Genomic DNA, 142,507 nt, shown 5'->3' on the forward strand with positions numbered 1-142,507 from the left:
TCTTTACAAAAAAGCAGGCCAATATGACTTTATTTCAATCTGCTCTTTCTAATTTCATAGGCAAATATGCAGTCTAACCATGGCCCTACATCAAGCCTTAACCATTGATATCAATAGGGAAGACACTTAATGAGCATGTAGACTTTGCTTTGGGTATCTTGTTCTACATCTACCTTCATAGGTTTTGGCAGTAAGTGGCAGGAACCCTGGAGTTTTGATGTGAAGTCTGGCCAAATAAAACCATACTGGGAAAACAGGGATGGGTCTGCATGCAGTTTCACTCCAGGGGGTCAGCAAACACAAAGACAAAAGGAAATATGTCACACCTGTGAATCAGTTCTCTGAGGAGGATGTAAATTGATCTCCATCATCCAGTGAAATGAATGGAATCTAAACCAACATCAAATTTTATTCATTTTCTTTTCTTTTTTAAATGTTTCATGTAAGATGCTCAGTTGTGCTTAGTTGTGCTTCATAACTTCATGATGATTCCCTAATAAGGAAGTTGCTCTTGTTATTTTTTGGATTCATATCACTCTAAAGCATATCAGTTAGAAAAAGCAGACAAAATTTCAAAGAACCAATAATTGTTCGCTTTAGTTTTTAAAACATGCCAACACCCTTACCTTAAGTCTTGTGGAACAGCTCTGCAATTGGTTCCAGTTTTTATTGCTCAGACTTAATCACCCTCTAGTGACCAAAAATAAGTATTGCAATTCCTCCATAGCTCTGCTCTTTAGACTAAAAGCAATTCTCCCAACAGACGCTGCTTCCACACATATGCATATCCAGAGCCAGACAAATAGATCATGATATAGTCATCCGCCAGGCGAGTTATTCCAAGGCTGAGAAATGACAGAGAAATGCAGGAAGTCGTTGGAACATAAACAAGGCTCAATGGAGGAAGCTAGGGTCAAGGCGGTGCTTCCTGTTCCAAAGCCACCTTGGTGTGCCTGCAAGCAGACACCCAGAGAATGACGCAGCAAAGTAACATCTCCCCTGCACTTGCAAGAACAGAAAACAAAAAATAACTTGACATAAGTAGTTCATTAGAGGTTAAACCTAAAATATTCATTTTTATGAATGTCATATCTTTCTATATGTTTGGTTAAAACAAAACAGATACCTTAGTTAAAAAGTTACACACTTTTCATCTGCCCTTATGATATAAGTTGGTTTAACTTGAATTACACACTTAAAAGGAAACGAGGTATAAAAAAGTTAGAGGTTTACATCCAGTCAAAAAACAGCTCAAAGTCATCTCAGGGTTATAAAGACCTCCTTTGTCAGCTGTCCAGTTTGGATTAGGCTCATTTGCCATTCGGACAAAGCTTCAACATCTGGCCAGCATTATTGTGGCATATCATAATGAATTCATAATCTGGTATTATTGCAGTATTTGGGTCTATTCTCTTTCTCAATTACAGTAAAAGGAGTATAATGAATCTAAAAGGTTCAGATTTCAAAACAGATTATTTCAGTAAAAAATACAAACTTCCATGGTTTTATTGATTTTCAGGTTTATTTTAATAAATAGAGTACTTTTAAAAAGTGCTTTTAATAAAAAGCAGGCCGATATGACTTTAATTTCAATCATTCTGCCCTTTCTGATTTCAGAGGCAAATAGACCTAACCCTACTTTAAAAAGTACTCTATATCCTTAAACCTTTCTTACCTTTTTTTTCCTCAATAAAGCCACATACCTTCAAGTATTTTACTATGATAGTATGTACAAAAATGGAGTGAGCTATTACTTTAAACTGAGGTAAAGGATTTATTGTTTTCTCAACTATCTATTAATTAAAATGATATATGATGACCATTTGTATTTACCAGCATTGACATTTATATTTCAAAATAAAATCCACTATAACCAACTGTGTTTAACTTGAAATTCCCCCAGCTGAATAAAAACCATGAAGATTAAGGAACCCAATAGAAAGGTCAGGTAGGAGAAGTTTAGGGAATAATTTGGTCTTAAAACTAATAGAAAAAAACCCAAATAAATACAACTGTACCATAAACAGACATGGTGGTGGCAGTATCATGCTTGGCATAATTTTACTGAACTTTGGTTATTTTCTGTTTTTTGTGTTTTGCTTTTACTTTGTTCTGTAAATAAAAGCAATATAACAATTTTATTTTCTACATGTGCAGCACTGGTAGTTTCTTTCAGGGTTTTTTCTAAAGTCTTTTCATTACTCCGGCCATGCTTGCTGCACTCTCTTCTACATAAGTGTCTTATCATACTGAGAAGATGCTGTGAATCAAAATGTATGAGAAGACATCTGGTGTACAGTACATGAGAATTATCTGAACAGCTTTGCTGTAGTGAATACACATCTGTATCTTAATAGTCCATCAGCAGTGGGGAAGGGAGAATGTGAAAGCTCTGAGGGATTTAGGAGAAACCATGTGATTGCATTTATGTCCCATCAAGCAGCTTGCTGGATCCAGTCAAAAAATGCCTAATATATCTGTATTTGGTCGCCAGCTTACATCTGTCTGCTTATGGATTTATGACATCCAAACTATTTGAGTGGGGGAGAAAAAAAAGGAGTCTCTCGACAGAGCTAGTGACTAATAACTAAAGCTGACAGGGATGGCAGGCAAACACTCACACACGCGTGCGGATAGACGTGACGACAAGGCTCGGCGACAAGGAACAAAGGAATCCAAATCTGACACATTCTCTCTGACAGAAGGATAAAACTCACTCACCCCTCAAGCCACACACACACATACATAAAACTAGGGGGACAGTTTCTTTTTTTGTCATCCACAGTTTTTGTCACAAACCATTTATTTCTAAAGTAAAAACACTGGGGTCCAAAAAATGAACCTTTGAAATCATAACCAGGATCAAAAGTATGTTTCTTATTATTCAATGGAAGCTTGTATTAGAAGGAAGACTTGTTTTTTACCTTCATATTTACCTGAGCTGCACATGAGATTCTTTCTTTATCTTTGGCATATAAGATGCATCATTCTATCATTCTTTCTTGTGTAAAGTCTCAGTCATCCAGTTCATGGCAACTACAAAACAGGCTTAAACTGGAAAGCATCAGGCTTTCACTCAGTTTTTTCTAAAGACATTTTAACACCTATCAAGGAGTCTTTCTTGGTTGTTTCGGCTTGCACCAGTGCGGACAGAATTCACTGTGGGATTAAATTTTTTTCTTTTTTTGGCACAGAAAACAATCTGACAGTTGTGGAGTGCTTTTCTTTATTTCCATCCATCCTCTGCTAGTAAGACCTACATGGTCATTTATGACCAAAGGATGCTCTGTTTAAAGTTACTCAAATTGAGGGATTCAGAAAAAAAGTTTTTTTTTTTTTCACATCTACTCTTAGCTCTTTGATTTCCTTTCAGACGTGTCCTAACCTGCAATAATAATCCAAATGAACGTAAACTTTATGTAAGGAGCAGGGGTTGACCAAAGAGCTGTAAATGTAAAACAGCTTGAATGATAGGAGAAAAGAAAGAAATTAAACATAAATTAAAAGTTTGAGTTGAGAGAAAACATTTTATTTAATTCAGTTTATGTATATAATGCCAGTTTACAAGACCTGTCATCTTAAGGCACTTTCTAGAGACAAATCAGTCAGGTTGTATCTAAGGAAAATCGGCTAATAGCATCGGCTCATTGATTTCAGCAATCCCTCATACTGAGCATGCATGTAGCATCAGATGAGAGGAAAACGCCCTTTTAGCAGGAAGAAACCACCAGTAGAACCAGGCTCACAGTGAGCCACCATCTGCCAATGTTAACTGGGGTTCAATTAGACAGAATCAGAAATATGAAACAAACATAGATGTAATGCTTTATAAATACTTTCTATGTTAGGAAAGGTAATGGTAAACTAGCTCCATAGGAGGCTCTGTATGGGAGAAAAGCAGTTAAACAGACAAATTCTGAGTCAGTTTTCATGTCAAAGGGGTGAAAGAGAGCATATACAGTTAGCTGCAGCACAATGTGAGGCCATATATCTATCTAGGAGAGAAATAGGACGAAACACTGAAAAACAGGCCCAACTATAATCTATAATATATGGTATTGATGGTGGGAGTACGGTTGATATTTCTCTCCAGGATGGATCACCAGCACACAAGAACAGATCAGATTAAGCTTCTATGATGAGAAAAACAGAGAAAAAAATGAAATTAATGGCTAAAAAAATGTATTTTTAGGGAGAAATAAAAAATAAAAAAACCTGATATGGCAGCTAAAATATGCCAGGGCAAGTTATTCCAGAGCCTAGGGGACACAGCCACAAAGGCTGGGTCACCAGTAGCAGCTGATTACAGGATCTCAGTTCTGGCAGGAGTATGTAGGAAATCCCTCAGATACTAGAGGGCTAAAACAATGAAAGTTTTAAAAGGTGATTATGTAATTAAAGCCAGTACGGGGAATATGTGGTTGTTCATCTGTTTGCTGCCCAGGAGATGGACAGATGCAGTTTGTGCCAACTAAAGGATTGATCCAGGCCAACATAAAAAGAATTACAATAATTGAGCCTTTAGTTAAACATCACTAAGACATTAAAACAAAGTTCTCAAAGTTACCCTAAAGGTGGAAAATAAACAAGAAGAGAACAGACCCATGGATGGAGCCCTGGGGGCTTCCAGAAATAAGAGGTGCAGGAAGGGAGACTACTCCACATAGTGGAAGATTGTTCTTTGCTATCAAGAGTTAAAAAGTATTCATTCTTCAACTTGAATTGTATTTGTCTATCCTCTCTTCTTTTATTACTGTATTACTGTACTGTTATGTCCTTTATTTAATCAGAAATGTCAATATAAGCCTTGAGGCATGGGCAAAAATTACGGCAAGTTAAGGGGATGTGTGTGAAAATTTTTATCTTTTTTATTTAATATTTCATGGTTCATTTGTGCTAAATTCATAAAGATTAATCACGCATAGAAAATGTAATTTTACAATCTAAATTCTATGAACCTGGAATAATGACCTTCAGTGAATCCTTCTTTAAACATAGAGGGCAACATTAAACTCATCACAAAACACTCTATGGATTCCTTTTCTTTAAAAGAGTTGATTACTGTAAGTTTAACTAAGCAAAGTCATAAAATAGTGGTTTTCTTACGGGGGAAAAAAACTGCAGGATGAAGCTTTGTCTCACTGTGGAAGAATCTAGAAACATGCAGCAGACTGTTTACATAGAAAAATCAATTAGCACAGTCCCTCATGGGTTATGTTCACTGTAGCCAGTGAAATGCTCGCAATTAGAGCAAGATGCTTTTGTCATTTAAAGGCTACAAGTTCCCTAGTTTGAATCCTGCAGAAGGCGCATTTGGGTCTCAGAGGAAGACCATTTGCCCACAGTGTCAGCCCGCTGCTCCTTATGGAATGGGACAATTGCACAGGACATATTTCATTTCATTCAATGTATACATTTATAAGGAGTCTTTTAGAGAATGAGTGCTGGCAAAAAAAGAAGAGTCATTCAAAAAGGTGTAAAATTTGGTGGATGTAAAAGGTAACAGGGAGGCAGATTTGTGTGTGGATTTGTGTGCTGTGTCTCCTTGCGCATCCTAATGGCAGCTGTTATCTACGTATGGGGGCAAAGGGAGGCCAGGGTACATGCGCATGCAAAAAAAGACCTGCTGTGTCAAACAGGTTCGACATAAAAAGAAAAAAATAATTTTGTGTTTCGTTATTAACCTCAACTGAGTTCAGTTTAACTGTTTAATCAGCTGAATAATGAATAGAAGGCCCTTCTCTTTCTCTGGCCCACTCTCAATATGTTATCCAGAATGTTTCTATTCCTATCAAGCCTGAAGAACACAGGTTTCTATCAATGCATTGTTGGGGAGGTGAATGTGTTGTTTCTTTTTCATACATATGCAAGCACCATATGAACTCTTAAGCATTATTATATTCTGCACACTCTGAGGTGTTAAACAAGATTTTTTTTTTGGCTCAAAATCTCTTCGCTAGCCATGCCTCCTGTAAGCTATCACAGAAATACATAAGGACCGTTTTTTCTACATAACACTCTAAAGAAAACTACCGTAAGAGGTTTTCTTTATAGAACTAATACTAATAAATAGAACCTTGATCAGTTTTATTTCCTTCATGCCAGAATAATGTCATTTGCTGGCATTCAGCAGAGAACAGTTTTTCAAAACATATCTATTTCGATGAGAAACAACTCTGCTTTTTCAGTTAGCTTTAAAAAATCGTTTTTTTTTAAGCGTAAAAGCTGTTAAAAAAATGTAAGAGTTTGGCCTTTTATGCATTGATGATTAACAGCACCATATTGATATATATAGAACTATTTTTTTTTATCGTAAAACATCAATTTATAGTTAATTTAATGATAAAACTAAATTTTCAACAGTAATGTATAAACTGATGATTCAGTCAATAATAGAAGACTGAAGGAAGCTGATTGAATTGGAATTAATGAATCATCAAAATAAGTGGTTTTCCTAATTGTCAATCATTCTGACATAAGGAAGTTCTAAGTGCTTGCCCTATTCTCACTTACTGGTTGTGAATCTGACATAGTGGAAAAATCCTCTTTTATAACGTAAGCTTGTATGAGAGATGCAAACAGCAACTTTTAAACAAAGCGTGCACCATTAGAAATGGGCTGGTGCATGCTCTCGCAGGTGTTTAATAGGCGTTCCCTCTCTTGACCGGGTACAGGGTTGTGCATGTGTATTTTTTTTTCTTTTAAGTGGAGAGGGCTGGTCTTTTCAAAGATTCACGAAAATCCTCCACTATACCTTTAAGACAAAAATGACGTTGGACAAAAGTATTGATCATGGTCCCTAATGTAATAGACCAAAATACAAGCAAAGTACAAGAGAACTGTAGTTAAATTGGGATAAAATGAATAATAAACAATGGAACATACAGCAGAGTAAGGTAAGAATCCAGCAAGGATCAAAGAAAACAAGGGAACTTCAATACAAAACGGGTGAGAGAAAAGTGACGAGGATCCATGTGAGTGAACGTTAAAAAACACGAAGAGCATGCAGGAAACGAACCAAAATAAGAAAAAAGTAACCAAACACAAAGGAATTACCTGAAAATGATTGACTGCATATAAAAACAATGATAAAACTCCTGAAATAATCAGAGCACAGACACAGATTTAACACCAACCCCAAAACACTGATGGATCAACTATTATTATTGGACCTATTAAGATGAAAACCACAAATATTAATATAAATATGCAAATAATATACAAGGACAAAGAAATTAAATGTGAATAATCTATACTGTTAGTTATGAGAAATTTCATTATTAGAGCAGGGGAGTATCAGCTTCTTTTTCCTTAATAGATGACATGCAGTACAAAGGAGAAGAACGTCATTTCACAAGCGACCAGTAAAGACCATATGCTCCCTGTGATATTTTTGATGGAGTGAGTTAAAAATAACTAATATTGAGAAAGAGCTGGAATCAGAAGAGCTTTTACATAAAATAAAGAAGTCATTGCATGCGTCCTGCCAAAGTGGCCTCTATGCACATTACGCTCCACTGCCGAAGAAAAAGACAGTTGTAGCTCATTTAAAATTTGTTGCAAAACATTTGGCATATGGAAGAGATCCTGTGCAAGATGAGACCACATTTAAAGCGTATGAGAATCACAACCTTTATGGTGGGAGAAGGGCATTGTATTACTAAGAAATAAATAAATAAATCCTTCAGTAGCAGTATGTTTCACAGGTGCAAACATCATCCCATTGGGCTGTTTAACTACAAACAGTGATGGTAGACTTGATATAATTAAAAGAAAGGGCAACTCAAGATAGATGCTAAAACATTCTATATATGAATCTGAAGAAGAAAAACCTGTTATTCTTCAGCAAAACAAACACATCTCAAACACAAGGCCATGGAAATTCTCAATTAGTTTCAGAGAAAGAAATCAGAGCTCAGAGAATGGCCCAGTCAATCCAATTTAAAACTGAAGTGCAAACAAAAACGCTACCAGAAGACAGTTTGCATTAAACAATGTCAAAACAATTACACCTGAAACATAATGCAAGTAGTCTCTTCACTCCAAATACAGATTTCTTTTCTACACATTTCTTAGTTGATTTCAGTGAGCATGTTAATACTTTATCCCAGCCGCTGGCAAGACTCGATTTATGGACTTATTTGTTTTCATTGCATGTTGCAAAAAAGTGGTGTAATATCCTAAAAGTAGTGCAATTCATTGTATGTCAGCACTTCCTTTACAGCATAATAGAATTTGAGTGCCACCACAGGACAGAGAGTAGGTAAATAATGCATGACTAACATAAACATGAAGTACTTGTAAAAGTACAACTGAGACAAGATAGAGCTTAAACTGAGTGATTGTGGGGAAGGGTATTTTTGTGACTCTGGATATCAAATATGCTGCTGGGTAATCTTTCCCCTCTTAAGTAAATATATGAGAAAACAAAATAAAACTGCATTTTCTGTCTTTTTGTAACGTATTTTACAATTTTTAATTGAGCTACTGTTTTTGTTTTGTTTTTGTTTTTTCTATGCTTTCGGCGCCGATACCTCCTTAATCTATCATCGCTTGTTCCATTCAAAGAGTTAGGATTTATTGTCAGCTCAGACGTGGAGGTGAGGTCATGGCGTATCAGAGTGGCGGGGTCTGCGACAATGACCATTGTTCCTGGGACGAACAGGAAGGGCCTGCGGGGAACTTCCTGCTGCAGATAGGGTACCTCTGGAGGGCAGAGAGGTGTGAGAGCTGCAGCATATGGGTTCAGTTATAAGTCAAAGTGATGATCATGCTGTTAGGTCCATAGTTTAAGTCAGCTTCTTGAACTCTTCTCTGTCTCTTTTCTTACCTCAGTTTTGTTTTCCAGTGAGTTCCTTATGTCATAATTTATTTTTGAGCAAATTAAATCATATATTGATAAGTGAAAGCTAATCCTGCCCATAGCTGGATAATAAAGTGGAGCTCTGCACTGGAGGATTTTATAAAATGCAAAGTTAAAAAGGAAGAAAACACACATTCTGCTTATGTTTATTTTCTGTCAGTTTCATTATAATATGCACAACAATTGGGCTGGTAAGGCATTACAAACTCTGGTGTATTTTGACATGTTTTACCAGATTATGAAGCATTTAGATGGAAATTGAGTTGTTTGTTTTACCTGACGTGGTTGAGAGTGATTCCAGTGATTGCACAGACACTAATAGAAATGATGCCACCATCTCCAGAATTTCAGCTGGTAACAATCTACTTATTTTCAGGTCAAATTCCTTTTATTGCTCAGTGGTTCAGGGTCCTTGTATCAGATGAAAGTAGATTTTCATTTATTCAGAAATCAGTTTTCCAGAATCTGGCGGAAGATTGCTTCAGAACCAAGTTCCTTGAGGTTGAGTGTGAAGTTTTTCAGTCAAAGATGATTTGGGGAGCAGCTGCTGGGTGGGTGTTGGCACACTGTGTGTTATCTAGTCCAAAATCAGAAAAAAAAAAACTGTTTTCCCTGGATAGTTTGAGCTTTTGATACCTCCTTTTGCTGACAAGTTTTATGGTAACTGTCATGATGGGATTCAGGTTTCTAACCCACATGCAGAACACAACGGAGGCAGATGAAAAGTTTGACTGTTTATTGAAATAAACACAAAGATATATGAGTTATGCAGATAAACAGATCCGGGACTGGTCACACAGGGTTCTCTGTAGAGAGGGACAGTTAGGTTAGGCAGGTTGCTGTGGATCTTTGCCAGAGGAATTGTGCAGATTTGTACCTGTGACGTTATTCAGGTTTGGCAGCTGAGGAAGGTAACCGGGTTGGGTCCAGAGGCTTGAAGTTGGCAGAGGGCTAAGCAGCGGCAGGGCTTGACTACAGACTTATCAGTGTTCAGATCCAGAGTCTTTCTTCCGATCCTCTTCTTGAGGGCGGGCAGGCAGGTTCAGACAGTTAGATTCTTCAGGTGAGCTCCTGAGAGCCGGCAGGCAGATTTCAGCAGATGAAACTCTTCCAGAGTCCCAGGGTTCAGTCAGGTTTCTTCCTAGGAGGCAGAGAAGACAAAAACTGATCAGGTTCAAGTTCAAAGTTCAGGGGAGTCAGAGAATCAGACAGAATGGTTGGCTCAGGCTTTGCTAACCATAAATGGCTTAACACTCTGGCGCTAGAGTGTACAGGTGCTGGTCATAAAATTAGAATATCATGAAAAAGTAGATTGATTTCAGTAATTCCATTTAAAAAGTGAAACTTGTATATTATATTCATACATTACATACAAACTCATATATTTCAGATGTTTATTTTGTTTAATTTTGATGATTACAAATGACAACAAATGAAAATCTCAAATTCATCATATCAGAAAATTAGAATATTGTGAAAAGGTTCAAAATTGATGGCCCCTGGTGCCACACTCTAATCAGCTAATTAACTCAAACCACCTGCAAAAGCCTTTAAATGGTCTTTCAGTCTAGTTCTATAGGCTACACAATCATGGGGAAGACTGCTGACTTGACAGTTGTCCAAAAGACGACCATCGACACCTTGCACAAGGAGGGCAAGACACAAAAGGTCATCGCTAAAGAGGCTGGCTGTTCACAGAGCTCAGTGTCCAAGCACATTAATAGAGAGGCGAAGGGAAGGAAAAGATGTGGTCGAAAAAAGTGTACAAGCAAGAGAGATAACCGCACCCTGGAGAGGATTGTGAAACAAAACCCCTTCAAAAATGTGGGGGAGATTCACAAAGAGTGGACTGCAGCTGGAGTGAGTGCTTCAAGAACCACCACACACAGACGTATGAAAGACATGGGTTTCTGCTGTCGCATTCCTTGTGTCAAGCCACTCTTGAACCACAGACAGCGTCAGAAGCGTCTTGCCTGGGCTAAAGAGAAACAGGACTGGACTGCTGGTGAGTGGTCCAAAGTCATGTTCTCTGATGAAAGTAAATTTTGCATTTCCTTTGGAAATCAAGGTCCCAGAGTCTGGAGGAAAAGAAGAGAGGCACTTCATCCACGTTGCTTGAAGTCCAGTGTAAAGTTTCCACAGTCAGTGATGGTTTGGGGTGCCATGTCATCTGCTGGTGTTGGTCCATTGTGTTTTCTGAGGTCCAGGGTCAACGCAGCCACATACCAGGACGTTTTAGAGCACTTCATGCTTCCTGCAGCTGACCAACTTTTTGGAGATGCAGATTTCATTTTCCAACAGGACTTGGCACCTGCACACAGTGCCAAAGCTACCAGTACCTGGTTGAAGGACCATGGTATCCCTGTTCTTAATTGGCCAGCAAACTCTCCTGACCTTAACCCCATAGAAAATCTATGGGGTATTGTGAAGAAGAAGATGCAATACACCAGACCCAACAATTCAGAAGAGCTAAAAGCCACTATTAGAGCAACCTGGGCTATCATAACACCTGAGCAGTGCCACAGACTGATCGACTCCATGCCACGCCGCATTGCTGCAGTAATACAGGCCAAAGGAGGCCCAACTAAATACTGAGTGCTGTACATGCTCATACTTTTCATGTTCATACTTTTCAGTTGGCCAACATTTCTATAAATCCTTTGTTTTTATTGGTCTTCAGTAATATTCTAATTTTCTGATATGATGAATTTGAGATTTTCATTTGTTGTCATTTGTAATCATCAAAATTAAACAAAATAAACATCTGAAATATATGAGTTTGTATGTAATGTATGAATATAATAAGTTTCACTTTTTAAATGGAATTACTGAAATCAATCTACTTTTTCATGATATTCTAATTTTATGACCAGCACCTGTAGTCCTGCTGCTGCTTATATGCTGGTCTCCTGATGACTGATGGATCAGCAGGTGTGGTCGTCAGCTCAGCTCCAGGAGACCTAGAGGCGCCCTCTGTTGGAGGAAGGTGGACAGACCTCCAGATCCCAACAGTAACTTAGATTTTATGGAAGATGCCTAAATTACCGGATGTGTCCATATCTACTTAAATAACTAAGTAAGATCTATGTTGAATTGGGCAGTAAAAGACGTATGTCATTAGGCTGACAATTTTGAAAATTTTTAAATTTTAAATCCCTTTTTTAAGCTATAATAACAAGATTTTAAACTATTATTAGCTGTAGAACATCATTATTAAACTTTCTTTCCTTTATAAAATAACTGGATTGAATAAGCTTTTCTAATATATTCAAATTTATTAAATATTTTACTTTTAAAGATGGGTAAAATCTGAAATTTGTATCAAATATATAAAAACCTTATGACTTTTTAAAAATCATTTTAAATTAAATTTAACTTAACGTTTAACTTGACTTAACATTTTTTTTTCTGTTTTAGGTTAAAAAGTATTTTTAAAAGAAACATTTATTTCTATTTGTCAAACCCCAAAACAACACTATGAGATTTTTCATTTTTTATTCACAATGGAAAACATTAAGATGTTTGAATTAGCTAAGATAACTATACATTGAAACACTTTGTGGAAGTCAACTTTTTAATTGTAATATTTGCATTTTAAAGAGTGAATAATAAAAGTCTCTCAATATTCTGGCTTTCTGCAAAAAGAAATATGATGGGTTATGTTAACTGACCCCCAAAAAACTAAATTTAGTCAATGAATATAAGAAAAAAGAGAATAAAAAATAGGTAGTTGCATATATTGTATCTGAATTTGACTGCACATATGACAGAAATGTTTAACACTGTTCAAACAGGAGGGGAACACAGCTATAGGTGGAACTCACATATGTAATTTGTTCTTAAAAACTAATGCTGGCATATATCTGGTTTTCTAAGGCAATTTGATTGTGAAACAGATTGATAACAGACAGCACAAAGGTGGGTTATTGACCATCTTTAGGTCACTGTATTTCTATTGACAAAAGTCAAAATGTAAAAAAAAAAAAAAAAAGACAAATAGATGGTGGCATACACTTTAAGTTTAAAAAAATATCTTATGGGACCCAAGGAAATTAGCACTTAACTGCTACAATGCCAGAGTGTTTGATGTCTGCTGGCGCAACAATGGGGCCTCTTGCACCTATTTCTTCCTTTTTTCTCTGGAAAATTATAGGCACAATCAATTTTGATAATGTAAGGGAGCAGTTGTATCCGACAGCAAAAGAAAAAAAATAACTCTTGATTATTCTTTCCCATGTGGAATTTTTTTTTATACTTTTACCTTTCTCGCCTCTCCAAGTTAATGGTAACAATTTTCTCTTTTCAGTCTCGCATGAGGCCTTATTCTCTTACTCAATGCAGAAACACGCAGCCGTTGTTGTTGTTGTGGGGTTGGTTTTCCTTTTTTTTTATACGTCCTGTCTTTTGCTGCAGAGCTGAAAGCGTTTTGACCTACAAAATACAGTTTTGTTGACAGATTGATGCTTTCACACCGTGACATTAGTCGAATCACCGGCGTTCAGAGGCCCGCGGTGCCACTCTGGGACAAATGCCCCAGAATTTTCCCAAATAATCCCCCTGTGTGCTTTTCTGTGTGTGCTACAGCGCTGATCTCTGGAGGGAAAATAGAAAGCATCTATCTATAAAACTGTCTGTTTGTCAGCGTGTCTGGCTCACTCTTGCTAATAGTTGTCTTTATCAAAGGAGGTGAAGGGATAGAGACACGCTACTCTTTGATGTGAATAGGGTAGAGAGGGGAAAGGGTAGGAGACATGGGATTTTGTGATGACAGCTGAGGTATTAGCACTTTGTGATACTAGGGTAACATGGTATTACACGTTGACAGCAAGGGAAAGGAAGGAGAGGGAGTGAAACAGACACTAAACTTAAAGAAGAACAAACAGCCGTGCTAAATATATCTATTTCTAGGCCCTGAATAATTGCAGCATTTGATATATGTTGCATTCCTTTTGTATGGAGCCAGAACTCTAAAATAAAGATGACGATATGTCAGGGTTTTAAGTGGGAAACTGGTGGCACTGGCTTATTGTTTAGCTCAGAGTGCAGGCTGGCCATTCTTCACAATACCAGCTGATAACATACTAGTGTATTTTGGGCACACAAACGCCATAGCCATACAACAGCTGAGATACGGTGGTAAATTTGATATGTTTAAAAGCTTTAATGGCACATAAACTGTATGTCCCAAAAATTTGTATACAGCAAATCAAAACATTTTGCTTGTGAGCCAGCAGATTCTGAGTTGAGGTTAGAAGTGTCTGTGCTTTCAATGTTTGGAAATTCAGGCTTTTGTTTTCTTAGTGGTACCTCAGAGGCTTTACTGTCAGAGGTCAAATAAAGTTCAGTGGAAATATACTGTATCATCAAGCAAATGTGCCTTAAAGTGAGTATGTCCATTGAAGTAACTTCCTTTTGTTTAGGGAAAATCTTCCCTATGTGTCCAGAATTTTCTCTTAAAGTACATATGGAGGATAAAAACCAGACACATGCATCACCTTTCTGCAAATGTAGGACAATTTTGGCCTAAAACAGCAATAGGGGGTAATTTTAAGGGATTATTTGGCTCTTCACCCAGGGCACCTATTTATTAGAGGGAGCTAAAAAGTATTGCACCTTTGTACTAGCTAGTTAATCTGTCTTGTCGATGGAGAGGGTAGAATGTAAACCCAAAACATAAATACCACAAGGGGGAGTGAAACCATCCACGTTTTAGCCACAGACACTGCAGAAGAACCCATCTGTTGAACTACCCATTGATTCAGAGAAATCATTTCAGATGGCAAATGAGATGCTACGTTGTACTTTATTTGTTGTAATTGTTATGGCTTAATGCATAGTGGCATAATTTCTTAGTAAAAATGCAGAATTTATGATAGGTTTCAAGGGGCATTCTTTTTAGTAGAGGTATTTTCATGCTAACAGATATGAGGCACCCAATAACCTAAAGGAACAAGACAAGATATTAACAATTAATTATTCCAATAAAAGAAGTGTTCAAGCAGTTCAACTTTGAACATTTCAAGGACTCAATAAAGATCTGTCTCCAAAACTCTTAAACATATAACACATTAGCACCAAAGAAGCTCAATGTTTTAGATTACTGGGTTTATATTTCAATTTTAAATAAAAATGCTCAATGTGTACCATTAATGGAGCATTTACATGTGTATTTTTTTGCTCATTCTTGGTGATATCATGTAAAGGGTTTGGGAGGCTGAGCATTTTCATGACCATGGGGGAAGGATGCGATCCTTTCTATTCATCTTTAACCAAAAGCATTGAATTTTTTACATGTCTATTCAAATTCTATACTTTTATTAAGTGTGGAGCGAAAGATCAATCTAACAAATTAAGATCCAGGAAGCCTCCTCTTCAGTCCTATGTTGGCTGAATTTGAGGTTTTACAAAGATATGTGACTTGTTAGCTGCTTAATGGACCACCGTGTTCACAAGCTTGTTGCTGACTTGGACAGCACACAGAGCTTTTTCACTAATAACAGTTGCCTACTGTGAACCCAACAGAGATGAATAGAGGAAAAGAGTCAACCCAATCAGAGAATGACTCCTGGAATGCAACAACAACAACAAAAACGTTTCACACCGTCTGATAGGTACCAACAAAGATTCACTCAGCCTTCGAACAGCATCACCCCTGTTTCTTTAAATGTATGCCTACCCGTGTGAAAGTAGTTCTGTCTTTAGCGTTTGACTCCGGCTGAGCAATGTTGTCTTTCCATACACATAAAAGGTATTGTTAAGTCTTGCAAGCTGCAGGCGACAGTTGAGGGGAGTTTAGAGGGTCTGAGACCTGCACAGCCAACCCCCACTTTGCTGAAACACACACAGACACATCCACTGCCTTGTCAAAGGACCCTTTGTGTGCGTTTGTTATTTCAGGGGAAATACTCACTTTATACCTATCTGGGGAATATAAGGCACCAATCACCTAATCACACACACAAGGAAACCCAGTTAACCCTACTTCTACTACACACACCAATACTACATACTCGTTTTTATTCATATCCACCAACATTTGCCTTGAATCATTTAAAGGATTAGAATGGTTCACATGCAGAGAAACATAGACAATAATATTCACTCAGTCATTTATAAATACAAACCCTACAAAGGGTCATTTATGTTTCTGCACCCCCCATATTCCTTTTTGGCAGGCGGGTGAAGGGCTGTGTTGTTTCAGTGACCTGCAGGAGAAATCATGTGCTTCTGATTTATACACCAGGAAACTCACCTTTTTTTCTCTCTGTCTCAGAGAAACAGAATGTATACAGATTCTACTTAGACAGGAGACATATTTTATGAACAAAGGGACCACAAAGTGAAGATACAACACCTTGCAAAAGGTTACACTTTAAAACTTGTATGTATTTATTCAAGGAGGTGGAAAAGCTTTTGTTTTGATAATAGGCATCAAATACTTAATTTGGTTAAATCTCTCAAAAATCTAATTTTGTAATTTGGGGTATGCATACATGTTCAACTCTGGATAATTTGTTTTTGGCCTTCATATAAAAACACTACATCTGGAGGACAATAATCACCCTGAATACACCATAGAAATGGTTTCAGATGGTGATGGCAGCATCATGGTGTGGAATGCTACAGAATAGAAGCTGGGAAGACAGTAGCATGGAATAATCCAGAAAGACAACCTGAAAAAGTTGCTAAACACATGATTTTATAAAATAATTTTGCCTTTGTGCTTGATAAAGCCCCTGTCACGCCTTGACGATTTAGACCAGCTTATGTCTGACATACGGTAAATCTTGCAAAAATGGTGGCATACATAGGATAAGTTTAGGGTACGTTTTGTATAAGTTATGAGCACATTGAAGAATGGTGAAACTCGCTGGCACACATCAACATACGACGAGTACATTGAGAAATTTTGAGCATGTGGGGCATAAGTTACAGGTAAGTTATTTGATCATTGACATACGGCAAGTGGAAATTACTCATACAGTAAGTCTTGGTGTCTAGCTTACACAAAACCTATGAGTAACATGTACATATGTGTAACTTATCAAGAACTTATCTCTAACACATAACAACGCATTTGATGTGTTCCAGGCGACCGTTGAACGTGTTTCTAATTTACAGTTACCATATAATGGCATATTGGCAGCGTTTTGGTATAAAATGGTATTCTGCGTATACCAGTGTTTTAGAAGATTCTGGGATGTCAGGAATACGCTGTCTGAATCAGCAAGGTGTGACAGGGCCCTAACATCCCTAAACATTGACAAAATCCCTTTGCAACAGTTTAGATTGAAGTATAGATATATGTTAAAATGGCCTAGTCAAAGTTCAGACCTACAGCTGCTCTTAAAAGCATTTGTTAATGTGTCTGGTGTTCCACATTTACTCCTGTTTTATGGGACTGCTTTCACTGTGCCATTCTGTATGCTTTGAATATTTTTTCTGTGTTCTTTCCCTGACTGATACTTTTGAACCATTAGATTATTTGTACCATTAAACTATGAAGAGAATTTTACTTCAATGACTAAACTATATTTTAGGCAAATCAGACTTATTATTGTTTACCAATTAAATAATTATTGTTTACCAATGTTCACTATCCAGTCTGATGAGTCTTGATGGATCTCCAAAGATATATGGCAAAAATGCTATTCTTTAGATGCAGAAAGCTGGTAGACACTTACCCTAAAATACACTGAAAAGGAGGAAGAGATATATAGATTATGTTCCTTTACTATTTAAAAGCGAGAAAGGAGACACACTTTGTGATTACAGTGTCCTCAAGAAGATGATTTGTGCGTGTGTTTGTGTATGGGGGAACCCGTTAAGTGCTGTGCTCTCCCATGGGAACCCAAGCAAAGCTGAGAGTAAATGGCAATTACTGTGTTTAACTGTTTTATCCGCGCTGTGAGGCAACCATGCACCCAGATTCCACAGAACATCATTAAAGCACTTTTAAAGCCACACACACATACTAAGAGAAAGAGTCACGTCCTGCTTGATATGTTGTTCATGCCTGTCACATCATCATTTACTCAACCATGATGGAGCGATACAAATACAGGCAGACATATTTCAATATTCTTCTGGAGCAAATTATGATATCTTGTTAGCAGAGAAGGGGGCGGGGTCGGACGTTCAATCTCACACGAGCATGCAGAGCTGTCTGAACATCATTAACACATTGACTGAAGCTCTGGGTTTTCAGAAAACCTTACAGCTGATTAATACACCTTTCAACTATGCGTTAAATAGCAATTTAATATGATACATTAAAATTCATCAAAGAAGAAATATAATATAATCACTCATCTGCCAACGTTCCTTATACAATATGTGTTGTAATTGCAGAAATTATGGGATGATTGAGGAGATATTAGCATTTTTGTGACCTTAAGATCTCTAAAATGCATTAAAAATAGAATGACATATTAATACTGCTAGAAAATTCTTCAGGAACCACCTCTTGCAACACTAATGCTTTAATAGACAGTGCGCAGTCACCTGACCGCTATCTGTTTTCACCACCATGCTGGATGGCATAAAACCACCTGCGTGCGGCATAATAATACAGAAAGATATTTCCTACAGAGATGCAATACAAAATAGGTGGAGCATCTGCCAACCAAACATTGTCTAAAGGAAGGTAAAAGAGAGCTACATTGCCAAAAGTTCTCAAGTTAGACTGTAGAAAACTCCCTTTTAGCTTGTTATGCCATTTCAAGATCTGTTGGACATTCCTGGCTTTGTCTGCCATGACTTGCACATCTATTTGGTGAATCACCAATCTTAGTTTTCAGGAAAAGCACTGAAGGCTTATAACAATTTAGATGTCTACAGGTATTTAGGGTTTAACCTGGCGGGAGTTAAGCCTTGCGGCCCTCTGGGGAAAAACCCTGCATTGGTGTTAAAGGATGAAACATTCCAGTAGCATCATAATTTTACCTAAACAGATAACCGTTTAATAAGTTCTAGCAGTACATTGCAACACACTGCTCTTTCGCATTTCTGGCTCTTTAGGAAAGCAATAAAATGAGATACCGGCCTTTCACCCTTTTCGGTTGTTACACCCCTATGCTGAGCAACGATTACTATATTTTTGTTGGTGTTTTCAAGGAAATATAGCAAAAAACCGCAATACCTTCTGGTCGCGTTCGATCTATACCAAGTTTGTCTTCCCGTCCAAGGAGGAGTTGTGGGTCTCATCTGATTGGCTGACGTCAGCTGCACAGCCTCTAAAATGGTATATTAGTCTACATGGATAACCACTGGGTCTCCAGTTGACTTACTAGGCTGTTTATTAGCAGGCCTGTTCAGATTAAGGCAAGAGGGAACTTCTTGGCCCACATGCAAAATTCCAAGTAGTAGAAACCCATAAGAGAGCACACAGCAGAAATGATAAAAAAAAAGATGGCAGTGGCACAATCCTGATGTGGGGATGTTCATCTGCAGGGTGAGGAAATCTGCTCAGCAGTGGCTCAGACCTAAATTTCAGTGAGAATCTGCGGCCAGAGTTTATTCATCTAGTCTGACAATCTTGCTAGCTAATTTGCATAGAATTAGCAACAAAAAAAACATAGTCTCTTAATGTGCAGGACTTTAACATTTACTTTATCTGGTGCAAATATATACAAATGTATGTCACACAAATTTCCTATTTATTTTATGAAAAAAAAAATTATCAATTCTTCTTTGCATCAGTGCACTACTTTGCGTCACTGTGTAAAATACATTGAAGACAGTTATGCACAAGAACAGTTTAAAGGGCATAATTATTTTTCAAAAACACTTAAATTTAAACATTAAACATTTTTGATTTATGTTGTTCTATCCTTTCTTTAAATCAAAATTCTAATTGTTTAAATACTGCTTGCTTTTCTACTTGTGCAGTCATGTAGACAAACAGACTTTGGAGAGAAAACTTGCAGACGAAGAGGTAGAGTAAATAGAGGGGGTAGAAAGGTACCTTCTCTCCACCTTAATGTGAGCTGGCATTTGACAGGGATGTGTCAGACCTGTGTGAGTAATGAGAGAGAATGACTGGGTGTAGATCTGTGTGTGTGTGAGGGTGGGGAGAGGGCTGCAACACATTCAGGGAGGAAGAAGCTAACTGTGGTGTTGCTCCATAGCTGGACGAACGGATGGAAGGACTGACAGACAGCTGTCTACTGGCCAGTTGGCTGCTGAGGTTGTCGGGTTGTCACATTGAGGTGGTCAGCACAAGAAAAGGTAGTGCTACATATGTGCCTGGGTGTGTGTGTGTGTGAGAGAGAGAAAGGGAGAAATGTGGAGAGAATGCGTGCATGTGACTCACTCCCACCTGCAGGGAGATAGCACAGTGCCAGCCGCCAGGCCAGCAGAGCATTACTCACAGCAAAGACCGACGTCTACTTTTGATTCATACACACACAACCACTGAAATATAGCTTGCCACTGAATAATAAGTAGGTGTCCTGCATTAGAAGGAAATTGTGCCCACCTGTGAATAAAGTACATGCTTCCCCCGCAGTGATTGTCCAAAAGGATAAAAAAAAGCCAGCAGCAATGGCATGATTTTTTGACAACAACAAAAAAAAATCTTAGTAGACCTCCAAGATATCTCTACACTTTACATGATATTTGTGTGAAATGAAATATAATAACGACATAGTCTTTTTAATTTTAAAACTATGGAAAAGTTAATTGTCTTTTCTAAGGAAGGCAACATTGTCTCCCACAATTTGAACCAGAAATACATGGAATCCCATCATGAAATACTTAATGTGTCTCTCTGTAGCTATGGTTGGCACTCAGTTAAAGGTATTTCAATTCAGTTCATTGTTGATTCAATTGAGTCCAGGAGAGAATTGCAGTATTTTATGCCAAAAGATTCATCAAATACCACTAGTTAAGAACCTCAGTTTGTCATGTTTTGTGTTAGAATTTCCCTTTTGTACCTACATTTTACATTTTTGGTTGTCTGTCATTTAATGTATTTCCCCTCTCATTTCCATCATGGTTACAAGATGGGAACTCACCATCCATCCCAGAGACAAATTCACAAGCCATTTTCAGGCCAGATGATATTTATTGACTTCAGCAAGTTCTGGGTCTAACCTGGGTCTCCTTCTTCCATTTGGACTTACCCAACAAACCTTAGAAGAGGGATGTTCTTTTGATGTCCACTCCTAATATTGCCCCGGAACACAAAAACAAGCTCCACAAACTATCTCTAAGGCTTAGACCGGCCAACCTACAGAGCAAGCTGTTTTCCGCAGCCATGTTCAAAGATTCTGTTCCTTCGTTCACATCCATATCTAATGAAAACGTTGGAGGATAGATGGACATTATCTTCCCCACAAGGGGCTGGATGAATGGCTGTACACAGCTATATAAAAAGGCCATTTCTTTTTATCAATCTCCTGCTCCGTTCTACCATTAAATGTGAACAAAGCACCAAGATCTTTGAACTGCTCTGCTCGGGGCAAAGACTGACCCCAACCAAGAAGGAGCAATGCAATTTTTTCTGGGTTAAAAACCATGGCACAAGACTTAAAGGAACTAAATCCCATCCTAGTTGCTTCATTTGCTAATGGAACTAATCCAGTGCTTGCTGGAGGTCATGGCCCGAAGATTCAAACAGAACAGCATCATCTGCAAAAAGCATGATCCTAAAAGATGTGAAGCTCTAACTAAGGTCTGTTGTGATATTCTGGTATCTTTAATTTTGAGTAAAAATATAATTTATATCTTAAAGTGTATTAAAACAAATGTTTTATACCGACATAAATTCTTATAGCCTCTTGCTTTTGATTAAAATATTAACCAGATTAATCAATTTGTTGCGTTGAACAACATTTCAGTCGTTATGTTTTTTATGCACAGACATAATCATCGTCTGCAAAATCACAATAGAATATACCCTTCTAATTCATAGGATTTTACAAGTCTGTTCTACAGGTTATTATACAATTTTCTGTTTTTCCTCTTTTCTTAAATGACACTGGGTGCGTTACAAGATGATGGTACCTGGTCTGAGCTTTCTGCACTAATAGCAGCCTACAGTTGGCTACTTCAAGTGTCTGCCTTTTAGTTTCTGCTGCTTTTTAGTTTCCTTCAGTGATGTTATAAAAAGGCTGATCATTTTGATCTTCTGATTGTGAGTGTGCAGCACGATTTTCAAACCACCAAAATACGTATAAAAGCACACGAATATGTCATCTTTTATATCTTCTTTCTTTATATTTTTGTGCAACATTTAAAAAGAAATTTTCTTTTTTTTTCCAACATAACTTTTAATTGGCTGAAAAAAGTCAAAATTTACTTGGGGGACACTTTTGTAAGTGTTAACATGTACTGTGTGCTATCAATATATATATAAATGGGTGCTTAAAATTGCTAAACCCAATTTAAACAGCACAATGATTTGTTTGCTAATTCAAAAGTTGTGGGAATAAGTGGTTATTGTTCCAAAATAAATAGCTAATTCCACTGTTTTCCATCTCATAGCGTAACTCCAAGTCCAGCAGCCAGTCATTCCAAGCTTAAAGCACTGACTTTCAATGCAAATTTACTACACAAAATGCAGAACAAGTGGGGGAGGGGCAGCCTGTATTACTCAATGTGCCAGTTTGGGAAAACTGGTAGATGCAGCATTTTTGGGTGATGTTCTTAAAAGAACTGTAACAGAAACCTGTGCAGGGTTAGTTTAAATTAATTTTAGGCATATGCAATTTAAATCCACATTTATTCATCAATTAACAAGTAATTTATTTGAATTATCCTTTTACCTCCATGGATTGTAGCTTTTAGTTTCTTGATGAAGAATTTGCAGCTATTTGGATGAATTCCTTGCAGAAGGGTACTGACAAGGGTGTAAACACTAACTGTGGATGCACTGGACTTTTGCACAATACAAAGGTCTTTAGTTTTGCATCATGAAATACGCTAGCATGGTTCATATTTATTACTGAAGCTGGTTTCCTACTGTTCGACACTTCGTGACAGTAGCGCCTCTCCATTACAACAGTGGTGAGAAATAAAACAGCTTTCAGCACAAAGCAGATCAGGTTTTAGCTCTGGAGCTGCCTGAGTGACACTGATCTTTCCGTGGACGTGTGTTTATGCCTGATCTTCATCCATCCATCTATCCATCCATCCATTTACTCTAAGCTCTTAAGCAGTGCTGCTGTTAAAAAGTCCCTCTAAAACTCTAAGCCAGGAGTGATAACATGAGCAGCAGGAGGATAACGCTGATGTAATGTCAGGCGCACACAACTGACACCCAGTGTTACCCCTGCGTTAACAAAACCCATCACCGCCTGTCTGTCCAACTTAGAGGCAGGCTAATCTGCTCTTAATCATGAGCTCTTATTTACCCAAAAAAAGAGGAAAAATTACACTTTTATTAATGCCACAGAGGGGGTGAGTATTGAGTGAGAAGAGGATGATGGTGATAATGGTGATGATGATTTTGTGATTAAATGATCCCACCGTTGTGTTCATGGATTAGGATGGCCATGGAAATAGATTAGTTCTGCAGCAGTTTTTCAGCATCACTGGCAGACCTCCAAAAACTCCCTTCTCTCTCTATTCCCCATGTGTTCTGTCCTTGCTCTGTGAGGAATCCATTTGACTGTGAATGAATTGTTTGGAGACAGCACCACCAACTGGTAGGAAAAGGTGTACATTTCTTTTTTTGTATTTTCTTCATTACCTTTTAAACAAATAGAATAAAAGCACAGCTGCACTTCAGCATCATTTATTATTTTGGTTTATGCTTATTAGAACTACAAACAATATATTATTACCTAATGATGATGAAGTTAGAATTCCAATATATTCAGTATGCCCTGATGAAAAGATGTAGAGCAGGGGTGTCCTACTCAGGTCCTAAAGATCTACTGTCCTGCAGGTTTTAGATGCATTTCTGCTCCAACACAGCATAATCAAATGAATGGCTTGTAACCAGGCTTTTGCCAAACTTGATGGGATGCTGAATAAGTTCATTACTTAGAATTACTGTTTAATTTCAACTTGAACTGCCATTTGAATATATAATTTGAATTATAATTTGACCAGTGTTGGAAGTGTACCAGTTTCCTCGATTTTTAGGGGACTAGATGGCCCTTTGTCCCTTCGTAGATCAATGGGAGGTAGGGGGAGGCGCTTACCTGCAAAAACCTTCCACTGTCTCTAAAAAAAGGCAACAAATTATAAAATACATAATTCAATTGAACCATAATACTTTGTAGCCTATTTTAGGACATAATTTAATCTGTTCCTGCTGCCCTGCTGGTAGAAATCAGTTGAATAGATTACCAATTCTATTATATGTTTTAAAAAATGTATTTCTAGCTATGTTGAATTAAAAACATTAACTACCAAATTAAAATTATACATTTTACATTTGTATCTAGATTGTAGTTTATCCAATTGCAATATGTACTTTAATTCTGTTGACTTTTCTTTGTTTACCTATTTAAATAGGCTGGGGGGTAATTGAGAGGGTCAGCTTATTTTTCTTTATCTGTATTTACATATTTCAGCCGGTCCTGTCCCCTCCTCCTTATTGCATGTGGGGCCAAGAGAACAATAGGTGTCCATGACAAATCTCTGCCCCGATTGTTTCAGTGTTCTTAAACAATCGGGACATGAGGCTTTTCACTGTGGAATTTTCCTAGATTTTCACTTGTGTATCAATTCAAAATAAAGCTGAGAAATAAATCTGATTTATGTCAATTTTATATTACAGATATTCAGTAAAGTGTTGATCATTAATTAGGTACTTATATCAACTTGAAACAGTTACAATTTTGTACAACACTATTATTAACACTTTTAAGGCAAGGTAAATAATACATTTTAAAGTAGCACATCTCTATCAGTCAAGTAGTGGGGGGAGTGCTGTACCGCTTTATCAGAGGTAATGTAAAAAAAAATTATTTAGAACATGAAAACAAGTTTTAAAAGTTGAAGTTAGCCACTGATAGAGGGAACAGATTTTCCTTTGACCTGAACTCAAAAACTGATATGAAAACCTTTAGAAAGGCAGAAGGAGGCACTATCCCTCTCTTAAGCATTAGAGATCAGTAGCTGTTGCCTCTCCTTTTGCTTCTTCATTAGGATTCTAGGAGAAACAAACGCATGCAACACTACAAACAGTGCGATTCTAATTAGGTGCCCAAAGCCACTGATATAATCTGTCGTGGTGCGAGACCAAGATCTCACCCACGGCGACCAGCGGTGCAGCAACAGCGCCCAGATTAAAGGAGACTGGAAGAAGTGTGTGAAGGAGGAAGGTTACAGAAAAGACAAACAGGAGGCAAACTGGCCTGAGACCAAGCAGGACAAGAGGAAAACAACACAGCAACAACGACAAAAACACAAAGTGGCGCCGAGTGCATTAATTAGAATTTCAAATTGGACGAACTCAAGATGACAGCGCTGCACTTGTCAAATCAGATCATGCCCCGGCCGGTTGAGAGAGGAAGAGCAAAGGGAGAGATGAAGACATGCTGCTCCTAGCCAAATATCGCTCTTAGTAGCTGAATGGGTGCCATATCTCTCTCTTTCTCCCTTCTTCTCCCTTTCTCTCCATTTCCCCTGTATATTCCCACAATCCCCCCCATCCCCTTTGTCCCTGCTGGAATAACAAGGCTTCCCTAACAAGAAGTGACAATTAAAACATCCTCCCCATCTTCAGGCCTATGGGAGAGGCCTGCCAAGGTCCCTGGTCTCTATAACAGAGGTTGGACTTTGTGATCTTAGAGAGGTAGGAAGGGGGGAGCTGAAGGCGGTATAGAGAGAGGAGAAAGACTTTATGAGACAGAGGGGAATGTATGAGCTAAGAGACGCTTTTGCATAATTTGATCTCGTAAAAACCATAAAACATGGACCATTTGGTCGGGATAACAGTTGCAGGACTTACTTTGTTCCTTTTTTAATTGCAGAACTGTTTGATGTAAAGTTGGAAATTGCTCTTTCCACCTAAGCCTTTCCTCTTTTCTTTTTTTTATACCTGCTCCCTTTGGGGTATAAGATTATACAACTGCTGCACCTTAGACTGCCAGATCTACCTACCCCTATGCCTGATAATAGATGCTCCTTCCATTCCAGAAAATATGCCTTGGAGATGTCAACATTGATGGCTTTTAATGTTTTTAGCCTCAATTAAATCATAACAGCAGTTATTTCATTAGGCCCTCCTAGTACACCAGACATCCCGCTACATTTTAGTTGCCTGAATTCAAATTAGATAAAAGGACATTGAATTAAGGGCAATTGGCAATAAATAAATAAAATTTCAACCGGTTTTGTTGAGGCATGACTGGGAGAGAATAATACACCCATTTATCTCAGTTTTTCTTGACTATCATGATGCACTTCATGCTGGTGTCATTCCAACATACCCTTCACATCCTCTGCTTGTTCAAAATGCTGCTTCCCCATATCAAAACACATCTCCTCTATCCTGTCTTCACTAACTCCCTATACAAGAAAAAAATAAACTTTCACATTCTAACATTGGCTTACAAATGCCTAAATGGTCCTGATCCTCTAATCCCATCTGATTTGCTGTTTTTTGGTTATCTTGAAAAATAGATGAAACCTATTGAAATTGATTGAAGCTCAATTGTTTTATGTTGATTTTTCCAAACTATGAAATACATTGTCTTTAAATATTAGAAATACATCTTCACTTTGTTTTTGAAGTCATTTTTTAATTTAAAAAAAATCACATGATCTTTCTTTATCTCATTTCTATTTTGATGTTTTAATTAAATGTCTTTTTGGTGTCTTGGTTTTATTTATCTTAATTTCAAGAATTGCCTTTTATTTATTTTTATGTGAAAACCATGTGAGCTAAAACTTTATTGGTCTTGGTTTCCTTCTTGACATTGTGAGTCAGACTACAATGCTTTAGAAGAGTGATGGTACCTCTTTGATGCGATACACCAAAGCCAATTTCAAAATGAAGGGTGAAACAAAAAGAAAATTATAAACTACTTCGACACTCTTAAATTCAATACAGTGCAACTAACTGCCTTTAAAAGTCTACAAATGTTTAAATACGGTAGTCTAAGTAACTTAATCCTCAGTTGTTTTGTGAAGGCCTCAGGGGTTTTCTAAAAAAAAAAAGAAAAAAAAAGTAGAAAACCAGTTTGGTTTAGGGGGCAAAGTAAGTGAGGAGGTAAATTGAGCAAAAAACTGAATGGTGTGTAAATTTGCAATGAACCCAAAATAAAGAGACTCTAAACAAAGATTTGTTTATTCATCACAAGTCATTTTAAATTTGTATCATTATCCCACCGTTTACTGATATTATCCCATACTGCATCTTGCGTGATATTAAGCAGCTCTTCATTTGCTTTTCTCCAATAGAGGAATGGAAGTTCATCAGACTTGTTGAGAAGGGGTGCACATAACAGACAACCTCAACTGGACTGCAAACATGGCCTCACTGGTCAAGAGGGCACAAAAGCACATGTACTTCCTGTGGAAGATGAGGAGAGCCCATCTGCCCCAACCATCCTCACCACCTTCTACAGAAGCACCATAGAGAGCGTTCTGACCAGCTGTCTCACTGTGTGGTGTGGAGGCTGCAGCATCACAGACTGGAAGAGGGTGAGGAGAGTGGTGAGAGAGAAGATCATCAGGGCTCCTCTTCCCTCCATAAAAGACATTTCATCCCATCGCTGCGTGTCCGGAGCCCGTAACAGCATAAATGACCCCTCACACCCCCATCATGGACTGATCTCCCTGTTGCCCTCTGGGAAGAGGCTTCGCAGCATCCGATGCAGGTCCAGCAGATTCTAAAACAGCTTCTTCCTCACCACCATTATATTGCTGAACTGTTGAAAAACTGTAAATCATCTCATCATGTCTGAACTTCCATATCAATAGGTTTTTTGCACCATGTTTTTCTCCCACACTGTTTACATTTGATCACTACTGCATTTTAAGTAATAGAAATGTCATGAATGCTGTACAAAATGAAATTTTGTTTTGTGTGCACTCTGTGTTTAAAAAATGTCAATAAAAGTTGTCTAAGAAAATGGATGGAGCTAAAGAAAAAAATGAAACCAGAAATACATTTACCAGGGCATGAAAAAGAGTTACGACTGTAGTCAAGGTTCAACAGCCAACAATAGTTAGTATCAAAGAATAGAGTGAACATGAAATGAAACGTTAAATTGAGAATGGCAACTTCAAATATAGCAGTTTGTAGACGGTTTCTATCTAGTGTCACAGAGCTTGAGGTGTTGAAAAAGATACAAAGGGGTAGAGATATCAAAAGATGCAAAGCTGGTAGGGACATATCCACAGGTGGGTAATAATTAGTTACATTTACTCTGTTACCTTTACTTCAGTAATAATTTAAACTTAACTTTTAGATGTAGGTTTATTGTGCTTTTACTACTACTTTTACTTCAGTAATATTCTTGTAAAGTATCGCTACACCTATGTGAGTAAAATATCTGACTACTCTGTCCTCTAAGAGTAATTTGAACTATTCCAAAATCAGATAAACATACAGTAAAAAGTAAATATTAACAGTGGAAGATTATTACACTGTCCTAACATATATTCTGTCTTATTGTAAGGATTGGGTTTCTAAGTTTTATGCTGAAAAAAAATGGTAAAAGTATTTCTTCTACACAAATTTGTTCTTTTATATTCATGACATTTATTTGTATTCTTTAGGCGTTTGAGTATTTAAAATGCCAGAACTTCCACATAACGTCTGTTTGCATGCATCATTTATAAATATCAAATCCGATGTCATTATCCAACAGTTACTCAGTACTCAGGTAGCATTTTTACTTAATACATTTTTACCTTTACTTGAGTGAAAAATGTTAAGTAATGCTACTCTTACATGAGTAACATTTTTGGGTACTCACCTCTGGGCATATCCTTAAAGACTTGCAGTGAAAAGTGGTTCTCAGCAGGGCTGAAAACAAACTTTCAGACTCTTACTTTTGATGATGGAGTTTTAGGTTACAGTCTGTCAACATAACTAGACAAAATGTGAAAATAGAAAAGGCACAATAAGGCACAGCATTTAAAGCTCAATTGCAACAAAATATAAAAGCAAAACTAATAAAGCTGTGATGTCAGGTACGCCAAGATGACAGTGGAATAAAGTCAGCATTCAATACAAAAACTCACAGGAGTAAAAGATTTTTAGATCATCTTAAATTAAATCGTTATGATCCACTTAGGGAGAACTGGAGCTACCAAGTCTTATAAATAACTAAGGATTAGAGACAAATGGGTTTAAGCAATAAATTAAAATAGACTTCACGGAGTTTATAAAAAGGCAAATGTAGGAGGCACTGTGGAAACTCCACTGGTGGCCTAGATTTAACAGACTCGATGATGTTTGGCATTTTAAAGCCGTGGTGTTGGGTTTGCATCTGCCTGTGCGAGTCTCTGCACCAGCTGTGTTCACTGCACACAAGAAAGGAGCTGCTGCCAAAATGACTCGTCTCCACAAAGAGACAGAACACATCCCCAACATGACTGGGTTTCCCCCCCGCGCACACACTGTCACACATTTACAGACAGGCAAGATTAATCGGGCTATAATTTGCTTGTGAATACATTTACCTCCAGATTTCTCATGTCTAAAGTACCACTGTGATTCCTAATTTGTATTGTGTGCACATGGGCGCACTGGTGAACAAATAGCCAAGCGCACTCCAGTTTGATGGGTTCCTGTTATGACTCCATTATGCTGATGGCTTTGGTTCTGTTCCAGGTTCTCCTTTTTGCATGTGTGTGTGTGTGTGTGTGTGTGTGTGTGTGTGTGTGTGTGTGTGTGTGTGTGTGTGTGTGTGTGTGTGTGTGTGTGTGTGTGTGTGTGTGTGTGTGTGTGTGTGTGTGTGCAGTGTGTGTGTGCGTGTGTGGGGGGGCAGTGGGGTAGACAACGAAACAGTTGCAATGGCCGCCTAAAACATTAAGGATTGTAGAAGTGTTTCTGCACAGCCTTAGAACTGTGGACCTTATGTTCAGAAATCCACTCAGTATCCTCTCAGTTAATCACCTTTACTGTTTGATAACCTGCAACAAGAATTATGTGTGCATTTCAACAACAAGGTACGATATTTGTGAAATTATACAGCCTTTTTCTCTAAAAGTGTTGATTTCATAAATCAGTTTATCTTTTCTTTCAATTTGTTGCACTTAATTCTAATTTTATTCAGCTCCATCTACAGGTTCCATGCCCTACACATAGTATTGCTTGTCCTGGATGACATTCCCATACAAAATTTTTCACTTTTAGACATTTTGTCACCTATCGAGTCAGACCTCAGTTTTATTGTTTATGTAAGAACCTGTGGTGGCTGGGAGGTACAAGTTCACTGCAAAGACATTAAAGTACTTTAAACCTTAACAGGACGTAAGGGTAGCAAACACAAAAATTAGGCATACACACAAAAAACATGCATACAGTATGGAAAGCTTAAAAAAAAGAAATTCTGCAATAACAGAAATTAGAGAGAAGCAAAGTGTTGGTCACATAACGTCGCCTCCCTGCACTGTGTTTGTGCTGTCTTTCTCGCAGCCACAACAAATCCCATGATGATTTGCGAGGAAAACTCTTGCAAAGCACTCTAGGATATATCTGCTCATCTAGTGACTATGGATGATCACTTTTCAAGGTGCATTCTGGGAAATGTCAAGTTCACTACTTTTTCATCCACTATATAGTGGATACAACACCATAAAACAGTGGTTCCCAAAGTGTGGGGCGCGCCCCCTAGGGGGGGCGCAATGCCATTGCAGGGGGGGCGCGGGAAGCGGTATGGATGAATGAAGAAAAAAAAAAAAAAAAAAAAAAAAAAACAGCGCCTGCTTGACTGAGCATAATGGACAGTTGTGACACTGCAACCCAGATTTGAGAAGATCTACAGCAAAAAGCAGGCTCACTACAGCCACTGAAAAGATGGGAGGATTAAAGTACAAAGAAAAAACTCTCAGGGAGCTGTTCAATGTTTTCACTCCATTTTGCACAGAGGCTTTTTTAATGTATAGATTATAGCAAAGTTAAATATTGTTACAAATAAAAAAAAAATTAATGTTTAAAATAACACAGACAACAAAGAATCCTCTTCTAATCTACAGTATAGAACTATTAAAAAAACACAAGTGTTCCTACAGATGGTGTATAGTTTGTTTTGTTGCAACCTGAAGTGTGAAATAAACTTCAGTGGAGTTTGAAAAATAAAATATGTGTATAGATTTATTATATCTGGTTGAACAGTGTGTGTGACCACTTTAAATTATTTTTTTTTTGGTGGGGGGGGGGGGGGGGGGGGCGTGGAAATTTTATTGTAATCCAAAGGGGGGCCCAGAAGAAAATCTTTGGGAACCACTGCCATAAAATGTTGTTACAAGTATAAAATGCCTTATATAAGGATTAGGGTGGATGTTCAGACACAGCCCTAGTTTCAGCAAGAATTTAGTTTGAGAAAAAAAACGTGAAAAGAAAAGTATGGTTTAATTTGACTAGAGCGATTTTCTCTCCATGTTTGCTGTGTCCCATGCACGGTTTGTTGCAAACAGCTTATGGGGCTTGGTAGTGGATAACCTCTAAAATGGCTTTTGAGCACACCAAAATGTTTCCCACCTAGGCTGTGAATTTCTGCACCTACTCAAATTCAACATGCTTCTTGATGGTTCTCTGATCATTGTTTTCATTACCTGGCTTAACATATTTGATCTTAACTTTCTCCTTCTGAATGCAGACAAAACAGAAGTTATAGTCGTTGACTATAACTTCTGGAGTCTTTGACAAATAAGCTGAGTACTTCATTTGGATGGGATTAAACTGATTTCAGATAAAAAACAAAAAATCTTGGTGTTGTTTTTGATCCGGACCTGTCATTTAAATCCCATATCAAAGAGGTTTCTAGAATTTCCTTCTTTCATCTGCGGAATATTGCAAAAATGCGAAATATCCTGTTCAGGGTTGATGCTGAGAAACTAGTCCATGCATTTGTTACTTACAGTAGAGGCTGGACTATCGCAATTCTTTACTATCAGGAAGTCCACAAACTGTAGTTAAAAGTCTTCAGCTGATCCAAAATGCTGCAGATAGAGTTCTGATAAAAATTAAAAGGAGATCATATCTCTCCTATCCTAGCTTCTCTTCATTGGCATCCTGTTAAAACTAGAATAGAATTTAAAATCCTCCTTCTCAGATATAAAACCTTAAAGGAGAAGTTCGGTTTTTTACACTTTAAGCCCATTTTCTGTAGTGTCCAGGATGAAATCGAATGATCGACACCAAAAGTTTGACAATTGCTCCTGTCTCTGCTTTTTGGCTCATTAAGAATCCACCCCTGGCTGCTTCATAATGGCTTGCATAGAGCATGTCCGATAATGTCCTTAAAACAACCTTAAACGTTCTTTTTTTTTAAATATGCTACTCACCGGTTCGTCAGCGCTGTTCAATGACGTTCCAAAAAAAGTTTCGTAAAGAAAAAACGTTCCTGTAGTGTTTCATTTAGCATTTTGTAAATCCCATTGAGTTCTGTAGGAATAGTCAATATTCCCCTGCCACCGGAAACGGAAATGGGGCCTGTTTACACAGTTGTAGTCTTTTCGCTTCACTCTGTGTACTCCGACGTCGAGGTGCTAACGTCTCTGTTAAACACTTTAAAAAACTCTGAAAATGGAATACGAAAGGTGGATTCTTGATTCTCGACGTCGGAGTACACAGAGTGAAGCGAAAAGACTACAACTGTGTAAACAGACCCCATTTCCGTTTCCGGTGGCAGGGGAATATTGACTATTCCTACAGAACTCAATGGGATTTACAAAATGCTAAATAAAACACTACAGGAACGTTTTTTCTTTACGAAACTTTTTTTGGAACGTCATTGAACAGCGCTGATGACCCGGTGAGTAGCATATTTTAAAAAAAGAACGTTTAAGGTTGTTTTAAGGACATTATCGGACATGCTCTATGCAAGCCATTCTAAAGCAGCCAGGGGGTGATTCTAAATGAGCCAAAAAGCAGAGACAGGAGCAATTGTCAAACTTTTGGTGTCGATCATTCGATTTCATCCTGGACACTACAGAAAATGGGCTTAAAGTGTAAAAAACCGAACTTCTCCTTTAAATAGCCAAGCTCCATCTGATATCAGAGATCTGATTGTTCCTTATGTTTCTAACAGAGCACTTTGCTCTCAATCTGCAGGTTTACTAGTGGTTCCTAGAATTTCTAAAAGTAGAATGGGAGGCAGATCTTTTAGTTATCAGGCTCCTCTCCTGTGGAACCAACTACCAATTTTAGTCCAGGAGGCAGACACCCTGTCTACTTTAAGGCTAGGCTTAAAACTTTCCTTTTTGATAAAGCTTATAGTTAGGGTGGCTCAGGTTATCCTGAGCTATCTCTATAGTTATGCTGCTATAGGCTTAGACTGCTGGAGGACATAGGGACCCCTTTTTCATCATTCTGCTTCATTCTCTCTCTATTCTCCTATTCTCCTATTCTGCAGAATCTGTTAGTTCAATCTTTAACGTTCTGCTCTCTCTGCTTTTCCTCATAGTAGCTTTGCCTCGTCTGTTCCTGTTTGGCTGTGACTCCATCCTGGAAAGAAACATCAGCTGTGCTGCTTCCATCAACACCCTTGTTTATAGATGTTGGAGATCTGCCTGTTTTCCAGTGTGGTCCTGTTTCTCTGACCGTGACTGAGTGGATGTGCTCTCTTCGTCCTCTGGCATGGGAGCTGGCTCGGAGCTCGTCTGCCTGGCTGTGTGTTTCCTGGACGGAATCATTGAGTCGATGCAATCAACTGGTTTTCCTTAGATAGAAAACTTTGAATCAATTTGACTGTATGATCTGGTGAACTGTAAAGTGACATGTGTTGACACGTGTTGTGAATTGGTTTCTATATAAATAAACTGAACTGAAATTGAATTGAATGGCTTGGTTAAAATTGGTTTGCAAGTGTTCCAAAGTTTTTCAATTCATGATTGTAGAATTTAGGAACAGCCTCATGAACAGAAGTTTACAAATGCATCAAACCCTTTGACCTTCAGTGTAACACCAGTGATTCAAATAATCATAGCAGGAGTTTATGTAAAATACCATTTAAGGTCTATAGCCTAGTAAGGTATATTTTCTTTTGTTCAGTTGTCAGGGCTGTTTTTCAAAAATCACAATTAAACACCAAAATATTAAGTAGGCTATTGCTTTAAAAAGATAATAGAATTTAAAGTCCTCCCTCTTACATATAAAGCCCTAAATAACCAAGTTCCATCTTATATCAGAGATCTGATCATTCCTTGTGTTCCTAACAGAGCATTTCAATCTCAAACTGCAGGTTTACTAGTGGTTCCTAGAATTTCTAAAATTAGAATGGGAGGAAGATCTTTTAGTTATAAGGCTCTTTACTTCTAGAACCAACTACAGTATGTTTTTGATCCAGGATGACTAAAAAGTGGGCACCCCGTCTACTTTTAAGGCTAGGCTTAACACTTTTCCTTTGATCAAGCTTATAGTTAGAGTGATCAGGTTATCCTGAGCTATATCCATAGTTATGCTGATATAGGCTTAATCTGCTGGAGGACATAAGGACTAATTTTCATTATTCTGCTTCATTCTATCTCTATTCTCTCATTCAGCATCACTGGTGATAGTTCAACCCCTAACTTTATGTGTTCTCTGCTTTTTCCCGCTATAGTAGCTTCAACCACTCTGTTTGTTTTTCTGTGACTCCAATCTGGAGAGAAATATTAGCTGTGCTGCTGCCATCAATACCTTGGATCACTGATGATAGAATTTGGCCTGGTTTTCAGTGTTTAGTCCCTATCTTCCTTGGATATAGCTATAGGCTCAGCCTTTACTGTGGCTACCTTTATGTGATCAGACTTCATCTTCTCAACTGATTCTTTGCCAGATATAAACACCTATGGAGCTAGTTTACCATTAGCTTTTCTAACATAGAAATTATAAGGGATCAGTACTTCTATGTCATTTTTGTATGTCTGCTTCATCTAGAAGTCATCTAGAAGCCCCAGTTGGCCTTAGCAGAAAGTCTCTCACACTAAGTCTGGTTCTGCTGATGATTCGGCTTGGAGTTTTTCCTCTTGACTTTTGCTGCATACATGCTCAGTGTGAGAAACTCAAGTCCCTTGAGATGACGTGTTGTGAATTGGTGCTATATAGATAAACTGAAATAATTTTAATTAAAACAGCATTCTTTATGTTAAAAGCCAGACAGGTTCCCTACAAGGTTCTTTGTAATTCTTACATGTTTTACACATTGGTAGAATAGAAATAAGTTGGTTGTTACTTATAACAAAAACAAGAACAGAATTGCTGGTTTGTGTAAAATATTGTGCACTATTACATGAGACATCAAGCTGCTTTAGCTAATTATTTTGGACAGTTATGTTGGTTAAAGTGCAACATTGCACAACTACAGTTATTTAGCTTGAAGTTGGCATCACCAACAAATTAATCTTAGTGTAAAACTACATATGTTTTTGTTGTGTATAGATCAGTTTGATGCACGTGAAGAGTCTCATTCAGGTGGTTTTGTCACAGGCCAGTCCAAGCTTCTTCATCGCTGCTATACCAGGTGAGTCCAGTCACTCACACAGCGGCCATGCTGTAAAAAGTAAGAAAAATGCTGTAAAAGACTCAAATTTGTTCAGAGAAGGTTAAATGACAAACTTTTATCCTCCGAGGCCTATACAACAAGAAAAATAGCATCTCACTAAGCTGCTAAGCACTAAACTTTGCCGCTTAATTGCGAGGAAAACACAAATAATCATATAAAGAAAACCTCAAATATCCTTAAGCAAATCAGCAAACTCTGTCAGCGACAGAACACAACGCCATACAACAGAGTAGCGGGAAACTATAACAAAAATCAAAACAAAATGCTCCCCAATCCGTGACAGGCGCGGAGACAAATCCAATTATTCGTGTCTCATGTTGCAAATTTGTTCTAATGGTTGGAGTGAGAAAGTAAATAAACGCCTGTGAAGGAGAAACAAAAGAATGTGATTTCTAATTAACTTGAAAGAGGAACAGCAGGGCGACTTAGTAAACCCATCTTTCATCTGCAGCCTCGGACCACTCATTTGTTTGTTGCACAATGTTGTCTTCAGGATGGGTGGGTGGAGGGGGGGTGCACTGTACAGCTTCCCTCCAAATGAAATGTCAACAGATTTAACAGCGTTGAGGAAGGAGCTGCAGCGTTTCCCAGCGTTTTGTCGATTTTATTGTTCATTAAGCTCCCTCCTCCTCTCCCACTTGTTCCAGGCTTCATTTGCACCATCTTGGCTTTGAAGATCACACAAGGCTGAGGCAATAATTGGGTTTGTGCAATTACAACGAGCATAATGAGAGAATTCAGGAGTTTGTCTTAACCCTATCTCCGTAGCTCCGCCAGCATTGCCGTCAACTGTCACTTTCGGCCGCTTACTCTCTGAAGGACTCATGATGAGGGAGGATCTTATCGCTTCTGCAGATGTAGCATTCTTAGCACATACTTGCGTGATGAAGCGGCTAGATATGCTAATTGACTTTTAAAAAGAAAAAGCACAAGAGCACAGAAGATCAAGAGAAACCGCAGAGAAATCAAACACCAAGTTGACAAGATAATGACACAAACTGATCTAAGAGCTTGGAGGACATTACTGAGATCAATAGGAATGGGATGCAAAACTTGAGTGACTAATTTATATATGAATTTGAGGTTATTCTTAAAAGCCATATGCATGTATAATTTGAGTGTTTCTCCTTTGATGCTCTGGTATCTCTCAAATTTAGGCAGCAGGCAAGCAGACTGGATTCTAAGGTCTAAGGTTCTTGTCGTCTGTGATGTGGGATTGCGTAAAGTTCCTCTCTTGGTGTCAGTAATCTGCGTTATAACATTTTGGTGGATGCATTTCTACTAATGTTTTTGCCCCTCGTGACTCAGCTAATGATCTAATGTATATCATTATCTCGTGAAACATCCTTAAAAATCTATGACATTTGTTACATTTCAACAAATAAAACTGTTTTTATTCAGAATTTGATACAACATACCAACACAAAGTATAATTGGGACATGGGAGAAAAATAATAGCATTTCTGACATGCATAGAAATTTCTACATGCATATCACCCTGAGCGCAGGACAGGGTGGTGGCAGTATTATGCTGTGAGTGGGGAAGTCGGACAGAGAGGATAGGATGATGGATGGAAATGATCCTGCAGGAAACTTGTTAGAAGCTTAAAAAACTTGAGAGTGGAAACATCATTGGAATAGTATGGGATATTTAGTAGTCATGCATCCATTCTTTTTAAAAACATGATGGTTCAAGCTGGATAGAATAACTGACCTTAATGCCTACTTCTGATTAGTCCTTTTAGTGGTTCTGATAAAAGCTAACAGATAGTGATGTAGACATTCATAAATAAATACAAGCAAGCTGTTAAATTAGATTTAATCCTGTCATGGTTTACAGTATTAGCATCACAGTTACACTCTTAAAAAAAGGTATAGTCAGTCTATTTCTGTCTCCTGTTTTACAGTTTGGACTTGTGTACCTATATAGGACTCATAATTCTACTTTAAGGCACATATTTGTACTTTTTGAGTGCCTGAAAGGTACATTTTTGTAGTAAATGGTACATATATGTATTCTTTATTCATAATTTTAGGGTACACTTTCAGATGATGGATAAAAAGAAAAAGAAATTATTAGAAGGCAACAGATTCAATGTAGATTTTGCAACAAATGGCAATGCAAGAGTATTTTTAAGAAAAAATATTTACAAAATTTATTTTGAAAGCCATTCCACATCAGGGAGAGGAGACCTCTGCCTTGACATAGCTGAAGTGAGGAAAACTCTGAGGAGAATCAACCCAAGAAAGGCTCTAGGCTCCAATAACATAACCGGCCGGGTGTACAAGGAGTGTACAGGTCAGCTGGCTGGTGTCCTCACAGACATATTTAACACCTTGCTAGTCCAATTCATGGTGCCAACATTCTTTAAGTCTGCCACCATCATTCCGGTCTCAAAGAAACCTCAGGTCACCTCACCCAGTGACTACCAGCCTGTCACTATGATTCCCATCAAGTGCTTCACAAGGCTGGTTAAAGAACACATTGTCTTGAGTCTCCCACCAAAATTTTCGACCTGTTCCAGTTTGCCTACTGATAAAACCACTCCACTGAAGACGCCACCTCCTCTGCTCTTCACCCCAGCCTAGCACATCTGGAGGAGAAAAACACCCTTATGTGGATGCTGTTCCTGGACTTCAGTTCAGCTTTCAACACCATCATCCCACAGCATGTGATAGGAAAACTGGAACAGCTGGGCTTCACTACATCCCCCTGCAATTGGCTCTTAGACTTTCTCACAAACAGACCTCAGCCAGTTCGGATAGAACACCTCTGATGTCATCACCCTAAGCACAGGCTCCCCTCAGGACTGCGTCCTGCTGTTCACTCTTATGAAACACGACTGTGCCCCCAGATTCACCACCTATCACAATCGTGCAGACAATTTGCAAACGACATTACGGTGGTGGGGCTCTTGACAATGACAATGACATGAAAATGACCCGGACTACAGAGAGGAGGTGGAGCAGCTGGTGGACTGGTGCAGAGACAACAACCTGAACCTGAAGGTAGAAAAGACGAAGGAGATCATCTTGGACTTCAGGAAGAACCGGCCTAACCACGCTCCACTGGTCATCAACAGCTCAGCTGTGGAGGTGGTCAGCAGCACCAAATTCCTGAGAGTGCACATCCCAGACCTCACCTGGGCTAACACCACCTCATTGGTCAAAAGGGCACAAAAGCGCATTTCTTTCCTGTGGACAATGAGGAGAACCCACCTGCCCCACCCATCCTCACCACCTTCTAAAGAAGCACCATAGAGAGCGTTCTGACCAGCTGTCTCACTGTGTGGTGTGGAGGCTGCAGCGCCTCAGACTGGAAGAAAGTGAGAAGAGTGGTGAGAACAGCAGAGAGGATCATCGAGGCTCCTCTTCCCTCCATAAAAGACATCTCATCCCAGCGCTGCGTTTCCCGAGCCCGTAACGCTCTGAGCCTCCATATAAATGCATTTCTTTGCGCCACATTTTTTCTCCCACACTGTTTACATTTGATCACTGCTGCACTTTATAGAATGGAAATGTTCATCTACTGTCTGAAAAGCTTTACTAAACAAAATTTTGTTCTGTGTACACTCTGTGTATAATTTCAATTCAATTCAGTTTATTTATATAGCGCCAATTCACAACACAAGTCATCTCAAGGCACTTTACAGTTCAACCAGATCATACAGTCAAATTGATACAAAGTTTTCTATCTAAGGAAAACCAGTTGATTGCATTGACTCATTGACTCAAATGCAATCCCTCACACTAAAAATGCTTGTAGCGACAGTGGAGAGGAAAAACTCCCTTTTAACAGGAAGACACCTCCAGCAGAACCAGGCTCAGTGTGAGCGGCCATCTGCCGAGGCCGACTGGGGTTCAAGGAGATAGAAGCAGAGATACAAAAAGCAGCTGTAAAAGGTGGCCCCGTCCAGGAAACACACAGCCAGGCCGACGAGCACTGAGTCAGCTCCCATTTTAAAGAATGAAGAGAGCACATCCAGCCAGTCACGGTATACAAAATGACAATCAAAGTTGTAAGTGATTTTTTATTACTAATAATACTAAATAAGAAAAAATATTACAAATATTAACTTATATGAGCTGCACGGTGTGTCTCTCTGCAGGGAGTTTGCATGCATGGGTTTTCTGCGGGAACGTCAGCTTCGTCACTCCAGAAACATGAATTTTAGGTTAATTTGCTTCACTAAATTGTCCTTGAGATTAATGGTGTGTGTGCGTGTAGTTGTGTGTCCTATGTTGCCCTGTGACAGACTGGCAGCCTGTCAAGGGTCTACCGCCTTTCTCCCAGAGACTGCCAGAGAGCTCCGGCCCCACCAAGACCCTAACAGAGTAAATGGGAGAAGATGGATGGACAAATTTCTGTTTATTACTTTTCTAATAGGGTACGAGGTTGTCCCCAAAGATACAACTCTAAACTTATGAGGTACAATCTATTGGGGGTACAGATGGTTAGCCACTGTTGAGGATACAGGGTTTTTTTTACCCCAGTGACAAGCCTTTGTATTGCCTCTGAGTCTTAGAGATTGAAGCCTTGAATCTGATTTAAAATCTGGGGAAAGTATGGGATTCTCTCCGTCAATCTCAATCTAAGGATGTGCAAGGCTGGATAAACAAAGATTCTAATTGAGGCAAATTGAGGGTGAATGTATACTCCTTATTTTAGCTTCCACTGACAACAGAAGTAAGCTACGCACTGTTTTGTGTTTGGCTATCTCTACATCCTAATAAAGCCTGGTTGGAATGTAACTTATGAGATGTTCATAAGGTTTATTATTTCTGCAAACAACGGTATGGTAAAGGAAATTTCAGCGTACCTGAAATGAAATCTCTGTCTAGATTTGCATGAAGACTTACCCTGAAGGTTCATGTGTAGTCCAATGACTAACCAGGTTTGGCAGAATTACTAAACAGGAATATTCACAAGAGACACTGCTGGCCGTGCGTCAAATATAACCAGACACAATGTTGAAATTACATGTAGTGTCCATTGGGTGTAGGATTTTGGAGCTAGGGGGGATTTCCCAGCATAAGTGATAAAATAATGATCAAATTAAAGCTTATATGCCAACTAATAGTCTCACTACACAATACAATAACAGGAGATCAGCAACATTTAGCACACCCATTAGCACTTACTGGACCTAAAGCTATTAAAAACCAGTTTAAGTCTACAAAGCTACGTATGCTGTGAGTGGAGGATTTTTTACTGGCCAAGACAATTATTGTGAAACTCACACATTAATCACTTTCTAATAAGAAACTCACTTGTTATAAACTTCAAGGAAATTCCCACTTAGAGATAGTTTGATGAATAAGAACCAAAGAGGGTTCAAAACATTATAACTGTGATTTTTTTTCTCATTAAGTTATATAACACCTACCTGGATAACAGTGTCCTAATGCAATTATTGAAACAGAAGTTAATTGGAGTTTTGGTAGGGAGGGTATTTGTTAAGAGTTGCCTTTTATTTGCAATATGTAATATTACATTTTGGTATGTTTTATTTAATTTGAGGGGTTTTGAAGTGGAAGTAATAAGCCTGTGGTGCTTCATTACTGAATACTTTAAGCTAAATCGTGTAGTGTGCCATTTGAATGTAGACATCAGAGTTCTCTGTGCTTGTGTTTTACCCACTGACCTGTATATCTGCAAGTTCTGCTGCAATCCTGGAAGACAGTGAAGGCTTCTCCAGACAGGGTAACTGCAAAATCTAAGACACACAAGTTTAAATGATGTTAAATCACATGTTAATGGAAGAATATGAACAAACTTTAAGAGTTTTTTTGTTTTTGTTTTTCAATGTAAACAGAACTTCCAGCTACATATGAAGTGATTATTTCTCATAGTTGATAGTAAATCGAAATTTTAATGATAAGATTTAAGGACATGCAATCCCTGTCCAAAATTATAAGAATTGAAATAAGGTATCATATTTTTTTTGTAGTTGAGTTTCAATCTCAGAACTACAGAATAAGGGCCACTCAAACAATAAAAGAAAGTTAACTGATTGTTAAATTTTATTTCAGTCTAATATGGGAAAAAACGTCTAAAATTTGTCTTTAATCTCAGAATTATGACTTTTTTTGCCCTAATCATAATCCTCTTCCGTACACATCTCTTCCTTCATGGTCAGAATTCTGAGATTAAAGTCAGAATTCTGGCTTTTTCCCATATCATACTAAGAGAATATCTAAAAATCAGTTAACTTTTTTTTTTCTTCAAAGGCCATAATCCTAATCCTCTTCTATACACATTTCTTCCTTCATGGTCAGAATTCTGAGATTAAAGTCTGATTTCTGAGATTAAAGTCAGAATACTGACTTTTCCCCATATTATACTGAAATAAAATTTTAAAAATCATTTAACTTTTTTTATTTTTGTAGTGGTCCTAATCCTATTCTTCCTCCGTACACATCTCTTCCATCGTGGTCAGAATTCTGAGAATAAAGTCAGAATTCTAACATTAAAGTCAGAATTCTGATATTTCCTGAAAGAAAATTTTAAAATCAGTTAACTTTTTTTCATTTTTTCAGTGGCTCTAATCCTCTTCCGTACAGGTTTTCTCTAAAAAAAAAAACAAAAAGCATGTTGAAAAGCTGAAACAAAAGCTGACACAAACTCTTTAAAAAAATCTATTCTAAATACACTGGGGAATAATATTGAGCAGCTAAAAACTGCTGTTCTGTAATTACTAAATATTTCCTCAAACTAATAGTCAGAAGTGCAAGAAGCTGAAATCACAGATTTCATTTTCGGTTCAGCTGATCCAGCAGGGTTCCCCTACTACTTAAAAACACATATCATGTGCTAACTTTGAGGGGCTTAAGGGCTTACCTTTTTTCCCCAGTTGACCATTTATTTTGTGCAAAAAGTCTCCCTCAGGGTCTCCCTTACCTTTCCTTGGTACATAATGTTTCCTACGGGGCAGATCCTGCAGGCAGTGCCTGAGCCAAACATTTCTTTGAGACGCTGCTGCTTCAGAGCCGAGCACAGCTGCTTCATTGTCAAGTATCTCTCTAACACCTTGAACTCATCCTTCAAAGTAGAGAAAAAGCAATTCAGGAGATGGGAATGCTGACTTTAGGGGTTTCGCAATGAGCATTAATATTAGAAAGGATTGTTGGTGGTAAACATATTGTCAAATTCAGTTTTAAAATTGATGCTTTTTCTCATTAAAATGCTCTAATTAAAAAAAAGGTCATTTAAATCGTACCCATTTTTTTGTCAGTTCAAGGATGCTCTGCCGAGTGACGCCTGGAAGGATGATGCCATCTAGAGGTGGAGTTGCAAGTTCCTCCTCTGATTGCAAATGTTGGATTATTTTAGAGAAACTAAAATGCTAAAGAATATGGAGTAAATCTCCACTAACCTCCATCCTCATTGATCCAGTGCAGAAAGATGTTCATGGTTCCTGCTTCAGTTATCTGGTGGTCCTCCCCGTACAGCCATAGCACCTGCTCACAGCCATGACTTCCTGCCTCATATTGTGCAAACAGAGTCCCTCCATAATTCCTGCAGAAAATCCAAATCAATTATTATAGTTAAACTTAGACTTTTCATGACAAAGAGAATAAATTATATTTGAACCAACCCTCCCATTTTGCAGTCTCCAGTTCCTCCTTTCCAGGCCCGTGTGTACTTTGGGTCAGCCCACAGAGACAGGGCCTTCCCCTCAGTGTTAAAGTATGAGCCAGCTTGACACAAAATGACATAAAGCAAGGCGCGGGTCGGCTTCTTAACTCCCAGGGAAGGCTGCCATGTTGACAGAAACATGCAGAAATAAGCTATTTAGATCACAGAAAACATTTACAGTTTGAAGGAGCCTGCTGACCTCAGTGCCGATAAATGTTGGCCTTATATACAGACTGGAGGACTCGGAACATGGAACCCAGTCCTGGTCGATTTCTACAAGCCTCCTGATGCACTCCAGCAACTCGGACTCATCAAAGGCCTTTTTGTACAAAAGTAAACAGAACAACAGCACCATTCATATATCTGAATTTCCCATTATTTTAAGTTTAAATAAATATTTTTATTGAGCCTTTTTCTTTCTTTTGTGCATCTTACGGGAAGACAAGCTCTGTTCGCTGACTTTGCCATACGGCTCATATTCATCAGGGGTCTGAAGAGACGGAGGCGGTTGTCATCGCCTCGGTACACCATCAAGCCTTCAAACAGCTCCCAGGAAGAAAGAGAATGTTGAACATTGTTTTAAAAAACTATCCAGTCTTAATAGATTATGAAAAAAGAAAAATGTTTTCTTCGTTGTCAAAATGCTTGCAGTACTGTTCAAAAGAATTCAGACCCCTCTTTCACATTACATATACATGTAGATGTTAAGAAGCTGACCTCTTTGGCTGTTCTTTACAAAGAGTGGATAAGGATGGTCATCAAGGGAAGACAATGTAAATTTTTAAATGTTTTAAAAGATACTTCACTGAATTTAGGTCTTGACTTTGACTAGGCCATTCCAAAAGCAATATATGTTGATCTAAGCAGGGGTCTGCAGGCACAACTATTTTATAGAATTTTTAATAAAAACATAGCTTATAATTATTTTTAATATCTGATATAGTTAATATCTTGCCATTTTAAACAATAAATGGCTCATTTGTATTTTTAGCTTTTAGAATAAGGAAAAACAGAAAACATTTAATAAAGATGAAGATGACAAGAAAAACTTTTCCTATTAATGTCAATGTTTAACATTCTGTTGTGAAAATGTAATCAAATATTCTTAAAGAAAAAAAAGCTCCTAAGACTGGTATTTGTTTATATTATACATTATCTGCCTCCTTATATCACTTTAGGCCACTTTTGAGAGCCAGTTAAAAGATACGAAGAGCCACTTGTAGCTCTGGAGCTGTAGGTTGCAGACCCCTGATCTAAAGTTCTCCAGTTTATATGTAGCTTTGTTGTTATTTCGAAAGAGGAACTCTTCCCCAGTTTCTAACATGGCCAACTTTATAAAAATGTTAAACCATTTAAGGAGTGTGAATACTTTTGCAAGTCTGTTTACCTGAATGCCATAATGTAGTGATGAGCAGGCTGGGTGCAGTGAAAGGTTCCCAAAGGGTCTAATGAGGGGAGTCTGCCAGCCCTCAATGGCGTTCCACTCTACAGTCAACATGTGGTCAGTGAAGACCGTCCCAAAGTCGACAACATCTGGTTTCATTTTTGGAGTGGAAGAGAGCTGGATGATGAGGTCTGCTGCCTGATAAGACAGGAAAGAAGAACAGATAAAAAGTTTCTGTCTACTTGAATGCCGGTCGGCCTCGGCAGATGGCTGCTGGAGGTTTCTTCCTGTTAAAAGGGAGTTTTTCCTCTCTACTGTCGCTTCAAGCATGCTTAGTGTAAGGGATTGCCTTCGAGTCAAAGAGTCGATGCAATCAACTGGCTTTCCTTAGATAGAAAAATTTAAAAATTTGACTGGATGATCTGGTTAAATTATAAAACGAATCGAGATGACTGGTGCTATATAAATAAACTGAATTGAATTAAAAATCCAAAGCTTCAATATAGAATTGTTCTAGATTTTTCATTTAGTTTAGCAAATATTATAGATTTAGAATGGATATAGTTTTTGATGGCAAATACTGCCATCAGCAGATTAACTGAAGTTTGTTCTGTGTTTGCTTTTGGAGGGGGGGATCGAGGAGCAAAACAGTGAGTAAAATATTGGTCTAAAATCAACAAAAGATCATATGTTGTGAAAGATAAAAGATAAGGGGGGATTGCTGCGGTTTCCTGCTGTTTTCCAAGGCCGAGTCCTGTGATCCCACTTTGAAAGAGACACCTCCAGCTGGCCAGCCGTCAGTTATCTGCTAGGATTAGGCTGGCCCTTCATCTTCTCCCTCCTGGTGCAGGAGGTTGCTTGCACCCTAATCCCAGATTACAGTAGAGTACTGCGCATGTAAGGAATCAGTGAGTGTACTGGTGCTGCCTTCCCACACGGCCTCTCCGTTCTAAAGAAAATGCCTCAGAGGAATCATGCTCAGATGTACCTACATAAATATTCACTTCTTCTATTCACAATCAAGCAAACAGAATTCCATGCAGTCATGCTAATCTATAACTGCAGTCCATCCAGAGTTTGGCCTAGATTATGTGACTCTAATTATTAGCTTTGATGTGTATCTCTAAAGTGTAAAAGAGAGTGTAGTGGCATTAAATCGGTTTGGAGGTTATGTTTAAATTGTGCAAACCAGTCAAATATATCAAACATGCAGAAAATAGCTCCAAGAAAAGTATAACAGTATTATTGTTTTGGGTTTTTTTTGTAATAGTACTTCTATGGGGTGAATTATATAAGAGAAACATTACAGTGTAATTGGTAAGTCAAATGATGTTAATAGAGGGCGACGCTCCTTTAGCTTTAGCATCTTGATCATCAAGATCTGTGTTGTTTCTTAACATAAACGTACTAAATGTCCAATTTTCAGTAAGTGGAAATATTCAATTTGGATTTCAATCCAAAAAATGTCACACAGATCTAAATTCAACAGAGTTAAAGGCTGAAATGAAAACACGCAGAACCAAAGTCAATGCTTCTCCTTGGGAGAGCATGTCTCTGTGAGTGTCTGCACATGTCTAATCTCTACCTGAGCCTGCTGTTCATTGCCCAGACGTTCAGGGTCAGAAAACATGCAAAGCTCCAGCGACTTAGCGTGAGCTGGGAAAGTGGATTCTGCTGAGCAGGTTGCAGAGGAGCAACAGGAGGGCAGGGAGAACAATAGAAACCTGCTCCACATATCAAAGGACGGGCGATGACTAAAATCTGCATGAAGCTGGAAGCTGAATCACATGCTTGAAAAAAAGAACCTGCATAGAGGGCCTTAATTTCTTAGGATTAGCTTCTCACCTGTTTGTTATCACAATAGGAGGACAGTTGACAGTGGCTCCTTAATCCTATACAGGGCTGCTCTGGGCAACATGAGGGCAAGCAGCAGACAGGAACTATCTTCCATGTTGATCAACAGGGGGGATTTTTGTGTGTGAATGAGCCAAAGAACCATGAAGATGCAACACTTGGAGCTTCCAATGAGGGTAAGTGAGTTGAATTCATACTCATAATAACTGTTGGGCAGAGTTCACTAAAATCACTTTCTATCAAAGAGGTTTGCAGGATAGGTTTCTTACCTTAAAGCTGTTAATTCTGCTGTGGGCCATGATGGCAGTGAACCGTTTCTCCCCTAAAAGAAAACTTTTGCAGATATCTGATTGTAAATAGTTGTATTAGGTGCATCAACACATAAGTGATATGCTGTTTCTAGGTTATGCATATGCATATTTACATATTTTTTACATACATATATTTACATTTTTAATATTCCATACGATAGGCAGAAAAAAAATGCATATTTAGCATAAAAAAAAACACAATTGGAACATCTGGAATTTAGTTCAAACTTAAATGCTCGTCTTTTGTTATTAAAGTGAACTCAAATATTAATTATATTTATTTTGATCCAATGAGAAGCATCTCTTTAGTTGAAGTCCAGATATTTTTAGTTTACCTTCAGAGCAGAAGATCCGTCACAGCCTCAGGGGTTGTGGTGAATGAAACAGCATCTGAGAGGTAAACCGCTTACTGGTCCCTCTTGGGGGAAACACTTGACATTGTTGTGATGGTTACGTTTAGAAAGAAAAAAAATTCTGCCTACTCACTTAAACCTACCGTATTTCAATATAATTTAGTTGCATCATCACCTAAATACCTGACATTGTCTGTAAGGTTGTAGAGAGGTTACAAGTTTAAGCTTAATCTACGTCAAGGATTAAGGACAAAATGTTGGAAACATATAGTAATTAACTAATTAAGAATTTGATTGCAGATGTTACAGTTGTTACATTCATGCTGATTTTTGCACAGTTTTCTGCCTTGGTCATTTAAATGAAATACTGCTGTCATTTTTGCACACCCTAAAAATTTCCACAACTGTATACTGATTATTTATTTTCCAGATACAGAGTATTTATATGGTAAAAACACTGTACTGTGTAGCATTTTATTTGTTTATTTTAGTAACTCTGTCACTTATCCTGTTATTTTTATACACTTTTTTTTAAGGGCCACATTTGTGTGACCACATTTGCTATGATATTTTCCTGCTGAAACACCACAATTTCCCCATTGTGGGTCAATAAAAGGATTTTTGATATTTGCTATTCTATTTTTCAGATAGTAAGTGTTGCTTTTGAAATTAATTTTGAAAAGTTTTTTTATTTATTTTTCTTGTTTAAATATCTATAAGGTTGCCAATTCTGTGAAAATTAAATAAGGGGCACCTTTTGACCAGTCATTGTCTTCCACCTTACTGACTTTATGAATTTATTTGCTTTTTATGGTGTGTTATTTAATTTTGTAAACATTTTAATCCAATGTTAATTAAGTTAGATTTTCATATTTTTTTAAATGGGACATTTCCTTTTTTTTTCTTAGTTTGTTTGGCAGAAAACACCATAATTACCGTTTAAATATGCAAATTTCCTTGGGTGTAATGTCTAAGTAAAACCACAGGGAGGAGCTGTTGACTGATTTTCAGAACCAGGTTTTAGTTCCAGCTCCCCTGAGCGCCGATGTACATGTGCGCGCTCACGACGTGTCTGTGAGGACAGTTTATCAAACATTTCATCGTTTCTTTGTGGATATTTGCGTGCACGAGACAACGAAGGTAATAAAATAAAGACGCATAAGGGGATATTTTAAGAAAAGGGGTGTTCTATGTTGCTATTTTCTATGTCTGGATAAAACTATTGAGAAAATTAGAAAAATAAGTTGAGACGTCAAATTTGCTCGAAGGACGAACGGTGGAAAATTTTATTTAGTAAGACGCTCGTCTTAAAGGTATGATATTTGATTTAAAAAAAAGAAAAACGACTACAATAAAACAACAAAAAGAAAAAAAAAATCCAAATATTTTAAGAGAAAGAATCCGGTCAGTTAATTAGCGGATTAAATGCGCACCTGTTCGGGATGGGGTGTCAGAGAACTTGCCAGGTTTGAGAAAACAACAATGAATTCAATTTAACCTTTTTATTTTCTCTGTTTGTATCTCCTGTTTTTTTTTTTCTTCTCATCTCGGGTATGTAGCCTATTTTTCAAACCTAACTTGGTCCTATCCAGGAAGCATTGCTGCTTAAAAAAGCAACAAAGAAAATAAAACAAACAAACAAACAAAACGTCTAGGATCAGATATTCAATGTGAAGATAATTTGTTGTACAAGTTTGTTTTTTTCCACATGTAGGTCACAAAACAGAGAAAACCAGAATTATACCAGGCTGAAAAAAATTAGTTGAAAGAAATAAGAAAGAAATTAGTTGCCTTTGACAAACATTAAAGCAGTTGGGTTTTTAAAGTACATTAAAGCTGGGAAAGTTTATTCTGGGCTGATCATTGATATAAATTCCACCACTGAGGAGGGAAATCTAGCCAACTATAAATATTAAAAATTAATCAATATGTATTAAAATAACTTTATACATTAAAATCAGAACCACGCTGAGTCTGGTTCTTCTGGAAGTTTCCTCCTGTTAAAAGGGAGTTTTTCCTCTCCACTGCCACCACAAGCATTCTTAGTGTGAGGGATTGCCTTAGATAGAAAACAGAATCAATTTGACTGTATGATCTGGTTGAATTGTTTTGTGTTATTAATTGGCGCTATATTAATTAAACTGAATTCAATTAAAGTGTCAAGACTTGCATTGTGCAATTTCTCACGAGCCATGTGGTTTCTGAGGGGATATAACTGATAATTCTGTGCTGTAGCTTTATTGCAACTTTTATCAAATGAATCAAATGTCTTCTTTTTACAATATTGATTATTTCTGGAAGGATAACTTTCCTTCTATAATTGATCAATCTTCAAAATGGTTAGTCTTGTATTTTTTTCTCCAATAAGCAGGTAAGTGAGACACTTTGCCATTGGAAAAAGACAATTTACATCTAAATTAAGGAAAAAAGAATTGCATTGTCTTATTTTGAATTAATATTATCTAATTGTCTTTAAGGGTAAACATCATCATTCTATTGGCAGATTATCTTATTTTCCAGCCCAAAATAAGTGTAAATACACTTATTTTAAGAAATGTTTACTTATTTTCAGAACTTTTTACAGTGATGTTCTGCAAACATCTTTTCGCTCTGTGCTTCAGAGAAGAAACGTTGGCTTCTTTTAAATGTCAAGGCAACAAACTTTAGCATGTTTTTCATTTTAGAAACTTTAACCTGATTATTTAATTTTTGCTTTTATGTTTACCAAACTTTAAATTCTGTTATTTTAACTTGAAATGCTGTTCTTTTGTTTTAAAGTAGAGATGAATGAGAAAGGCTAACAATGTAATAACAAATATTTTAACTCCTGATTAAAAAACATATATATATATATATGTATATACATTGTATCTTACTGGAGGGTATTTATCATTTACATTTTTACCTAACCATCTTGTTTTAGGGGAAAATTCAGTATGAGTTTTGAACATTAAAACCTTTACCGTTGCTTCAAGTTGCAAATGCTGAGCTAACTAACCACTAGGCCACTTTATGATGATTCCAATTTCTCACCACTGGTAACTTAAGTATAGGTCAACTTTGAAGTCTATATTGTAATTGTACAGAGCGAGTGCTGTTTTGAATGGCAGCATCTCTTTGGCATCAATTTATATTGTTAGAAGCTAACATTAAAAGAAAATTGAGTCTCTGACTCAAAGGCCAACTCCAAAAGTTGTTTTTCCTGCATTTCACAGCAAAAAACATGAGTGTTAGTTGATTTTTCCTACCTTTTGAAATAAATAACTCATAGCTATAAGTACTGGCAACTCACTTGATAAAATGCAATATCGCTACTACCCTGTTTTTCTGAACCATCGACCCAATGTTTAAACTTAATTTCTGATTTTTACACAACAACAATTATTGTTCAACTCAAAATAGGATTTTTTTAGTCTTCTGACATTTTTTCATCCACTGCATTTATTTCCTATGCTGTTTTTTTGATCATTCACAAACAATCCCGTGCCTACAGCTCTAACTTCTGAGGTAAAATGTGGTTATATTGACTGAATGTAGAAGTTTAAGGCATATAAATATTTTTGCAAAGCATTGTGTGCATATTATCTATTAAGCAGCTGCTTACCCTGATGGTTATGCATTTAAAAAAATAGATATTTTCTTTTTCCATCCTGTCAGACCTCACCCTCTCCTCCAGTAAGGAAGTCAACGCTACCACTGGAACATGAGCAGAATGGACTGTTGCACACCACAGCCCTCACGTCGACACAACCCTGTGGACAGCATTTGCCGCAAGCTGCAAACCATTCAGTGGCGTGGTGACCGAGAGCCCAATTCGCCTTTCCAGATTCCCAAACTCTCTTCCAGCAGTTACGACAGCCCTCAGTCCGGACTCAGGCACAACCTGGAAGCCATCCTTAAAAAAGGAGCCTTCGTCAGAGACGAGGAGGAAAAGCTGAAAGCGATGGGGATGCCGAGCTCTGCAGCTTCCCACAGCAGTGGCCTTGGTTCCTACCACCCGCTCACTACTCCTGACTGCAATCGTTCAACCCCAGCTAATGTCACCTACACAATCACAAGCACTCTAGGAGAAAGACGAGGTGCTGATGGGAGTGATGTTAAACAATTTAAGGCATGGCAGAGGTATTGTTCAACACCTACGGGTCATTCTAGGGACTCCCCTTATTTTACATTCACACGCGGACCAAACTCCACACAGTCAGAGTACAGCAGTCAGAGAGCGAGTCCTCCTCAATCCCGTACCTTCACCCCGGGTAACAGCACGCTCTCCTACAACGTCAACTTCTGCTCTGCAGATAGAACCAACTCTGCTGATTGTGAGCTGGCCTACCCTGCCCTGGTCGTGAAAAGACTTTCCATGGGAGAAGGAGGTAGGGTCGTTTTAGAATTGTGCTCATTTTTATTTTAGGTTTTTAATTTATTTTCATGGTTAAATATTTTTATTTTCCACAGTGTCTGTTGAACTTTTCAAAAATGTGTTTGTGTTAAAAAAAAATATACTGTCACACAAAGAATTCAACTTTACTTGAACTTTTCATAAAACTGGAATGTTCGGAACAAAGCTGAACAACCAAACGCCAAACCAGAAAGGTTCTTCTTAGAGTAGGGTTGTCAAAAGTATCAATACTCAAAAAAGTATCGATACTGAAACATTGTATCCGGATACAATACTCGTTTTTAAAAGTATTGATACAGTGCCACCACCAGTGCCACCTAAGCAGTCATTCATCTAAAGTGCAGAATAGAGGACAATGCACTTTCTGAAAACTGTGTGATTGAATAATTCTGTGCACTTTTCAGTTTCAGACTTTTTTTTGTAAGAGGTGCAGCTGCGGAGAACACTTAATTTTAATTTTATAAGTTTTTTATCAAGCTTGCTTAATATTGTGCTTAGCATACAACCTCAAAATATTGTTCTTATTGTTTATTGTATTTATTTATTGTATTTTATTTATTAATGAAAATATTTCTGTAGAGTTTTGGAGTCTTTGTTTTTATCCTTGTGGTATCGAAAAGGGTATCGAGTATCGAATATTTTCCTTAGTATCGGTATCGCGTTGAAAAGTTTAGTATCGTGACAACCCTATCTTAGAGGCAACAGAGCAACAATTTTTATTCCTTTCAGGAAATATTTTCAGATGATTAGATGAATTTAACTGCATGTTTATACTGGAATAAAGTTATAGTGACTCAGCTATCAAGATAATGATTTGTAAATGCTTTTTATGCCCCACTTGACGTAACCAATCCAATCGCACTTTATTCATATAGCACTTAAAAAACCAACAGAGCCAAAGTGCTGCACAAAAGCTCAAAAATATTACATGCACTACAAATTAATTCGAATAATTTGAAGGGAAAAAAAGTAAAAACACTATAGAAAATAAGAAAAAGCATAAAATCAAACAGCAGCAAGTATATTAAACACCTAAGAGAAAAGATGAGACTTTAAATTCGACATAAAAATGGTCAAAGTGGACCGGCTATGGAGAAGACCCAGTCCCCTCTGAGCGTTTGCCTCATTCTAGGTACTGACTCATCAGCTGACCTATAAGAACAAAGTATGTAGGAGATCAGAGATGTAGGATAACAGAAGAGGTCAGCATCTAGTGATACTTGGGTATACAAACCTCTCCTAAAAAGGTATTTTAGTCAAATGTCCACAAATTGTGTCTGCTGTAGTCTTAAGGTTCAGACGAACTATTGACTTATGCAAAAATGACTTTAACAACAAAAATAACCTTTTTTTTTGACTACAAGAAATCTAAAATATACATTAACGAAGGAAAGAACAATTTCTGCCTCCCTGTTTCTTTCTTCTGTGACATCAAATTGAAGTTAGATTATTTTCATTGAGCGATAACTGCTAATGATGTAAATAAATATGTAAACAAAGCAAGGATTAGGGCCCGGATTTGAAAACTGTAGCTTTTCACCTGTTGCTGTAACTGATTAAACTTTTCTTTTATAAATTTGAGATGGAGACCTACGATGTGTAAATCTGCTTGAAGTATTTTTAATCAGATTTTTTTTTTTTTTGCTTTAAAAAAAAATGAAGCAAGCTCCAGCATTTGATTTAGCTAAGATTTCTGGGCCACTCAAACTGTCTTTAAAGGATCTGCTTGCAGTTTGTATTTAAAAATAATTTTTTCTTTTTTTTTCCCTTTTTTTTGTCAATTTCAGAAGCAACTATTAGAACCTATTCATTTAATTAAACAAATAGTTTCTTTATCAACAGTTTCATTCCACTTCAACAGTTTATGTTTGGCTCCGATGCTGCTGGTTTTTACTGTGCCTGAAGGAAAATCATGTGCTTTCTGCATAATTCAGCACACTCTCTCTGCTATGTGTTGTATCCAAGCTTCCTCAGGTTCGTCGGTTAACTCGGAGAACAAAAGAAATATGGCAGAAATCAGTCTCATCTGTGAAGAGAATCTGCTCGATACCATATTTCATGCTTGTGACACCCAGCGCAGAGGTACGCCCACTCATGCTCCCAAATATACTCTCACACAGTACATCTTTGCTAAGTCATGTTTCACCCTGCACAACCAGAATACTATTAGATTAAAGTTATCTGTAGGTAATTCCTCTCAGTGCTGCACTAGGCCTACTATGTTTGCATACAGCCTTTATTCAGTGTCTGATATAAGCGTCACACTAGATGATTAGTGTTTCAGAAATCATTGATTTAGTGGGATTTTTATGTTTAACAATTTTCTAGTGAATGGTAGAAAGAAAAATAAATTATTCAGTGAGAAAAAAGACCCATGTAAGAGGAGAAAGGAGAGACAAATGGAACAGTACCTACCTTCAAGGTACACAGAAAACTATCCCTGAACCTTAAAGCTGGGCACCTTGCGCTGTTTCTTCCTTAACACTGAGAAATAGCTCTGATCAGCAAAAATTCAAATAGTTCTATTAATAGTTTATCAGTATTATACATTGAAGTTCATGTCTTCAACTTGAAATAATAATAAATCCATTACCATGTTTTGTCTTTTAATATGTTTTAAAAAGATGTGATTTGTCATGACCTCATTTACTAACCAATGGCTGCCTTTAAAAAAAGGGCGAATTTCATCGTCTCTTCAACAGGGGAAATAATCAATTATAACTTTTTAAACGTTTTTGCCATCAAATTGACGCATAAGTGAGGTTTGTTTTATTCCCTCTTAACTATTAATTCTAAAAGTTGTCTTTAACATGAAGTTTTATAATTGTATAGATTTAAAATCCAAATTAATGCAGGTGATCTGTCTGTAATTTTAGCCAGGGAGTAAACCCAGGCGGAATTTTTACCTCCTAAATATTTAGAGGTGTATAATCCTTAACCTGCAACTGTCATGAAAGTTGTTCATGTGATGTTGATATTTCTTTTAGGAAAGAAAAAGCCTATCCTAAGGAATCCCTTATACACCAGCATCAAAATAATATTTGTTTCCTCTATGATAGCTGTTTTTTTCTTTCATCTGTAACAATACTAGGTACCAAAGCATACAGTTGTGCTTGTAAGTTTACATACCATCCCATTAACAAAAGTGATCAATTCACGACACTAATTCAAATAACATAAAAACTGTGATAGATGTAAAAGTAAATACAAATGACTAAATAATTTAGTAAAATAAAGCATATATTTTTGATTCTTGTTAATAAATCTATAAAAAAAAACTGTCCCTGACAAATTAAAGTGCCTTGCTCATGAACAGGGAACCAGCAAACCTGTTGACAGGTGCAGAAGTCTGACTGATCATTTCCTGAACATTAAAAAAAACAATTGATTTCAGTGATTGCCTAAATGTGTTGCTCAACAGCAGTTTGGTTCAAGAGCTCCATCATTTTTGTTTACCTATTTTGTTTATCAATATATGTAAATATGTTTTTTTATAGATATTTAAAATCAATGCAATGATTTCTATTTTTTATTTATTATTACTTTTGTCCATTTCAAGTCTTCTGGCAGCTGGGTTTTTTTTTTCTGTCTTTAAAGGAATGGAATGTATATGGGCAGGAACAATGTCAATGCTGTGAAAATGAAAGATCAGAGATGATAATTAGCTGTAAGAGACTGAAATGTTACAGATGTGTTTCCTAGCTTTCTCACACGTGATATCAGATTAACAGCCTTTGCTGAACTGCAATCATTAGACCTGAGTGTGTTGCAGCAGAGAAAAATCTAAAACATGCAGGGCAGTGTGCATGGGGACTAAGGTGGAGAAACACTAGTCTAAGATTGCTCTTCCCTAAATATGCTGATGCTTTTAGGTAAAGTGTATGTGTCTCATATCGTGGACTACCTGCGTCACACAACCAGTCGAAGCTCAGAAGACAGTGGTCTGGAGGAGCTTTGCAACATGCTGGACCCTGAACAGAAAGACGTGTCCATAGATCTGGATACCTACCACGCTGTGATGAGGGAGTGGATCGATGACTGCCGCAATAGCAGGTACTGGCAAATATTGGGTTTTAAGTTGTCTGTATCCATGTGATTGTTGGTAAGGTTCTATTTTCAACACCTTGATTGTTTCTTTTCCAGACATATTTCTCTAGTGTTTATTATTCTCTCCGACAGGGATAGTTTGTAACTGACTCAATACTACAATGTTCCCAGATCATCTTCCTGCAAAAAAAAAAGGGCCGTGCAGAATCCCTAAACTTGGATACTTTGCCTCCATCTGCATAACCTTTGGAAACCTTGATGTCGTTCAGATGCAACTTTATAAATGGAATTTAATGCTGCTGTATTTATTTATTTCTCTTTTTTCCTGGAAATTCCTTAATGCATTGCTTGTTCTTATTTTGAAATTGTTAATTAATAATTATTAATTCATTACCATGAAATAGTGGCATCAAACCCCTCCCTTATTCATAAATGTTTTCTCAATCGAAATCCATTAAGAAAAAAATCAAAAATGATCACAATTGCTAATGATAACAGTTTGATTGACAGCATCTGGTTGTTTCTTTCCTTTTAAATTAATTTATTATAAACTAGAAAAGACAGGTTCATATATATATATATATATATATATATATATATATATATATATATATATATATATATATATATACACTTTGATATGTAAAATATGTGAAATTGTGTTAAACTGTGTTTCTCGTGGCCGTGGATGACTTCGATTATTGACCTTATTGTTTATGTGGTTTTGCAGATTAGATTATTTAGCCAAAGTATTTCACATATACTTAAACTCCTAATTGCAGTTCATTTTGGCATGCTTGAAACTGCTTACATTTTTGCAATATGATTTCTGTGTGTATTGCAGAGAAGGTACAGCAGAGAACAACAGCCAGGAAGACCTAATTAAATTCAAAGATGGTGCCTCTGGTAAATATTCAATAGCTGTTCACCTGATATGGACAAACATCATCTGGTAAAGACTTAGAGGACCCATTGGGTTAAAATTTGTTTTCTTTACAGCCAGAAGATCCATGTTGTTAAATATGACATCAGGCAGCTTTGAGGCTTTTGGTGGAGAGGCGTCTAGAATGGAATTGTAAGTCTAAGTACCATTAAAGTACCATCCTTTGACCTTTTAGTATTTTTCTACATGTCCAATTTAATGAAGGATAAAAAGTTATATTATGTATTAACATGTTTTTTTTCCATCTCAGTGAAACATCAGAGTTGGTCTATTGTGTTGCTGATCTCCAGATGAGCAACCAAAAGCTTCAGGAAGAGGTTCGAAAGCTGAAGCAGGTGGTGGAGAGCATGGAGGAGGGCAACCAGAAACTGGCAGAGGAAAACGAGGATCTACGCACTCAAGCCAGGGTGTAAGGTTCTTTTTAACGTTATCAAATGCTGCTCTTGTGGCATCTTGAAGCAGAGTTCACTGACTCCACCCTGTATCGACAGTAACCAACAGCTTGCACAGAAAGAAAAGATGCTAAAAGAAGAGGTGGAGGAGATGAAGGCAACGCTGAGCTGTACAGAAGAAGGCAGAGCCCGCGCCTCCGCGCACAGCAAACATATGGTTAGTCATGGGTCATGTGACTTGAAGTGATATTTGATAGGATAGTTTGTTGGTACATCACTATCTCTTCTAAATTGCATTTTATAAATATTATGGCAAGATTTAAATTAATTAATCAAACTTGAAACTCCCAAATATTAAGATTGACATAACTTTGAAATGCCTGAGCATGGTGTAGTAATCCAATATTTTTTATTTTTATTTTTTTTCCCAGGAGAGAGAAAATCAGAGCCTGATTACCAAGATTGCCTCTCTTCAGGATGAGGTACTCATTACACCTTTGTCTATTTATTTAATGTATAACATCACCTTAAAAGGCATGATTATTGCAAATACAAATATGAATGGATATAAATATGTGTTAAAACGCCCCCCCAATGGGTTTGTAGAACTTTAAGATCACCATGGAGAATGATGAGCTTCAGAAGAAAATAAGGGAGCTGTGTGACATTAACACTGACCTTCAGGTATTTGCTCTCTGTCCAATATCTGCCTTTGTTTGCTGCACGCCTTATTCACCACCATCTATTCAGATCATTTAAGCCTATTTTATGTTTGTCACAATTAGCATAAACTTTCAACTTTCATTTTTACATATTAAAATTGTCTTAATGTTTTTTTTTTTTATTTTCCGTTATTCCAGGTACAAATTCATTCCTTTGATTCTGTCATCGGAGAAAAGGAGTCGGTTATAGTGGAGGTGAGAGGACTATGGTTTATGCCGTCATTCTTTATTTTTTACAGTAAAAATCTTTTGCAAAATAATAAGTATTGATATCTTTCAAATTGTGTTGAATTTCTGCCCAAGCATCAATGTGGTGTACTTGTACATTAAAGGTCCCATATGATTCTACATTTGAAAATAAAAAGAATCTTCAATCCTTAATTTTTAAGATTTTGTTTTTAAAAGAATTACAAAAATAAGTACCTATAATTTTCCCTTCCTCTACAGCATTGTTTTTTTTTTGTTTACCTAATATAATCCTAATAAGATAACCAATAGCAGTATGTGCATTTCAGCCTGTGTACCTTTTGCTTCCTACAGAAGAGCAAACAGCTGGATGAGCTGAAGGCAACGGTAGAGGAATACTCTGCCATCACAGAGGTCAGTGGGGTCACTTCTATCACTTTATGGTTTATATATAAATATGTAGAAACTTTTTTTTCTCCCTTTTTAAACTTTTTCTATCGAGTCAAAATAAGGAGATGATTTCCAAGTTGAAATCCATCACTAATTTACTATGTCAGTCTGAAGTGATGAAATTCACCCAGAATCATGCTTTTAGAGCATTTGTTGAATAAAGTTAGATTTTAATTGCTGATGTTAAACATTGTACTGCTGTTGCTTTTAAAATATGATTTGCATCCAGTAAAGGATTCATCTGTAGCAATTTGTTGGTATAAATTCACTAGTTGGGGAAAGAAAACAGCTGCTGCTTGTGATTTTAAACATTTCTTATAGCCACAGATGCTTGCAAATAACTTGTTCAATGAGTCATGGTAATTATATATCTTTTTTTTTTTTTTTTTTTTTTTTGGACCAGTGTCTGAGAAAAGATAAAAACAGGCTGGAGAGCCAGATGCAGATGATTCTTCCAGACCTTGCTGGGTAATTATTTTCAGAAAAAAACTTATTTTCTGGCACCTTTCTTTCAATTCAGTTTATTTATATAGCGCCAAATCACAACACATGTCATCTCAAGGCACTTTACAATTCAACCAGATAATTCAGTCAAATTGATTCAAAGGTTTCTATATAAGAAAAACCAGTTGTTTGCATTGACTCATTGTCTTGAAGGCAATCGCTCACATTAAGCATGCTGTAGCGACAGTGGTGAGGAAAAACTGCCTTTTAACAGGAAGAAACCTCCAGCATAACCAGGCTCATTGTGAGCGGCCATCTGCTGAGGCCGACTGGGGTTCAAGGAAACAGAAGCAGAGATACAAAAAGAAACAGAGAAGCAACTGTAAAAGACGCACAGCCAGGCAGATGAGCCCCGAGTCAGCTCCCATGACAGAGGATGAAAAAGAGCACATCCAGCCAGTCACAGTCAGAGAAATGACTACACTGAAAACAGGAACAGGCCAGATAAAGCTACTATAAAAAAAAAAAAAAGCAGAGAACATAATGTTAGAGATTGAACTAATAAATTCTGCAGAGTGGGAGAATAGAGATGGAATGATGAAAAAGGGGTACCAATTGTCCTCCAGCAGTCTAAGCCTATAGCAGCATAACTTTGGATATGGCTCAGGATAACATGAACCCCTCTAAATATAAGCCTTATCAAAAAGGAAAGTTTTAAACATGCCCTTAAAAGTAGACAGGGTGTCTGCCTCATGGACCAAAACTGGTAGTTGGTTCCACAGGACAGGAGCCTGATAACTAAAAGATCTGCCTCCCATTCTACTTTTAGAAATTCTAGGAACCACTAATAAAACTGCAGATCTTAAAAAGAAAATAGAAATGTTTTGTTTCACTGCCCTATGTCAATTATCTTTTTTGTCTCACAGGGCCAGTATGGCTTTGTCAGTGGCTTACAGATTAAACCAGAGCAGCCTAGGATCACTGCAAACGGAACTGGCTCTGGCACAGTCACCACTGGAGGTCAGCACCCCTCCACACACACTCTCACTCTCTCTTTCCTAGTTCTGATTATTTCATGCTTTATTTAACCCTTAACAACATCCTTTACAGGAGATAAACATCAGTTTCATTTACGTCATACAGCTGGGATGTAATCATTATTGTTGGCCCGAAACAACTTTTGATTTCCGAAATGATGCCAATATTGCAGCTTTGAGAATTTACCAATGCTGATATTGACTCGATATTGGCATGAATCATGCATGCTTTTATTCATTATTTTGTAGAATAGAATGTTAGGAAAGGCTTGATCAAGTGATATTAATAAACAGAGAATGGCAGTCAACAATGATAGGTGTGAGAACGACTGACCTGGGTAATATTAACCAATAGGTTACAGAAACTTTAAACAGAAGCAAAGGGTTACCATCAGAGCGCCATTTTTGGAGATTTTAGATGCCGATATCATCCAATGGTAGTTTTTTGGCTAATTTTGGACCAATTTCCGATTATTATTAACCGATTGGGACAGCCCTAATAATCATGTTCCTTTTAAGTAACCATTAAGAAAGAATTTAAAAACTTTTTGTAATTCAACCTGTTGCTCTTTATTTTTTGTTATATCAAGCAGAAATCAGGCTTTAGTTTCATATTTCTGACTTAATTCCTTGTGATGTTTTATATGGAGACTTTATGATTTGGAAATGCATATTTCTCAATGTTTGCCTGAAAACATATTGTCGACACCTTACATATTTTTTCCTTCTAAAATTGTGGAGATCTTCCAGTAAATCTTCCTTTCTTGCTTTTTCATCTCCATTTCTGCTGAGCTGTAGTCTCTCCACAGATTTATTATTATCATTTTTTTGTATTATCTGCTGTTTTCTCTGCAGTTTATAAAGATGCCCCACAATAGTGATCCACATATGTAACATGATATAAAACACTCATAATTTACATTTATGAAAATGTGAAAAAGATCGACGCTTATTTCTCTAAAACTAAACTTTCCTGAACATTTGTGTTGTTGATCCCTGAAAACACCACCAACTTATTTATTACTCTTTCTTTAAGAAGTTGGATTATAGCATAGATCCATCAATAAGGCTTAGTATTATGACTGCTTGCCCTGTAGTGTGTTGGCAGTATGATGAATAGAAAATCAGTCTTTTATCAAACCTAGTCCTAATATGATGCCTTATGGGTCTAGTTTCTATAGATGGAAGAATATAGTCTATAGGTCATTAATCAAATTCTTAGCTTCTGTCCATAGTTAGTTTACAGCAGATGTTATTTCAGACCACATTTACTCTTAATTGCATTTAATTTATTCCATCCAATTTGTCGTTCTGATGAATTACAATTTAAAATGATTTAACTTGAGATTTGAATCAATCTTTGTTTGCATATGTCAATACTTTGTTTGGTGAAAATATAGCAGAGCCAAACTTTTATGCAGCAAATTGATCTAAGAATATTGCCATTTCTTCCAGGCTCCTCATGCAGCTGACTATCTGTCAACCACAATGACCTCACAGCTGGATGAGACTCTGGACAGAGAGGTGCTGCTGCTGCTGCAGGGACCGAACACTGAACACGTGGCTCTCGAGTTTAAAAGTCTCCTCAACAAGCTGGTAAACAAGTATGATTACATCTGAAAGCACTCCTCTACAGTCTGTTAAATATTGAATAAATACATTTACAAGAAGCAGATGAGGAACCACCTGACTGCCATCTAGAATCAGTGCTTGGAAATATTATCTTTAGGATTGTAACGTCATTACACCTATTTTTCTATCTTGAAAATATTTGTTTTTAATATTGCCTCTGTATCGTTTTCTAGAAGAGAGATTTCAAAGACGAAACCAGCTCCGTCTTGTCGGCAGTTCAAAACATGTTGGAGAACGGAAAGCAGCTAGATGATGGGACCCATGCTGGCCTTCAGGTCAGATCTTCTTCAGTTGCCTTAAAATCTAAACATTCCAGTTCCACCTTTATACCGTAGTGTGGCGCTGTATTATTTGCGTAATTAGATTAATTCAACCTTCAATTAAAAAACCATTAAAGATATTTCTGATGTTGCTTTGATGCTCTGAACTTGGCTGTTTACTTTCAGACACTGAAAGCAATAAATGCAGGAATGGCAGCTGCTGGGGTCGAGTCTTAATGAGATCTAGGAAATGTTGAACAGATGCTAATGAGGTTGCCAAAACCACAAAGCATATGTTCCTAGACTAAGCAATCACTGTGTTTTCTTTCCAGCACCAAAATGCTTCATCAAATTTACTTCATATTGAAAAAAACAGCTGACTTTTTCCATTAAGGGATAGTAAATATAGTCCAGTTTTAACATTTCTGAATAGTAGACAATAACCCGTTTGAATCTTTGGCTACATCATTTGACGATTGAATCTAAGTAAAGGGGAAACAAAACACCATATTAAGCCTTTTAAAGTAACAACTTCATAATCCTGTGTTTTTATCCTACAAAAAGAGCTTGCAGAAATGTGCACAGAAATAGACACATTAAAGTTTTAAACACCATATTTATTCACCAGTTATCTACTTTCTCAGTCTTGCTACCAGAACACTAAATAAGAAAACTTTATATGCAGCTAAACGGTGAAAGTTTAGATGGAAATACTTTTGCAGAAATCTTCCTGTTTTGCCTTAAAGTCTGCAGCAGGCTATTTTAATACCAAATATGAATCATAAAGTTCTGTGTTTCTAGCCTTCCTCTCCCTCGCATCATGCTGTTCGTTATCGCTGTATCTGCTCTCTCCTTCCCACACAGCATTTCTCCTCTCTAGAGATCGCACTTATATAACTGTGTAACAAGCCCCATCCAAGCAGCGCTGTTCAGTCAGTGTTGTACCATGATAACTACCCACTCCCCTCCTCCTTGCTGTTTTTTTTTTTTTTTTTATCTCCTTCTGTGTTGTTGCCACACGGCATTTATTAGCCTTGTGCCTTCAAACAGTTAAAACCATGCCCAATCAGACAGAAAGCATCAGCGTACCTGAGCTGAAAGCTGTACAAGTTTCTTTTATGTTATGGTATTTCAGTATGATGGCGAAATGGACATAATCAGACTGTAGCATTCCACCCATGTCAGAGGACTGACCCTCTGCGTTTGATGCCCGTAGACGGTGCAGGCTGAGCTAGATGCCAGGAGGGCAGACTGGGCCGTCAGCTTGGACCAGCTGGCCCAGTACACAGACTCATTAGAAAAGGAGCTGATCAAAATGGCCGGTAACATGAGACGATCCCGCACTGATATTCTCCATCTTTCGGTCAGGTAAGTGCATTCTAGTCTGCACTGACTCTTTGCTTCTGAATGTAAGGCGAATTTGATGATGTTTTGGAAGAGAATGTGGGAAATTGAATAGGAGGTCAGCTTTTGGTGGGAAAAAAGGAGGCTTTACAACAAGCAAAAGATCTAATTGGTTGAATCTATTTCTTGTAGGCGGAGCTTGGATTTTCAACTTTTTTGTAAATGGCACTAAAAACTGATGGAGTATTTTGGGTCATTAACTGTTAGTAACATAAATTAAAGTAAACAATTAAAATTTTATCAACTCTGCGTGAATTAATCTTTGAAATCTGACCAAGCCTATAATTGTCTCCAGGAGCTTACCTGAAAGAAATGTCTGTTTGAATTGAAGGAGGAAAAAATCCTTGCATTCATGTTCTTGTCCAACTCTTCATGTGTTCTTATTTCTGACGAAACATCTGGCTGTCCATTAGCATCCTGTTGTTTTATGGTCCTCCTTTCTGTTTATCCATCCATCTCTTCCTTCATTTTTGTCCATACATTTAGTCTTTCCATCTATTCTTCCAGCTGCCCTCCTCCTGTCCCTTGATTTAGTCGTCCTTTAGTCAATCTTCCTGACTGGTCTTCTGTCAGTGCATCTCTTGTCTATGTGAACCTCTGTTCATACACCATGTTTGCAGGAACCCTATTTAAGAACTGACCTACTGGATAAAAAATACCATTAAATCATGGTAGAGTTTTTCATCTGTTTTTGGGGAAAAAAAGATTCAGCAAAAATGATTGAGAAAAGTTTTTTTTTTTTTTTTTTTTGCTTCTTTGTCTTGGCTGGTTGATCAGCTTAATTATCCTGAGGCAGCCCCATAAGGCTTGCTTCAATAGGTTCGAGCCATTCCTGGCTTTTACTCTGACTTTGTGTGTAAGAAAAAGAGAGAGAGTTTTGCCTTGTCCTGCAAGCATGTCTCTTTGACGGTGTATTTATGGAGACGGCCATCCCCTTCAGATGTATAAAAGGGCAAGGCCAGAGTGATATCAGAGCAGAGAGGGAGAGTGGATAGCCTGTCCAGGTAGGATTTATTGTTCGACTGAATTACCTTCTCAGACAGTTATGGTTTAAGGATAATAAAGTCTGTAAACTGCAAAATAAAAAAAAAACTCTGCCAGTGGAAGAACTGGCGCTGGTCACCCTGGGCAACGGAATGGGACACTGCATGGGCCTGCGGATTGGGTACCGTATGTTTATGTACATATGATGGTTATACCTGCTTTGTGAATTCAACACACCTGTATTGTGATTTTAAAAAATGAGAGGATTTTTTTTTTTTTTTTGTCACAGGGTGCAGGAACAGGAAAACCAGAAACGACAGCTATCTGAGGAACTGGAGCAGCTAAAGATATCTCAAGACAGCAGAGAGGCCTCATGCCAAACACCTGCACCAGAGGAGGAGGAGGTCTGAGTGGAGGGGAAAGGGAGATTATTGTTCAATTTATATCTATATCAGCTATAAATGCAATATGTGTGCTAATGAAGGTTTGAACCCTGCAACAATTTGTTACCTAGATGTAGAGGGACATTCATTTCAGATGAGGGTTTGGTTTATAATTCAGTTTTTGATATTTTCAAAACCTAATCATTAACAGGAGGACAGTTATTGTTTTGTTTTTAGAGAGAGCAATGATGCAGGTTGTTGTGTACTCAGACAGCTGGAGCATCTGGCAGAGAAGAGCCGAGTGTGAGTTGGCGGGTAAAGTGGACATGTGCTCCCACATGCATGCAAAAAATTAATAAGGCCTTACACCTACGCACTTTTCACAACTCTGAATGCTGTATTTATGGATGCACAACTGTAACAGCAGCACTGCTGTTCTAATAGATTGACATGCAGGGAAAAGGTTATTGCAGATCTAGTTTCAAATAATTCTATTAACCCAGTGCTGATCTTTCTTTTTCTGGGGGGGACTATTTCCTAAAAGTAATGGCTTTTGATAAGGTTTGATTTTTAACTTGAAAGTTGTAGATTCATCCCTATAATATATAATCCCTATATTATATAATGTTCATCCCCTGTAACGCATTCAAATTCACAATCTCTCTATACATTTAGAGGTGCATTGCTCTCAAAGGCTTCAGATTGTGATCAATGGAATAGGACAAAGGGCAATGTTTGCATAGAGATTTAACTGCAAAAATCTGTATTATCATCAATTGGATCTGTCCTGTTTTTTTTTATATTTTCCGTTTTCTGTACAATCCTTTTTTTAGCCTGAGTTGGACTGGGATGAGGAGTTTGCACTACAGGACTTCTTGAAAAATGAACTAGCAGAGAGGAACTGCTGGGTGCAGGATGGGAAAGGAGTCTGCAGTCTGGAAGAAAAAGGAGACAAATTAACAGAGAGAGTTGATCAGGAGGATGGGGAGGAGAGGTGGACGGTGGTGGATCAAGCTGGAGAGGATGAAGTGAGAGATACATCAACTCCTCTTTCCACTGTCCTCAGAGACCCTCAACCTGAGCAGAGCACAGATGCAGGAAGTTCAGGTAGGCAGAGGTATCAATAACATGTTTGAATGGCCAAATACAGCTCTTAAATTTAAATTAGCGGCTAAACAAGTATTTGTTTAAATTTTTTTATGGAATATCAAAGCTCTTCTAAACCCCACTGACGGCAGAGATTGACAGTGGCCTCAGTCTTGGAGAGACAATCTGTACCTGTAGAAAATCTATATCTATTAAAATCAGTCATGAACTAAAACAAAAGTGCTGGCGCTTGATAAAGGGAGCTCTTTAAACAGCAGTGGAAACCAATAATTCTTATTTTCTTTCTCTCTGTCCTTTATAGTCTGGGGTTTTCCAGGTTTGCTGGTTCCATATTTTAACTCTAACGTAGAAATATGTGCCGTAAATTCAAGGAATACTTTTATAATCCTTGAATATTCATTTATACGTTGAACTAAAGTTGAATGTGACAAAGTTTAGAGTATCTGCAAGGTGTATCTGTTGGAGCGCGTTTAACGGTAAATAATCCATCTTATTAATGGCGCACATGAAAAGAAGGGCTATAGTTGTATTAAAATCAGCTTTCTCTGATTGTCTACTAATGTATCTAACCTTTCTCTTTAAGCACTCCTCATTGTGAGTGCCCTCACTATCTCACCGTAGCTTTTAGTTTCCTTAACAGGCCACTGCTCTATGGGATGCAATCTGTTTTTACTCACATCATCAACGATTATCCTAACCTAAAACTAGTAGAATAAGCTGTGGTGTTTGAGCCAAATAAATATATACTTATCAAGAGAGACCACTGGACAATCAAAAGTCAAACAAATAAGTCTGAATCAAAATACATGCTAGGATTAGAGCTATGTTGAGTAGTTCAATTTTTTTTTATTTAGAAAAATCAGGCTAAATTTAGATTTAATATGTACTGTATTCCACATTGCTATCCATAACTAATAATTTAATAAACAGATCTCTTATGGTTTTTTTTGTTTTTGTTTTTTGTTTTTTTTTATGATGCAATAAAGAAAACTTCTTTAATGTGTGGAAGCTGCTAAATGCATGATGTTGCTTTTCAGTCAATTTGCTATTAATTTTAAATTAACCAATAATGGGTCCCATTCTTTGATTTGTTCTTCAGCAATATTCCATTCCTTTGATTTTTTTTTTTTTTTTTTTTTTTTCATTCCTTGTTATGAGCCTCATCATGCTGTTATCATTTTTTGGACTTTAAGTACATCAAAATATAAACCCTCCTGCAGATTCTTATTTTTCTTTCACATTAGTGCATGTGATGGCAGGTTATACTTCAGTGGTCCATAGGGTCATGGGTTCCTCATACCTTCAGAGCACTAATGCAGCACACACACTTAACAGTATATGGATGCACACATTCTGTGGCCCCTGAAATAGACCCCTTCCTTCTATGGTAGTTGTAGCTCTGATCTTCTTAACTTTGTGCGAGAGAGACAAAGTGTATGTGAGTGTATCAACACATGCCAAAATTCTTGGCTTGGCTAAAGTTCCTTCTAAGGCCAGGTGTGCGAGCGGTCTGAGTCCGTGAAGTAAGCTTGGTAATCCCCATGCCTTTGCCTGCATGAGTGGCTGGCAGGCAGAGAAACAGATAAGAGCCAATCCTTCCATAATGCAACTTTTGACATTTAACCAAACAGCCCAGTTTGACCTCTGTAATACAGCTGATTTTTTTTTCCCGCTTCCTTTACTTCTAATTGTCAATTTCTTGTTATTTTTATGGTTACAGAAACTGCAGCCTGCCCAGAATCAGACCCTGAGATCCATCCGCAACCTTTGCAGGTGAACTACCCTTAGCAGTTAAAGGAAATGTGCAAACACGGTGTGAGAAGTAACTAATAGTAGATGAGGGTAAAGCAGGTAATGAGTTTGTGTGCAGCTTTTAAACACTGAAGTGTTTTGTTTATGATGCAAAGCTTTTCTATAATATCTTTAAAAGCAACTTTTGTGGTTTTCCGTTAAAAGAATTGATATAACTTTATTTTTTTAATGTGATTCCTTGTTTATGAAAATGTGTTTGAAACTCGACAGTAATGAGTAATGTGTCCCGTCTGGCGAAAGCTGTTTTCACACCACTTACAGGTTTTCAGTCACACTTGCACGGTTTTGCAGTTAGATGCAGTGACACTTCCTGTTAATGTGTTAAAGGTGCAATTTGCTCATATTTTGGAACCAACTGAAATGTTTAAAGACACCTAAAATGATTTGGCTTGTGATGATTGACCAAATTAAGGTGTTTTTTTTCACAAATAGGCAGAGCTTCCTGGCTAGATCATCAAAAAAGTGACTAATAAGAAGCCTTTATGCTTGTGTTTCTGTAACCAAGCATCTTATTTCCTTTAGAAAACCAAAATCAAATAAATCAGTCCACCCCCATCTAATTAGTGATCCATATTTTGTGGATATATCAATTATACCTTAAAAGTGATACCTGAAACATCAAAACATGTTCATTTTCAGACACCAATGATTTTTTTCCATGTCATGATCCTCAGTTCTATTCATGCAACGTTTTTCTTCTCCTGTCATTTGCCAACCAAATGGTTCTTCACATATCATGATTCACTGCCTCTGCACTCAGGCATCAGGCTCCATATTTGTACTAAAGCTGTCTGATTCCTAATATAGCATGGCAATGATGAAACCTTTAGATCATACAGAGTTAAAAGTGAATGATTTGAAGCTAGACCGTATCTGAACTTGGATGTTTTGCTTTCTTCTCACTTGCTCAAGCGATTTCACACCTAAGCGGTTTATAAAAGTCAAATATATTGTTCTTGCATAATTCATGCTGTCAACTGTGTGCATTGAAGGTGATGTAAAACTAGTTAAGGCCCCTGCAAGCAATCCATCACTGATGTGCAGACTCTTTGTGCTGCCTGTCAATCAGTGGGATTCTGACTTACGCAATACTTTCTCATCTGACAAAGATTTCTTCCTGCTGACTGGTTCTCTGCCAGTTGTTTAACGTGTTCTGCTAGTTTCATCTTCTTCTCCTATTCCTTTTTAAAAATGTTTATCATTTTTGTTTCGACATGCATGTTTTTCAGATGGTGGCAGCAGCACCAATGAACGCCCACTCCCAAGCTGTCAGCATAAGACACCCAGAGGCGGTCGCTCACCCTGATGTGTCCCACTCAGAAAACAACAGTAAGACTTTCTCCTCCTCTTTGTTGCTGTTTCAGTCCTCTGCTTCAAATGTCAGCTAGACTGCAGCTGTTCTGCATATGTGTTGCTAACATTTAAAGCTCAACCAAAAGGCACGAGTCATTTCCTCTCTGTCATTATGCTATTTGTTCAGAGAAGAGAAAGCTCTTTTGAATCTGGTTAAATAATCTTTTTGATGGAGGATGTCATCTTTCGAACTTAAACCACATTGATCAAAGGTGATACTTCACCATTATGATGTAGTATATAATAGATTATAGCAATTGTCAATAACTCTGGAGAAAAAAACTTTAACATTAGTTTTATTTTGAAACTGTTTTGTTAATTTTGTCCCAGCAGGTGAAGAGATGAGTGAGGTTCCAGAGTTCAGCTGCAGCCGTCCACCTCAAACACTGAGATCACCGACTGAGCACGATGATCACATCAAGCCTGTTGACACGAGCATTGGAGAAGCAGATATCGATTCTGCAAGTAGTATTTCACCTGGACCAGATAAGAGTGTTCCCAAGACTGAGAGGTGAATAGATGTCATGGAGAGGAAATTTAGTCTTTCTTGCTATTTGTGGCTTTACCACTAGAGGGGCTCAAAGTGTTTTTGTTGTTTCTTCTTAAAATGTTCTTATTAAATATACAGAGATCAGGTTTTCATCCCTAAAGCCATGTTTTCAATGTCTCCCACATTTAGTACACCTGGTTTCAATTGTTGGCTAATTAACAGGCTTTCCTAAAGCAAAGATCTTTGTTTTAGCAAAGAAACATTTAAAACACGGCGTACATTGTGCCTTAAGAAGCAAAGTAAAAAAAACACTCAAAGTAGCTTTATGAATGGTGAAAGGCAGAAGGAGATTCACAGTGATATTGGTATCCGTAGTGTTGAGGTGAATGTGAAGCTAATCCCATTTTGGGGTTTGGGGGAGATTCACAAGGCTTGGATTGTCATTGAGTTTTTTAGAGATGTGTTGAGGACATGGGATGGAACCGCCACATTCTTGGTGTTAAAAGTTATAGTAGAGGATTTCACAAGGAAGACCCGTCCTCTCCACTTTAAAAAAAAAAAAAAATGCTCATGCACACTCTGTACCCGCTTCAGAGAGGGAACGCCTATTAAACGCGTGCAAGAGCATGCACGAGCCCATTTCTCCTCGTGCACGCTCTGTTTAAAAGTTTCTGTTTGCATTGCTCATACAAGCTTACTTTTCAAAAGAAGATTTGTCAGACTCACCACAGGTAAGTGAAAATGGGGACGAGCACGTAGGACGGCCTCACATAAACATATCGCCAGAATGATTGGCAATTAGGAGGACCACTTATTTAGATGATCCACCCAGAAAAAGAACATCCTCCTCTATACCTTTAATACATCCATTTAAAACATGTCATTTGAAGGTGCCTTCTTCTTCTCATGAGCTTTAATGAGATTTCATAATTATTGTTACTTTCCTCTGCCATGAAGAAGCTTTTAAAGCAACAGTTTTCCATAACATCTCAGTCCCAGTGCCTCCTTGCCACTCTGTGCTGATAAATCAAGTTGTTCTAAAGATGCTGACCAAAGTTTTGAGTTGTTGCATCCACATGTGGTTGTACTGAATACAGTTTTAATAACATTGATTTAGTCTTTAAAACCTATGAGATGTTTTATTTTCAAAAATAAAGTGAAGCTAAAGGCACCAATTACAAAGCCTTAGTGTGGAAGGTGCTCTCTGTGACCCATATATGAAACAGTTTAACCTTTTTCTAAGCCGTTGACTTGTTTATTAGTCAGGCTATCTGCTCAGAGAGCCTTTCTGCAGCTTTCTTCCTGACCAATATCCCAATCCCAGGCTGGCAGCTGGAGTTTCAAATCAGCCTTACTTTTAGGGTGTGGCTTCGTTAGCTTTTCTTCCATGACTGCTCTTTCATTAAAAACATTTGCATGGTTATTTTTTCCATCTTGTTACTGAAAAAGGGAGTTTAAACTGCAGGGAGGTATGATAGGTTTTATTAACATTATGGCTTTTAAAACTGTGGTATTTTGAAACCATTAACCAGTAATAAAACACTTTTCATAGTCGATTGCAAAATGAGCTTCTTGTTTTTCTGTACATGTATTAATCTGCTCTGCATGTTACTGTGTCATAGAGGGAGCAGGATTATCAAAGTTTAAAGCAGCACCAACGCATCTTGTTCAGTCAGGAACTGTACCTTTGGTTGAATGTGTTGCTTCTAGTATTGAACTAGTAGATTAAAAAAATGCTTTAGTTGGTGCTGTTAAGCAAATAAAAAAAGAAGCAGCTGTTTTTTATTTGTTTTTGTTTTTTTTAGTATTTAATTTGCTCTGAAGCACTAAAGCACTGAAGAAGATATTGCCATGCATCTTTCTACAGCATCTTATTGATTTTCTTCTGTCAACTTGTTTGTGAATTTCAAAAGCAAGTGAAGTTGGCATTTTACAGAGTTTCATAATTTCCCTATGACTTTGGCCTTATTTGCTAGTCAAATTGGTGTTTTTCTGTGTAGGAGGAGTTACTAGTTGAATTAGTATCTCTGTGGCCATGCTTTGCATAGACAAAGTCCACCTCCAAACAGACTAAAGCTCTCTCTGTCATTCTGCTGCAGCTCTATGATCAGATCTCTATTTTGCTGTGGTCTCATTTATATATTGAAAATCAAAAATGCATGGTGCCTGAAACTTGACCTCTGACCTTTTGTCTTTATCCTGCATCGTGTTGTCCAGTGAGGCTCACAGGCAAGAAGAGGAGAAAGAAGACGCCGTAGATGCCAGCTTGGGAGACATGAATCGGCATAAGGTCAGTAACAGAGAGGAAGTATTTTAACACACAAGGGAATTCAGTTTCCTCTCCTCTTTTCAGCACCCTCTCTGCTGCTTCCCCTTCCTCTTTTTAACACAGTCTCTTTTTAATACTGTAAAAGGATGTTGTTAGGGCAAACTGGTAAACTGAGCTCGATTTAGGGCTTAAAGTTGTCCTGAGCTTGGCCAACATATTAGTCAATATGGCCACCAGTTCTACATGACGCTCTTTCTAAAAATGGGAAATATTAATCCCTGGCTTATTAAAGAGTTTTAAGTTTTTTTGTTTACAAATCTCAACTTTAAATTTACTTTCATACTATGCAATGTTTTTAGGAAGGACAATAAAATTATTTTTGGTCAATATAAGTAACTTTAAAAGGATAAACTAAACATCAATGTTTTTTTCCTTGACTAACAGATAATTTTCTTCTTGATAATGTGTGTTTAATTAAGTCTTTCATTAGTTTATGCTTTCCTAACTTCTTCTGCTTTATTAAAACTATAGCTGTGCTTTATTAAAGACTCAAAAATTGGGATTTTTTGTTGTTTATCTTGGTGAAATGGTTTGGCACACATTCTGTTTCATTTTTCTATGAGTTTGTATGTGCAGCACCTTAAAATATTTTTTGGAAAATGTATACAAAATAAAAAGGTAGCATTGGGGTTTAAAGTAATTGTATTAAAAGATCTTGTTTTGAAGCCAATAGCAACACTGATTGATGATCCATAACTGGTGGACCAACATATTTCATTAAGTAACATAAATGAAAATGTCCCAGTAATGGGTAAATACAACATTTATTTATCCAATGGATGATTCCGATATCAATAAACTATTCTATTCTATAAAGCACAACTTAATAATTAAATGTCATTAAATCCCATTGCATAATTGTAAAAACATTTGAAATGTTTAAATATCCTTTAAAGATCATACATTGATTGAAAAATGTGAATATTGTCTATACTTTATATTAAAAAAGAAATATAGACTGAAATAATTCTATGTATCTTGGGGGCTGCCAGTCGATTGGGTGTTGTTTTGTTTTTTTTTTGTCGGGGGGGGGGGTCATCTTTTTTGAGGGGGTGACGGGTTGAACACTGCAAAAACATGAAAATAAGTCAATTTTTCTTAACATAAGCGCATCTTGAATCGGGCAGGTAAGTGATCCTTCGTTAATGGAATAAGACTATTTACATGCATTTAACTGCATTATCTTATTTTCATTGAATAATATCAAATTTTCTTATTTTAAGTGCTATAATACTAACTGCATTTTTAAATCATCTTATTTACCTCAGAATAAGGAAAACAATTATTTCACAGCAAAAACCTAAACAAAATGTAAGGTTTCTTAAAATAAGTGTTATGATAGACTGCTATAGGTGATTTGAGTGAGTGGTCCATCCAACAGACAGCCAGTCACTCTCTGATTATTCAGAAACAACTGTCAGATTTTACCTAATTTCACCCAAATAGTGTTTTTTTTACGCTCTAATACAGACTTCTACCTGAGATCCTTCCTGCCAGCAGTCAACACTAGTGACCTTAACTTTCTGAAGAGGCTTTGGTAATATAAGTTACGATATCCAATTCCATTTTTGGATTTGAAATATGTTTTTAGTTTTAATATGTGAGGTTAAATGGGGGATTAGTAGAGTACTGAGCCGACTACAGTACCAACCTCTACACTGAAAAGACTGGAGTTTTGGTTTCTAAATAGCCGTACAGGCTGGAAACTTTTGTGTAAAAAATGTATTTGTTGTTTAAATGATATATGTGGCCAAGAGCTTAAATGTTAAACTTTAGTTGAAAATAAAACTAGAGTATTGTGAAATCAAAATTAACTTCATTTAAATAAATACAAATTAATAAACTATGTCAGCATTTATTTAGGTTAAATGGGTAACTTTGCAACTGATGCATTGAATTAATGGTGCAAAATCTCTTGGTTGTTTAAGGGGATTTTTTTACACCAGGCCTTCCTATTTTTTATGCTGCGTCATCACAGATATGTAGTATCATTACACAAGATGGTATTACACCGATCTGTGCTCTAACCTTGCTCCATTGTGAGTACGTGTTCACGCTGTTTTCAGGCAGTCCGCCTCCACCGCTTAGTATTATGCCTGCGTCAACTTGGTACCATTTCCAGCCAGAAATACACACACTTAGAAAGCTGCAGAGCTCTCTGTGTGCATGACTTTCACATTATATAAGAAGTCAGCCCAATCTGTTTCCACACTCTGTAAAGCTTAGATGGTGTTCCCTGCCATGGGATATGTATGCTGCTCATTCTTTTATTGACAGATTATGTTTGACAAGAAAGGAAAAAGCTTTTGAAACACCATCTTTGTTCTTGTTTCCCTTTTTTACTGATCCTTTCAGAGCTCAAGTTGTGACCCGTCGGCAGATAAATCGGCAACTGACGACAGGTGAGTGGTTTTCTGTCACTATTTCATTGGGATTCAGATGTACGGTTACTGTGTGAATTGTGTTCTTTAGCAGCACAAGTTTGTTACCTGTGCTGGTGGAGGAGGAAGAGACTGTACAGGATAGTACGGCTGATGGGCCAACGCTTTCTACCAGCGTGGCAGGTAAAAGGGACAGAAACATCTGTTAAGAGCAGGTTAATGTTGGCATTTTGCTTACACCTTCTTACATCATCTATGATCCTGCTTCACTCGTGTCCTTTAAAGGGATGGACCAGGTCACTAGCAAAGGCCCAAATACCTCTGAGAGCAGCTCTCTTCTGTCAGAACTACAGGTTGCTCAGAACAGCCAGCCAAGAGGTGGAAATGGCAGCACAGCCCCTGATTCCATCAGTTTCCAGGTAATGGATGTTGTAAAATAGGCTGCGCATGATTTGTTATATAGATTTAGATTGTATAGGTATACAGTACAGCAGCTAAAAACCATAACCCTACCACCACCATGTTTAGCTGATTCTATTATCATCTTTTCCTGAAATGCTGTTTGTTTTAAATCAGAATGTTAATGATAAACACCTTCCAAAAGAAATTCAGCTTGGTTGTAGTGTTGGTCAGTAATTTTCAAAGTTTTCTTGTTTATATTGACAAAACTGTGCAGAGAAAGCCACTTTAGTTCAGGTTCTTATTGTTTAGTGATGAAAATGTATCTATTTTAAAGAATATGCAGATTTTTTGTTGTTTTGGTTTGTTTTCTGTGACCATGTGATGGTAGTTTGAGTGCTTATGTAGGTCACTCTATTTCAACAACTATTTTTTTTCCCACTTTTTATTTACTGATTTCAGTGATTCTAAGCAGTCAGAACGCCTCAAATAAAGGTGACCTTTGTAGACTGATAGACAAGGATATTCTACCATGAACACAGATCTGGACATTATTCTGTCCTTTTTACTTGGATATTTTGCCACATTTCATGTCAGGCTGGATTCTAAGCCAGCTGCATTTTTGATTCTGTAGGTACGGTAAGCTACGTCAAAGACTTGGATGTTGCACATAAATTAACTCAAATATGGCTTTGATGGCTTTTTCCCCCCTTATAATGAAAGTAATTATTTGAAAACTAACCCTGAAACCTTTAAGCATGACAAAAACAAAAGCAAACCCTGTAATTTCTGCTTACGTCAATATATTACATTTTCTTAATTTATCACTGTGTCGCAAAATGGCTGCAGCGTGTTTAAAACATTGTGACAAATAGATGAAACCATTTTTAGTTAACAGTATTTTATCTCAATGCAGGTTCAATTAATTTAAAAGGACATTTTACAGTTAGAATACTTCAAATGCTATTAGCTTGTATTAGAAATACATATTTGCATCTTCTCACATTAATTTTATATTTTCCAGTGAGTTATCAATTTTTTTTCATTAGAACCTGGTTAAACTGAGTTTTAAGGTCTTCCTCAAATGCATGTTTCAGCTTCAGAGCTAAGCAAAAGAATATTCTCCTCTTCTTTTCTCCTTTTTGTAGTTTCTGCATCTGCTGTCTTGTTTTAGCTCTAAGTGCTTGATGGTACAACATAAAGTTGTCAGCTCTCTGTTAAGTGTTGAAAATTTATAAGAAATGCTTTATATTAGCACAAAGTGCAGACAAGGTAGTAAATGTACCTCTGTTTGAGAACCATATTGGAAGATATCCTGAACTGAGGAGATGACAAGTTAAGAGCAGATTGCACTGCAAAGATAAAATTCCTTCGCCCACAACAAGACTTTATGTTGATTTCCTGCAGCCTAAACATGCAGACAGGAAAAATGTGTTGTCTTTCCAGCTCTGCACCGTGTATGGGTGTGAGCCTATCAAAGAGAGGGAGGGAAAAACAGAGTTCATAGCTAGGTTTTATCTCCGGTAAGGTTAGATTCATTCTGAATAATAAAAACAAATAGTCTGCCAGTCGAGTTTTAGATTTGTCTTCAACACGTTAGGAAGACAAAGAACCAAACACACAATTTACAGTTAAATGGATAGAGAAGAGAACGTTGAAATGGAGGGACTGGAGCAGAAAGTGCACCAGGAAATGAAGAAAAAGGAGGAAGTGACAAACTATTTTATACAAACTTTGCAGAATCTGGCACACGCCATGGACGCCGTGGAGAAGAACCATGTTCAAGTTGAACCAACTGAGATCAGTCTGGGTGCTAGGAGGGAATGTAAGTGCAGAAATGAATACAGTTTCACATTCTGAAGTAAATTCTGTTAAAGTTTCACTTGGTCCTAAACATTTCGGGGGTCATCTTCTAGCGGATTCATCTGTGATCTCTGACAACGATGTCTTCAAAGACGACAGGAGCAGGTGAGATACAGGGCATATAGAAAGTATATAAGGGGCTGCACTTTTTCCACAGTAAGTTATGTTGCAGCCTTATTTCAAATGGTATTGAAATAATCTATCTCCTCATAATTCCAGACACAGTATCCCATTATGGCTACTGGAAAATGATGGAAAGTTCACAGCATTTGCTTCACTTTGTTGAATTACAGCCTCAAGTGTTTTGTCTTTCTGCAGTTTAGTCCAAAATATTTCATTAGCTTGGAAAGGAGACTTTCCTGTGCACCAATTTTTAGATCTCTCCAGATGTTTAGCCAAATTTAAGTCTTGGTCTATCACAGAGTGGCTCTGATCCACTCCTTTGTGATCTTTTGTGCTTTGGGTCATGGTCCCAGTCTGACTTCAGAGGCGCTTTGAACAGGTTTCCCATACAGGATGTCTCTATACACTGCTGCATGTACCTTTCCCCCTAGCCTGACTGTTCTCAGATTCTGCTGCTGAAAAATATGCCCTGTAGCATGATAATACCCACACCGTACCTCACTGTAGGGATAGTATCATTAAAATAATGAGAATTATTATAAAGATGGTCGTACAGATAGGTTCTTTAAAAACGGGTAGGGAGAGATCTCTGAATATGACAATATTTCTGAAAGCGAGTCTGACAAGTAGAGTTAATAAGGAAAAATTAACCACATTTAAACTTTTTATTACTGCAATGAATATCAAATTTCTGCTTGTGTTCAAGGTAGGGCTGTGTAACCAAAATATGAACAACATAAAAGGGCTGATAAAGTATGGAATAAAGCTGTAACATAAATGTGAAACAAATGCAGCACTGAGAGAACTTTCTAGTTCTATTTTAATGTAATCACTTCATCAGTAGTGATTTTTTATAACTCTTATCTTTTTTTCTTCAGCTCGTCACCTACAGAAAAGGAGATTGAGGTAAGCAGAACCACAGAATATGTAAGAAATTGGCTTAGATTGGGTTATTGATAAGATTTATAAGTGCAAATCATAGCTGATGCACCGAAAAGATTTGTGGTTGAAATCTTCTGAAATCAATCCATTTTTTTGTTGTTGTTTTTTTGTTTTCTTTTCATCCTCAAAGTTGTATTTGGACATCTTTTATGAAAATGTTCATAGTATGATGTATAAAAAAACGACTGCACCTTTTTCAGGCAGAGTTCCAGCGCCTTGCTCTGGGATTCAAGTGTGATATGTTCACTCTGGAGAAGAGGCTCCGCCTGGAGGAGAGGTCACGGGATCTTGCAGAAGAAAATGTTCGCAGGGAAGTGTCCAGCTGCCAAGGCTTGCTGCAGGTCCAAATTCAGACCTTTATTCTTTATTCTTTCAGTGCAATTGTTTGTACTGTAGACACTTTGCAGACCTTTCTCTGAATGGTTCTATGCAAGTCTCTTTTTGTTTCTAAGATAGTCATTGGTTGATGGTGTTTTTCTTTCCAACCAGTTGTTTCCAAAATCAGTCATGAAGGGCTGATGTTTTGGAAGATTTTAAGTATATTCATGCGCTAGAATGGCCCAGCTGAATCCAGACCTATATCAAATCCGATGATGTTCAGACGCTCTCCATTTTAGACCAGATAGCTTGACAGAGATTTGTTAAACAGTGAATTTAGTTGGTGTGAATAAAGAATTATTTAGAGGCAATCAGTTATTTGCTATTTATATTTGACCTCCCTTTCCTTATCAGGCTCTAACTCCTTTGTGTGAAGATGACAGCCAGTCAATGGAGATCATCCAGAGGCTTCAGAAAAACCTAGAAATTCTCAACCAGTCCATGACCAGGGTGTCCAGTCGCTCTGAGATGCTTGGAGCTATACACCAGGTCAGCTGGACTCTGATTTTCTGTTCCCCTGTAGCATGAGCATCCTTTTTCTTTGGTTTCTTAAAGTAGCACTGATGTTGACAAGAAGCAGACCATTGTTTTGTGAGGATTTGGACTTTAATATTTCATCTGAGTTGTGTGTTTGAACAACAGGAGAACCGCATTGGTAAAGCTGTGGAGGTAATGATCCAGCATGTGGAGAACCTGAGGAGGACGTACACGAAGGAGCACAGTGAGCTCCTTGAGCTTAGAGAGGCACTCATGCAAAGTGAGAGATCGTTTGGATCACAAACAGAAAAAGGTTTAAAGCCTTTTCACTCACATTTCTCAAGTTTTGTAAAACTGTTTTTAATATTCAATGTTCTTCAAATGACAGATGATTTCCGTGGCAAGAAGCAACCATCAAAATACACGGTTGGTTACTTACGCACCCATTAGTCATATTTGTTAATTTGTTTTGATGTTTCCTAACTTTTCATCCTGTTTCTAAATGTATGATCTCACTGCAGAGAAGATCCAGTGTAACACCTATTCCTGGTGTTGGTGCAAGCCTGTATTCTGGCATGGTAGGAACCAGCACAGCACATATTATGCTCTCATTTCTCAACTTTATTGAATCTTTATTATCATCGAGTTACAGAAAAAGAACATGGAGAAAAAATTTTAACTAAAGCTCATTCAAATTCTGTTACTGTTTCATAAAAATACTGTATGTCTGCAATACCTTCCAAAAACATATATATATATATTTTTATATATATATTAATTGTGACATTTCTTATCCCTCTTTTCAGTTGAAAATCAGTTATTGTGTCAAATTTTACTGGTGGAGTACTGGTGGTAGATAAAAACAAACTATTAGCTAACATGTTTTGACTTGGACAAATTTTATCTGAAATATATTCAGGTATGTTAGCCTTTTTAGATCTACTCATTGCATCCAAAAGTAATTACACCATTAAATATGGGGTATTTTGGGCTCAATCTGCAAACGTGCATGAATCAAAACAAAAAACCATGTTGGAAAAATTTATTTACTCTGCTTTTTGAGGGAAAAATATAATGATGATCTTAAGAACATTTGATTAATACAAGATTGATTTATTTTTTTCTTTGTCAGTCAAAAGCCAATCAGGATGGCTTTGAAGGTGAAGCAGAGAGACTGACCAGGCGATCCCCATGGTAAGTAGTATGAAAAAAAAAAAACTCAAGCTACATATTCGCATGAAACTGAAGAGATTGAGTCAATTTTAAGGGAAATGTTGTGACATTGCCGCCAAGTGGACCTCTAAACTGCCCAACTTTTCAGTTAATTTTTTCTGCTGTATCTTCTGTATGCTGTATGGAGGTTTTGTTATTTTCCCCAAGTCTCCAAGGCGTGCTATGACAAGGAGGGTTGTTTTTGTTATGCCACTATGTGATGACAATGGTTTTCAGGAATGTGGCATCGAAGAGCATGACACGCCCCCCGCTCAAACGGTTTGTTAGCTCTGCGGCCTGGGTTGACACTGAAGATCCCCCTGACATGACTAAGGGGTAAGGAGATGGATGTCCCCCCTTTGGCTGCCTCTCCCTGGTCTTTATACAGCAGACCTTAATGCATAAAGATGGCGACTTTGGGGTTTGAAAAAGCTGGAGTTAAAGAATGAACCTGGTTAGCAAAACCGGAAAAAGGTACAACGACAGCAAACCACATGGCAGCCATCTTTTATGCATGAAGTCCTTTGCATGAGGAAGTGTTTGAGAGAAGTGTGCAAATAAGCTGATTTATTGCTTTGTGTTGCCGCTGTAAAACCCATTAAGACTTGAGGTGCAATATCTATATTTATATGCACAGATACAGGTCTTAATTGGTTGATGATACAATCAATTTGAACACCACATTTTCTGAATATATTGCCTGTAAATAAACGGTGTGTAGATTGTTTTACAGCTTAATGCTCTGGTTTTCAAACATCCGCTTTGCCTTACAGACATTTTATGTCCCACTGAGCTGTTTCACTTTTTGTCACTTTACAACCACAAACTTAGATTTATTAAATTTAAATGTTATCTGTTAGACCTACAAAAAATACTGCACTATTTTCATGTGGTTGAAAATGTAACGAATATCCATCTTATCAAATGAAAGCTGTATAGCTGCAGTATCGACTGCAGTTGTGACAGCATCCTTCTTTTAGTCATGTTTTCCTTCAGCTGGGACAGGAAAGCTTGAGAAAATTTACCAAATAGCACAAATATCAGGAAAAAAATATGGTATACTTCGTAAGAGACTGTGTTAGAGACTGGTTAGTTCCAACTCCAAAAAAATCTTTAACAAGAATTAAGCTTTTAACTGTGGATCAAAGACTCATACAGACTTACCAGAGTTGATGGATTTACCAGAGGTTTAAATACTAATGTGTGCTGGCAATTTAAATTGAAAGCAGTTTTTGTTTTTATCACCAATTTAAGGTCTATCATATAAAAGCAAATCAATTTATTGAGGTCTGTGGTTATAATGTGACAAAAGTAAAACAACAAAAAAATTAAAGTACATGAATATTTAATTCGCTGGCTGTAATTTGCTTGCTTTGAATTGTATTACTTTAAAAAAATTGTAAACTGTAGCCATATTTTCTTCAGAAAAGAATAATATTGCTATATTTGCCATCTTGTTGTGTATGCATGACATTTGTGCATCTGTATTATGTGTGTGATATCACCAAATATTGTCAATGTTTTTTTTGTTTTGTTTTTTGGCCTCACATTTATTGTGAACTGAACACTGTTTGTGACTGCATGACCACGGCTGCCCACAGGCCTTCCTGCAGCAGCACAGACTGCCATTCAGATGACGAGCCCAAGAAGGAGGAAATTGAAGAAAGGAGGTCCAGTATCAAGGAGCTGGGCAGCAAACTCACCTCCCTGATTCTGCCCCTTAAGACGTTAGTGAAACCAAAAGCCCATCAGTGACTCACTGCAGCAGCACTGTCTGCAAGCCAAACTAAACGGCATTAATGCACGGTGAAAGAGTTTATCGCTTGGCTTGAATGAGGTTCCTGTAGTCCTGACCTGGGGTGTTATCAGAGCACACCTAACACATTTCTATTAATTTTCTTTATTTATTAAAATACTTTTTTCAGTTTAGGTTGAACTAAAGGAACCTCCTAAGTGATGAAACTGTTTTATTATGCGGGGTAATGCTGGACCAATTTCTTTGCTTTCTGCTCTCATTGGCTTCAAACCAGGGTAACAGAAGGCTCCTATTTTTTGGGTCGTGCTTTTCTATAACTTACTTTTGATCAATTTGAAAAATGTGTAAAGAAATCTTTCTGACTTCTGCATGAAGCTCAGCTCATACTGGTTTGTGCAAAGCATCTGCTCCTTGTTCATCTTGACTAAGCTTCTGTTTTTGTTCCTAATAACTCATGCATGTGTTTAACACAGTTTTGTGCAAACTTCTTTTGTTGATCACAAACTATTGTGGGGCAGCTGGCTCACTTGAAATTGAGCGAATAATGGGCTTTTTTGGTTTGTCTTCTTTTCCCTTTCTCCTTACAAATAACTAACAGGAGTCATGATGAACTGTTTGTCATGCTGTAAGTGAAGAGCATCTAATGAGTTAATGGTTTATCCTACTTCCCAACTGAAAAGTTTTAGAGCTTTGTACAGCTTTTGCATCATGATAATCATGTAAAGGCCTACGAATCTTTAAAACTGTGCTTGACTGGTGGCTTCAAACATTAATCTAACTTAAAATTCTATTTGAGGCTAATTTTAAAGCTTATTGCCAAATGCACAATTTACCACTAATAAAACGGATGTTTTGGTGGTGTTTTTTTTGACTCCATAACCATTTGTTTTTGGTAAATTGGCTTCTTTGCTTTACACAGCATATTTCCAGTTGATCATACATTAACTTTTCCTTCTCTGTCCTCCAGTCCAAGTCCTTCGTCCAGCCCCACAACAACAGAACCAGGATTATCTCCCCCTCTGTCTCAAAGCCTGCCCAGTTCCAGGAGACCTTCTGCAGCGGTAGCCAAAGGAGGAGGCAGAGGGCCCTGGCTGTGGTTGGCTATTGTGGTTGTGCTAGCAGGTAAACGCATCTGCTCATACATGTATAATGTAAAAAGTGAAGGGGAATAAAAAAAAAAAAAAAGTTGCTCCATACAAAATATTGCAACAATACTCCTTTTTTTGTTTTCAATTGTTGGACAACAAGCAACCAAATGCATACTTACCTTCTAATTCCATTTCAGATAACAGTCATGCTACAAAAAGCGTCTTGTCTATTTGGATAGAAAATAGTTCAGTTTAAGACCTGTGCATGAGTACATTTAGAAATAACTTTAACCTTAAATATAACTATAAATAATGACCATTTTACACTAAAACCACCTCTAGTTGGCACTGTTAAGCAATACCAAAGATTGAATTAAACAACAGATATAAACAGAATCAGGGTGGCCACTAATTTCTTTATACAGATAGGTTTTCAATATTAAGCTGTAGAGGTAAGCGCTTCATGCAGGCAGGAGTGTGTTGGGACACCCAGGGGAAGGTTCTGCTGCTATGCAGACACGTGTCTCCATGGTGACTGGTTTTCAATAATGTATGCTTCTACTGTCACTTAAAACTTATCTTTTTGAAATGATTGAGGTCCAATTTTTACACAAAATCAAATTTCACACTGGTCATTTTTAGGATAAAGGGAAGCTGCACACGAAAATCTAATTACAGACTTGCTGTTCCTGTACATTCTTCTGGCCTAGTAAAACCATTCAAGAACCTGGTTAGGGCAAGGTTGTGTTCTCCTTATCTGTAAAACTCCAGTTTTACCATGACTGTTAAAAGTCCTGCAAAGTTGGCAATGTTTTCTAGTCGAACAGCTGCATAAATCCATCTGAAGGAGTCACAGCTTTCTTTGAAACTGACACAACTGTAAGTGTTTTCTGTATATCGCTTTAGCTCCTCTGTTGATGCAATAGGATTTCTTACCTAAGCTTTAAAATGTTTTTTAAACTTTTGAAAACTGGCATCTTTATTCCAGCCGGTAAACATTTCACATTAGAATCAGGTAAACAAATGTTTTTTTCAGGCTTGATCCCTCTGCATTTTTTCCTTCTCCTGGGTGGGTTTTGTTGTAACCTTGTATCACTAATTGTTAATTGAAAGCTTTCCTTTTATAAACAGGTCTCCTTGCACTCCTGGCCAGTCTAGTGATGCAGCCAGCAGTCGATGCAGCACCTGTGGGGACAGGAGACTCATGGATGACCATCCAGCAGCTGCTGTGGCCTTACACAGGGCTTCGGCATAACGGACAACCACCCGTCTAGATGGTCTACTGTGAGGCGGATAGTTCTGAAGCCCCTCTGCATTCTACAAAGCTACTCTTTGTAGTGCTGTGGTCAAAAAGACAGTAAGCCACTTCAGAGCAGAGGCTGATGTGATGTTTAATGGTGCCTGAATACCCCTGAATGAAGACTTGGAATAACAGCAAAGGCCAGGCTTTGCAGGGATGGCTAACCCTATAGATGATTTTATGTATCGGATCACGTTTGCTAAATTAGTCTGTTTCTGCATGTCTCCATGTTACAGGACAGGTTGGGCTGACCGCATCAACGTAAAAACCTGAAAACATATCAGTACAGGTGGAAGCAGCTGACCTCTGTCATACAGAGCCGACAAAGCACTAATATAAGGAATGATAGCACAGGAATCTGATGTGTTCCACTCTGACTGCCCAACTAGAGTTATTGAACACATTTAATTTGTTTTAAGCTAAGACTACAAATGCATTTAATAGGTTTTATTCAACATACCTGGTTGACTTGGCTATATCTTGCATATGAGCTTAAGTCTACAAAAACTGGTAATAAGTTTATTCTGAATGTTTCTGAGATGTATTTATGATTGTTAGCTACAAGTGGGAAGAGATGGATCTTTTTTGCTTTTAAGCTAAACAACACTAGTTTAAATTTTAACTGGTATTGTGATTACTACAAATTTAAGAAAATTCTTTTTTCCTTTGAATACCAACCTTTTTTTTTTTTTTTTTTTTGCTTTTAACAGTTTGAACACAAAGTTTCTTGCTTTTAACTCCAATTCTGTCTGTGGTTTCCACGGTTTTCAATTTATTATTCTTTTGTATGTTTCAAAGAGGATGCATGGATCTTTGCACAAATAAAGTAGCCTATTCTGCAACAAAGTGGGTTTTCATGCATCCCAATATCAATTCAATATTTTTTTAATGCATTTGCTCAATAGCATGATTGACAATTAAACTTGGGGTCTTAAAAAGGAAGGAGGTAATGCTGCTCGGTACACCTTGTCTACGAGATGAAAATGCAAATGGTTAACCTAAAGATCTACCATTTTCGTTATTGTGGGTTTATTTTATTCTAATCAGCTCAAAAAAATAAAGGGAACACATAAACGACCCAATATAACTTCAGTTAAATCAAACTTTAGGAAGCAACTCTGGTTGATATTTTCACATGATGTTGTGCAACTGGAATAGATAAGAGGTGGAATTATTGGACATTGGCAAGACATTCTCAAAGAAGTGGTTCTGTTGGATGGGAATACAGATTATTTCGAGGGCAGATGTTTTGGTCACTTTTGAATGTTGGTTTCACACTCCTGATAGCATGAGATGGACTCTGCAACCCAAAATAAGGGGCTCAGGCAGTGCAGCTCATCTAGGATGGCACATCATTAAAGCTGTGGCAAGAAGGTCGTCTGTCTGTCAGTGTAGTGTCCAAAGGCTGCTGGCCGTAGGAGGGAAATAACCCAGCAGGAGGACAGTTACCTCCGCCTTTGTGCAAAGAGGAACAGGATGAGCACTGCAGGAGCCCTGCAAAATGACCTCCAGCAGGCCACATATATATGTGTGCATGTATCTGCGAAAACGGTTAGAAACAGGCTCCATTAGGACGGTATGAGGTCCCATTGTCCACTAATGGGGGTTGTGCTCACAGCCCAACACCATGCTGGATGCTTTGCATTTGCCAGGGACCACCATGATTGGCTAATAATTGGATTTAATTGATCTCACAAAGGAGAAATTCACTTGTGCCTCTTGACTTATCCCCTTGGGGATCAGTGGGCTGCACTTGGGGAGCAATCGGGGGTTAAGGGTCTTGCTCAGGGACCCAGAGTGGAGGCTGTGGGGATCAAACCGGGTACTTGCAACCTTCTCAGAGCATAAGCACAGTGCCCTAACCACTAGGCCACCACCTCCATGCCAAATTTGCCACTGACTCCCTGTGCTCTTCACTCATGAAAGCAGGTTCACACTGAGCACATGTGAAGACGTGAAAAGAGTAAGGAGACACTGTGGAGAGTGATCTGCTGCCTGCAACATCCTTTAGCATGACCAGTTTGGCAGTGGGTCAGTAATGGTGTGGGATGGCAGTTCTTTGGAGGGTTTGCACAGCCCTTCATGTGCTCGGCAGAGGTAGCATGACCGCCATTAGGTACGGAAACGAAATCTTCAGACCCCTTGTGAGACAATATGCTGGTACGGTTGGCCCTCCTAATGCGAGACTATACCAGACCTTATGTGGCTGGAGTGTGTCAGCAGTTCCTGCAAGATGAAGGCATGAAGCCATTCTTCGCCCGTTCCCCAGACCTGAATCCGATTAATCAGATCTGGGACATCATATCTTGGTTCACCACAGATTGTTTTAGTCCAGGTTTGGGAGGCGATCTCTCAGAGGACCGTCCCCCACCCCATCAGGAGCATTACTAGGTGTTGTACAGTTTATAGACCATACAAGCATGTGGAGGCCACACATTATACTGAACCTCATTTTGACCAGGCCAACAATTAACTAGTGCATTAATGTAAATAGGAAGAGTATGGCATCATTTCCTTTAAACCTTTTTTTTTTTTTTGCACAGCCAAATTCTGTAAAGTTTGGTTTCCTTTTAAATTCAATCTCCCAAAATATATTTTAGCACCCTGTTTTAGGATTACTGCTAAACAATTGTATCATATTTGTGAAAGCATAAATGCCCCATTAATTCAGCTTACATGAAACTTTAGGGAAGTGTGGATCTCCTGCTTTGCTCCAACCTCCAATACATTTCCTTCCATTACTATTTAGCATTTAGCTTCAATCTTCGCATTAATCCTGACCAACTTCCTCGCTCTAAAAGAGAAGCACAATGTACAATGTTTTTTTTTTCCAGCTATTTGGTGGCACTGTGCATTACAAGATGTTCAGACCCTGCTGAACTATAAAGCACTATTATGTCCTGGTCTATCACATACGATCCCAGTTAGAAAGATAACATGAGTTCTCATGTGAAAAAAATCCATGAAGGAGTTCACAAGGCACTGTTGACCAATAAAGCTTCTTCTTTTCAACACAGAACCAGCTTTTCGTAACTTGTGATTTTAATATGCTTCCCTGTTTAAAAACGAATATTTTTTTAAAATGTCAAACTTTTTGAGACATTACGAGCAGATGAATGGTCTGCAAAAGCAGAAGTTAGTACAATGAACTAGAAATGTTGCTGGTTATAAATGGCATGCAAAAGGCTGGTATACTAGAGTGCATGTTGCAGCAACATAAAAACAAAAACCTCAAAAGATTACATACCCCTATGATTAAGTTCCCCATTCATCATTAGAAAGTAGCAAAGAGTGCAAAGAGAGTGGTTGCTGGGGTCCTAGAAGAGGTGGACATGGAGTACTTCCTTTGGGGGGGTCAATTTTAATGTTCAAATTAAAATGACAGAGTTTTGATATTGTTAAACTGACAAATATAAGGCAAATATTTCAAAATAAATGCTCAAGCACCAGAAAAAACCTGCTAAAATGAATAATGAACTAATGAGTACAGAAGTATTTGTCATCTATTTGCTTCAGAAGGGGGAGCGGTTTAAGATTTATAAACTGGTAATTTCACTAATTTACCAGCAAAGGGGGAGAAATCATATAGTTGTTTTAAATGTAAATATTTCATATGTGTCTGGTAAAACTGACACATTAAAGATCACAATGGCTTTGATATATTCACCCAACGTCCTATTGGCTTTATATATTTTTTTCAACATACAAATATCCATTCTTATGAATCTTAACTTTTAGTATAAAGGCACCTACGATGACGATTCCGATCAATTTCAGATCCACCATGATTTCTAAGTGTGAGAACTTGCAAAATAGCAGGGTGTTGAACTATTTATTTTCCTCACTGTATATATGTGCATATATGTATAATATAGTTTTTTTTTAAGAATAGGTTTTACCAAACTGGGACTTGATCTTGCCTGCATTCTAGAGGGCATCATTTAAAAAGCTCATGGAAGACCAGAAGAAAAAACATATGCTTTAACACAAACAGTTCTGTTTTGGACAGTGAACACCAACCACATTACTGGAAAGCCCATCACCTGCCTCTGGAGAGAGATAAGGAGAAGTAAGTCTTCTTTACTCAGTTGAAAGATTTGACCTCTGCCCAATAGAGAGCGTCTAGAACTATGGATGTAGAGTGAGGTATAACTGCTGCCCTTTATCTGAGCAGAAAGGACCACAGCAGTTCATTGCACCATTAAATTATTTAACATCCTATGTATAATATGATACTGATAATGTGATTGTTTCCAGAACATTAGCAAATATATAATCTGTATTCTATTTGCATCAATACAACCAAGACTAGGAAATGAAAACTGTCAAGGAACCATGAAAAAGGTTAACAATTCTAGAAATTATTAAAAAAAAAAGTTTAATTCAGTAGAAATGATACAAACTACAGCTGAAAGTTGAATTACAAAGTTGTTGTTTTTTCTTTGAACAAAATAATTTTGATCCACAAGAATTTGCTCCCAGAAGATGCATCTCATTAAAGTCCTCTAATAGAAAGGATTCATTATTTATCTCTTGCTTGAATGATGAATGTATTGTCAGTGACTGCCTCCTCTACAAGTGGAAGAGAAGACTTCTGCCCCTGAGTTCCCATGTCTGAAAACAAAGGTTGACGTGGATCTTCTACTTTACATCAGTGGGAGGTTCTGGAAGATCTCTAATCTCAGAAACAAACTCTAATGAAATCTTTGGGGATTTTAAAAGACAGATACATAAAGTAGGGCCTTATTGTGACATCATAAGTGATGTAATTTATCTGCAAAGAGAATTTGAAAATTGTGGCAGAAATCTTTTTTTTTTTTTTTTTTTTTTTTTTGACTCTTATTCAGATTTGGACCTGGAATTAAAGTCTGAGATTCTAACAAACCAGTATACTTTCATTTAAATGAATACCTTTATAGATTTAGCTAAACAGGTTAGAGTCATCCTGCTGATTTTGAAAAGTATTGTTTACAGTTATAGTTTTTTTTACAGGATTACTTCCCTCTAAATGCCAAATAAAAGCATCCCCAAAGCATAATGCTGCCCCTGCCACCACTATGTTTTGATAGTTGTTTTTTGTGGGCTTTCAGAACTTTTTTCTCCCACCTCTCAGATATCAGATACCTTCTGTTGGACTATCATGCAAATTAAAAAGAAACATTAGGTTCTTGGTTACGTAATATTACATAATTTTGGTTACATAATAATAAATTTTAATACATAAAAAGAATAATATGAATTGAAAATGTTGAAAAGTTTCACTGCAAATTAAATAATGCTAGCTACACTTATTTACTGACATTTTCAGTGACTACATGATGTAGTTGAAACAAATTTTTTTATGTTTGACTGTGAGTCATCCCTCCATTAGCTCATAAATGTTCAGTCACCCTGCTGGCCTTTTGGATATGATCAAAAATCATGTTTTTCCACTTAAAGCAAAGAATGTGCAACATCTTAATGCCAACCCAACCAATAAAAATGACTACTGAGTCATTTAAAGTTTAAAGTCTATTTGTTTAGAAAAAGCTTGTATTTTCTTATTTCATTTATGTTAAAAGCCAAGCCTTGACTATATTTGCATCCTATATTCTTGCAGGGGGGTTTTCATCCACCAGATGGCGCAAATTATTCACTTCATTATCTACAAAAATCATTTTATTGGCCATGTGAAACCTACTGATCTCTATTTATTAACTGGATTGTTGAAAGACTGAAAAAAATGAAGTCACCATCTTGGAAATCCCCACCCACACAAAGTCCCACATAAATATGACTCTAATGTAATTATCATAACAATGCAATACAATACATGTATAATACATGTACATCATCGATTTAGCACTTTTGGCACATCATCAGTTAGTGTGTATTTCTGTGTCCGTGTAATATTCTTTGTATCTGACTGCAGTATTATTATACTCTATTAACGCTCTATTTTTGTTGTGATGGATTTGTATAATGTTATATTACATGATTGATAGACCTCATAGACTTTTTTTCCAGCTTTTATTGCCATTACACTGTCACAAGTACAGAGCAACGACATTCACTCTGCATTTAACCCATCCCCTTTGGGGAGCAGTGGGCTGCCATTGTGCAGCGCCCGGAGAGCAGCGTGGGATTAAGGATCTTTTCTCAGGGACCCAGAGTGGCAGCAGGGGCGGATTTAGGAAATTTGGGACCCTATGCAAAGACCCATAGGGCCATCTGAACTGAAAAGACAACACATAAAACAGACCCATTATACAGATACAGACATTTTAACAGAATATACATACCTTATTTGTTCTACCTTTTAGCCCGCTCTTTTTATCCATTTTCTTGTCGTTTTTCCCTGTTTTCTTTTTCCTTTTCATATTGGCAATGTGTTCAGCTGACTTTTCATTCTGTCTCAAAAGGAATCAAAGATTTACCAATCACTAAGACCATTCTAACTTAGCTGATTGCTCCTTCCTGTGTTTCCAAAAAGGCGACAACAAAAGTAAATAACCCAGTCCTTCTTTTCACTATAGACAAGCCATAATCTGCTTATCTATTCTCCATTTTTCATTTAAATGAAATTATAGCTGCAGGAATCATGACAGCAGACAAGATAGGGGAGAGTTGGAGGCGGGGTTATGAATCCAGTTGCTCTGCAGAGTTCGGTGCTTTTATATGTTGTCGCCAAAGTCTCCAGCAACAGAAAAATGTTGCTAGATTTGGCGCTAAGCGCTTTTTCAAAATAAAGCGCTAGAGGGGGTCTGTAAAGTCCCCAAATATAGTGACAATAGTGCTAAGTATGTTTGGACCTTTCTGAACATGCACAGCAAATGGACTGATCCAATGTGGGGGACACTGAAGGGGACCCCCTGAGACACACTTAATATTATAAGCATTCTGATGGCATTTTAATGATAGGACTTTTATCAAAAACATTATTCATGTGCACAAATAAGTAATAACTGTATTAACCATACATGTAAAAGGACATTTTATGAGGTCCCTAGGAATTTGGCAACTGCCTAGTTTTGCCTAATGGTAAATCCGCCCCTGGTTGTGATCCAACTGTTTTATTTTATTTTATATATGCTTTTTTCTTTTACTTGCTTTTATTCCGCCTTTTATTTTTCTTTTATTTCATTATCGAATTCTTCTAAAGCACGTGGAATTGTCCATGTACTGAATTGGGCTATACAAATAAAATTGCCTTGCCTCGCCTGAGGACGTTGAAAATGTCGCGATTTAAATAATGGAATAATACTATTATTAGATCACACTTAAACATAATAGTGCCTTACATACAGTATTGTGTAAACCGGCCTCATTTGTAGATTGAAATTTGAAAAAAAAAATGCTGCATTCTGGCAATCTTCTAATCTCTTCCCTTGATACTGAACCTTCTCTGACCTGTATTAGAATGAAACAAGCTGTCCGACTGCATGTTTTTGTAGTTTTCTAAGCATTCCTGAAAGGTACATCAACTTAGTATGTAGAAGAAAGGGCACTGTTTCACAAAAAACACAACACATTGGATATAACTATCAGCAATGTAAGACTTTTCAAAGTTTGCAAAAAAAGGAGCTTAAATGATGAATATTTTGCACAAACAGTAGGTCTAAGCCCTCCCAATTATACAGCCACACAAACTAAGGTTTCAACCGATATAAAAACAGTTTCTCAGTCTTATTGATTAATTTGTTTAATTTCTCTTCACATTAAATTACAGTTAATCTTTTTTTATTCCTGCAAATAAACAATCCACATCTTTGTTTCTTGTACTTATTGGTATTCCTTTGTAAAAGACCAGAGAAAAATTATTTTATCAAGAAGCACTGTTTCTTGTGAGGTCCATCTCAAAATCGCTGAAAGCAGGATTAGAATTGCCAAATGTCATCTCTCGGTCCTTCTTCAGGTCCAGATGTCCACTTCGACTCTTGATCTAAACAGGACAGAACACAGAAGTTAAGGTTCTCATAAGAGTTTGAGTAGATTTAATCAGTGCAGCAGTACTCACTCTGCCTTTAAACATCTTAATAAAATAATAAAAGGTTGTGTCTTCCTTTTTTAATATTAGCCTTGGCTCCACTTTGAGCTTTCTTCCTCCTTGAATAACATGAACGGAGAAAAATTGAGAATCAAAAAAGCTTACTGAGCACTAAATGTTGGTCTTATTCTAATGGATTAATATATTTGCCTGTCAAGATGCTGACCACCAGTCCTACACCAATAGCTACTATAGTTCCCAGTGGACTGAAGTAAAGGTAGGACAGAGAGTAGAGGTCAGCTAGCAAAGGCCTGGGGATAGAAGAACATTTTGCACAAGTTTTAAGAGATAAAGTTGGACCAATATTGCAAGTTGGACACATCAACACTTTGAAACACCTACTTGACACTGTTGTGGACTGAAACCACTGCTGTGGCGTTCTGGAAAGGCAGAGTACTGGAAGTCCAATTTAAGCCAGGAGCAACGGTGAAGTTGCAGCCATCGGTGGACAATGGTAGAGGTCGGCTCATGTCAGGTGCTGGAGGATATATCTGAGCACCAATGCCAATCCACAGAGACAATGCCAGCCCTGAGACAAGGCCTGATAAAGCTCCCTGAAAGACAGAAGAGCGGGATAGCCTTTGTAAAATGAGAGGGTTAAAACAGGGTAGAGAAACCACAAGAAAGTGAGAATTCATATAAGATGCCGTTTAAGAAAATGCTTTCGACCAATGAGTTACTAGGACTCAAAACAGCCTCGATAGACTTACTTTAGAGTTGGCAAATGGACATAGGATTCCTAGTGTGAACAAGCCAAGTAAAGGACCTCCAATTATCCCAAAAATACTGATGGTTGCCTGTTTAGAGAACAGCATGTTTGCCTGATTGAATTCTTAACAAAAAACAGGCAACATTTATGGACATATTTGTTGACATAGTTACAACAAAGTAAGCTGCTTAAGGAGATTCACACCTGCAAAATTCCTCCCATAAGTGAGGCCAGCCCAGCCATCCCAATGCATAAAACCCCATAAAAAAGACCTGCAAGTGGCAATGGGAGAGCATTAGGATGTGTGCAAGAAACATTTCTGACAAAAAAGCAAAAGTTTTAAGCTAGTTAGTAATTCTACTCACTCATTCCTTTTGAGATCCAAGATAACTGCTTTTCCGAAAAGTTGCTGCACGGTCTGACAATGTCCTCCACTGTTACTGCTGCAAGGGCATTGACGCTAGAAGACACTGTGCTGAGGGTAGAAACAATCCCAAAAAAAGTTTTCAGGACAAACTCTTAAAAAGGAGGCAGTAATACCAGCTATTAACCTCAGAGATCCACTATAAGCCGCTGCAACAAACAGTCCTGGAAGGCCAGGATAGTCTCCTAAGATGTCCATCACCAAATACGGCATCAGCTAGGAAAGAAGGAAAACTTGGTTTAATACCAAACCTTTAGTGTTGTCTGACACCTCACATATGTGCACAAAGAAATTGGTGCATTTATGGATGTGTACCTGGTCAGGAGCCGAAATAAGTCCAGTGGTCCAGGGGTCACAACTTTTATAGACTGAGAAAAGACACAATCCTGCAAACACTGAGCTCAGCGAAATGGACCAAAGACCCAACAAGTTGATGTACAAGGAGCTAGAATGAAGAAAAGGGATCACATGAAAAGCTCTAACAACCTGCTACAGTGAACCCATGTATTCGGAGAGTACAGTAGGACTTACAGTCTGGCATGAGTCATGGTCTTGCAGGAGATGTATCTTTGAACCTGGGCTTGGTTGATTCCATAGACACTGAGCCAAATGAATGTCCCTCCGACAGACAGAGTCCAAAATGTGTGTCTCCTTAGTGGGTTTGGATCAAAGCTGATAAAAGGGGGAACAGATTAGCTTGGATTGTGGTGAATGGGCATAGTTTTGATCACGTGGTGTCAGCGGTGATTGGTAAAATCACCTGTTCTGTTCACCTGGTGTTTGTGTCAGAGAGTGGGTGATGGGGGATGTCTACATTTTGCTGACCGCTTTAAGTTTTGGAGATTATTGTTGCGCTTGATCACGGCTCCAACCTGATGATTTGTTTGTATGCTGCCTGCATGTTTTTTTGAAGATCAATAAAAGGATCTGAACAGCATATTGGACTGAACCTTTTTGAGCGCGTCAACAAGGATTCCCCTAATCAGCCGCTCGGCGACTTAGTTGTTTTGACTGTCGCCAACATGGATATTCCTAAAATCTATCTGCCAAGGTTGATGAGAACATTGTTCTGAAAAGTAAATGATGTTCCTTTTTTAAAGCTTATTTGTGGTCTTCAGTATTATCCGTTCTGCTCTTTGGCCACCAGTTGTAAAACTGGGTGTGTATTTTTTCAGATGATACTCTTGTTTATTTGAATACTCTATTAAAGGATACAATAGTATGTTGTTGAGAGTTTCAAAGTTTAATAATTACATATATTCAATTTCCCTAAATGTATAGGGGTCTAATTCAACTCATTAAAAAAAAAATTAACAAATTTGCCTTAATGATTACCTCCTAAACATCTTCAAAGCACTACAAACGAGCAAAACATTTGCTCTGGAAAGACATGCTGTAAACCATTTTAAAGAAGACCTCCTTGTAAACCATGGACTTGGACCTACCAGTAAGCCTTTAATTTCATTGTTTGAGGGTCTGTGAGTTCAATACCATCAACCTTCCTGGTTTTAGAGCGGTTTAAGGGTCACGGCTGAATAACTCAACGTGTGGATGGGTGTTTAGGCTATCTGAGACATAATCTTGGGTTTCTACTGCCGATGATCCCGATAAGCCGCTAAGCTAAAGAGAAGACCACAAAAAATGTGTCATCAATGGGGTAATTGCCAGGTTGGTGGATGATCCTTGTCAGTGACGTGCGGTGAGGTTCATAGCTGGTGAGGCACTGACGTCATCAGAATCAGATTTGCAAATAGATGCATAGATTGACAGCAGTTTACAGGTTATGTTTCACTTCTGCATCCTTACACATACAAACTGTAGCTCACAAAACACACATTTCCTTAAAAAACAAAACAAAATAAATGTTATTACTGTCTTACCTTTACTTATAAATGAATAGAAGTCCTCCTTATCTTCCTTCAGTTTTAAAAGTCTCTCTGTCTCAATGGAGATCACTGCCAGGGAAGAAAGCCTTCCTTGATCCGTCCTGTTCCTGCCTTATGTTTTCAGTCTCTTGAGCACCCCCTGCCATGAGGCAAGAGAACTGCCTGCCTCACCTCGAACTTGTTCTCTGCCGTTTATAATCGCTCATTACACGAAACACGTTACACAAACACAGTTGGTGACAAAAAGCTCTGTACATTATATACATAAGCCAAATTATTAGAAATAAGTTCACATATTACATTTGTTTAAACCATTTTATTGACGCCGTACAGCAACATGCTCTCTCCGCTTTGCAGCCAGCGCAGAGCCAGGGGTTGCGCAATCCAAGGTGAGGCAGAGCTCGCTGCTGCCTCACCGGCATCGCTTCCAAGCATTTGAATGGGAAAATAAGAAAATTCAGCGATTTTGAACAAATAAGAATCGAAATTGGTGAAGCTACATGAAAAATGAATATTTTTTAGTACAAACCACCGGATGAATATAACAATTTAAATTACTTTATGATTATATATTTTCTTTCTTTCCATGATGGCTGGTGAGGCACTGCCTCACCTGCCTCCCCTGACCGCACGTCACTGATCCTTGTGTAAAACCAGAAAATATCAACCACAAACCTGGTTAGCTGATATCTTTAAACTTTGGGTTTTATTCCCATAACATCAGCAAACCTCACATTGTACTGTACAAACACAAAGAAGAGGCTTATTTAAGGCATTTTTAGTACTTAGACTCATTTTAATATGACCTAGATACACATTTTTAGAGGTCCCCATGCATGTAATTAAATATTTGATAAAGATAAGACCCAGCAAAAGAGTTTGGCTTTTTTAAGTTTATTACACCATAAGTTTTATTGAATTTATTGATCTCACAGTGGAGAAGTTTAGCCGTTATATCAGGTCAAATACTCAAAAAGAGTTGTATTTATCCAGTTGTATTTATCCATACTGTAATACATAAGTTATTACAATGCACAGCCCATCACCTTTACCTGCTGAGCAATTAATCTCCCAGCTCACAGAAAAGTAACATAATTTGATATTTTCTGACACTCACTCTGTGAGATTCAGTCTTCCTCCATGCTGTGAGTCAGAGATGATGGGGAGGACTCCACCTTGTATGACTACACAGCGGATGATGACGGCGAGGAAGCCTGCAAGCATCACACCGAGCTACAGGGAGACAAAAAAACCCAAATCTGTATAATTTTTATGTTCTTGCAACTTTTCTGGGTTTAATTGAATTACAACCACATACTTCTAAAATAATCCTACCTGAATGACATCAGTCCACACAACTGCTTTTAGACCCCCCTTCAAAGTAAAAAGCACAAATAGATTTGTTTCTTAGCTGTGCAGCGACTTTGTAGCCTTTTGTTTCATATCGATTTGGATATTTCGTTACGCACCATCGTACAGTAAAATGTACAGACCACTCCAGTTGAAATGACAGCACCCCACAGATCCATACCAGTCACTGCAGTGGAGGGAGAGGGAAGCATTGAGTTTGTCCAGACAAAGCCAAGAAGGGTTAAGTGTTCTTTGAGGGATAATGACTCATAAATCTGACCACATACCTTGGTTTAAAGCAAGAGCCGGGGCATAGATGACAATCCCAGTATAGAGGATCTGTAACAAAAAAGGACAAATTCCCCAGCAGGAGTCAGATTTGTGCTCTTACCCACAGAATGAGCTGTAATTATGTGCTTACTGGCCCGATACTCACTGTCTGAACAATGAAGAGCATGGTTCCTAGCAGACGCGTCGCTCTGCTGAAACGCAGCTCCAGATACTTGATAGAAACAGACCCAAAAGGAAAAATAATTTGACTACATGGCCCTCACATTTACCTTTCCAGGCCTGGCACAGATAATCCCTAGATTACATTTAACTCTGTGGTCCGACTGTTTTATTCTTTTTACTACCTGCTTATATCATGCTTTTATCTTTACTTACTTTTATCTTTCTTCTATTTCATGGTTTTCATGTGAAGCACTTTGAGTTGTCTTTACTGAACTATGCAATATAGTAAACTTACCTTGCCTTGTCTTGCCTTGCAAGTCATGTTTGGTAAAGGCAGATTTGGTCATGTCGGCTGGATGTTGTCTGAATGTTGTGGTATTTCATTAACTAAGCTCTATAATCGTGTATTTTGTTTGTTTTTTATTGCTTTTATTCTGCTTTTCTGTGGTCTAATTGCTTTATTTGTTTTACAAATGTTTTTGCTTTTATTTTTCGTCTATATTATTATATAATTCATGTAAAACACTTTGAATTGTCCATGTACTGAATACAAATTGCCTTGCCTTGCCTTACCTATTTGGAAATAAAATATCCAGCTGATCTAAGCTTTGATTTTGAAATATAAGAGTAAACAGTTCTTGAGTTGATGCCCTATTTGGGCTGTCAAGACGATGGGAGAGTATGAATATATTGGAAGTTTTAGTTTAAGTTTACCTAGAAGTTGGTGCGTAGATATGAAAATGAGATTGTGTTCTAATACAATAAAATAAAAAACCTACAGACTTCTTATAGGGGAAAAGCCTGCTGAAGACCTGAGTAGTTTACTTGGCTTAGAAAATTAACCCACTTGACACATGGACTAACTGCATCAATTTGCGAAACCAGACTGACCTCATAGGTGCTTGTGATGCCCAGCTTGTAGAAAACTGGGAGAAAGACTTCAGAGGTGATCAGCATTGTGAATACATAAGAGACAGCATAAAATCCGATGCTGGCCCCGTAGCGATAAACCTGCACAGGATTTTTGATCTACTGTTAAAGTTGCACAGATGATGCAGATGATTCTATTCATCCGTCTATCTTACCTCAGCTGGGTTTGCCAAGACAGTGATGGCTGACATGAAGCTGGCAGTGAGGGACATAGCAACAGGCAGGGCGGTCAGCCTGCGACCCCCTGTCAGGAAGTCCCCCGAGCTTCTCTGGCTCCTGTCGGTCCAGGCGTAGTAGACCCCAACAGCAGCAGAAACCAGCAGCATGAGAGCAAAAACCACATAATCTGCTACAGCAAAGGAACCGACCACAGAGTTTCCTGACATTTCTGGTTGAAGAAGCCTTTTCTCTTTCTTAAATATTCTGTCTGGAAAGCAACCTAGACTCTCCCATGTGTTTAATTGTTAGAAACAGGCAGCCTTCTGTGAATAAATGGAAGTCCTGGCACATCACCTGCTCACTCAACACTGAGCTGAGGGCAGGACCACAGACCGAAACCTTTTATGTTAGTGGGTGTATGTGTTTATGTGTGTGAGGGGGAGTGAAAAAGAGTTCATGTGTTACCTTCAGGACAAGAAATATCTGTGACATTAAATGTCATTATAAAAACAAAGGTAAAATAATTATCTAAACCTTTAGACCTGGATCTTGTAGTATTTTTGTAGTTAGTTTGACCAAGAACCTGGCTATGGATATAAAGCAATTGTGCTTTTTCAGCAATTTTCTTTTAACATTGTGTAAGAAATTCCTTCTTTGTAATGTCTTATCCAATGTAACAGACCGCAGTGTACCCAGCGGCGGCTGATAAGGAACCCACCTCCAGGATTTAGATGAAAAAGGTGCTTGAGTAAACTTTGATTTCTACTGATACACTCACGGCAGGACAACAATGTTGTAGAATGTGCAAAACTTTTGTATGATTTTTGTGTGATATTCAGAATCCATTAGAGGAAAAACCCAGGTTTACAAGAAACTATTAATATACAAGAATGTAAGTGCAAATATTACTTCATATAGCTCGTGAGTAACTGAACCGTAAAAAAAAAAAAAAAAAAAGTGTTCTATTTGGTAAAAAAAAAAACAGTTCTTAATAAAAGCATTTATATATATATATATATTTTTTTTTTTTTTCCTGTTCACAAAAGCACGGCACATCATCTCCAAGAAACCATTCCCCACCATGAAACATGATAGCGGCTATCATGTTTCATGGAAAAAATAAAAAAATAAATAAAAAATAAAAAAATAAAAATAAATAAAAAAAAAAACTAAAAAAAAAAAGAAACATGATAGCGGCTGAATCATGCTGAGGGTATGCATCTCTCATTAGCATACTAAAAAAAAACGACAATGCAAAATACAAAATGCATTCCATGCTTTTTTGTTACAAAAAACACAAAGTTTAAGAGGTGTGAATGCCTTTGAAAGGCATTCTTTTTTTGTTTTAATCTAAGAAAGTATCAGCCTTTTACTGCAATACGCTAGATGTGAAATTAAAAACAGAAGAATGCAACAAGTGGAGGGATTCAAGGAGTGACAGGATGTTTCCTTTCCTAAAATTTGAAGGAGGACATGTTTCACTGAGCATGATCAATCAGACTTAGTGGACAACATAACTTCCTCTTGCTGGACCCAGGACATGGATAAAAAAATTAAAGATTAAAAAGAGTAAATGCTTTAGCCACACTTGTCCCAATTCAATTTAAGACCTGGATTCCTTTTCTGCAACTCTCTCTGTTAATAATTTACTAAATAAGTCTACCTTTAAATTTTGCCATTCTGCTGCCAAACCTAGAGATGCTACTGAGAAGAAAATTATTTTTAATACTTTCTGATTTCAAGAGAAAAACAAGTGTTTTTTACACCTGTGAAAAAAAGAAAATAAACATAATATAGAAGACAATAAAGACATTTTTTACAAATGCAAGATCTTTGGTTGGAAAGTGTTAATTTAATTGGGGTGGTGCAATGTTCTTGGAGTTTCTTGCTGAGATTTCTTCTCAACATTCTCTACTTTTTAACATGTAAAACTATTTTAACATCTAAATAAAACACTGTAATAAAAAAAAAAACACTGCCTCCAAATGAATTTTTAATAACCTTACAGACTTAGTTATCCAAAATTACAAAGCCCAAGCAAAAAGTACTTGTCCCTCATGTTAGCTGTTATCAAACACTATTTTACTTTAGCAACCTGTCTGATAAAATATGCTATAAAACTGTAAGATATCATTTCCTTTTCATTGATTGCAATTTTCGATCTATCAGTTTTGGAAATGCTTTGGCAAATCAGTTTCTAACACTTTGTGACTCAAGCAAACCGCAGTAAGAGTCATCATCCACAAATGAAGGAAACAGAGGTGAAGATAAGTCCTCTTCCTCAAAGATAACTCCACCACATCGATGATTCAACAGAGGGCTCACAAATGAACCCAGAACAACATATAAAGCACCTCTGGTCTTATTTAGCTTTGCTGAGGTCAATGTTCATGATTTAACACTAACAAAGAGACTCAGCAAAAGAGTTATGATGCAAAAAATCACCATGACCATGAAAAATAGAAAGGTATCATTCATATTTGCCAGAAAAACAATCTCTTTTTTCCCTCTCAGTTGTTATGTTAAGAGTAAACATTTTGGACGGTCACATTAGAAAAATTATACTTGAACATGGAGGTGGTAGAATAATGATCTGCAGGTTGTTTCCTCTTAGAGCTTTGGAGACTTGCTTTATTTGAGCCTAAAATATCTGAAGGGAAATGTCAGGCCATGAGTATCCAAATGTTATTCTAATTTATCCAAAATAAAGTGATTTTTATTGGGACACAATAAACATCATGGCGAGAGAGCAGCATCAGCTGACTTTTAAAGGGGGGAAACTGGCTATATGTGTCTAGCAGTGATGATGGAGTGATGACATATATATTTTATGGGACCAGCCAACAACAGGTTTGCAAAACAATTTAAGAATTGGCAGCAGAAGCTCAGATTTTACTGGGTTTATAACAGAAATGTGTTGTAAGGGAGGAAATTGATTAATTATTTTTGGTGTAAACCACTTACTGTTGGCAAAATTGCTTTTTAAGGGTGCTAAATATGAATATAAATAGCCTAATGATAATCTCGTAGATCATACTCCAGATTTTCTTTTTCTTTTTTTCACAACTACAAGCTAGCACAGGGGTCTTCAATGTTTTCCAGTCCAAGGACCCCCAAACAGATGGAGCGGGGACCCCTAATTATATTGTGTAAAATGGTGTTATATCAAACTTGTCCCATAGTCACTCTATTACATTTGGAGTAATGTAACTAAAGTAATTTCTCCCTGGGATTATTAAAGCATTTCTGATTCTGATTCCTCATGATGAGACAGGTGTTGTGAATGAAACGGTGCCCAGCTTGAAAAAGCTTCTGTGTGACGCTGAATGTGTGCATTGATGGCTGAAAGACAACTTCTGCCTCCATTAATCTGTTTACTACAGTGTGTTGAATTCATGTTAATATGTATTTAAAGACATTTCAATTAGTGGAAGAAAATTGCCCTGATTCAAGTCTAATCAACCAAAACTTTTGCGAACCCCATGCAGTACCCCCATGGAACCCCTAGGGGTCGCGGACCCACTTTTGAAGAGCTCGGAGCGAGCATGTACTTGTTTTCCTAAAAAAAAAAAAAAAAAAAAAAAAAAAAAAAACACGTAATTTGATATAAAAATACACTTGATATAGATTATTCATAATAGATTACAAATAAACACTCTAAGTTCTTGATAAACTAAGCTTTTAAGTAAGTGTCTTAAGCTATAAAATAAAAGAAGAGAAACGTTGGAAAGAATAAGCGAAGCCGGAAGTGATCTGAGCTGTACTCTCGCGATTTTACCTCCTCGGCTTCCGCCACGAGGTTTAGCTTCTTTTTTCTTACCCACAATGCATTGTCCAGCATGGCTGCGCCCTTGTGTCGGCGTGTGTGTAAACACTTGTAGAATTTCCTGCAGCAAAAACAGAGAAACTGAGGACTTTATGACACGTTTCCATCTTCTATCGCATTTCGGTATACATTTCGTCTGTTAGCAACCTCCGAGAGAACAAAATGAAGATCAAATCCAAGTCTTCCAATCACAAATCTGAGAATACCCACAGGGTGAGAGACTGCAAACTGAATGTAGCATGATGCTAACACATCATTACTGTTGATCTGATTTAAATCTACAGATGTGGTGTATTAAATTGAATAAAAGTGGCTATTTTTATGATGTTATTTGAATCAAATAATTATATTAGTATATTATAGCATGTTAACTTTGGGTCATTATGGCTGTTTTACACCCTTCTTTGTTTTGCAGTTTCTCACATTTGCTGAAAGACTCGCCAATGTCAACATTGATGTCATCCATCGAATCGACAGGACTGGATCTTATGCTGAGGTTCGCACTCATCACTTCCCCTCTATCTAGCTGTGAGCTCCACTGTTTGACTGAGGATTGTTTTTGTTCTCTTCACAGGAGGTAGACACATACTTTTCAGAGGGGCTGACAAAATGGAGAGACCTCAACTTAACAGAACATTTCAGTGAGTATTATCTTAAATACGTTCCTAAAGGCACACTCTGTGCCGAAGAAGGGAAGAGGAGGTTTTATTTTATTTATAAGATTTGATTTCTTGTCGTCGACCAACCCAGACTGAGAAGAGGAATATGATTTTCATGAGCAAATCAGGAAAACAAATATGCATAATCAACCTAAACTAATCACCCCCTCAGTGAAACACAGTGGTAGCAGCATCCTTTCATTTTTTCCAATGCATTATGAGGTTTCTCTATTAAAGCCATGCAAACACTACGATTTTTTTTCAATCATTGCACATAGCTGCAGCTCACACAGTGCGAGTTCAAAGCTCACGATGTATGTGCAGCATGATGGTCTGATGTGATCTACCTGCTCACACTGTACGTCTAAAAACCATGTTGTATTCAGCTCCGCAGTTAGATGGAGCTGCTCTGACTCGTCTATCTGGAAGCTGAACGAGTAGAAGGGGAATATTAAGCTCACTAGAGTGAAACGCGCTGCCCTGGCGATTAGTGCAATTTTGTGCTGAAAGTCCTAAAAAGAAAAGGTGATGTCATATTTGGACAAAGACATGGCTGAGCAAACATGGCTACTACGATCTGTCCATTTCACTCATTGCACCGCCACCAGGCTTCTGTGTTTGCGTCTGAGAAGAAGAGTCCTTGTTTGCGCATGCCCACTGAGCGATTTGCCCACGGTGGTCGGGAGGCTGATTGCCCCTCGTTACCCCCCGTACACTACACGACGCACGATCAGGCTGAAAGTCAGCTCGATTTAAATTTCTCGCACGACTGGAAAAGGGCAAAAAAAAATTGCACAGTGTAAGCCCGGCTTAAGGGATCAAGAGGAATAAAATTTTGGCTCTCCCCTGTCTTCTTAGCTACGTTTTTGAAAGAGGTGGCCAACAAGAGCCAGTCCTTCAACATGCTGGTTTTCCATCAGAAGTCCATCGTGGAAAGCCTCAAAACCCATCTGGCAGTCAAAAACAGTTTGGCCTATCAGCCCCTGCTGGAGTAAGTCTTTGTAGATGTCCTTTAATCTGTGCTTTAACAGTTTAATTTAATTCTGTTTTTATTCCTTCCCTCCAGTCTGGTGGTGCAGCTGGCTAGAGACCTGCAGACAGACTTTTATCCCCACTTCCCTGACTTTTTCCTCCTTGTCACGTCCCTGCTGGACACGAAGGACACAGAGGTGCTTGAGTGGGCTTTCACCTGCCTCTCTTACCTTTATAAGTATCTGTGGAGGCTCATGGTGAAGGATATGACCAACATCTACAGGTGAGGCGGAAGCTCTGGGTCAAACTCCAGACTTTCCTGTCTGATAATTCACCAGTGTTTGTAAAGGTCTAGGGAAAATTAGTCAAAGCAAGTCTGGATAGTAGCTTATTTTTTAAAATGTGTTTTGTGAAACTGCCTGCAGTTGAGCTGTTACTTTAAAGCAATACCTTCTATCTACAGTTTGTACAGCACATTATTGGCACACAAGAAAGAGCACATCCGTAACTTTGCAGCTGAGAGTTTCTCTTTTTTGATGAGAAAGGTGAGTCAGTCAAATAAATGTCCCTCCTCTCTGGAATTCAGTATTTCTCATTAAGTAAATCGTTTTTATGTTGTTGTTGTGAATAAACTAAAGTTTAGTTCCATCTGGCAGGTTCCAGATCTGGATGCTTTGTTTAATCACATTTTCTCAGACCTGGAGCAGCATCCAGAGAAAGTGGAGGGCACAGGTCAGCTGCTGTTTGAGATGTGCAAAGGGGTCCGGAAGATGTTCCACTCCTGTGCTGCAACAGTAAGTTCCTTTAGATGCGTTTTAACATCCTTTCTTGGATATCAGACTTGAACTTATCAAATATTTTAATGGCAATATAAGGATCAAACCTGTGAGCTACACACAAACAATAAAAAAACAACATATTTTTAACTAATGGGAAAGGCTAAGTATTTAATTTGTCTTTCTGAAGATTTGCTATTTGCTACAGCTGTTTTCAATCCAATCCACTTTATTTATATAGCACATTTAACAGCAGAAAAAGTCTCCAATGTTCTGTGCATAACAAATAATAAACAACAACACAACAATACATAAACACAATACAACAATAAATAAACTAAAAAGGACACAGAGGACCACACAAACTACACCTTGTTAAAAGCCAAAGAGTAAAAGTGGATCTTAAGACGAGGCTAAAAACACTCCACGGTAGAGGCAGTCTTGGAAATATTGTGTGGGATGGTGTCACCATGGATAAAACCGTCCACTCCTCTTTGCAACATTGCTTCAACTAAGTGAATTTGTGTGCGATTCATTGATCCAAAGCTTGCTTAACACTCTTCTTGGTCAAGTCAGGCCAGTTTTTGAAGCCATTCTTGTGGATTTGTCTCCCTGTCAATCAGATTCATTTACTCTCATCTGTTTGTCTGTCTGGCCTCACATTTAATGCCCTATTCAAAACTTTTTTTTTTTTAAGAAAGGCGTTAACGGTAGACTAAATTGGTGCAAAGAAGTATATTTTCTTTGGTTACACAATAAGCCCATATCATCCGCCTCCACCACCATGCAGGGCAGCTGGAAAGCCTTTTTTTTTTATAACTGGTTTAATGGTTTGAGGGTTTTACCAGACATCTGAGTTGTTCAAAAGTACTTGCTCCAAATGTCTTACGGTTCATTTAGATGCATCACAAAGCTATGGCTGCTTTCAGTGTTAGAGAAGCAAAGCTTTCTGGATGTTTTTGTGTTTCATTTTTTGTCCATCATTCAATCATTGTTTATATTTTCCATCAGTTGAAAAACCTTGTTGTGGACTAAACATGAAGCCCTTCCTAATTTCTTGGGATGTTGGGAATCCTTTTTGTTTTTATTATTATAAATTTAATCATTTTTGCTGTCATTTTAAATTTGGCATTAAAAAAAAAAACATCATTCAAAATTTTCAACTGTTTTTAATCATGGTACCCCAATTTTTTCCCCATCTTCTCAAGTTGCATTAAAAATGTCATAATTTTTTTTTTTTTTTTTGATTCTTAAAAGAGTTACTAGTTTTTTATTTTAATAGAATGGAAGAGAAACATAATATTTAACATCTTGTGTGTATAAAATCTGCTGAACACTCATTCTCATAATATAGTTAAACATGGCGGTGGCAGCGTGATGCTCTGAGCAAAGCTTTAATGTGAAGAAATGTTGAAAAATTCAGCGGGTATGAAAAGTTTTTAAACGTGAAGGGAGCAGACATCTTTGGAGGCTCTGATCAGTACGCAGCATCTCAAGTTATCATTCCATTCTCTGCAGGCTCTTCCTGTTGCCTGGAGGAAGCTCGGCTCCACAACCAGCCAGGGGGTCTCTCTACCTTGGGATGCTGTCAGAGATGCTCTCGATCACATGGTCCAGGCTGCGGCTAATTATGTAGACAGGGAGCACTTCCTGGTTTTATGGGATTCGCTTCAGGTAAGATTGGTTCTACTTCTTATTGGTTGTTTAGCTATACGGGGTGTGACTGGATGCCTGTCTGTTACAGGCCAGTGTGGAGGAACTTTCAGACTCTGTGGGAAAAACAGATGAAGTGGGATCTGAGGCACTGGAGCAGCTGGAGAGGCTGCTGTTTGTTCTCCACACCCTGGTGTCCCACAGAGACGGAGCTAAAGTCACCAAGCCGGAGACCGTTACCAAGGTACGGAGTCTTTGGATTGTTTAGTTAATAAGGTGTCAAAGTGTTCCCATTTGAAGGTTGACCTCTTTTTGTGGCTCTTCAAACTTTAGATGGCTGTTCGGCTGATTGACATCTCCTCCCGGTCAGTCTCCTGCTCACGTCTACTTCTCCAGATCACCTCCTCTCTGCTGCTAGGGGAGAACATCCACCTGCCCAATGCGCTCATACAGGAAACCATCCAAAAGGTTCAGATCTTTGCCTAAAACCTCCGCTTTCATGTCCTCATTGTGTCTAATGTCGCTCCTTCTGCTCACTAGGTGTTTAACAGCAGGTTGGAGCAGGATCTGATTCTGGAGTTCACTAAGGAGATGTTTACCATGAAGCAGTTTGAACAGGTGGGTTTTAACCCAGTTTGCTGGATGCTCCTCGTTTCCAATCCTCTCTAACTAACAGCTCGGCTTGCAGCTCTTCCTCCCCAGCCTGCTACGCTTTACCACCGGGCTGTTCGCACACGGAGATGCCCCTTCACGCCACAGTGCACTCGATGTGCTGGTCAATCTGATCCTGGTCAAAGCCCCGCCCCCCACAGACGGTTCCATGGCCTTTGAAACGTACCCGCTTCTGTTCACCGGCCAGACCACAAGGTTAGATGTTGTCTTAATTTAACTTTAAACTTGATTGTCGCTGAAGGAACTCATTCCCACAGCTCTATACTGCCACCACTGTGCTTTAGCATGGGAATAATATATTAAAGGTTCTGGAAATTGTTAGTTTGTTGCCAATGCTTTGATTTTGGTGCCATTTCACTTGATCACATGATGCTAGTTCTGCAGTGAGTTAGCTAATGCCTGAGTGAATTGTGTATATTACTTGTTATTTATCTGTCAGAATGAAATACCCATGGCACACTCTTTAGTTTTTAAGTTTTAGTTTAAAAAAATAATAGATAAATGAATAAATTTCCAGTTTTATAACTGATAAAGTTTGTGAAATATTTTGTTAGTAGCTGCAAATCTGAAAAACATGTTAAAGGAGTGTTTACATGTGTTTTTGGATAACAGTAAGGAAGTGGAGCAGCAGACGGTACCAGAACTGGTGATTTCTCTGATCAAACTTCCAGAGGAGCAGACAATAGCTGATCTGTCGCTGCCTTGGTCCGCACTGGTTCTGCTGCCACACATCAGGTAAAACAGCCCTAAAATCACCTAAACAGAGCGACATCCCTCCCTAAAGGGTCTGATTTATTTATTTATTTTTTTAATACCTCTCTGTTTTTTAGACCTCTGTCAGCGGCTACGGTTCTCCCCACTGTGGCGGCTTTTTTGAACTGCATTCTCCGTGACATCGAGGCAGAGAAAATGGGAAAAGGTTTGCGTATATTTGTGGTTTACTTCTCAAGTGCAAAGTCTAACATTTTTTAACTCTGATTGTGTTTTCGTCTCCTTCTAGCTGCCTTGTTTGTAGCCAGACAGGCTCTGAGCTGCCTCCTCTCATTGGACACCTCTGCCCAGCTGCTCTCGCTGGTTCCTGTAGATAAAGTCCATTCAGTCCTGCAGTAAGCGCCGTCTCTATATTTAAATCGTTTTGCGTGTCTTCTTCCTCTTTTAATGTTGTCCACATCGTCGCTGCAGGAGGTTCCCCACGGATGCGTCGGCTCTGCTGCTCGGTGACCTATACTACGCCCGCCTGTCGCTCAGCGGCGCATCAGAGCATCTGTCCCACAGCGCGTTGCTGCAGATCTACGACACGCTGCAATCCAACCTCTCCTCAAATATTTCCAATGTTCGTTTCTAATTAATAAAAAAAAGAACAACTTCTAAATCTATAGTTTGATATCCTCTGTTGAAGTTTGCAACATTTCCTTCTTGCAGATCCGCCTGCTTACTCTGAGGATCTTATCCCAGTTTGAGGCAGAGCTCCCAACGCAGATGGAGGTATTGCTGCTGATTGAGCCTCGCTGCTTTATTAAGCGCCTTAAGACTGCCACTGACTTTTTTATTTTTATTAACTTTTATCCAGGAGGAGGAGAGCGTGGAGGTCCAGTCGGTGTTCTCCTCTTGCCTGCTGGCTGAGCTGGTGCCCGCATCGGTGCAGGACTACAGGGAGAAGCTGCTTCACCTCCGGAAGCTGAGGCACGACCTGGTGCAGCGGAGCCTCCCGCTTGGGCCGCCGGGAACCTTCCAGCAGGTAAACGCACAGACTGCTCTCCTTTCTACTTAAAAAATAACCAGTGATGTTTGTAGAAATGAGCTTCTTCCAAGACAATATTTTGTGCTTCTTCTTTAATCACAATAAACCAAACATTAAAACCAGCTTTCTATCTCCTCAGGTCCCTCTGAGGTACCTCATCGCCATGCTGTTTGTCAATTTCAGGCCGCTCTGGGATCCAGTCATCGAGCTCATTGTGTGAGTACGGCTCAGTTCTAACACTTTTAGGCCTTTATTTGTGTCGTTTGCCTGCAGTTTTCTGTAGAGTTGCTGAAATTGTTTTCTCCTTTTTGTTCTTCTGTCAGGAGCCATGCTAGAGGAATGGAGAACAAGGACTTCTGGAGGGTTTTTTATGAACATCTGGCGTTGGTGGCAGACCTCGCAGGTGAAGAGTGGAGATTTCATTTGCTTTTCACTGTTATTTTTTCCCCATTAAAGCTACATATACCAACATATGTGTTGTTTTATATGTTAGACTAACAGAATGTAGAAAAGGTTTAAAGAAAAAGAAGCATTTCCTAATTTTTTTTCAAACCAGGCTCTAAAAGCTGTCCATAATCGCCTTTCCTATTTACAGAGAAGGAGCTAGGTGTGACTGACGAAGGTGCCGCCGTCGAGAAAGAGTCTCCCCCACCTGCAGAGCCTGGCTGTGATGTCATTGAAAGCGGAGACGTCGGAGTGCTGTTCCTGGATCAGCTCAAGATGGCCTCCGAAGCCGACGAGAGAACCGACTTCCCCAACTTCCGCAGCCTTCTGTGGCGAGCCATGGAGCAGTTCGCCGACAGGGTGGAGCCTCGAAGCAGAGAGCTGAGCCCCCTACTGCTCCGGTTCATCAGGTTGGTGCTCCACTGCGCTGAGTGAGCGCTTCTAAAAACGCTTGGAGTGACGCCTGTTTCTCTGGCAGGAATGAGTTTTATCCCGCCGATATGCTCGTCGCTCCCACTCAAGACTTGAGGAAAAGAAGGGAAACCGTCAACGAGGAATCAGAGATGGAAGAGGGGGGAGAGGAGGAGGAAGAGGAAGATGCCGGCAAGGAACAGAGGAAGACGCTTCCAAGGAGAGCTGCTGCAAAGTAAGAACCCAGAATCTCCTGGGGTTTTCTATTCCAGAAACAAATCGCTGACTGATGAATGTTTTCTCTTGCAGACAGCTCATCACCCATCTGAAGGTGTTTGCTAAATTTACCAACCCTCGATCTCTATATCTGGAGAGCAGCCTCAACGACCTCTATAACCAGGTATCCAAAATTAGTATTTGCCTAAATATTTATTTTAATACTGTTAGAGGCGGTCTTCCTCTGCAGAATGTTTTAGTTGTGAATATTTCCTTCTCACCACTGATGCTGCCATTTACTGACAAAAAAATTAACGTTTAATTTCCAATATTCCTTTTTTGTTGAGCTGAAATCTTAAAAGACCCAAACTTTATTTTTCAATTAAGCATGAAAATTGTCCAAAGACAACTTTCCTCTCTTTCCAGCTGAATCTGTATAGTTGTTGTTTTTCTAAGCAGTGAAATAATCTCTCCTTTTTATTTATTTTTTTGTCTCAGCTGCTCTGCCATCAGGACCAGCAGATTCAGCGCGTGGCTCTGGAGTGTGTTCTCACCTTCAAAGATGCCAACATCGTCCCCTATAAGTAAGAAACTGTTTCCGCTTTTCTTAAAACCTAAACCCTTAAGGCTTATATCCTAAACTTTAACTACAAGGTGAAGAGATTGCTGCTGCATTATGCAGAGTAATGCATTGGAGACTTTGTGCGCAGGGAGAACCTGGAGCGACTTCTGGATGACAAACACTTCAAAGATGAGATCGTCCGTTTCAATATTTCTGAGGAAACGGGAGTAGTTGATGCTTCGCACAGAGGCCGACTGATCCCACTGCTCATGAGGTACTGGACATGATGGGGAGCTTAAAGAGGGGTTTTCTGCAAACTATTTGGGTATTACTCATCACTGAGATCTATTTTAATTCTATTTTTTTTTTTTTTTTTTTCTTTAAAGAAATCATACAGCTTTCAGATAACAGATCTATACTAAATAAAAAACCGCTGGGTAATGGAGGGGTTTTTAATGCTGCCTGCTGCTTATCTTTGTTTATATTTGCGTTTATTCAATTCATTTTATCTATATAGCGCCAATTCACAACACGTCACCTCAAGGCACTTTAAAGAAGCAATACTGTCAGATAGGTTAAAAGTTTCTGTAAAGGAAAACCAGTTGATTGCATCCAGCAACTAATTTATTTAGGAAGCTTGTGGCGATTATTTTTGCTGCATTTTGTCATCTATTCTTCAGCAATCCCTCATACTGAGCATGCATGCACTGCAAAAAAATTAAATTGAAATCTCATTTTTTCTTAAAATAAGTGCATTTTGTCTTGAACTGAGGAGGTAAGACACACTTTGCAGATGGAACAAGACAATTTATGTATGAAATGAGAAAAAACAATTGCATTGCCTTGTTACAAGTGCATATTATCTAATCATCTTATCTTAAGAGTAGAAATACTGATTCCATTGGCAAATCAACTTATTTTACTACAAAAATGAAGGCTAAATACACTTGATTTAAGAAATGTTTACTTATTACGTGTAGCATCATTTTTACAGTGTGTAGCGACAGTGGAGAGAAAAAACTCCCTTTTAACGGGAAGAAACCTCCAGCAGAACCAGGCTTGGTGTGAGCGGCCATCTGCAGAGGCCGACTGGGGTTCAAGGGGACAGCAGACATAGAAAATATAACTGTAAACTAGCTCCACAGGCGGCCCCGTCCAGGAAAGACACGATGAGGCGGACGAACTCCAAGCCAACTCTAGTCACAGCCTTTATGATATTTAAGCTTCATTCCAGCCCCATTTTAAAAAAGTACTTCTTGTCAATTTTTTGTTCTTCTAGTAGAATCTAGAAATTCGTGTAATTTTCTAACATATGACTGAAACAATTGTTTGCAGCTGTAAAAACAGAACTATTTTTTGTGTTATGTTTTTTCAAACAGAATATAGAATACTGTCATCAAATTCTTATCGATGTTTTCATGTTTAGTTTGGTGAGAAGAATATTTATAAAGTCTGTTAAAGATTCTTTTCCTCGTCGTTTGTGGACCAGGATCCTGTTTGGCCGCCTGCGCAGCAAAGCCGGCAGTCGGTTCCAGGGAAAGACGAGCGCCGCCGCCCGGTCCTCCATCGTTCTGCGATTCCTGGCTGGCAGCCAATCCGAGGAGCTGGGGATGTTCATCGATCTACTTCTAGAGCCTTTGTCCCATTACAGCCAAGGTAGGGCATCCAGAGTAACAGTTTAATGTTCATGCTTAATGTTTTTTTAACAGCTGCCGCTGCATTGCTTTTTATTCTTTTCCTTGAAAAAGTGGTTAAAAAAATCATTATGATAAAAAAAAAAAAACCTGTGATTTCATATAATTGACCAAGACGACAGTGCAGGATGATGGATTTGAAGGATAAGTAAAGATGGTTACAGAATGTTTATGCTTAAAAACAAAAAGTTCACATCGGCATTCTGCTGCCAGCTAAATACCATAAAACCATCTTTTGCTATCTTTTAGGGTCTAGCTCTGCCAGCTAAAGACTAAATCAGTGTTCATTCTTTGTAGACTCTCTCCAGCTGCAACAACAGGCTGTTTTTTACTGAGTTATCCTGCCTCTGTTGGTGCATCTCTGTCAGTTTGCAGCCATATTTACTTATTTACAGTAAATAGAGCTGAGTACAAACACGTGGAAAACAATCCATCGCTTTGTGTTAGTCTGTCTCATTATGTCTGAGTAAAAGAATTTGTTAGGTGGAAAATACTGACTATAAAATCATCCCTTCTGGTTGTCAGGATCCTGTCTGGGCGCTGTGGAAAAGGCCGTAGCTGACACCAACCTCGCTGCCGTCCTTCCTCTGGGCCGCCAGCACAGCCTCCTGAACATCATCCATGTTGTGCTGGACAAGCTGGGGCACCTCATCCAGGCATACCTGCCCAAAGTGCTGCAGATCCTGCTGTGTGTCAACGCCTCTGTGGGCACCATCTTGGACCAAAGAGACCAGGTAAGAAGGATCTTCTTCTTCTCTGATTTAAAAAAAATTTTTTTTGTAATGCATGTTTTATAGACATGAATCCTTTTGTCTAACAGCTGCGAGCAGGATGTGTCAGTCCTTTGAAGAACCTGAGGAGACTGGGGATCCTCAGAATTCAGGACTTCTTCGACACATTTGACTCGTACAGCTTTACCCCAGATGAGATCGACGCTGTTTTCCAGGCTGTCGTCTGGCCTCAGGTGCTCCTAACTTTTCCATTTACTTCCTGTTGATTTCACTCTTAACTGCGCTGTACGCTAACAATTAAAATCTGTCATGTGCAGGTGTGCCGTCTCCCCACAGAGAGCCCCTATTCCCCCACCCCTCTGCTGAAGCTCATCCACGTTTGGTGCAAAAACCCCAGGTCAGTGTTCTCGCTCTCCCTTCATTAATTTATTAATCTCAAAAGGTCATCCGACCCGTCAAGAGAGTTGGATTTCTATTTGTTGGCAGGTATTTTCCCCTGCTAGCCAAGCAGAGGCAGAACCACCCAGAGTGCGACATCCTCCTAAATGTCTACACCCTCCTGTCTGCCAAAAACGCATCCTCTTCCACCGTCACCATGGTGATGGACATGATCGAGGCCCTGGCGACCGCCAAGGATTTCGTCCCTTCAGAGGCAGAATCAGAGCTGAGCGTAAACGGCTGTGCTTTCCCTCTGCCTGAAGAGGGCGCCGTCATCGGAGAAGGTTGGGAATTTTGCTCATACTACAAAAACATTTGAAAATAAGTAAAAATTATTTTAAAGACACATTTTGCGACTTTTTACTTGAGTAAATAACTTGATTAGCAGACTGATACCTCAGTAGTTCAGCACCGATGCATCTATAAGCCTGTAGGCTATTTTCCTTAATTCACTTTGGGTCGAAGATTCTGCGGATGGAACATAACGTTAAATCAGTCCAACCTAGAAAACAATAAAAATGTTACATTCAAGAGGGATTTTGTGGCTACTTAGAAGCGACTGACATCTAGCCCAACAAAAAGTAAAAAGAAAAAAATATATATATTGTTAGGCATGAGCGCGAGCGAAGTGATCAAGCAGAAGAGGGCTGCAGTTCTGTGTTTTGTCTGGTTATTAAAGTATCACTAAAAAACTCTATCCTGCCTCTTTAAAAAAAAAAGAAGTAAGGTAAGGCTAATTTATTTGTATAGCACAATCCAGTACAAAGACAATGCAACGTGCTTTACATGATTAAAATATTGGAAAATAAATCCTGCCTCTTTAAAAAAGTAGATTAACCCTTCATTTTAGCAGCTAAATAAGATGATCTAATGTGATGAGTATTTTTTCCTTAAAATAAGATCATTAAATATTACGCCCTTAAAATAAGATAATAAAGATTTTTCTTATATTAAATACAAAAGATCTTATTCCATTGGTAAATTGTCTGACTTACCTCCTCAAATCATGGGCAAATTCACTTATTTCCTATGCTGCAAGAAAAATCTAAAAATAAGTAAATACAATATTAAAAGTTTGTTTGCCCTTAATCTGAGCAGGTTTAAAAGATGTTTGTTGTAACTAAAATAACATAATTAGATTTTTTTTTTTTCTTATTTTAAATTAAAGTGTCAAACGTACCTGCTCAATAAAAAAAGCACTTATTTTAAGAATTTTTTTTTTTCTCTGTGCTCAAAGTATTTAACCTTTTCTTTTGTCTTTTTTTTTTTGTTTTTTCCTCCTAGAACCGTTACCTCAGGGCTCCAGACTCCTGCTGCCTCACATCTCCACCCTGCTGAGCTATTTCAGCAGGTTGGTTCGCAACAAGGACAGACTGAAGAAGAAGAAATTCAGAGCACAGGTCGCCAAAGAGCTCAACATCCTCTCCAAGTGAGTGCATTTAAATTAAGCTGCAGGCAGCTCTCTCTGTTTGAGTTGAGGTTGATCGTTGCATTTTCTCGTCGTTAGGGTGAGTCGGTTCGTTAGCGACACGGAGCAGAGCTCAGTGCTCATCAACCTGCTGCTTCCGTATGTCCTCAAAGGCAACAACTCTCAGGTGAGACCTGGCTTTTACACAGTGATGGCAGCGTCATGATGTGGGCAAAACACTGATAATATGTGTTTTGCAGCATTCTGAGTGTTTTTGCTCAAAGAGTTTGATGCGTTTGTCCTCAGGAGACGGAGATCGACCTCCTGGCTACCATTCAGAACCTGCTGCGCCGCAGCGTTCAGCCCTCTGCTTTCCTGCGCCCGATCGGCAAACTCTTCGCCATCATTCACAACAAGCTGCCCAGGCAGGCCCTCACCAATGTTTTCCAGGTAAAAAAAAACAAAAAAAAACACGGATTTACCCCAGTTAGGGCTACATGATGTTTTTAGTTGTTTGGTTTTCATAATTTAATCTTTTCGCTCAGACTCTGTCAGATCTGGACCCTTCACTCACGTACATCACAGATTTAGCCACAAAGGTAAGGATTCCTTCCTATGATCCGTACATCACAGCACGCAGCGCTGCAAACACATATGCTTTAATTCCTTCCGTCTAGCTTAACGCCTTCGACAGCCGACACCTGGATGAGATCTACTTCGACGTGCGGCTGACAGCCTTCCAGGAGGCGATGAAGCGGGTTAAAGAAATGCAAACTCTGGACCTGGACTACATCAGCACTCTCATCTACAACTGTTTCCATACATATGAGGTTTGTGGAGTTTCTAACAAGCTGCGGCTGAGAGGAAAATGAAGTGCTGATGAGTTAGATGACACTTTCGTCCCGTTTTTTTTTTTTTGTTTGTTTCCCTGTACTGCAGATCGGTGACATGTCGCTGGGAGATAATGCCACTTTGTGTGTGTCTGCGGTGATCAGCCAGGTGGCAGCTGTCGAAGCTGGGGAGCAGATCTACAGAGATCTGATTCTACACATCATTCTGGATGCTGTCCACAAGGGGCTCCGCAGCAAATCAGAGGTAGGGGCTTCCTCTGTTAAAGTACCACAGCTTTTCAGACTGAATGCATTTGGATTTAACCCGTTCAGGCTGACATGTTAGCTCAGTTTTACTCGGATTGAACATCATTTTTCACATTCTGCTCATACCTTCTCAATTTCATTTTGGTCTGGACTTTGACTAGGCCGCTCAGACTCAGATATTAGTGAAGGTTGCATTGCAGTCGGTTTTTTCCGTCGCTACATGCTGAAAGAAGCGTTTTGGGTAATAATCATGTTTTATCCATTTTGTTTTCATTCAAAGCAACACTTTGTAGCTTTTAACTCTTGTACAAACTTATTTTTCGATATGTTAAATTATTTTTCAGGTCAATATGCAGCAATTGGTGCGTAGCAATGCTCCATAGAGGCTGCTCCTCTCAAAAACTTGCGTATTAAATCTGAGCAGGTCAGATCTGTCTCTGAAGGAATCATGTGACCCAGAGTGCAGCTCACTTTAGCTAACTAAGCTGAAGGATGTTGTTAGGAAATAAAAAAAAACTTTTGTGGTTCTCTGAAGTAGGATTTAATCTAGAGGGAGGGGAGTGAAGGTGTTCTCGTCTGGATACTGGACCCTAATTGGCTGTAGGGTGTCTTTGTTTCATTTAGTGACAGATCAGGGGCGCTAAACCTGATAAATATGATAAAATAAAAGTTGGCTTTGTTTCCACATGTCCTCTGTTTGAATCCACTGGAAAGTGTTTCTGTTTGTTGTCCACCAGAGCGTGCAGCATGAATTCACCTCCATCCTCGCCTGTCTGGTGAAGACCTTCCCCACTAAGAAGGACTTCAGAGACCTGGTGCAGCTCACAGACTACAACGACCCAGAGTCGGACTTCTTTGAGCACATGAAGCACATCCAGGTATGAGGCGACGCCCGCCAGCCGTCTCCTCCTCCATCTTTGGTACGACGAGCAACCTGCCGACGTTTGTTCTCCTCAGATCCACCGGCGAGCTCGCGCTCTCAGGAAGTTTGCCAAACAGCTGACCGAGGGCACGGTGGTGATGACGCCGCGTTCGCTCCAGAATTACATCATGCCGTACGCCATGACCGCCCTGCTGGATGAGAAGATGCTAAAGGTGATAAGTTTTATTATTTTTTGGGGATGTCAGAGTGCAGCTATGGTTTTGTTTGTCGTTTTAACCTCTCCGGTCCTCTCTTTACACGGCAGCACGAAAACATGACATCCGCCTCAGTGGAGGTTGTGGGAGCTGTGTGCCGGAAGCTGACGTGGTCCAAATATCTGTACTACCTAAAGCATTTCGTCCACATCCTGCAGACATCCCAGGCTGAGCAGAAACTGGCCGTCAGGTAGAATCAGTGTGAAGATTTTTTAGGATTTCTGAATTTTGTGATTTTTACGTATGAGGTTTGGCTCAACTTTCTGTCTTTTGTCCAAGTTTGCTGGTTACCGTCCTGGAGGCTTTCCATTTTGACCATCAGACCCTCAGCAGAGAAATGGAGGCCGCCAAAGCCAGAGAAGGTGAGAGAAAGAGGGTTAGAGATTGACTCTTCAGTGAAGATTTTGGATCGTTTTTATAATCTGGATTATGAGAGAAATTCAATAACAGAAAATATTGGCATATATAGTGATCCATCAATGTCTCTGATCGACAACAAATCCTTATTGACCTTTAACCTAAAAATAGAGTTTTATATCTTTGGTTTTTTTATAAATAGCCTTCAATATCTCTTCCCAGCTGAGAGTGTTGCCATGGATGCCGATAACGAGGACGAAGCTGCAGCTGACGAGCTAGATACCAGCGATGATGAGGAAGCGATGGAGATCGACGACAAGCCCGCATCCACTGAAGTCCCCGTGGAAACAGATGCCGCCACACAAGCCGAAAAAGAGGATAAACCAGAGAAAACAGCCTCAAAAGCCCCTACAAAGCCAGACCCCAGGATGACCCCCGTGGCTACTGGGTTACCCCAGAGCCGAGAGGAGCTGGAGTCCCTCATCGCTGCCATTCATCAGACTGTAAACGACAGCGTTCTGCCGCGCCTCAACAAGTGTCTCACTGCAAAGGTCCGACGCAACCAGATCAGAAAACGCCCCCCGGCAGCAGGAAGGAGCGGTTGATTGTATCGTTTTTCCCCTTCAGGTAACACGTGACGAGGAGCACAAAGCGGTGAAGTCTAAAGCGGTGAAGGACGAGGAGGTTGTGCGGATTCCCATCGCTTTCGCCATGGTCAAGCTCATGCAGACTCTGCCTACTCACATCATGGAGGCCAACCTCCCAGGGTATGCAGCAGGAAAACCAGCTTATAAATTATTTATGAGTCAATTTCACTCTCATTTTTCAACGTCTACCTTTCCAGGATCTTGATCAAGGTTTGCGTGCTGCTGAGAAACCGCTTCCAGGAGATCCGTGACGTAGCCAGAGCGACGTTGGTGAAAATCATCGAGACTCTGGGCTGCAGGTATCTGCAGTATCTGCTAAAAGAGATGCAGGGGGTTCTAGTCAAAGGCTACCAGGTAAGATGATAAAAAAATCTTAATTTGTCACATTAAAATCGTAGAAGTATTTGATTTCAACTTTGCAAATGGAAGAAAAAATGCATGCTGATTTTTCTGTTTTGTTTTTTTGCTACTTATTTTAAATTAATGTGTGAAAGCGTTTCCATGCTTGTGTTTGTATTCAGCTCACATGTCACTAACTTTGTAGAATAGTATGTGGCTGTGTCTATATGGAGTAAAGTTAGTTCCATTATTGTGGGAAGCAGAGATTTTGTAAATGAGCTTGTTCAATTTAAAAAAAAAGATTTTATTGGAAAAAAGGCAACCTAGAAATCCAATTTGAAAAGAATGACATTGGTAGATTTCAACCTGAAAAACAGAAATTTGAAAACAAAAATGAAAATATAAAGCCTGCAGAAATAAAACAAATCGATAAATCCAAAATAAAATTAAAAGATAAAATTTGAGCAAGGAAAAAATATGTTTTTTTGTGTTTCCATTTTCAAAATGTGTTCTGTGATTGCAATCATAATGGAACGAAAAATTCTCTTCATAATTCTCTACTGGCTTTCCACACTTAAAGACTGAAATGCTCTACTTCTTGTGCAACAATCCACAGAATGTCAATAGGATTTGGGTCTAGACTTTGACTGGGCCACTTTACCACACAAACATAATTTGATCCAAAGCAGCAACCTAAGATCTGAAGCCAATGAGCAATATCTGTCTCTGCTATTCTTTTTCGAGTTTTCCAGAAATTTGTTAGAAGGAATGCATTTTTTAAATAAATGCAACAGGAAGTATAGCCTTAGCGTTTCTAAGTGTTTTACAGTATATCTTCATGTATTTACCTCCACAGAATGATAGGATTGATCCAGAGGATCTTGTTTATCTGTGGCATTTATGTTTAAGCCGACATTATTTAGAAATGCTGGCTGACAAAAAGTGTTCCCACCCTCCTTCCGTTCAGGTTCACGTGTTGACGTTCACAGTGTACCAGCTGCTGTCTGCCCTCATTCCAACGCTGCAGAGTGGCGACCTGGACCCCTGCATGAACATGCTGATTGGAGTAAGATCCTCTGACCTCTGAAGCCTCCAGTTTTCTTCCTCTTGCTCCTCAGTGACGGCTTTTTCACTTTTATCCATCAGATCTTCAACAATGAGCTGTTTGGTTCAGTCGCTGAGGAGAAGGAAGTCAGGGGCATCGTTTCCAAGGTGATGGAGGCGCGACACAGCAAGAGCATGGACTCGTACGAGCTGCTGGCCCGTTACTGCAGCAAGGAGAGCGTTGCTAAGCTCATCCTGCCGCTGAAGGAGGTGAGGATGGGAATTATCGGTGTTGAAAATAAAAAGTTTTTTGGTTAAAAACACTTTTGTTTTCCATCCCACAAGATACTGGAGACTTCATCCAGTTTGAAGGTGTGTAATCGAGTGGCGGCTGTACTGCGGCGTCTGATCCTGGGTCTGCTGGAAAACAGCGGCATGAGCTCACAGGACATCCTGCTGCTGAGCCACGGTCTGGTGAGCGAGAGCCTGCCGCTGCTCACCAAACGGGACCGGTAAGAACGCCTTAACTCTCCTAAACGGACCCCAGAACCAGAACTCAATCTCATGCTGTGGGGGTCTGTTTACTTTTAGAGACAAGGCTTCAGCTGAGCCCCCCCCAGATCCCCGGCTGCCCCCTCCTAGCTGCCTGCTGCTGCCCCCGACCCCAAAGAGAGGAGGGCAGAAAGCTCCCGTCAGCAGCCGCACCAACATGCACATCCTGGTAGACGCTGGACTCAAGGTGAGCAAACCTACACAGCTGTCTCTTTCTCTCATCCACCATCTTAAACCACATCTTCTTTGTCCTTACAGCTGCTCCACCTCAGCCTAAAGAAATCCAAAGTGACTTCGTCTGAGGCGTCGACTCTGGAGATGCTGGATCCTTTCATTCAGCTGCTGATGGAATGCCTCAGCTCCATGCATGTGAAGGTACGAGCATTTCCTCGCTTCTGTTCAGATCCCTTGCTTCTCTCGCCTGACTTCCATCCCTGCCCTCACAGGTGATAACTGAGGCTCTGATGGCTTTCACCTGGCTGCTGAGGTTTCCTCTGCCAGCGGTGGAGCAGAACGCCCAGCAGCTGACCAAGCAGCTCTTCGTCCTTCTGAAGGATTACTCCAAAGCCGGTGCTGCGCGCGGGGAGAACTACCAGCTGGTCCAGAACTGCTTTAAGGTACTTTATTTAGTAATTTTTTTTAAACAACTGGTTTATCTCCTAACTTCTGAGTGCTGATGAAGTGGAGGCTTCGCAGGCGATGACAATTCTGGTGAAGAACATCAAAAGTAACAGGATCTCTGAGACGCAGCTGCAGGTGCTGCTGGGATACGCTGAGGAGGACATATACGATCAGTCGCGCCAAGCGACTGCCTTCGGCCTGCTTAAGGTAAGCGCTGCGAAAGCAAAGCAGAGAACGTCTTGAAATCCTCAAACTGATCCTAGATGTGTTTTTATAGTTAGTGGCTCAGGTTATCCTGAGATATCTCAATAGTTATGCTGCTATAAGCTTACACTGCCGGAGGACATGGGTACCCTTTTTTAATCATTCTGCTACATTCTTTCTCCATTCTCCCACTTTGCAGTATCTGTTAGTTCATAGTTTCTCATAGTAGCTCAATCTGATCTGTTCCTGTTTGGCTTTGACACCATCCTGGGGTGAAATTTCAGCTGTGCTGCTGCCACCAACACCTTTGTTTATAGATGTTCGAGCTCGGCCTGTTTTTCAGTGTAGTCCTCAGCAGATGGCAGCTCACACTAAGCCTGTTTCTGTAGGAGGTTTTTTTTTCCTGTTAAAAGGGAGTTTTTTTCTCTCCACTGTCGCTACAAGCATGCTCGGTGTGAGGGATTGCCTTGGAGTCAATGAGTCGATGCAATCAATTGTCACAACACATGTCATCTACCTTGAGATGACATGTGTTGTGAATTGGCGCTATATAAATAATCTGAATTTAATTTAATTTTCCTTTATTTCATCCAGGCAATCCTGTCCAGGAAGCTGGTCGTCCCGGAAATGGAGGAGGTGATGAGGAAAGTGGCCAGGTTCTCCGTCACGGGAGGGAACAACATGATCAGAACCCACTGTCGACAGGTAGAAGCTTGCAGACGCATGTTTTCCCGCTGCTTTTTGTGGAGACTTATGGTGTCGCTCTGTGTGCTGCAGATCTACCTGAAGTACCTGCTGGACTACCCTCTGGGCCGGAAGCTGAAAGGCCACCTGAGCTTTGTGGTGGCCCAGCTGCAGTACGAGCAGGACACCGGCAGGGAGTCGGTGCTGGAGCTGCTGGCCTCCATCTTCCAGATGTTCCCTCAGGTGAGGAACACCTCCTGGTTCTTTTCTCTCAGACCAAACAGCTAACGTGACATATGAACGACGTTCCCCTCTTGCCCCTCAGAATCTGCTGCTGAAGAACAGCAGCCTGTTCTTCGCACCACTAGCGTTGGTCGTGGTCAATGACGATTCAGTCCGCTGTAAGAAAATGGCCGCCATGGCTATTAAGACACTGCTTGGTCAGCTTGACGTAAACCACCAGAACGGGCTGTACTCGCTGGTCAACGCCTGGCTTACAGCGGAAAAGGTACGGAAAGTATTTACACCCTTTGATGTTTTAGTTTTAAACATTTTCTGACGTTTTTCTTGTCCTCTTCAGTCCACCATGCGGCGCCTCGGAGCTCAGGTTTGCGGCCTGTTTGTGGAGGTGGAGGAGGAGAAATTTTCCCGGCGAATGGACGACCTTTTACCATTGCTGGAGAAAGAAATCCACCCTGATGCCTACGAGGATGTGAGTGAAAACAGGAGATCAGTCGGATGGAAATGGTTTTAAAAAAAAGAGGAAAGTAATGGATGGGTTTGTTGTTCACAGATCTCGGAGGAGGAGGAGGAGAAAGGAGCCGACAGGCTGCTCTTCAGTTACCTCACTCTCATCTCCAAACTGAACAAACACTGTGGTTTTCTGGAGCTCCGCAATCCTCACCAAACGCTCCTCCACATCTGGGGTAAATATCTGCCGGCCTTCTTTTTGTTGATCTGAACGAGCAGTCAGTCTGAACGCCTCCTGAATCCCACCTCAGGTCACATTGAAGCCCACCTGCGCCATCCTCACTGCTGGGTGTGGCTCACTGCCTCGCAGCTGTTTGGTCAGCTCTTCGCCACCCAGCCAGCGGAGCAGCTGGTCGCCATTTGGAAAGGACAGGAAGGGGACGCCTCGTGTCGCCCTGCAGCCATTGAATTCATCACCAGCGACTTGGACAGGAGGGTGAGGCCACAATCTTTTAATTTTCTTTCATCAGAGTTAAATTCCTGTTTCTCATCAGCGCTCTCCTTCCGTTTCACATCCAGATGAGAGAGTTGGCTTTAATTTTCTGTAGCCAGCTGCAGTCTAAGTTCTTGGACACGGCATCAGGAGAGCAGGTGCTTAATTTTAAACACTTTAGCTTTAACTTTTATTAGGATTTGTTTCTATTTATAAATGCCTTCCTGTCTTTGCAGGTGATCAAAAACCTCCTCTTCGTCGGAAAGGTGATCTACCTCATATCCCCAGAGTCTGACATCACCACACTGGAAGGAGAGAAGCAGAGCGAGGTTGAAAACGGAGGGGATTGTGATCCTGATGCTGAAGAAAAGGAAGAGATGGAGGAGGAGAACGATGATAAAGACGACGACAAGCCTCCTTCTTTGCTGTGGCTCATGAAGAAGCTGTCTCTGATGGCCAAGAGAGAAGCAGCTTACGCTCCTAAAGTTCCTCTCAAGGTGAACAGATACAACCTTACTTTGACTAGGCCTCTCTAGCAGATGCACGTTTGATCAAAATATCATAGGGAGGACTTTATCATCTTATCCTCAGTGAAGGTGTTCCCCAAGGCACGGCTGTTGGACAACTATCACTTCTACCTGACGACTAGATAGTCTCAGCATGCTGCACCATTGGTCCTCAAAATGGGATAATAGAGACTCAATTATTATTAAATCAGCTTAAAAGGTGGGGAGGTGGGGGGGGGGGGGGTTCAGTTGCAGCTAAAATATTTTAAATATGTTTGAAAACTTCTGGAAGTTTGCACCATAAAATCCTAAAAGAATTCATCGAATTTTGCGTTTAGTTCCATAAAACTTGAAGAAGTTGAGGCCCTTTGTAAAAATTTTTGGAGGTAACAGTCATCCTCTGCTGACATTTGATCATCTGCTTCATCCAACAGAGAACCTGTGTGTTTAAGTTCCTGGGAGCCATAGCAGTGGACCTTGGGAAGGAACGCCTCGGTCCCTACCTCTCCACCATCATCACTCCTCTATATAGAGAGCTGGACAGCACATACGCTGAGCAAGGTCTATATCTGACCAGGTGAAAATCAAAAATGACACCTCCATGGAGACTTAAATCCTTGTTTTTCTCTTTTTATCCAGATCCAACCCTGAAAAACTTGGCACAGGAGCTGATTGAGCTTCTGAAGAAACGGGTAGGGCTGGAGAGGTTCTCCCTGGCCTTTTCCGCAGTCCAGAGGGAGTTTTCACAAAGACGAGCGGCTCGGAAGCGACACAGAGCCATGCAGGTACAGAGGACACCACACCTGAAAGTACGATGACTTCCCTGTACATCAGCTTTAATGTCCATCTTTAACTACATAGGCAGTGGCAAACCCAGACATCGCTGCCAAGAAGAAACTCAAGAAGCACAGGAATAAAATCGAGGCAAAGAAGAGAAAGATCGAGTTTCTGCGACCTGGATATAAAGCGAAGAAACACCGAAGCCATGCGCTCAAAGACCTGGCCATCATGCAATAGCTTTTTACACCTCTTAGATCTTATATTGTTACGTCTATAGATCTAATGGATTAGAGTGGAAAAAAATATACAACTATTGTCATTCAGCAGGATTTCCTGCAGCGTTTTCACATTTAAAGCATGTAAATAACAGACCAGAGACTGTTTTATCCCCTCTGCTATGAATCTGTACAATTTGAATAACCTTGTGCTACATTAAAGTTTTGTAAATGAAAAAACTAAACCAACCTGTTTACAGAAGATTGTGGCATTCATTCATAAGAACATATTTGAAATAATTTTAATGTTTTAGAAAAGGAGTAATCTGAAACTATATACCCGACTGTGGTTTAAAAGGAATTATCTTCTAAACCTAATTAGTTGTGCCAGTCTGGGTGAAAACAAATTGATTTTGGATTAACTTAAAAAATGTTTAAATCATTCTGGGGAAATGTGGACCAAGGTCACAAACCGAAAATAATTTCTTTCAAATATTTCACTTGTTGCTTAAGTTTTCACCTTCACCATCTCTTTAATCGATTGTGTTCTCTTCCAGAAAATCCTAGAAATAAGTATACTCAGCCATCAGTTTCTCTAAACCTCTGCAGGAGCAGCAGGTAAAATGGTATTAAAAGGTGGAAAATGTGTGAGGATTCCTTATCTTTCTGTAGGGATAATAGGATTATTTTCAATGTTACATCACCAGATGTCCAAAGATACGTTAGGTTCAAAATGCTTTCACAATCTGAAAATTTCTGAGGCCAAGCCCCATACTCACTTAATTGGCTGAGTTTTTATATATATATATATATATAAATATAAAATACTCATAACTGCTAAATGAAATGCTTTAATTCAGCTTGAATGTTTCACCAACTTTAAACATTAATCTAAATGACATTACTTCTAGGTATGTTTTTGTATGAACCATTCCTCTACGGGGAGGGCTGATTATAAGGCAGATTACTCAATTTAAAAATCAAAAAATGGGTTAAAGAAATCACATCAGATTCATCAATAAAAGGTAAAATCATAAATTCAGGACTAAAACACATCCTTGGTAATATCTGTATTAAATTATCTTAGAGAGAAACCCTCAGATTGACAGAAATTGTTTAGGAATCCAACAACCCTAACAGCATTTAACCATGTTTTTAACTTTGAGGAATAAAAAAAAAAAAGTAGAATCAGTCCTGATACAACAACCAACTGCATTCTTTATTTAGAATCATTTTTTTCTGTACAAGCAGGTATAAATATGCAGCCATAAAACTTTGAGAGTACAGTTAGTGTTCATTAACTGATGAACTAAAATACCGAGGCTGCATCCGAGGAGTCCAACCACTAAAACCAGTGACACAAGGATCAGCAGGAAAAATAAATCTGTGACAGAAGCAGACAGCCCAAACTGCAGTGACACCCAGTGGAAAGACTGGATTCAGAAACTGAAACATAACCCAGGTTTACTATGTGATACCCCAACAACTCTTAAAGAAATTAAAGTTATATTCAGGGATTCAATGTTGCCGTTTCAACAAGTAATGTTCTGGCTCCCCCTTGTGGACACTCTTGATACCGACATAAGGACACATTAAGTACAATTTGTAGGCAGAACAGGAGTTGGTTCTTAGAAGGAAAGCTGGCAGGTTTTCTCGTGATTTATTTTCAAAATATCTGCAAACTCCAGATGTTACTGCAGCCGTCTCGTCTCAGTCTGGCAAGAGGTTAGGAGGAGCTTGTTCAAGGCCTTGTGTGGGTATGAGAAAGGAGGAGGAGTGCAATCATGGTCCAAAGAAAATGTGGGAAATGGGGGCGGGGTAAGTCACAAGGCTTCGAAGCAAGGGGTCAGAGTTTAGGAGTATATACAAGATGAGGGCATGTCTTTTCACTGCCGACTCTTCAGAGCATCCACCAACCTGTGAGGAGACAGCAAATATAAATCAGCAAGAGTAAACAGAAAAAAATAACAGTAGGCAGAACGAGTTGGTCCTGCTCAGCAAGATGTAGCATAAAGAAGTTTATTTCCCTAATCTTCATAGGGAGGCTTACCACTCCATGGCTTCATCCAGGCCTGTTCCTTTAGTGGCCGAGGTCTTAAAGATCTGCCATTTTCTGTCTTTGAGGGCAGGAAGGCCCAGAGCGTTGGCTACTTCAGTCGGCGTCATCGCCTGGTCCATGTCCTGTTTGTTAGCAAACACCACCAGGATGGCCTTCTTCAGCTCTTCTTCCTGCAAACGACCACACACAGCATCCCATGATTACATTATCAGCAAAGGCCTGATACGAAAAAAGAAAAGAACGTTTCTGGCAATAAATCTGTTTGAAATAATGTCCATCTGCAGGCTAAGAGCTTTTAGCTAACAGACCTCAACTGCCAAGTTACTCTGACCTCCTCAATTAAAACCCAATGAACCAAAGACCTCAAGCAGAAAGCTGGGAACCAGATTCCACATCTGATAAAATCTCATTTTCAAACCTCAACCAGCCTATTTCGTTTTGAACAGATTAGCCAACCTGTAAAATCCCGTGTTTCAGTTCCTGTGAGGATGCTTCTCTTTATCCGGTAAGGAAAAGCTGGTTTATTCAATCTTGAAAATCCCAATTAAAGACGCAAGTCTATAGGCTTCAAAGTGAAAAAACACGAGAAGGGGGGCAGATACTTATGTCAGCCATAATAAGTTACATCAAACTCGGCCGCAGCTTTTACAGAGCAGACTTAGACAAACTTTGTCATTTTTTTATACACAGTGTTTACAAAACTAAATTTTGTTTATACAGCTTTCCAACAGCGATTGTTTTTTTTGAGCAGCAGCTTAGCAGTGAAAGAGAACCATAAAGTGCAGCAGTGATCAAAATATGAACAGTGTGGGAGAGACATGGTGCAAAAAAGGCATTGATGTGAAAGGTTCAGAGCAGTGCAAAAATAAATATATATATATAGGGTTTAAAATGCAGTAATAAACATGAGTTGAGTTCTATTTTGAAGATTCACCATGTAGTGTAAGTATGATGTTATAAGTGTGATGCAGAGTCTCAATTTGTAACTTGATTTAGAGTTTTTTTCAACAGTTCAACAGTCTGATGGCAGTGGGGAAAAGGCTGTTACTGGACTTGCATTGAACGCTGCGAAACCTCTACCTAGAGGGCAGCAGGGAGAACAGTCCATGATAGGGATGTGAGTAGCTTAATGTGGACAGACATACCTCCAACATTGCCACCAGCTCAGACTTGGAGATGCCCATCCTGTCACGGTCGCTGCTGTCCACCACGTAAATCACTGCATCTGTGTTTGAGTAATAGCACCGCCAGTAGGGCCTGAAGAGGGCAGAGAAGCAATGAGTTACTAAGAGTGATGTTCAAAGTTAGAACATGTAACGCATTGGCTGTGTGAAATATGTAGATATATTTTAACTGTCACATCTGATATGCTAGATATAAATACAAAAAATACTTTCATATCTATTATAAGAATCTATTCTTGATGCACACATTTCCAGAATTTTTCAACCTACCTGATGCTTGTCTGTCCTCCAAGATCCCATACTTGGAACTTCAGGTTCTTGTATGTGACCGTCTCCACGTTGAAACCAATGGCTGCAGAGGAAAAAAAAAAAGTGTCAAAAAAATGTGTCTAATAAAAGCAGGAAAAAACAAGTAACTCATTTTGATTCAGATTATGCTCTAAAACTATGGCCTCCATAAATAAGTTTAATCTAAAAGTGCTCTGAATAAGGCAAATTTAAAGAAAAACGTATTTAATAAACCCGTTGTCGGAACTGAAACATTAAACATAAATATGATCAAATTATTTTTCTGTCATGCAAATTTTTACCTTTAGGCTGATATTGATTTATAGGAAAAGTGTCATTTGAAGAGATATGGAGTCATGGCTTTGCTTATAAACAGGAAACAGCAAATTCACCACAGGTTGGTTGTTTATGTTATTAATTACAAGAACTGATTTAGAGTGGGTTTAATAAATGAGACCAAAGATTAGAGAACTGCAACATCAGTGTTCACCTAGTGAACAAAATAATCTCTTTGCTTTCAGGTTTGTTATTTCGCATTGATATAAATCGATGATCCAAAGGTCTGAACATAATCAAGAACTTAACTCATCCTTTTTGTTTACCCAAATACTTTGCTAAGATCTGATCTAAACTGTAAACAACTTTAAGATATTGATTAAACGTATTTACATGAAAGAAATTGTTTGGAAAAAACAATCTGCACTCACTGATTAAAGGCCTAAATATAACTGGCTGACATATGTTGTATAAGAGTCCCTGCATTTTGGCTTAATTAATACAGAATTGTATTCAAAATCCTAATGAGAGATCTTTTTCTTTAACATATATGCAGTTAAAGCTGCATATATTAAATTGAATTTTAAAATCTTTATTAAACGTTGCATCAGGGTCGCTGCCAATCTCCAGCCAGTCTACTGGTGAGAGGCAGGGTACACCTTGGTCGCCAGTCTGTCTAAGGGCAATCAATCAATCAATACCAAAGGGAAATTAATTCTTTTAAGTTGTTTCTTTTTTCAACAACTTGCTGTAGAAGCTAATATCTGTAGGGAGGGAGGATCTCCTGTAGCAGCCTGACTACACCAGCTCTCGAGAAGCATTTGTTGTTGTTTTTTTTTTTTTTTACAGTCTGATGAAGATAATGCTCACTGTCTATGATGTTGCTTATTTTAAGAAGAATTCTTCTTTGTGAAATAATCTCCAGGGGTTTTAGAACAGAGCTTGCCACCTTTATTAGCTTGTTGATGAATGATAAAAATGATACAATGATAACAGTTTTATGTTAATGATAAGATTAAGCTTGTTTCTCTTTTTTCTGAAAACTACAATCCTTTCCCTTGGTTTGTTAACATTCAGGATCAGATGATTGTTTCCACAACACGCATCATCCAAGTATTACTGCAGATGACAGGACTCTGAGGTATACAGAGTAAAAAGAAATGTTTCGAGTACGGCCCCTGTGGTGCTGCTGACTACTTGTTAAGACACCTGAACCTTTAGTCAAGCAAACTGTGGTCTGTTTGTGAGGTAGTATCTGATCCAGGTGATTGTTGATGCCTCCTCCTGATTCTTCTGAAGTTTCTCATTAAGTAACTCAGGCTGCATCGTGTTCAATGCACTGGACTAATCAAAGAACATGATCCTAACAGTCTGTCTGCCTTGTTTAATAGAGAGTTTAGTCCATGATAAGCAAGCCATAGATTAGTGTAAGACACCATGTTCTTATTTGAGAATATGAAGTCAATTTGACTGCAGGCAGGAGAGAAGGACGCTTAGCTTATTCCCGAACTGAATCTAATGAGGAATGTAGTCGATTCGTTGGCTCTGTCTGTCGATCATCCTTCTGCTTGAAGCCTGTGATCTTCCCCTTCCACACATGGAAGCTGGAGCTGTTTTTCCAGCTTCTTCCTGTATGCTTTCTCTTATCTTGACTTGAAGTTCCTTCTGTATACTCCTCAACAAGTAATTGTATACCAGAGTTTTCTTTCCCTTGTGTGGTAGTTTATTTCGATCACCAGCGATCTGATTAAATTCAATTTCATTACTAAGACTATAAAATTTTTATTTCCCCCTAAATACAATATAAAGGTAGACTCATGAAGATTTCCTATGTGTATATCTATATAAGTTATGTTATCTAATTATGGAGAAAATTGGATTCTGATTAATTTCACTGATTTGAAAGCATAATGTAAGTACAAAGAAGAAGGGGGAAAAAAATGATTACTTACTGGGAATCGTGGTGACCACCTCTCCAACCTGCAGCCTGTACAGAATGGTGGTTTTTCCAGCACCATCTAAGCCCAGGATCAAAATTCTCATTTCCCGGGAGCCAAACAGGCCAGAGAAAAGACTGGAGAAGAAACCCCCTGGAAAGGAAACAAACAGAATGTGATTTTAATCCATTATGTTCTGATTTATCTGATAGAATCAAGCAAGATGGATAATTAGCATTAAAAAAAGAGCTAGAGGCATTTACAGCAGAAAAAAAAAATTGTAAAAATGAGCCAGTTTTTTTCATGTATTTATGTATTATTTTAGTTTTTTCCTGTTTTAGTTTTTTATGAAGGTTCTGGTCAATCAAGCTAGCTTAAGTTAGCTTCCAGTCTCTATTTGAGGTTATAGGGTGATTTATGACACAATATTGTACTTCATTACTTTTACCGATACGTTTACTAATACAAATAATGGAGAACCAACTAAAGACTGTAAAAAAATGTCAAAAGCAAACAACATATCAAAATGTTCACTGTAAACAACCAGCAATTAACATGAGCTAACCAAGCAGGCAGCAACTACACCTCGCGTTGAAGTACGGAAGAAAGCAAACACTGGTGCCATGTATACTTTATCTATTTTTTATATTAGTATCACTTGTCAGCTATTTAAAAAGGCAACTTTAACGAAAGAACAAAATAATTGCGTACCCATTTCAGTATAGAATAGCTCCACGAATTAACAATGTGCCGTTGCCAGGTTGTTTCCGTCTGGCTGACGTGTCGCTGGAGAACGTCATTATCTCGCGTGAATTCAGGTCCTAAACATTCGCCACAGACACACGGCGAGAATTTTATGTGGGGGTAAAACAGAAAGATTATTTATATTATTTTTTTTTTTTTACAGTGTAATAAAACATGTATATTTTTATTAGATGGTATGTGTGAGTACGCAGTTAGTAAAGACTGTAAATATTATCATCGAAAGTGCGGTAAGCGGAAAGAACAACAATAAATTGACTAAGCGCTGTGAGCAGGGGTGCATTCAAGAAGTTAGTGTTTCGAAATGTTTAATAGATATTCTGTGTGGAGGAGACGTAGCAATTAATGCGGAATTATTTTGAATGTAGCTCGCATCAGTCGGAGGAGTTGCCCCCTATAAACAGCATCAAATTTATGATAAGAGATTACAAAGGTTTTCAAGCTAAGCGTGAAAAGTGCCGTGTTTTGTATGGATTTAAATCAAAATGCAACCTTTCTGAACAGTTTAGAATAACTTTAATCTGCGTTGAACTCTCTGATTGGTGATTATTCACGGATGGACCTGGTGGCTGTCGCCTGAGTCCATCGTTTACAAGCGGCGCCGATGAGCAGGATGGTGGAGCGGTCGGACCGAGACCCTCTGCTGGACTGGGAGGAGATCCCGTCCGCGGAGAAACCCGGCGATGAAGCCCCGGCTGCCTCCCCTGCAGAGGAGCGTCCGTCCGACAGCCGCGGCGCAGCGGGATGCTCGGGGTTTGGGTGGAGCAGCGGATCTGGGGGTCCTGCTCCTCCCAGCAGGTCCGAAGCAGACGGCTGCAGCGCCCCGCCCGTGACCTCCAGCGCCCAGCCGGCGGCCCTAGAGCGAGCGCAACCGCCCGACAAGGAGGAGCATCCCTCGGATGCAGGGGCGAGGGAGGTGTCGCTGGAGGACAGGATGGTGAAGTGGGAGGAAAAGGACCAGATTGTGTCTGTCTTTGTTGTTACATTTAATACCAGAACAGGTGAGGCAGTAAATATCAGCAACTAAATACAACATCCTCACTAAATTAAGTATTATGCATGATTTATAACATTTCCAGACACGATGCTTATAATAAGATCAAAGTCTGCAGATCTTCCTCCCACAGGTGCGGCTTTTCCTGATCTCTCCTTAAGTTTAGAGACAAAGTCAAAGTCACGACATGTTTTCCTTTGCTTGATCGCAGATGAGATGTCAGGTTTATGTCATGTGAATCAATCAGCAGGAGGTAACCCATACATTTTTAATAAGGACCGCCTTGAAGATTGGCAGAGCCCTGGTGAATCACTTGCCAGATGGATTGCTAAAGTCTGAAGAGAAAAATCAAACAGAGAATCAATAGATGATGGAGAAAATCTGCCCTGAATGGAGGACAGGAAATTTCCTGCAGGGTGGAGCTCTGCTTTTTTTTATGGTTTTGCGGCATGTGAGGCTGACATGATGAAAAAGCTTATTATCAGGGTGTTATCCCCATAGTTGTGTAATAGGAAATATCGTTACTGTGTAATTACACATGTCACAATCTTTGGGGAGACAAACGTGTTAAATGAACGTCTGAGGAGGCAATGTTAACCTCCTGCCCATCTATACCATGTTTTTTGTGCACTGTAATTTATCATTTTATCTTTGAACTTTTTTACCTTTTTCCTAATTACTCCATAAGGAAAGAGATATGACCTATTCCCAGAAATAAGAAACAGAATTAAAAGTAGATGCATTGAATTAAGGAAAATTGTTCAAATGCAGGGATGCTCAGTGGTGCAGAAGGTTCTGGGTTCGATTCCTGGCCTGGAGTCTTTCTGCATGGAGTTTGCATGTTCTCCCTGAACATGCATGGGTTCTCTCCAGGTACTCTGGCTTCCTACCGATCCAAAATACATGACTGTTAGGTGTGACTGTGTGCATGAATGGTTCTTTGTCCTGTATGTCTCTGGTGTTGCCCCTGCGATGGACTGGTGACCTGTTCAGGGTGTATCCCGCCTCTCGCCTGTAGACAGCTGGGGGGATAAGCGTGATAGAAACTGGATGGATTTTAACCTCTTTTTTTATAAAGCACATCTGATATGAGATGATTAGATTTACTTTAATATGATTTATTAGGATTTTAAATGATATACCAACACATTAAGTGCATAATTGTTAAGGGGAACAGAAAGGAACCTTTATTTTTACTAAATCTAAACTCCTCGTTGTCACAGATCATCATTTTGATTAATTAAAATCTCTAAGATGCATGCCACTGTTGCACCTGCGCATACGCCGTGGTGCAACAGTCACCCCATCTTTCCATCAACTTTAACCAGCTAATTTGAAATTAAAACAAAAGTTTTTTTTTCACTCCTAATTTACAGCATCATGCTGTTTTCTTTTATTATTAATTAACAGTGAATGTTAAATGCTTTTAAAAATGATCAGATTTTACAGGACAAAACCCAGCCTGCCTTCATTTTTTAGCATTTAAGTTGGGCTTGGGGTTTAAAACCTATAAGTGGTACCTATTGTAGAATTTTAGAACAAATTGTCCTTCTCAAACTGCTCTATAATTTGCACCAATCAGGTTCTCTTCCTCTGCTTAAGGGTTCTCATTCCTGCAGTATGATGCTCCCACCATGCACCGTTTTCTGCTAACCATTGGATTTTGTACTCAGGAAGTTCACCTTATGCCTCACCTAAGCTGAACACCTTTTTTCCACATGCATCTCGTTTCCCCCTGCATGCATTTTTACCAGATATTTGGAGGGGAAGTTTCATTATTTACCCACCTGAGCTGTCAATCTCTGCAGCTCCTCCTGAGTTAATGCTCAAGCAGAAGGCAGTAGGTTCTACTGGATTTTATTTAGGCTGTTAGAGTAAATGGTGCTAAAAAACAAATGCAAACCCTACTTTTCAATCTTCTTGTTAAAAAAGAAGTTTAGGACCAAGTGTTAAGGGCTTTTAAGTTGTGCTTTAGGGTGAGGAAATGTAAAAAAAAGAGCCTAATTTTGTTATTCCTGCTGAAGCTACTTTAACTGATCCATGCATGTGATTGCAATCAACTCGCTTAGTCACTTTCTCTGTTTGTCTGCACCTGTCAGACCCGGTTTGCTCAGCGATGACTTCCTGGGAAGTCTGCGTCACATTGGGCTCATGCATACGAAATAAATAGCAATGATGTGTTTGTTTTCGTTGTTTGCTTGTGACATAGGAAACATGTTGGAGTGGTGTCTGCCCAAAGACATGGACCTGGAGGGGGTGGAGTTTAAAGCCATCGCTAGCGGCTCCCACAGAGTCAGCACAGACTTCATGTAAGTGGGTCTGAGTGTTTCCAAGCAAACAAGTGAGAGGTATGCCAGATTTAAATATTAGGATGCAGCCCCAGCTCCCTGCACTGGGCAAAGTGTTGCCTGGCGGAGCCATCTGGCAGCGCCTTTGCTTCTCCCTGACTCACAGCCCTCATCTTTCCTCCCTTTTTTTTTTTGCAGCTACTTCCGGAAAGGCCGCTACTTTGGCCTCGCCTGCTTTGCCAACATGGCTGTGGAAAGTACAGAGGAGAGGGGGGCCAGGATGAAGTCGGTTGGGATCCTCTCTCCGTCCTACACTCTGCTCTACAGATACATGAGCTTCCTGGAGCACCAGGTCAGGTAAGGACTTTGGTCTTTAAAGGCACATCGCAGCAGCTTGTGGCTTCAGTAAAAACATCACACTGTTTCGTCTTCCTCTTGTAGTAGAGCTCAGGTGAAAGCAAACTTCTTCTGACTGAATGCAAGGGGAAACTCATCCTCCAGTGTGCCTTGTTTGAAGGGAACACCTTAAGTACACATTTAACCTGGGCGTATGAGCTGATCTGGTCATGGTCTGGCTACTGCACTCAGAAATATTTCACTCATATTAGAAGATTTATGTAATTTTATTACATGACAAATTCCCATTTACTTTTTTTAAGCTGATTTTGAACCAAACCTGTTACATAAAACTCACACGATCCATATTCATTTGTAAAATGAAGCTTATTTGAAATACATAATTATCTCTTTTAATGAAGTATACTTTGTAATAAGTAATAAATATTACAAATATTGATACTGAGTAACATTTTTTCAAACACATAAAGTTTATTGTTTGGATTGTATAAAGGTAACCTGATGATTATGCAACATGGTGTCATTCCCCTTATGTTTTATCTTATAAAATAAAAAATATGTTTAAGCATGACTGCCCTTTTAATCCAGTTTAATCCAGAGATTAAAATGGATTTAAAGTGTTTCGATACTTTTTATATTTTGCAACAGACAAAAGGAGATAGAGAAAAACTGTCTGCTGCTTTCTTTAGACTCACACTTCCTTTTGTATTTGAACACACCACTTCTTCCACATTCAGCCTCCTGTCCTTTTTTTTACCCGGTTCCCACAGTCTGGCTCCAGTCATGCTGTGCTCATCATTCCCTCCTATATCTCCCTCCACATTCCTTATCTGACGTCTTCCATCCTTTTACAAAGGGCATGCTGTCGGTCATGAGATGACTCAAATGTTAAGGATTTCCCCTCTTTCTTTTCTCTTCTGCTCTCCATTTTCAGTCCATTTTTAACTTTTGAAGTTCCTCCAGTTCTGCAAAGTACTTAATCTAGAGACAAGTAAAACACTGGCAACAAACGTCAGTAGAAAAAGGTTTATAGTGACATAAAAAAAATGCTGTCCTTAAACGACCTTACAATGTCCTCTTTTTAAGATGCTTTTTGATTGAGAAAAGAAGGATTTAGTTAAATAAAGCTGAAGATCCATGAGGAAACTGGAAGCAGTTCATCCATATAAGGTTCATTAAGAGGGAAAGAGATAACTAATCCAATTTCGTCACCAATTAAAAAATATTATTTTACTTTAAGATGGTTTTTGGGGAAGTAAGAAGGAACTTTGGTAACTAAAAAAAAAAAGTGTGAAAGAAATATGTCAGACTGGTTTAAGACATGTTGAAAACAGCACATAAATGTGAATAAGCTACAACTTATGGTCCTAATTCCCTACATGTGTGACTCTTTGTTTCAAAAGACAATTTAAAAAGCCACAGTTTGCAAAAAAAACAAAACGAAAACAATGTTTTACCATCCACTGGAATAATTGGGTGAATTTAATCCAGATAAACTAACTATCAGTCTTACATCTGCATCTTATGCTCTCATTTCAATTACAGGTGCTGGTCATAAAATTAGAATATCATGAAAAAGTAGATTGATTTCAGTAATTCCATTTAAAAAGTGAAACTTGTATATTATATTCATACATTACATACAAACTCATATATTTCAGATGTTTATTTTGTTTAATTTTGATGATTACAAATGACAACAAATGAAAATCTCAAATTCATCATATCAGAAAATTAGAATATTACTGAAGACCAATAAAAACAAAGGATTTATAGAAATGTTGGCCAACTGAAAAGTATGAACATGAAAAGTATGAGCATGTACAGCACTCAGTATTTAGTTGGGCCTCCTTTGGCCTGTATTACTGCAGCAATGCGGCGTGGCATGGAGTCGATCAGTCTGTGGCACTGCTCAGGTGTTATGATAGCCCAGGTTGCTCTAATAGTGGCTTTTAGCTCTTCTGAATTGTTGGGTCTGGTGTATTGCATCTTCTTCTTCACAATACCCCATAGATTTTCTATGGGGTTAAGGTCAGGAGAGTTTGCTGGCCAATTAAGAACAGGGATACCATGGTCCTTCAACCAGGTACTGGTAGCTTTGGCACTGTGTGCAGGTGCCAAGTCCTGTTGGAAAATGAAATCTGCATCTCCAAAAAGTTGGTCAGCTGCAGGAAGCATGAAGTGCTCTAAAACTTCCTGGTATGTGGCTGCGTTGACCCTGGACCTCAGAAAACACAATGGACCAACACCAGCAGATGACATGGCACCCCAAACCATCACTGACTGTGGAAACTTTACACTGGACTTCAAGCAACGTGGATGAAGTGCCTCTCTTCTTTTCCTCCAGACTCTGGGACCTTGATTTCCAAAGGAAATGCAAAATTTACTTTCATCAGAGAACATGACTTTGGACCACTCACCAGCAGTCCAGTCCTGTTTCTCTTTAGCCCAGGCAAGACGCTTCTGACGCTGTCTGTGGTTCAAGAGTGGCTTGACACAAGGAATGCGACAGCAGAAACCCATGTCTTTCATACGTCTGTGTGTGGTGGTTCTTGAAGCACTCACTCCAGCTGCAGTCCACTCTTTGTGAATCTCCCCCACATTTTTGAATGGGTTTTGTTTCACAATCCTCTCCAGGGTGCGGTTATCTCTCTTGCTTGTACACTTTTTTCGACCACATCTTTTCCTTCCCTTCGCCTCTCTATTAATGTGCTTGGACACTGAGCTCTGTGAACAGCCAGCCTCTTTAGCGATGACCTTTTGTGTCTTGCCCTCCTTGTGCAAGGTGTCGATGGTCGTCTTTTGGACAACTGTCAAGTCAGCAGTCTTCCCCATGATTGTGTAGCCTATAGAACTAGACTGAAAGACCATTTAAAGGCTTTTGCAGGTGGTTTGAGTTAATTAGCTGATTAGAGTGTGGCACCAGGGGCCATCAATTTTGAACCTTTTCACAATATTCTAATTTTCTGATATGATGAATTTCAGATTTTCATTTGTTGTCATTTGTAATCATCAAAATTAAACAAAATAAACATCTGAAATATATGAGTTTGTATGTAATGTATGAATATAATATACAAGTTTCACTTTTTAAATGGAATTACTGAAATCAATCTACTTTTTCATGATATTCTAATTTTATGACCAGCACCTGTATATCATTATATTGTCTAAGGCAGGCATCCCCAACCTCGGTCCTAGAGGCCCGCTGTCCTGCAGATTTTAGAGGTTTCTCTGCTCCAGCACAGCTGATTTTAAATGAAAGCTGATTAACAGGCTTTTGGTCTACTGCAATCATTATAATCAGCTGTGCTAAAGCAGGGAAACCTCTAAAACCTGCAGGATAGCAGGTCTCGAGGACCGACTTTGGGGATGCCTGCAAGCAGTGCTCAGATGCAATGTGAAATAAAGGAACAAGGGCAAAAAAAAAACACCTTAAAACAAGAAATGCGTTAAAATGTTGAGAAAAATGTAAACAATACATAAAAGAGCACATCATGATAAGGAAATGGCATGAAATAGAAATATAAAAATGTGCATTATTATCATACTTATAGAAAAAGATGCTGTATTAAACAAAGTAATAACAAGAGAATATATAGATATAAAATAAAACGGCCTGAGAATAGAGCCTTGATGAACCCCACATCTAAAATCTAGTAAAAATTGTAATTTATACATTTGTGAGTTGATGCATAAAAAAATAAAACCTAATTTCTACCAATTTAGTTGGTTGAATTTTTTTTCCCAAGTTTTGCTGAATTCTTTTTTTTTTTTTTTTTTTCTTGGAAATAAATTTTATGGGTTTTTTTTTTTTGTTTGTTTGTTTCTTTAGAACATATGATCCTCCTGCTGTCAAATAAATCAGATTTTTTTGGAGAGCTGTCAGTATTTCTGGGATGTTTTACTTTTTTGACCTGCCTCACCTCTATCTGTAATGGTTTCCAGGTCACACACAAACTCATTTGTGTAATTAATTTCAGCAGCTGACCTCCTTGTTTGTTTCACAATGTTCCTACAGTAATTAACAAATGTTTAACCCAGTGTTCAACTTTCCAGTTTCATTGAGATTTCCTTTTTAATCATGTAGTTGTTATTGTTAGCAAGAGATGCGGAGGCAGAGCACAGTGATCCTATCAGCAGCAGAACAGCTTTGCTTCAGGACCATCTGCACACCTGCTGATTAATGCTCTGCTTTTCAGACAGTTTTCATGTTTTCAGAGCTGAGTCTGACTAACTCTGGCAGTGTTTGGCTTTGACAGTGATTCAGCTCATTAAACCAAACAAAGACGATGCTGTTATGCATGCACCACCCACCTTTTTAGCCGGATTCTTTTTTTAAATTCAAATTTCCTATCTTTTCAATTTACGCGTGGCTGAAAATGCAAAATGGAAGATTGTTTATGCATTATAATTTCCTTTCCCCAGGCTTCAGCTTCAGTCCCCAGGTCACTATTCTCCACTGGAGGCCTTTTATGAGGACAAGAGAGCGCTCCTGCCCCCCAGTGGGGAGCATGTTGTTACTGCATTTCCAGCCAATGCGTGGGGAGCTGCGATTAACCACAGCATGCACCCTGAGATGAAGGTAGGTAGGAGGAGATCTTCCCATTTCTGGGACAGTCACTTTTATTTTGTGGCATTATTTTGTGATGGATGGATCTTTTTGAGTTTAGAGGAAATTTACCAGGATGGGGCCAGTGGTTTCTTTTTTTTTTTTTTTTTTTAATGGCGAATAGAAATAAAATGCAAAAAATATAAAAACTCTAACAGATAAAACTGTGATCCTATATTATTATGGCTGGAGCTCAAAGCTGAATAATTTCTAAGTCATTGTGAAAGTGAATTGTTAAGGTTTAATATTACATTGGTCCAAGGGACAAATCAATTACTGTCAGGATTGGTTTGAGGTGTGAGGTCCCAAATGCAGAGACAGGGAGGGAGAGGTGAGTTTCTTGATGATTTAATGAAGCGTAAACAAACAATTGCGGCAGGAATCCAAAATAAAAAAAAAAATCAAACAAACCAGAAACCATGGAGACGTCAGGGGGTGAAAACTATCACGAGTAGGAAGTCTCAGAGAGACTGAATTGGAGGAAGTTAGACAAGGAACCAGCAATGAACAGCTGCACAGAGAGAGTATTTATGGGAGACTGAAACAAAGAGAGGACTAACGAGCAGATTGGGAGCAGGTGTGAACAGAGCAGAACAGGACAGGAGCTAGGGAAAAAGGAGAACACAAGAGGGCAGCAGAGGGCAACAAATAAAAACCTGAAAACTGAAAATAACCAGCAAACACAACAAAATAAGAATTAAACCACTAAAGCCTCTCTCTCGCGCATCTGTGATTTTCTTGTGCGGTGGTAGATAAACCATGTGCAGAAGTAGTTTAACATAACTGCAAGTATGTTGATTTTGCTCGCGGGCGTTTTGAAATAAATGTGACGCCATACTCTTCTGTCATTTCATGCCGTCATCAGAAATTGGTTCAGTATTAAACTGCCATAACTAAGTAAAAACATCATAAAATACATTTTTGGCCTTAATTCAAGAAGGTTAATTAGATAATCTTTCAAAGGAGTTTCTTATTTTAAATGTAAATCATATTCCATTGATTCTCCTATCTGTGTGCTCAAACCAAGGAAAATAAATTTAATTCAAGAAAAACTAACTTAGATTTTAGGGGCCAGGACCGGTTCTACTGGGCCCCTGGCCCCTGTCTAGAACCGCCCTTGGTTTTAATGGTATTTTTCTGTGTGGAACAGATCACCCACCCAGCAGGCTGCATGTCTCAGTTCATTCGCTTCTTTGGGGAGCAGATCATGGTGCTCTGGAAACTGGCTCTGCTTCGAAGACGGATCCTCATCTTCTCTCCTCCGCCTGTGGGCGTGGTTTGCTACAGAGGTGGGAAACGTTCTGATTCCTGAGTAGAAGTCTAAAGAAAAACGATTAAATTTTTCCCCCCCTTCCCACCCCCCCAGTGTACTGCTGCTGCTGCCTGGCCAACATCTCCATCCCAGGGGTCGGCGTGGCAGTGCCCGAGTTTCGGCCTTTCTTCTATGTCAATGTGGCGGATATCAGCGCCCTGGAAAACGAACTCTCCTATGTAGCATGTGAGTGGATTCCTGAAACATTTCAGCCCATGGAAGGAAATGAATTATAACCTGTCATGTTTGCATGTTCAGGTACGACTGAGAAGATCTTTGAGGAGAAGAAAGATCTGTATGATGTTTACGTTGATAATCAGAATGTGAAGACCTACAGAGACGGGCTGAAGCCTCTGCTCCGCCTCAGCGCCGCAGACAGGGAGAAGTACCGCAAGCTTACAGAGCAAAGGTAAGGAACTGGAAATACAAGATAAAATAAACAATGATTCATTCCTTTATACATCCTTCAACTTAACCAGGTTTTTATCATTTACATCCCCTTTTATTCAATAAAAAACAAACAGTTTGCTAGTTTATATGAACAGCTGTATAAATCTTATTCTAGAGAGGGAATAAGCATGTAGAGGTGTCTGTGTGTGTAGGCAGATGCTGCTGTATTCCCAGGAAGAGAACGGTGACTGCATGTCCAGCGAGGAGGACCTTTTTATTTTGTAAGTTCCTTATGAATGTTGACTTTCTCCCAATTTTTTATCAGGATCTTGGAGGCAACTTCAGGTTAAATCCACCCCAGAGTTCAGCTGTATGGAGGACCAAGAGAGTCACATAAAAAGAAAAACAAACTATTTTGAACCTTACATTTATATCATGCAATAAGAAAAATCGGATTCATGTCCCACCCCCTTTCCTGTTAGCCTACTGTCCATATTACGGGCCACTAGTGCCGTAAAAACTCTAAAAAATCCAGATGAGATTACTCTTTTCAATTGAGCAATGAAACATTTAGGAAAGTATGGTCATATTTTTTTATTTTACAGAAGGGACAAAATTCAATAGAATTAAATGACTAAATTAATAGAAAGATATAAACATGTATCTATCAGATATAACTTAAGAAACCTTATTTAATATAAATCACCTATAATTCCATTTTTTTTAATATATATATATAATTTATTAGTCTTTTTTTCTGCTTTGTTTCTTTCATCCTGTTCTGTTTCTTTTCTTTTTTTTGGATGTGTGTGATTGTAATAATGTCTCCTTAGCGCCACTTATAGATTTCTATGTTATGATTTATTTCCAATGCACTAATTGGAGGCTTTTCCCGTTGTGTTGACAATGTATGTGATCAAATACTTTACTTATATAGAGTAGAAATGTCCAATCAAAAGTGTTTTAAAAAAAAATCCTATTTGAACAGCTTTTTGTAATTGCACATTTTAAATTAAATTATTATTAAGAGGAATTTAGAATCAGATTTTAATATCTCATTATTAAATACTGTAATTTAGAAAGGTATTTTAAAAAAAATCTATCTAAATGGATATTTAAGTACCTATTCTAATTACACATTAAAAAATGTTTCAGTGTGTAATTTGAAATCCTTTTACAGTTAAATTTCCTTTTGACTTTCCACTTGTCCATTTATCTTTCCTGTGATCTTTCTGGTTGCTGAGCAGACTGAGCACCAGGTTAACCAATCACAGTTGCTTCTCAGATGTAACCGGCTCCCTCATTGGTTAGAATGCCACAGTTCACAAAATGACCAGTGCCTGCTGTATTTAATAAATACTATTTATCGTCTCAAATAATTTAGATAAAAATAAGCAATTAAAAAACTCTTGTCAAATTGGATGATTTAAGTGTTACATTTAAAAAGACTGCTTTTCTTTTTCAGTGTCCATCTGGTCCTCCATTCTGATTTTCATTCAGAACGACTAACACAGATGTATCATTGTGCTCCTTTGTTTTAGCCTTGATAAATAGAGAGTTAAATTAAATTAAATCCTCTTTTACTTCTTAAGGTTTTTCCTGGAGCAGAATAACCGGATTTTCCAGACTCTGAGCGAGGTGGCGGGGAGCCCGGACCCCACCATCACCCAGGACAGTGTGAGGGCCATGGGTTTGGATCCCCATGGAGACAGACTATTCCTGCTCCATCTGCTGGAAATTTACGGCTATGACAGCCTGCTGGTTTCAGAGCAGCTGTGCTGCAGCTGAGGTTTTTTTTTTTTAGTTTTTTTTTTTCTCCATAACTTCTGGTTTTAAAACAAGGGGGGGCTGTCTGTCTCAGAATGCTGCTGCATCCAGAAGACTTCATGTCATTGCCTACTGAGGGTCCTTTCTAAGACAGCCAGATGCTCTGAACTCAGTGGTCCGTTCTACTTTTCAGAGACTTGCGGAGATTTTCATACAGCTGTGTTTGAGCCACGTTTTTTTATTTTCTAGAAACATTTCATTGACAAGATAAAAGGACGAAAGCAGGCTTCCTGTAAATACGGCTGGTTTGTTCTTTATGTATTGTGTGAAATCAGGTCTGCCAGTATTGCACTTCATAATAGAGACTTTTGGCCCGCTTTATATAAACCAATGTCTGAGGTCTTTCAACAGTTCAAACTGCCTTTAACATCAGCATGTTGGTCTGTAACGGCACCATTAAAGTGACTTTTAGGGAAACCATGTCTGAACATTAAAAGGCTATAGAGATGTTATGTTGGGCTTTATGCACTTTTAGACAGCAGCCAGTCGAGCTTTAAGATGCATCCTAATAACGGTAAACACCAATTTAGCTCCAGGAGGGAAAGTGAAATAATTTTACTGTCATTAACAAAAGCTATAAAACAAAGCATTCAATTTTTATTATTAGTATTGGAAATATAAAAGAAACTTAAGCAGAGCTACAGATATTGCCAGGGCTCTACATCTCCCACCTCTATTATATATGCATTTCAAAGTGTTCCGTTATCGTCTGATGCATAAAGGCTGCAGCTCTTTATGCATAATATACATAAAATCACAGCTAATAAAAGGTTATTTTAGTTTCAGTGGGATCTGGTTCAAAACTGCAGCTTCTTTCACATTTAAGGTAATAAAAAAAATGTTTAAAGTACAGTGCCTTGGAGAAGCTGCTATACTTTCTGCTTTTCCATAATTCCTAACATTATTACCGTAAACCTCAATTTATTTAACAAGAAAGGCATACAATTAAGGCCCTTTGTAAAATCAATCAGGTTGGATGTACCCTGCAAAAAAATGAAATCTAAATAGGTACATTTTTCTTAAAATAGGTTTTTATTTTTTTCTTAGATTTTAAATTTAAAAAAACAATTGCATAGCCTTATTGCAAGTGCATATTATGTAATTATCTTATAAGAGTAAAAAAAAAAATACTAATTTCGTTGGCAAACCATCTTATTTACTCAAATTAAGGATACACAATTTTATTTTTACTTATTTCTAATCGTTTTTGCAGTGTAGGGCAACTGTTCCATTGATTTCCAAACACATTTAGTTCCAGGCTTTGACTAGGCAGCTTCCAACAAACTAATGCATTCAGAAAGAAAGAGGCTCTAGATCCACACTGCCTCCCTGCTCAGGGAAATAGTTAAACAGCCTCTGTTTGATGTTTAAAGCTTTTATAACAAACCCCGACTCCA

At 38.6% G+C, this 142,507-nt stretch overlaps 6 protein-coding genes across 17 annotated transcripts; 3 read left to right on the plus strand and 3 right to left on the minus strand.

The window, feature by feature from the left end:
- Window positions 1-35,062: 35,062 nt before the first annotated feature.
- Window positions 35,063-47,119, minus strand: bcat1 (branched chain amino-acid transaminase 1, cytosolic). 3 transcript variants are annotated; one of them, XM_038287223.1, is made up of 11 exons: window positions 47,011-47,119; window positions 46,634-46,697; window positions 44,514-44,708; window positions 43,562-43,672; window positions 43,326-43,445; window positions 43,086-43,246; window positions 42,864-43,006; window positions 42,708-42,793; window positions 42,389-42,529; window positions 41,133-41,204; window positions 35,063-35,475 (listed from the first exon to the last, which is right to left on the minus strand). In XM_038287223.1, exons 2-11 carry the CDS (start codon window positions 46,661-46,663, stop codon window positions 35,437-35,439), a joined length of 1,098 nt encoding a protein of 365 aa, XP_038143151.1. In that variant the 5' UTR covers window positions 46,664-46,697; window positions 47,011-47,119; the 3' UTR covers window positions 35,063-35,436. The 3 variants fall into 3 exon arrangements, with proteins under 3 accessions (XP_038143151.1, XP_038143152.1, XP_038143153.1); XM_038287224.1 differs by having other exon boundaries at window positions 46,634-46,710; window positions 47,011-47,108; XM_038287225.1 differs by having other exon boundaries at window positions 46,634-46,686; window positions 47,011-47,096.
- On the plus strand, window positions 46,165-84,400 carry LOC119784921 (lymphoid-restricted membrane protein). 9 transcript variants are annotated; one of them, XM_038287218.1, is made up of 39 exons: window positions 46,165-46,540; window positions 50,686-51,398; window positions 53,390-53,506; window positions 55,297-55,477; window positions 56,316-56,377; window positions 56,471-56,546; window positions 56,665-56,823; window positions 56,906-57,023; window positions 57,238-57,288; window positions 57,413-57,490; window positions 57,667-57,723; window positions 58,069-58,128; window positions 58,568-58,632; window positions 59,535-59,628; window positions 61,101-61,241; window positions 61,451-61,552; window positions 62,754-62,905; window positions 64,215-64,329; window positions 65,142-65,415; window positions 67,136-67,188; window positions 68,457-68,556; window positions 68,911-69,091; window positions 71,288-71,360; window positions 73,755-73,801; window positions 73,872-73,963; window positions 74,126-74,199; window positions 75,920-76,004; window positions 76,096-76,147; window positions 77,044-77,071; window positions 77,308-77,448; window positions 77,840-77,974; window positions 78,128-78,275; window positions 78,351-78,388; window positions 78,484-78,540; window positions 79,095-79,156; window positions 79,412-79,510; window positions 80,776-80,901; window positions 81,898-82,052; window positions 83,150-84,400. In XM_038287218.1, exons 2-39 carry the CDS (start codon window positions 50,732-50,734, stop codon window positions 83,290-83,292), a joined length of 4,458 nt encoding a protein of 1,485 aa, XP_038143146.1. In that variant the 5' UTR covers window positions 46,165-46,540; window positions 50,686-50,731; the 3' UTR covers window positions 83,293-84,400. The 9 variants fall into 9 exon arrangements, with proteins under 9 accessions (XP_038143146.1, XP_038143147.1, XP_038143141.1 ...); XM_038287219.1 differs by having other exon boundaries at window positions 73,875-73,963; XM_038287213.1 differs by having other exon boundaries at window positions 46,166-46,540; window positions 74,066-74,199.
- A 6,583-nt stretch (window positions 84,401-90,983) lies between these two features.
- On the minus strand, window positions 90,984-97,628 carry slc5a8 (solute carrier family 5 member 8). 2 transcript variants are annotated; one of them, XM_038287203.1, is made up of 17 exons: window positions 97,252-97,628; window positions 97,058-97,177; window positions 96,150-96,215; window positions 96,001-96,052; window positions 95,833-95,900; window positions 95,699-95,737; window positions 95,481-95,596; window positions 93,009-93,149; window positions 92,793-92,922; window positions 92,605-92,693; window positions 92,419-92,528; window positions 92,258-92,325; window positions 92,055-92,141; window positions 91,687-91,898; window positions 91,495-91,595; window positions 91,315-91,403; window positions 90,984-91,239 (listed from the first exon to the last, which is right to left on the minus strand). In XM_038287203.1, the coding sequence occupies exons 1-17, from the start codon at window positions 97,480-97,482 to the stop codon at window positions 91,123-91,125; spliced, it is 1,836 nt and encodes a 611-aa protein (XP_038143131.1). In that variant the 5' UTR covers window positions 97,483-97,628; the 3' UTR covers window positions 90,984-91,122. The 2 variants fall into 2 exon arrangements, with proteins under 2 accessions (XP_038143131.1, XP_038143132.1); XM_038287204.1 differs by lacking the exons at window positions 91,315-91,403; window positions 91,495-91,595.
- Window positions 97,629-101,086: 3,458 nt separating this feature from the next.
- Window positions 101,087-123,073, plus strand: utp20 (UTP20 small subunit processome component). The gene is made up of 61 exons (XM_038287231.1): window positions 101,087-101,294; window positions 101,497-101,577; window positions 101,656-101,722; window positions 102,599-102,731; window positions 102,807-102,995; window positions 103,176-103,257; window positions 103,369-103,506; window positions 105,007-105,162; window positions 105,233-105,385; window positions 105,475-105,609; window positions 105,682-105,759; window positions 105,830-106,008; window positions 106,426-106,548; window positions 106,644-106,732; window positions 106,814-106,919; window positions 106,996-107,146; window positions 107,236-107,298; window positions 107,384-107,551; window positions 107,694-107,770; window positions 107,878-107,957; window positions 108,150-108,408; window positions 108,477-108,644; window positions 108,719-108,809; window positions 109,124-109,209; window positions 109,336-109,461; window positions 110,677-110,843; window positions 111,407-111,615; window positions 111,702-111,845; window positions 111,930-112,009; window positions 112,099-112,334; window positions 113,335-113,479; window positions 113,558-113,645; window positions 113,765-113,908; window positions 114,004-114,057; window positions 114,136-114,288; window positions 114,398-114,553; window positions 115,293-115,433; window positions 115,513-115,650; window positions 115,743-115,882; window positions 115,972-116,054; window positions 116,272-116,600; window positions 116,677-116,816; window positions 116,894-117,050; window positions 118,003-118,101; window positions 118,182-118,349; window positions 118,425-118,591; window positions 118,671-118,818; window positions 118,890-119,006; window positions 119,078-119,248; window positions 119,328-119,459; window positions 120,051-120,161; window positions 120,234-120,383; window positions 120,466-120,648; window positions 120,721-120,852; window positions 120,934-121,066; window positions 121,142-121,326; window positions 121,410-121,481; window positions 121,560-121,820; window positions 122,264-122,390; window positions 122,469-122,614; window positions 122,691-123,073. Exons 1-61 carry the CDS (start codon window positions 101,244-101,246, stop codon window positions 122,844-122,846), a joined length of 8,391 nt encoding a protein of 2,796 aa, XP_038143159.1. The 5' UTR covers window positions 101,087-101,243; the 3' UTR covers window positions 122,847-123,073.
- Window positions 123,074-124,016: 943 nt separating this feature from the next.
- Window positions 124,017-129,389, minus strand: arl1 (ADP-ribosylation factor-like 1). The gene is made up of 6 exons (XM_038287233.1): window positions 129,280-129,389; window positions 128,584-128,721; window positions 126,338-126,419; window positions 126,029-126,140; window positions 124,875-125,053; window positions 124,017-124,741 (listed from the first exon to the last, which is right to left on the minus strand). Exons 1-6 carry the CDS (start codon window positions 129,281-129,283, stop codon window positions 124,711-124,713), a joined length of 546 nt encoding a protein of 181 aa, XP_038143161.1. The 5' UTR covers window positions 129,284-129,389; the 3' UTR covers window positions 124,017-124,710.
- Window positions 129,390-129,670: 281 nt separating this feature from the next.
- Window positions 129,671-142,104, plus strand: LOC119784927 (DENN domain-containing protein 11-like). Its single transcript, XM_038287232.1, has 9 exons — window positions 129,671-130,331; window positions 132,534-132,633; window positions 132,811-132,969; window positions 137,398-137,554; window positions 138,732-138,870; window positions 138,948-139,079; window positions 139,152-139,302; window positions 139,496-139,564; window positions 140,876-142,104. The coding sequence occupies exons 1-9, from the start codon at window positions 129,935-129,937 to the stop codon at window positions 141,069-141,071; spliced, it is 1,500 nt and encodes a 499-aa protein (XP_038143160.1). The 5' UTR covers window positions 129,671-129,934; the 3' UTR covers window positions 141,072-142,104.
- Window positions 142,105-142,507: the final 403 nt, after the last annotated feature.

Source organism: Cyprinodon tularosa, unplaced genomic scaffold, assembly GCF_016077235.1.
Source record: "Cyprinodon tularosa strain WSP-4 unplaced genomic scaffold, ASM1607723v1 ctg237, whole genome shotgun sequence".
NCBI lineage: Eukaryota > Metazoa > Chordata > Actinopteri > Cyprinodontiformes > Cyprinodontidae > Cyprinodon > Cyprinodon tularosa.

What these genes read in the sequence shown, in the direction of transcription:
- bcat1 (XM_038287223.1), bottom strand. Translation starts at nt 46,663, where the DNA reads ATGGCCCACAGCAGAATTAACAGCTTTAAG. An exon ending in CAACATTTATCGGCACTGAG is followed by an intron (nt 43,247 to 43,325) that starts GTCAGCAGGCTC and finishes TCAACATGGCAG; the next exon opens with CCTTCCCTGGGAGTTAAGAA. An exon ending in CTGGATCAATGAGGATGGAG is followed by an intron (nt 42,794 to 42,863) that starts GTTAGTGGAGAT and finishes ATTTGCAATCAG; the next exon opens with AGGAGGAACTTGCAACTCCA.
- LOC119784921 (XM_038287213.1), top strand. Translation starts at nt 50,732, where the DNA reads ATGAGCAGAATGGACTGTTGCACACCACAGCCCTCACGTCGACACAAC. An exon ending in ATTCTTCCAGACCTTGCTGG is followed by an intron (nt 58,633 to 59,534) that starts GTAATTATTTTC and finishes TTTGTCTCACAG; the next exon opens with GGCCAGTATGGCTTTGTCAG. An exon ending in CCCCCTGACATGACTAAGGG is followed by an intron (nt 79,511 to 80,775) that starts GTAAGGAGATGG and finishes GGCTGCCCACAG; the next exon opens with GCCTTCCTGCAGCAGCACAG.
- slc5a8 (XM_038287203.1), bottom strand. Translation starts at nt 97,482, where the DNA reads ATGTCAGGAAACTCTGTGGTCGGTTCCTTTGCTGTAGCAGATTATGTG. An exon ending in GCTTATAGTGGATCTCTGAG is followed by an intron (nt 92,529 to 92,604) that starts GTTAATAGCTGG and finishes TTCTACCCTCAG; the next exon opens with CACAGTGTCTTCTAGCGTCA. An exon ending in GTCCATTTGCCAACTCTAAA is followed by an intron (nt 91,899 to 92,054) that starts GTAAGTCTATCG and finishes TCTGTCTTTCAG; the next exon opens with GGAGCTTTATCAGGCCTTGT.
- utp20 (XM_038287231.1), top strand. Translation starts at nt 101,244, where the DNA reads ATGAAGATCAAATCCAAGTCTTCCAATCACAAATCTGAGAATACCCAC. An exon ending in TTTTATGGGATTCGCTTCAG is followed by an intron (nt 105,163 to 105,232) that starts GTAAGATTGGTT and finishes TGTCTGTTACAG; the next exon opens with GCCAGTGTGGAGGAACTTTC. An exon ending in GCCAACATCGTCCCCTATAA is followed by an intron (nt 109,210 to 109,335) that starts GTAAGAAACTGT and finishes CTTTGTGCGCAG; the next exon opens with GGAGAACCTGGAGCGACTTC.
- arl1 (XM_038287233.1), bottom strand. An exon ending in GGTGGTCACCACGATTCCCA is followed by an intron (nt 126,420 to 128,583) that starts GTAAGTAATCAT and finishes TTTCCTCTGCAG; the next exon opens with CCATTGGTTTCAACGTGGAG. An exon ending in CTGGATGAAGCCATGGAGTG is followed by an intron (nt 124,742 to 124,874) that starts GTAAGCCTCCCT and finishes GTCTCCTCACAG; the next exon opens with GTTGGTGGATGCTCTGAAGA.
- LOC119784927 (XM_038287232.1), top strand. Translation starts at nt 129,935, where the DNA reads ATGAGCAGGATGGTGGAGCGGTCGGACCGAGACCCTCTGCTGGACTGG. An exon ending in GCATGCACCCTGAGATGAAG is followed by an intron (nt 137,555 to 138,731) that starts GTAGGTAGGAGG and finishes TGTGTGGAACAG; the next exon opens with ATCACCCACCCAGCAGGCTG. An exon ending in GGGCGTGGTTTGCTACAGAG is followed by an intron (nt 138,871 to 138,947) that starts GTGGGAAACGTT and finishes CCACCCCCCCAG; the next exon opens with TGTACTGCTGCTGCTGCCTG.